This window comes from Pimephales promelas, chromosome 14, assembly GCF_988280905.1.
Source record: "Pimephales promelas chromosome 14, fPimPro1.hap1.1, whole genome shotgun sequence".
Lineage (NCBI taxonomy): Eukaryota > Metazoa > Chordata > Actinopteri > Cypriniformes > Leuciscidae > Pimephales > Pimephales promelas.
The window spans coordinates 30,175,550-30,319,728 of record NC_142782.1 but is presented as its reverse complement, the minus strand read 5'-3'; the positions used below and the strand labels follow the sequence as shown (position 1 = coordinate 30,319,728).

Here is a 144,179-nt window from a genome sequence, read left to right as displayed (position 1 = left end):
TTACCGTATTTTACGTCGCATTTTTTTTGTCTCGATTTTTTTAAATCATCTGAAACGTGCTGTGATTTATTCCAAAGCGACTTTTATAATGCAGTGACATCAATTTTATCTGTAAAGCGCTTAGTTTCAATTACGCTTTAAATTAATGTGTTTAGGCTCGGTGTTTATAATAAACGAATGCCACTGTTCGTTTTACATTCTGTTCTGTCCTGGATATTGTTAAAGAATTTTTCATTTAAAGAATTTGTTGTGAAGTGAGGGCAACTAAAAATGTTTGTGGTGTTTGTAAAAGTTATACATTTATTTTATATATAACTTTTCTATGTTTTTAAATCACAATCGTAACGTAACACCCTCAGTGCATAAAAATAGCCCGCAGCTTGCTTACGCACTTGCTCAGCGCACCACAAATATTTGTTTTTCCAGAAACATGAAGTCTAGAACAAAAGAAATCTGAGTTATTTTCTCTACTGCAGATTTCACCACCCTCGACGTCAGTGGCGCCTCTGTCTGTGATGTCAGACAGACTAAGGCCGTCCGAAGTGTTAGCAGGGTGCCTGATGTCTCAACCCTCCCCTATTTACAGATCCGGCAAATCCAGGCACCCAAACAACCCCATCCACCACCATTCACCATCCAAATACTGATAAAAACAACTGTCTGACCACAGACGCAGTGGAATGTGCTTTGCAGCGTTTTCACAAAGGCAGACAGTCTCTCAAACAGCTGCCAATTCTCCCACAAATGCGTGAGTCTGGGAAAGCCTTGGAAGAAAACAACCTGAGCTCGTGTAGACGCTGATACCTTCATGACCGGGCTTTCTGTTACACCGGGCCCGGATCCAAAGCTGGATGAATTCTGCTTAAACTTGCTGTCCTTTTCCCAATCTGCACGGACACATGTTTTTAATTGCAGCCTGTGTTCGGTTGAGGGCGAGGCGGAGAATGAATATGTAATGCGTAAAGGTTGAACGTCTGGGTCAGGATTGAAGTCTTTTACGAAAGCCGAACATCTACGACCTGTTTGCATGCCAAACGCTTGTGGTCTTTCACCTACACGCAACAAATCTCTGCTTTTGCAAAAGTGGTTTAGGGCTGTCTAAGACTCTGTCTGGCTGTGGCCATCCTGTCCTACATTCATCTTGTGTCTCATCACTGTTTTTCTTCTTTTTCCTCCCCGCCTGGCAGAACGCGTGAGCGTGTCATGAGGAGCAGACGCAGTTCTAAACCACCAGACAGTGTCTCACTCCTGCGCTGAATCACAAGCGAGTTGTGAAAGGGGAGCAGCTGGGTATCTGTGTGTGGCAGAGGCCTTACAGCTCATCCTGTTCTTTCTGTCTGCTGCCGAGTGAATCGCTCTCTACGAGGGGGAAGGAATCTCTGTGACTTCATTTGGCTGAGCTCCTCCACCTGCACATACCTTCTCCATAATGTAACCGCCTGAAGGTTCAAATCTCAGACTCCTTGTTTTTTAATCAGGATCCCAACCAAATCCTCTCAGCGTTTCCATCCTGTTGCATCTTGACCCCCAAATATGAAGTACACTATGTGGTCTTAATAAATGTAATATTATTAAAGGTAGGGTAGATCATTTCGGAGAGGCTAACAATAGCAAGCCAGCTTTGAAAGCATAAGATCCCACCCTCCCTTTGAATGTAGAGTCTGCAAAGCGTTTTAAGCAAATGACCTCGTGTCAAAGCACATAACAATAATAATAATCATTTCGCCGTTGGTACTGTTGCCATAGAAAATCACAAATATGGGTCTAAGGACGAACAGCTCAGAGTAGAACGTCACTGGTTGCCATCTTGTAATTACGAAATAGAGCCCTATTTTAACAATCTAAGTTCGTGGTCTAAAGCGCAGGGTTCAAGTGCACTTAGTAAGTGTCTGATTCCACTTTTGCTAGTTTAACGACAGGAAAAATTTTCGGCGCCCCCGGTGCATGATCTAAAAGAGTTGTCCCTATTCTCGTAAATGAGTAATGGGTGTGTATTGGGTATAACGTGCAATAAACCAATCAGAGTCTCATTTCCCATTCTCTTTAAAAGCCAGTTGCGCTCGCGCCATGGCGGATTCGCTATTCACATGGCGCATATTACTAACGCGCTCTTTAAATAACAAAACATATGTTTATCACCTACAGCCGACACCATTGTCAAAACGATGCCAATAGAGACGGATCTGCGAAAATGACTAAAAACGCTGTACTATTCATGTCAGGCCAGTAGTTGGCAACGCCACTTTGTAAAGAAATACGCTCCTATCCACAAGTTTTCTACGCCCCATGATGCCTTGCGTCAAAAGTGGGCGCGACTTCCGATTGGAAGTAACCAAAGCTCGATTTGACATGCTTGACACTCGTTCATTCAACAGTTGACAGTCATTCAAGTTATAGCGATCCAAACTAGCTAACGATGTGGGAACACAACCTCAACGAAATTCAAAAGGGTGAAATAACAGTATCTTTACCCTCCGCAGTAGTTGATTGGCAGTATTATAATAACATTATTAATAATCAATACTCATCAAGGCATGGTGACAGACAGTTGTGCGAGCTGACAAACAATTAAAATAAAAAAATACACACTTAGTCATTGTGCTTTGGAGTTTATTCAAAATTATAAATGAATGTGCTGCTTGAATACATTAACTGGCACATTTGGTATTCTGGCAACACAGGCTTTGATCCTGAGTTTAGGTGTAACATCAGTAGCGAACAGCCAAACACATGCTGATAGAGTTTATAAAATATTAAGAATTTAAACGAATGTACACAGGAAGATTCGTCGTCTTTTGGGAGGTGATGGAAACTACAGTCGTTGGCAGGATCAGAGACGGGCTCTGGCAGGATCACTCTGATTTCGTTTTCAGCTTATGTTCAAAACAATAACGTTTAAGCCACTGAATTAGTTTTGTCCGGCTATACATACAAACTCGAACAGCACGTGTTGTCCCTGAGCTCCGTAACGACATCTCTCATAAAGATTTGCGTCTTTAAATAGTAAAATAATTCTCCGAAAAACAGCTAGCCTCTTCGCTAACTACCACACAAAATACTATTGGAATGCTACTTCCGCCGCCTCACCGGAAGTTTCACCCACTTTATTTTTTACAGGAGCGCCCCTCGGAAACTTGTGGATAGACTGAACACGGAATACACATGCGCATGACGTCACCGTTTTTACTACATTTAGCGTTTGCAGGCCCCCAAGTTGACATTGTCATGTAGATGAACAGCCAAAACTAAAGTTTTATGTTTAGTTGAAAACAGTGTTTCAACAGCCCCTCAGACTTGCTCAGAAGATAGGATAAATGAGGGTCAAGCATTAGTTGCTTATGCTAGTTGTAAGCCAAAATATTGTTTTTTAAAGATCAACCATAGTTTGTGATGGAAGAGTACCAGAAGCTTGTGTAGAGTTTTTAGTGGAAAAACATAGTCTGCATGCATATAATTCATTCCACAATATACACGCTATATTCCTGTTTGCTTTCAGTTGTGATACTGCTAGTATTTGCAAATGAAAATGAGGTTTGGGGAGGATTTTGAGAATGTGGCGCGCGGTTTGCTCCGGCCCATTAGAGCTCTGGGGTCTCTTTCCTCTTCTTAAGAGCACTACAAATCTGGCATCAAAACTCTCAAAGCTCTGGAAGGAAGGATATATATCAAGGCTTTTGAAAGATGAGTGAGTGATAGAGGGAAAACCACATCACGGCACTTAATTCATCCGCTGCACAGATATAGAGCCATTTCCGGAATGGACTTGCAGAGTGGTGGTATTCTGGGAAGTCAGCAGTCCGTCCGTTAATGCGGCCTGGCTGCTTGCCCTGAGCACATTCCAGGCGTTTGCCAATAAATTCGCAGGAGTCTGCAGTTCGTTGGCTTTCACCTTACCTCCAGGTCAGGCTGCTTTTACAAGCTCATCAATAACATTTCCCACAGCTTCCCTGCTACGGTTTAAGATCCTCAGAAATGATTCCGACTGTGGTATGATATATATATATATATATATATATATATATATATTGACCCTTGTGCTTAATGATACATCAGTACAGGAAAACAGATGCTGAGTAGCATTCCTCACTCTGTCACATTTCAATGCCAGATCCTGCTGTGTCGCCTCGGTAAACAGGTTGTTTGTCTGCTTGTTGTCTTGCCTGTTTGCCCCTTGCACACCATCCCAAAAGCTGCTAATGGCTCAAACTGAAACTCGCTTTTGCTGGTGTTTTTGTTTTGAAAGTGTTTGCTGTTATAAAATGTGCGGTGAGCTGCTCTTCGAAGTGTGAGAAACAGGATGAGGTTGGGTGCTGCCGTGTGGTTTCGGCTGACAAGATAACCCCGAGCTGAGGACAGGCCTTCTGAGAACCTCCAGAGATCTCTGCTGATGATTCGACCTCTTTCCTTGCTGTGATGGAAATGTTGATGTATCTGTAAAGCGCTTTAGAGAAGAAGAAAGGGAGATAAATTGAGGGAGAGAAAGGCTCTTAAATACCCAGCGGACGCACCGCGGGATCTTTCAAGAGAGCACTTTGGCAGCAAGAGATCAAGACAGAAATCCCAGCGAGGTGACCACAGGGAAGCCAATAAGAAGCTATTTTAGGGCACTCGAAAGCTTGATGAATCTTGGCCCATTTCTTGTCCCTCCATATGAAACTGCACCTAATACAAATCTTCTGTACTTTAGGTGTGCAAGGAGATACCTTTCCTCATTTAAAAAAAAGGATACTCACTACTATGCGAGTGTGCATCGATATACACATTTTTTTGACTATGTACTGTACATTTTGAATTATTTAGCTTAAAGGGATACTTCACCTCTGGAAAGATGAATGTGTATTTAAAATGGGTCATTTATGTTAAAGAAATGTGAAAGGATTTTTGAATTTGGAGCTGGGGAAAGCCAGAGAATGTATTTTTGGCTTATGCGGATGAAAGACAACAACTCCCAGATAGTGTGACCAACCCGACCCACTTTGCGTTGTACTGCACAGCATTTTCACCCCTTGTCCCGCACGTCGTATATTGAGGAAAAGTCCCACATTTTCATCAGTCTGTTGGTTTTTAATTATCAAATTAAGAAAACGTGCACGCGTTCTTTTGCCTTTTTAAGAAAGCATTTTAATTATTACTTTTGCTGCATAGTTTTCAGTGCTTTGTCATAAGTACATATACAACAGCTGTGTTTTATATACTATTCAATGGTTGAAAAGAAAGGAGTAAACACGGTCACTCGTAGGTTGTGACGGCTGTCAATCAAAATGTGGACCGGTGATTCATTTCATTTGTTCCCTGTCGCAAAACAAATGAATAATTCGGTAAATTAAATTGTGTCATCGGAGGATATTTTACAGAAAAAAATACATAAATCTCCTTTGAAAAGATGCAAAGCTTAATTCTAAATCCTGAAGTATCCCTTAATAATTATATTTGATATGATAAGTATGCTAATACATTTTGGTGAATGATTTATAAGGACATTTATTGTATTATTCTTCTTGATTTCGGAAATTGGTTAGTTTGTCGTTTGATTTCCCTTGTGAAAACCGCAGCTGAAGGAAATATCTGTAGCCATTTGCAATGACCCAATGACCGCATTGACACTATCACTCCATTCAGATATTTTTATCTCACAGACGGATCTTGTTGCGTGTTTGGAAACAACAAAAACACTTATGAGATGTGATTTTACACCATCCGATTTGGACTACCATATGTGATTCTAAATCAGGTGTGTATCTGATATTGGGTCATCGGTGCATGTGCAACCTTGCATACACAGTCTGTAAGTAATTTTATTCAGCAAGAACATAATAAATGTATCGTGTCAGTAAATAACATGTAAATAACATTTCAAACAAAAACTGTTATTTTGAGCTTTCAAAAAAATACAAAAAAATCTATCACAATTTCCACAGAAATATTAAGCAGCACAGCCGTTTTGAATATTGATAATTATAATAATACATATTTCTTGAGCAACAAATCAGCATATCATAATGATTTCTGAAGGATCATGTGACACGGAAGACTGGAGTAATGATGCTGAAAATCCTTTAAATTCTAAAATAAAATAGAAAACCGTAATAATATTTCACAATATTACTGTTTTTTGTTCAATCAACCAAATACAGCCTTGGTGAGCATAAAAGACTTCTTTCAAAAACCTTCAAAAATCTGATCAACTCCAAAATTTTGAAAGGTATTTTTTAATAAATGTATATAATATAATATAATATGAATTTTATTATATACGGCATGTATTTATAGAGTTATATTTATTCAATATAAAATGTATTTCACCTGAAAGAGCAGCACAGGCAGCATTACACTGTCTAATGTAAATGTTTATGTGCACATGTGTCAGGATATTGGGTTTTATGAATTGTCTTGCAGTGCATGCATCCATATTAATGCAGATTTTCACCAAACACCAAAATAGCCCAAAAGATCTGTATAAACAGGCCATATTAAGCTATTTATAGATGCATGATTGACATAAAAAGCTTAATTTGGCCTGTTTATGCAGACAGTTTGTTTTCAAACACATACTGTAAATGTTTTGTTGTGCTATATATAAAAGCTCCCCTTGAGGGTTTAATTTCTGTGCACAGGCTTAAAAGATGCAACGGTTAAATATATGTAAATGGTTAAATATAAATATGTTAAATAAATAACATTTTTACACCACAGGTTGATATGATTTTGAATGTTTTTGAAAGAAGTCTCTTATGAACACCAAGGCTGCATTTATTGGATCAAAAATAGAATAAAACACTAAAATATTATTACAATTTAAAATAACTGTTTTGAATGTCTGCTCAAGAAACATTTGTGTAAGTTTTTTTTTAGGATTCTTTGATTAATAGAAAGTTTATTTTGTTTTATTTTAATTAATAGAAAGTTCAAAAGAACTTTATCTGAAATAGAAAGCTTTGTTTAAAATTATAAGTTACTTTACCATCTCTTTATCCATCTCAATTTAATGCATCATTGCTGAATAAAAGTATCATTTTTATCCTCCCAAAATTATAATAAACTTTTGAATGGTTTGTTTTTCAAATGACTAAAGTGGGTGATTCCTGATATACACAGTCATATCTTTTGAACTCAGTAATGTCTAAACATATACAGTTCACTCTTATTATACGGTGATAAACTATAACATTAATATGACTTCCAGATTTAACGTTCTTGAATCTAATATTGTATTCAATATATTAAGCTTGCATGGAAATGTACTGCATAGCAAGAATGACCCAATCCCGCTAATTACTCCCTTACGGTAATGTACTTGGGCAACACCCAAAACCAGAGCTTGGCTTGTGTCCTGCTCCGCCAAACCTTGGAATTCAGAGACACTGACTCAGACTGCATATTTCATAGAGTAAAAACCCTATCTGAAGTTTGTATGTGGAGACAGCTGTGCAGGGTCAGAAGAAAGCCTGGAGAGAGGGAGGGAGAGTAGAAACAAGGGCTGAAGGACACCCTGGGAAAAGTGATCTCTTTCAGAAAGAATGTTAGCGGTTCCAGCCCGTGATTCCAGCTCATAATCGAATGGTTTCTATAAGTTGCGACTCTGTGCTGACGGCATTTGAGAGTATAGAGTGTGAGAAACGAGACTAGGGCAACAGGGTTCTGGAGCCACTCATTTTCTCCATAGAGAAACAGATTTTTAGCGATGGCAAACTTTTCACGACCTGTTAAATCGATGATTTATTCTTCTGGAATCCTCCATTTTTAATTTGCATGCTTAGTTATCCTCAATCCTGCATCACCACCTAATTGTATCTGATTATGTATTAGTAAAATACCATTCAAAGATTTATTTAAAAGAAATTAATCATTTTATCCAGCAAGGATGATGAGAGGTGCAGTAAGGACATTTACATTTCTTACAATTCTATTTAAAAAAAATCTGTTCTTCTGAGCTTTAGGGCTGTCACATGATTAATCGCATCCAAAATAAAAGTTTGTTTACATAATATATGTGGGTGCACTGTGTATAATTGTTTTATATAAATATATAAATATATACTCACACAAGCGTGTATATATATTTAAGAAATATTTTCAATTATAATTTATATTATATATAAATACAAATATTTTTTTCTTAAATATACATGCATGTGTGTGTATTTATATATATATATATATATATATATATATATATATACAAAATAATTATACACAGTGCACCCACATATATTATGTAAACACAAACTTTTATTTTGGATGCAATTAATTGCGATTCATCATTTGACAGCCCTACTATTAATCAAAGAATCCTGTATCCCCAAAAATATATAGCTGTACAAATTTGATCATGATAATAAATATTTATCAATCAGCATATTAGACTGATTTCTGAAGGATCATGTGACACAAGACTGGAGTAATGATGCTGACAATTCACAGGAATAAATTACATTTGAAAATTCATTTATTTTTATGCATGTTATTTTAATTTATATTCAAATAGCTTTTACTGTATTTTTTTTTTTATCGAAGAGATTTATTTTCAAAAAAACATTTAAAAGTCTTACCAACCTGAAACTTTTGAACGGTTTTATGTATATTCATATTTTTCAAGTTTTATTTTGTACCATTGTTTTAATTATGTCATTTTAATGTTTCATGGGATGAGTAATTTATTCCCTCATAAAGCATACTTTTTGTCTTTTTTATTGATTTGTAAATGTTTTATTGATCAGAGCTCATTTTTGGCTTGTATTTTGATATGAAGTCTATGCAAATCAACTAATTAATAGCCAATTAATAAAATCAAATTGTAAGAATTGAAAAAAAAAAATGTTATCTTGATTGAAAAATGTTATAAAATCAATATAGGGAAAATGAATGGGAATAATACTTCCAGAACAAAGGCTATACTGAAAAAGTGGGCCCTGTGAATCCACTAAAAGTGGTTTTGACATTTTCCAGGAATGTCTCTCCATGTTATCAGTAACCTTGGCCGTTGCGCTGCTGATCGAAGGGAAATGTTATTGCGGTCTTCCTCTGAATGAAAACAGTTTTTCCGCAGACTATGGTGAGTGTGTAATCCTTTCAACACATGACACCTGATGCCCCATGCGTTTCCATTGAAATGCAGTACAGGTAAACCAAACGCCTGAAGCTGTACACATGGCCAGTAGACCAGAGATAGAGCACTGTTATATCTCCCATCCCAGCCCTCCTTTCTCATTTCTCATAACGTTTTCTTGCTTCCCTGGAACGTGTGACACACAGAGAGACAGAGCAGTGAGAGATAAGCACTGGGCTGTGACTTCCACTGAGTTTCTCTGGAAGTGTCGGCTGGGCTGTGTGGAGTGAGTAGAGGCGCCTGGATGTAAACAGTGTGTGTGTGCCTCTTTAGCTATGTTACCGTACACACGACTTGTGTTTACATGCTGGTTCGGTTACGCAGAATCTTTGCAGGTTATGAGCAATGAAAAGGGCAAGAGGTCATATAGTGCAGTGTTGATATTTTATACACAAACGTGCGGCGCACGTGAATATATTAGTGAACTAAAATAGTGTGTGTTACTAATTAAGAGACTGAGGGTTTTGTCTATTTTCTGAATATTGCAACAATGTATACATTTTTCTAAATATATCTTTTAAAAAAGGTTTGATTTGGATTTTAACTTTAACTTGAGGATTGTTTCACACATGTAAAGAATTTATTATTGCAACACAATATTTAATATTTTTTTTCTTTCATTATTGTTTATTATTTCAATTTAAAGTTTATCATATCCAATATAGTGTACACAATTTGGGCATGTTCTTGTCAGTGCAGAACGGTTTCTTTTTTTTTCATAAACATACATATATTAATAATGTATACTCAGTGTGCATATTATATTATATTCATATGCATACAAACATTATTATTATTTATAACTTATAAATATTTAATTATTCACTAAATATCTATATATTCAAAATATACTAAACATGTTAAATGAACTAATATTTATTAGGTTTGTGTGAATCAATTTTATATTCCTTTTTTTGGGGGGGGGGGATTTTTTACTTTTTTAATAATCAGATTAATCATAATATGATTCATATTGCATAGTTGTAATCATATTTCATATTGCGTAGTTAAGTCGATGGCATTGAAACGTGCCAAATTTAATTTAGTACAATTTAATTGGACGTTTAGGGTCATTTAAAACAAACATCACTCGGATGGTCATTAATTTTACAGTAGCCCTCTAGGCATGTTAATTTGCCATGACAGTAACATTTCAACAACTTTTATCTCGTTCTTTTTCCTGTTTCCACAGTAGGAATCTGTATGATTTTAGGTGTGTTTATGAGCCAAATGTGTGCACAATGCCATAACCCACATAGAGGATCTGCTTTGTGGCTAGTATTTTCATTGGCCCAATATCTGTCATGTGGTGCATTGAGCAACTCATATAGTTTATGTTGAGCAACTCGTATAGTTTATGATCAGGCGTAAACTCAACCTTCTCAACTCAAACTTCTCACTGTGCCCTCAGGGTTCTTTGCATCAACCTTTCTTTTTGGTACAACTTGCTCTTGTTCCCGCTGGAACGTCACGTAAACGCCCTTGAATACTCACCTCACCTTACCTCCAGGTGTGATTCTTTCCAAACAAACACTTTTTTGGTATTTTGTGCCAGTATTCTAGGCATTGAATTGTTCCAGAATAAATAAATTAAATAAACCATAAACAGTATCCTTACTTTTCTTGGAAGTGGATTCTTTAAAACACTGTCATGTAAACAGGGACGTGAAACCGCTCTGTTCCCAAACCTGGCGAGTTGCCTACAGAGGCTGTGTTGCTGACACGCAAGAAGCATTATGAATAAACTTCAGTTGTATATATTTAAAGCGCCCCAATGCTATTATTTTAAAGTTTCCTAATTTTGTTTCGGAGCTCTCCTGCAATAGATTTACATGCATTCAATGTAAAAAAAACCCTTTCATTTTCTTATACACTGCAGCATCATCGCTTTTCTCGGAAATGGTTCGATTAAAGGAGTAGTTCACTTTAAAAAAAAAAAAAAAAAAATTCTGATAATTTACTCACCTCCATGTCATCCAAGATGTCCACGTCTTTCTTTCTTCAGTGGAAAAGAAATGAAGGTTTTTGATGAAAATATTCCAGGATTTTCTCCATATAATGGACTTCATTGGGAACCAAACGGTTCAAGGTCCAAATGAGAGTTTCAGTGCAGCTTTAAACGACACCAGACGATGAATAAGGGTCTTATCTAGCACCCTTCGAGTCATGACTCGAAAAAAGATTTGTTCATTTTGATGAACGAGTTTGAACAGGAGAGTCACGAACGCTCATCACAGAACAGAGCAAGGCGAGCATTTGTGCTTATAAAACTTAAACTTTTTTATTTATTTTTTAAATGGCCGATCGTTTCGCTTGATGATGACCCTTATTCATTATCTGGTGTCATTTAAAGCTCTTTGAAGCTGCACTGAAACTCGGTTCCCATTGAAGTCCATTATATGGAGAAAATCCTGGAATGTTTTCATCAAAAACCTTAATTTCTTTTCGACTGAAGAAAGAAAGACATGGACATCTTGGATGACATGGGGGTGAGGAAATTATCAGCAAAAGTTTTTTTTAAAAGTGAACTACTCCTTTAAGGATTCAGTCTCTCTAAACTCCTCCTTTCTGAGAGCACACTCTGCTCTGATTGGTCTGATTGCTCAGTCTGTTGTGATTGGTCTACCCATTACAGCGAGTGTCGGAAACTAAACAGCCTTTACCATATCTGATTTTCAGCTCCAGAGGCTTCCTCTGTACTCAATACACAGTGATACGAAAAGTGACAATGGTGTTGGTTTTACCATATCAGTGCTTTGGAAGTGCATGCAAAGTGGATTTGCTTTCGCAGCGCATAAAACAGCGTCTTCTCGACACGTCGACAACACAATCCAGTCCAAACTCTTCCAGGCCTCACGTTTACAGTATTTAAGGGCGGGTCAAAATAGATGTTGTCTGTTGGGCACCCAATGAAGACCGTTGTGTTTAGATATTTTGAATAATAGCTTTGCTGCATGCAACTTGTGTAAAACACACCCAACCGATCCCTTATGAGACTTCTGAGACAACTGCTTATGTAGGAAGATAGGCAGCGAAGGTTTCAGCAGAGCTAATGACTCATATCTGCAGCTCTTATTGACTTGTGATGTTTTCATTAGCTTGCATTCCTGTGGTGACAGATAAGTTTTGATGTGTGCATATTTTAGGTGTGAAACTTCATTGTGTCCTGTCATTTTTACATGCATCAGCACGTCATTGGTTTTATGTTTTCGTACTTTTCTTTCTTTTCTTTTTTTATTCGTGTGATCAACTTTTCTCTCTTTAATAAACGTGAGTTGTAAAATAGTTGTTTGGGGTGGAACAGAGCCCGCGGGTGAAGGAAGCCAACAGGAGCATGTGTGCACGCTTTTTCATGTAATTCTCACACACACACACTCTCACAGATGCAGTCCTTTTCCCCCACATACTCATTATGCACATTTTGAACATTTCTCACAATCCCACCATGAATTCTTTAAAATGCCACATCATATCTTTGATCATTTGCATGATTACTGTGGGTAACCTGTTTGCAGAAGTCATTTCTAAATATGATTAGTTTTAAGTCAAAAATATTTTCTGCAGGTGTTTTGCACTGAGAGTGACTTCCCGCAGTTGAGTTTTTCTGTGGAACGCAAAGAGTTTTTATCAAAAATGAAAAGCTGCTCTTTTTCATACAACAAAAAAAAAATACATTTTTAAATTATGAATATATGTTTAATATAGTTTTCTGTATATTTTTTGCATTTCCTTAATTATACAAATTTCTCTCTAAAATTCTCATGTTACCATACAATTCAAAAGCTTGGGGTTTTTAAGAAAGAAATTAATATTTTTTTATTCTGCTGGGAATTAATTGTTCAAACGTGACATTAAATACTTTCTATTTATCAAGGAATCGTTGAAAAACAAATTGACCGTTTCTAGAGAATTATTACAATGTTTTCAACATGTTTCTTGAGCAGAGAATCAGTATATTAGTATGATTTCTGAAGGATCATGTGACACTGAAGACTGGAGTAATGATGCCTATAATTCCAAAACATTAAAAATAATATTACTGACCCCAAACTTTTAAACAATATTTTGTCTGATTCTAATTAGTGTAATGCAAAATCATTTTAAAAAGCATAGGTGCTTAATTGTCACGATGATGCCGCATATGCAACAACAACAAAAAAAAAATTAATAGTCCATAAATAGGCTTTATCTGCTTTCTTTCCTGAACAATTCCTGACAGTTTTCACTCAAATTGGTCTGATAGCCGCTTGTGCGATTGAAAACAGTTCTGTTTGTTTTGGTGTATCTATGGCAGGGAGTTGTGCGTAACCGTGAGAAGGACGCATGATGTGTATGCGTGTGTGTGTGTTTACTATCCATATTGACCCAGATGACTCATCCCAGCATCTAACCCCATAATGGCCTTTTAATATAGCTCTGACCGGTGCAGGCTTCTTTCAGCACGATAATACATTTGTTTGTTGCTAAGTGCACCTAGCAGCTGTTTAACAGTCATTGCTGTTTACAGAGTCAGGGAAGCTGTAATAGAGTCACTGCACCAGCTGAAACTCCACTCGCTGTCAGTGAGCTGCTCAGTTAGTATGTCACTGTGACACAGCTCTAACCCACTCTTCATTCCACTTCACTTATCTCAACCACATTCCCTAGGAAAGGGAACCGTATTCTTCTCTTTTTCTGTCTGCTTTCTGTTCTAGAGAATCATATTGTTTTAGTTTTTACCAAGGACGATACGTCTGCATTGAGTCAATGAGTTTGAACGGAATGTCTGTTTGTCTGTCTGTCTATCTATCTGTCTGTGTATCTATCTGTCTGTCTCTGTCTATCTAACTGTAGGCCTGTCTGTCTATCTATCTATCTGTCTGTTTACCTGTCTGTCTGTCTGTGTATCTGTTTGCCAGTCTGTCTATCTGTCTATTTGTCACCTGTCTGTCTGTCTGTCTGTCTGTCTATCTATCTGTCTGTCTGTCTGTGCATCTGTTTGCCAGTCTGTCTATCTGTCTATTTGTCACCTGTCTATCTGTCTGTCTGTCTGTCTGTCTGTCGACCTGTCTGCCTATGCATCTGTCGGCCTGTCTGTCTGTCTGTCTGTGTATCTGTCTGTCGTCCTGTCTGTCTATCTGTGTATATGTCTGTCGTCCTGTCTGTCTATCTGTGTATCTGTCGGCCTGTCTGTCTGTCTGTGTATCTGTCGGCCTGTCTGTCTATTTGTCGGCCTGTCTTTCTGTCTGTTTATCTGTCTGTCTGTGTATCTGTCTGTCTGTCTGTCGACCTTTCTGTCTGTCTGTGGATCCGTCTGTCTGTCGGTGTATCTGTCTGTGGATCTGTCTGTCTGTCGGCCTGTCTGTCTGTCTGTCTATCTATCAGCCTTTCTGTCTGTGTATCTGTCTGCCAGTCTGTCTATTTGTCGGTCTGTCTGTCTGTGTATCTGTCTGTCTGTCTGTGTATCTGTCTGTCTGTCTGTTTGTGTACATGTCGGCCTGTCTGTCTATTTGTCGGCCTGTCTTTCTGTCTGTGTATCTGTCTGTCTGTCTGTGTATCTGTCTGTCTGTCTGTGGATCTGTCTGTCTGTCTGTGGATCTGTCTGTCTGTCTGTCTGTCTGTCTGTCGGCCTGTCTGTCTTTCTATCTATCAGCCTTTCTGTCTGTGTATCTGTCTGTCTATTTGTCTGTCTGCCTGTCTGTCTGTCTGTTTGTGTATATGTCTGTCTGTCTGTCTATCTATATGTCTGTCTGTGTATCTGTCTGTCTGTCAGCCTGTCTGTCTGTCTGTGTATCTGTCTGTCGATCTGTCTATCAGCCTTTCTGTCTGTGTATCTTGTCTGTCTGTCTGTCTGTGTATCTGTCTGTCTGTCTATCTATTTGTCGGCCTTTCTGTCTGTCTGTGTATCTGTCTGTCTATCTATCGGCCTTTCTGTCTGTCTGTCTGTGTATCTGTCTATTTGTGTATATGTCTGTATATCTATCTGTCTTTCTGTCTGTGTATCTATATGTCTGTCTGTCTGTCTGTCTGTCTGTCTGTCTGTCATCCATCTGTCTGTCTGTGTATCGGTCTGATTTTTTAGCTTTCAGGTCTTCTATATTAGTACAACTGAGTTGTCCTTCTTGCACGTTCTGTTGGTCACCATGCTGCAGATCTGACCTGGCTGGTTCCCATCTTTCTTCACTGCGATTCGCATAAATCAGCATGGCCGCATTGTGCCACTCTTCTCAATCCTGTAATTGTTGCGATGGAATGCCACGGAAACAATCGCAGCGTTCCAGGTCTCCCGGGCCCCACACCTGAATACAGCATCGCCCCGTCCCAGAACACAGCAGAACTTCTGTGTTGTTCTGTCCTCCCCTACGCAACGAACTTTACTGGCAACTGTACAAAGATTACACATGTGTTTCCCATAATAGTGAGTAACAGTGAGTGATGTGTTTGAGATTTAAGGAGGTTTAACTCTGGAAACTGTATCATTACGGAGCATTCCCTGCAGACATTAGGGAGGAGAGTGATTAGATAGGGAAATGATTTGTGCATGAATCAGCTAACGGTTGAACACTCTGGCTTCTTTGTTCTCTTAAGGTCAGTTTCAGCCAGACTTCCTTCTTTTACACATACAAACTCTTTTTTTATGAATCAAATGCAGAAAAAGCCACTGTTAAACAGAAGCCATAAGAAACAATGAGAAAGACCTGGGCTGTATATGGTTATGGGCGATTACGTTTAGTACTTTTTTTTTTTTAATCACTACAAATTTCTATGGATTTACACAAGAAGTTTGCATCTGATTTAAATTTATTTAATTAGGAAAGCAAAATTGTGCTTTGTTGTTCACTATAAAATTACAAAAATGAAGTGACATTCGCATTCGATCGCAAGACGATTTATTACTGACAAATGTTGGGTGCGGCTTCATTTTATACATCTGGAATTGTTGGATCACGGAAAGTGGGCGTTCAAGACCAGAATGAGGTCATGTGACTAAGAGTAGGGGTTAAATTATCCACCTTATTCCTCACGATCTTACTGCATTTTGAATTATGGGTGGCACTTATGGTGCGTTCATGTGCTAATTTTGCAGAAAACCATCTGCAATATTGTTTTTGCTATTATATTGCCGGTTGCCTCCATTGATTTGTATGATTCTTGTCAATTGTTGACTGATATTGTGCAGGCTTGCTTTCAAGTTTGGCCTGCTTTGAAGACTTTTAACATTTACTGGGTACATGTAGTACTCTCTTTACTTTTACCATGTGTAAATCCATTTTACAGAATTCTGCCAATTTCTCTCCAAATAAGCAGAGAACATGTATAAAAGGTCTTGCACATTTCTCTCAGCTCTCACTGTTCTGGGCTGAACACAGTGGGCTTTGATGTCTTGTTCTTTCCTCCTATCAACTGGACATACTGTTCCGTCACAAAATTATCCATCCAGCACTAATATAAACCACATAAAACAGAAGCACAAAATGTTTCATACCTTTTGTATCATTCCAAACTCCATATCTTTCTATGGGACTGGGGGATGGCATCACAAACAACAATTGAATGAATAGTTATTCACCTGAATGTCAAAAGAGAACAAGGCACACTGTGAACTTGAACTACTAGATAATAATAACCTGGTGGTTAAAGCGGTCCCATACAGTATATGTGTGTGAACATGAGATGCCGGTCACACACACACAGTATGTAATGTGTGCGTGTGCTCATTTTAAAGTGCCTCCTCTGTGCTCTTTTAAATGTCACTGCTTACTCAAGCTCTCTACACCTCATTTAATTACTTTCTGCTTACACCCAAGTGAAACATACGTTAACATGGAGAAACACTGTTACTGTGTGTGTGTGCATATGTATATGTATATATATTAGGGCTGTCAAACGATTAATCGCGATTAATCGCATCCAAAATAAAAGTCTGTGTTTACATGTTATATGTGGGTCCACTGTGTATAATTATTTTGTATATATATAAATACACACACATGCTTGTATATTTAAGAAAAAAATATTATTTATATATAAAATATTTATATTTATATAAAATATAAATTATATATAAATCTACATACAGTATATACCGGAAAATATTTCTTAAATATATACAAGCATGTGTGTGTATTTATATATATAAAATAATTATACACATTGCACCAACATATATTATGTAAAAACAAACTTTTATTTTGGATGCGATTAATCGCGATTAATCATTTGACATCCCTAATATATATATATATATATAATTTCTAATTGAATTGGTGATCATATATATATATATATATATATATATATATGATCACCAATTCAATTAGAAATTCACTAATCACCAATTCAATGGAAAATTCTAAATGGAAATATTTTGTAACAATGAAATGCATGAAACTTTTTAATGCATAAATTTCATTGTGTTTTTTTTTTCTTTCTCATTTTGGACCTTGTTTCCAATATAGCTTATGCAAAAAGAGTGGCAGAAAGTTCAATGATGATGAGTCTGCTTCTGTTACACAACTTTGGTGTTGTATGTGGGTCTGAATGGGGGAGATGCATATGATGGACCCCAATACAAACATCTGTCTGTTTCATCTCTGCATAGCATGAGTGAGATGGTAAATGATCACCCCATGTTCTCACCTCTTTAACACACCGGTGATCAGTCTCATCTGTTTAGACTTTAGGCCGTGATGCACGACCGCAACAGACAGACATTATCATCATCAATCAGAGAAATTATTTAGCAGTACTAACAGTGCTTGCATTAATGGAGCATGAAGTATCAATAATTGAATAATCCTTTACTGTGGTATATATACTCTCCTGCTTTTCTCTCTCCTGCTTGGCTAGGAAGAGGCAGAATGTGTTGGAATGTGGAATCTGATCAAACTTGCTGCAAGCTTGGAAGAGGCAGAAAGTTCATATGCGATAAGAACTTGCCCCAGAGCAAAGGCCAGACTCCCCTCTTGCTCTCGAGCAGCTGTTTCACAGAAGCGCCTTACATAACTCGGAAGAACCTGCTGTAAAACTAGGACAAAAAATGTCCCACAGTCATCTGAAAACCCTCTTAGAAATGATAGTGTATTTAGGGACTATATACACTATAACTCATTTATTTAAAAGAATTTCCAAAGGTAATTTTTGAAGTGTGTTTGTATTGAATGTATCTCACACACACCCAAACTGCACCCACAGACCTAGTACTTCTAATATGTGTTAAAATTAGGAATAATTATATGAATAATGCTAATCAGAGCACATTTTTCACCATAAATTGAAAAAAATATGCTGTTCTGTTCTACTGGTCATGCAAAACACGTGTTTGCATGACCAGTAGATTAGAACAGCATATTTTTTTTTTCAATTTATGGTGAAAAATGTGCTCTGATTAGCTATTTTTTGAAAGTGTATGTTGAAACATATTCCTAATGTAATAGGCCTATGTAAAACTACATTTTTACATTTAACATATTTGTGTGTGTGTGCACGAGTTTGACTAAAAACGTTCCTAGGATCTGTTAACCCATTTCTAAGATGTTTTGGATGCATTTTAGGACTTTGCTGGGGTGTGAGGTGGTTGCCATGGTGTTCTGAATGCTTTGTTGGGTGTTGCTAAGGTGTTCTGAGTTCTATGTAGTATGTTGCTAGAGTATTCCGCATGGTCTATCGGGTGTTCTGAGTGTTATTTGGGGCGTTACTAGGGTGAGGTGGTTGCCATGGTGTTCTGAATGCTTGGTTGGGTGTTGCTAAGGTGTTCTGAGTTCTATGTAGGATGTTGCTAGAGTATTCCGCATGGTCTATCGGGTGTTCTGAGTGTTATTTGGGGCGTTACTAGGGTGAGGTGGTTGCCATGGTGTTCTGAATGCTTGGTTGGGTGTTGCTAAGGTGTTCTGAGTTCTATGTAGGATGTTGCTAGAGTATTCCGCATGTTCTATCGGGTGTTCTGAGTGTTATTTGAGGTGTTACTAGGGTGTGAGGTGGTTGCCATGGTGTTCTGAATGCTTTGTAGGGTGTTGCTAAAGTGTTCTGAATTTTATGTAGGATGTTGCTAGAGTGTTATGCATGGTTTCTAGGGTGCTCTCAATGGTATATAGGGCATTGCTAGGGTGTGAGGTGGTTGCCAAGGTGTTCTGAAAAAAATCCCCATGTGGTTTCTAGGGTGTTCTGAATGGTATGCAAGGCGTTGCTAGGGTGTTAGGTGGTTCTGAATGCTTTGTTGGCTGTTGCTAAGGAGTTCTGAATGGTTTGTAGCAGGGATGTAGTGGAGGCTAAACGCACGTAAACGCCGTTTACGCACCTCCCAATATTCGGAAATAGCAATTACCCACCTCCAAAGTGCGTTTATCCACCTCTAAATATTCCAGTTCCTAAGACATTTTAAATTAAGCATATGTCGTTTTCATATTGTTCATTATTAGTTTCATAGGTTGTTAAACCTTAGACGAACTCTTTCATATCGCGCTGCATTGCTGTCAGTGTTGTTGACTATTACTGACGGTAAGGTTGCACTGTTGACGCCCGCGCAGCGTCTCGAGCAGAAATCTACACAAATCATGTGACATTCATTTCCTTCAATAGTTCAATAAACAGTTCAAATTAAATCACTTACATTTTAGATGCAATATTGGCTGTTTTTGTTCTGTTTCAGCAGCGAAAATAGTTCCAAACAAAAAGTTCCACGGAGCATGTCACAGGAACACTCAACCTGTTTTCATTATGAATTATTCAGCCGTTTGAACGAATCGTTTGATTGAATTAATCAATGACTCGCCTGCCGCCACCTACTGGCGGTTTAGTGTTCAATGTTTAAAAGTAGTAGCCTATCATTTTTTCCAACGTTTCTTATATGTAAATTTAAAGTGTGAGGTGGTTGCCATGGTGTTCTGAATGCTTTGTTGGGTGTTGCTAAGGTGTTCTGAGTTCTATGTAGGATGTTGCGTATTCTGCATGATCTATCGGGTGTTCTGAGTGTTATTTGGGGCGTTACTAGGGTGAGGTGGTTGCCATGGTGTTCTAAATGCTTGGTTGGGTGTTGCTAAGGTGTTCTGAATTTTATGTAGGATGTTGCTAGAGTGTTATGCATGGTTTCTAGGGTGCTCTCAATGGTATATAGGGCATTGCTAGGGTGTGAGGTGGTTGCCAAGGTGTTCTGAAAAAAATCCCCATGTGGTTTCTAGGGTGTTCTGAATGGTATGCAAGGCGTTGCTAGGGTGTTAGGTGGTTCTGAATGCTTTGTTGGCTGTTGCTAAGGAGTTCTGAATGGTTTGTAGCAGGGATGTAGTGGAGGCTAAACGCACGTAAACGCCGTTTACGCACCTCCCAATATTCGGAAATAGCAATTACCCACCTCCAAAGTGCGTTTATCCACCTCTAAATATTCCAGTTCCTAAGACATTTTAAATTAAGCATATGTCGTTTTAGTTTCATATTGTTCATTATTAGTTTCATAGGTTGTTAAACCTTAGACGAACTCTTTCATATTGCGCTGCATTGCTGTCAGTGTTGTTGACTATTACTGACGGTAAGGTTGCACTGTTGACGCCCGCGCAGCGTCTCGAGCAGAAATCTACACAAATCATGTGACATTCATTTCCTTCAATAGTTCAATAAACAGTTAAAATTAAATCACTTACATTTTAGATGCAATATTGGCTGTTTTTGTTCTGTTTCAGCAGCGAAAATAGTTCCAAACAAAAAGTTCCACGGAGCATGTCACAGGAACACTCAACCTGTTTTCATTATGAATTATTCAGCCGTTTGAACGAATCGTTTGATTGAATTAATCAATGACTCGCCTGCCGCCACCTACTGGCGGTTTAGTGTTCAATGTTTAAAAGTAGTAGCCTATCATTTTTTCCAACGTTTCTTATATGTAAATTTAAATCAATTTCATAACGTTATTTTATGCAATTGTAATTTTTCAATCTAAATGACTTAATTTGATCAGCCCCTAGGGTAACAGCCCTATAGTGTCTGACTTATTATTCGAAATAATAGAATTTATTGATCAAATTTAGGAAGCATAGATTTAATAATATTGGGGGAGGGCATGCCCTTTAAAGGTGCAGATATTACATGGTGATTTAAATATCAAAGCTGATTGAACACTGATGAGAAAATTGTTTCAGAATAAATTAACACACGCACAAAAAAAAAAAAAAAAAATCCGGACGAGCAAGTTTTTTACTCGGACAAGTGAATGACAGATTTACTTGTCCGAAGGACAAACGTATGAAAAAGCTTAATGTCGAGCCCTCCCTATATACAGCAATGTCATCAGGATACAAAGACACCGGTAGGCAGTGGCCCACCTTACCTGGTGACCACGTCGTGGTCCACCAGAATTGATAGTTTACCCACCTCTTTTTTTTACCACTACACCTCTGGTTTGTAGTGTGTACTGACTGGTATTAAGGGCGTTTCTAGGGAGTCAGATGCTTTGTAGGGTGTTCTGCCTGGTTTCTAATATGTTCTGAGTGTTGCTGGGTGTTCTGAATGATTACTAGATTTTATAAGTTAGCTGTTTAGGTGTGCTGAATGGTAGCCTATATAGGATGTTGCTAGGGTGTGAGGTTTTTGCTGAGTGGTGGCTATGGAGTCCCTAGTGTTACTGGGAGGTTACATAACGGCTTATGTCAAATGATTCAACTTTATTGTCTGTATGATATTCCGAGTAAATCATAAAGCTTTTTTTTTATACTTTCAGCAAACAGCAAAGCTGAAAACTAAACCTGATATCTAAGGGTGTGTTCACACTGGGCATGTTCGGTTTGATTAAAACAAACCCTGGTGCGATTGCTCTTGTCCGGTTCATTAGAATAAGTGTGAACCCTACATGGTGCGCACCAAACTAGTGGACCGAGCCCTGAAAATATGAGATTCAGTCTGATTTCGAACAAACTCTGGTGTGGTTTGACTGTTGACTGAAATATGAACACAACACGAATCAAAGACATGTAAACAAACAAACCAAAAACCCTAGATAGCACCTGTTTTTTCTCATCATAGTCATGATGTTGCGAATCACTCAGGTTGAAAGCATATCCCTACGTCTTTAGGTTCGGTATCTTTAGCTATCCAATGTGAACGCTAAGCGGACAAGGACTAAATGTTTTTTTTTCCTTGGTCCGGACCAAACGAACCAAGTGTGAATGCACCCTTAAAAAAGTAATATCACACTTCTCAGCAAGCCACATGATTCGTTGCCTCAAATGACAGGATGTCACAAAGGGCCAGTCATTTTGAATGAGCTGCTGCGTGTTTGCTCTCTGTGACGTCTAGCAGTGAGGTCAGTCGCAGAACAAAGATGACGGAGACGTTCCGACTGGATTAGATGAGTAAAGACAGGACCAGCAGAGATCACCCATGATGACGTGTGCTAAAAGATCCGATTTCTCCATCTCCATCCTAGTCAATGCCAAGGTCCTGTAAACAATGTGTTTGTTTCCAGTACAGTTAACCCCCCCCCCCCCCCACCACCCTCCATTAATGTGCATCCTCCATGCGACTAATAAATCAACAGAACCTCTCGTCTGTGTTGATGCATCACGTTCCGTGTGCCCTGTCCTCGTGCTGACGTCAACAGTCATGAATGTAAACATGGACAGGGCTTAATTTCCAGTGCTCCTACGTCTTTGTTCCGTTGCAAGCGGTTCTGTTTTTTCCGAAAGGTTACGTAGGACAGCGAGTGGGCGGGAGGAAAAGGAGTCTGTTGGATAACAGGAAGAAGGGGAACTTCTAAATCCGTGTTTGTGGATGTAATTAGACCTGCTATTGTTAGAATAACGTGCTGGCTGTGTTTATATCCCATTTGAATGGACAGGCACTTGGAGATGATGTTAAGAGAGGACAAGGAAAAGAAAAATCACAAATGAGATATCTTTGTATCTCAGTTGTTTCTGCTGGACACCAGTGAGATTGAACGGAAAGCAAATGAGTGTCCTGCTGCTCAGATTGCTTTTTCTTTCCCATACCTTTATGTGTTTATGATTACTTAATGGTTTTTAAAAATTATTTTGAGTTGCTCTGAGAAAAAAACACTTTATAGTCAGTGAAATCATTTTCAAGTCGATTTATAATTTCTATTTACAATGTGGAAATCTCTGACTTATCGAGATTTTATTAATTTTATATACCTTTATTTTATTTTATATATTATTTTCATTTTAATATTAATTTAATTTAATATTAATTTAATATAAAATTAATTTAATATTAATTTAATATAAAATTATTTTATGGTAGGAGTTTAATTTCCGTGATTCTTGGATACCTTATTCATTTTAAATCCCATAAATATTTTTAATAGCATGATTTTTTTTTTTTAAATAATTTGATTTAATTTTATTTATTTATTTTTAAATAATAATAATTTCATGATTCTTGGAGATTTTATTACATTTAATTAATTTCTTTAATTTTCTGATTTAAATTTCCAACACTTTTACAGATTTTATTAATTTTATATTGCATTGATTTTTTTCCCCATTATTTTAATTTTCATGATTCTTGCAGATCTTATTCATTTTAAATTAATTTTTTATAGCATCGTTTTCATTTCCAGACAAAACATTTGATCACATTTGAGTTTAGTTGTAGTGCTGAGATTTCAATATGCTTAGAAGTGTCTCACCAAATTATAGATTCAATTTAATTTAAACTTTTACTCTTTAAAATTTTTTAATTATTTGTGTCTGCCTGTGTTTCTCATATCACTTTTTGGAGAAACATCTGAGAAAAAGTTGTTAGTTCATTGAAACATAACTGAGAACCTCCATTAAGTGCAAATTGTGCATCATGTTAATGTGTAAAAACTCTTTGTGAGCTTTAAACAGAGACATATATCTGGAAGTTGAGCTCTCCGGTGACAAGCAGTGTGTCAGGCTGTCATGTGATGCGAGCCTGGCACATGTGGGCCCTGCACATGTCTGACTGTCATAAACTTTAGCCCAACTCAAACCACTGCTACCTCTGACACTGAGAGTGTTAGCATCTGTCACACTATATTTCATCTTGCACTAGTCATCAGATGACAAGTTCTGAGCTGTAAGAGCAGACACACACACGTGCTGTTCAAATAAATTACTATTATTTGCTAAATTTACTCATTTTGAATAGATAGTTCACTTAAAAGCGAAACTTCTGTCATTCACTCACCCTCATGTCGTTCCAAACCTGCTTAACTGACTTTCTTCTCTGGAATATAAAAGATATTTTGAAGAACATTAGAGTCCAAACTAAATTAGATCCCTCTGGCTTTAAATGAGACTGAAATTTTATATTTCAAAATATATTATTTCATGTTCCAGAGACGAAAGAAAGTCAATCGGGTCTGGAAAGACCCCTTTAAGGCATGCTCACCATCACACCAAGAACAAATATAGGCTACCTATTTTGCTTTATTGCAGCATTAAAGTGAGTGGCATTTGTAGGCTATTGTCAAATGAGCTGTATTTTACTTTAAAGCATGTGAATAAATGCAGTGGTTTTTCGTTTCACTCTTGGTGTGAATAGGTCTTTTGTGTTTGATCCATTTTGCTTTTCCGCCCTTAGTATGAACAGGCCTTTAGTTTTTCAACCCTGCACCAGTATTTAAGTTTCTATGCTTCATTACCCCCAGTATGTTCTTCCTTATTCACTTATACAACAGAGAAAGCAAGGTCAATACGGCCCTGAGGAAAATGAAATTCCCAAAGGAAGGCGAAGCCGAGGCATATGGCTCCCGCTGGAGCTAATCGATATCTTCACTGCAGCACACCACCCCGATCAATCACACATCGTGAAGGCTTGTATCTTCCAATAAAAGATTTGTATCGTTTACTTCTCCACCACCGATAGCTGTATCTTCCCTCCCAGATCAATGAGAGTTTTCTTAAAGGGATAGTTCACCCTAAAATCAAAATTAAGTTTTAAATTATTCACCCTGGTACTGTCATATGCCCTTTCTTTTATTGAATCACAAATCCTGATATGAAATGTATTATTTAACGAAAATCCTTGACTGTATGTCTTCATCCTGTTGGCGCCTGCACAGTTCACTCCATTAGAAAAAGCTTTTTTCATTTCACATTTTCATTTCTCACAACTTGTGTGCTTTTTCTGGGTGAGACAGACTGAACTGTCTGACCGACGACCAAAGTCAGGATTTTTATTCAAAAATACATTAAATTTGATAGCATATACCCCCGGGACACTTGGAATATATGACATGTGTCGCATGGGATCATTCTGTGATACTTTTGCGTCTTTAAAAAAAAAAGCTTGATGCTGGTCGCTATTCACTGCCATTATATGGACGAGCGCTAGCGGGACATTTTTTTTTATATTTTTTTTTTACAAATTCTCCTTTTGTGGTCAATAAATGAAAGAAGAGCATACAGAATTAGAATAACACCCATGTCCGGTTGCATAAACATAAGCCATTATGTTAAGACAGTGTCTTATGTTGTAGTATGACCCACTAGCAGTTAGTCAGTCTTACTTTTCGGTATCAAATTAGCCCAAGCTATGTTTTTATGGAACTGATTTAAAAAAGCTATAACAGTCAATTTGATGTCTAACTTGTAAGACTTGTCTTAGAGGTTAATGTAAACGCCCGCGATGTGAATAATTTAAAGCTTTTGATTATTTTAGGGTGAACTATCCCTTTAAGCCTTAAGCACACGGCTCTCACTGCTTTCCCTGACGTCTGCTCTGATGTGTATTTGACTGCTGGGTGTAACTTCTGTCCAGAGAAGCACCAGTCAACAGTTGGATTTTACTACAAGGAACTTCAGCGATGTTAGGGGAACACCCTTTGATTAATACATGCGTGTTTGCTTATATACACGTCTCACAACCTCCTTACACGCAGGGACTTGCTTCGTTGGGCGTAAAGTGTGTCAGACTGTAAACATTCACTCAGGGGCTTCTCTTGTGCCTGAATGTCGAGCGAATCCTGTAGGCAGGCCTGAAGTTTAATCTCAAAGGGTGTAAATATCATAAATGTCAGCCTCAAATTGATTTCTTTCTTTTATGGAGAAACCAGGGTCAGGAATTAACTTCTTTTATTTTCACCAAAAGTGACACAACATACATAATAATCTAATAATACATAATATTACATAATAATCTATTCAAGGCCTGTCTAGTTTAGTTTTAGGTTTAGTCAGAGCAGTTGCTTGAATACCCAGGACTGTGAACAAACCAACAACCAACCAATCAGATTTGAAGGACAAGTTTACAGTTTATGTCAAGTTTAGGCTTACAACCAGGGTTAGGTGCTTCTACATCAGTGTTATTCACCTATAATTTCCCTCTTTTAGGGATAGGTTATAGGTAGGGTTAGGTTTAAATGTAGGGATATAGTTAGGACTAAATTTTCAGACAGGAATGTTGTTCCAGGATCAACAAAATATGTTGATACAAGTCACGATGTCCATAATCTAATCTAATGGTAACTAACCAAATAAAATGTATTCTAACTGCTTATGATTTATTTTGTACTAATTATAGAAAAGGGGTCAGTCAATGTTTTTTTAGGGGTTCAAGCACAAAATTGATCATGCTGATCAAATAGTAAGTGCTGGAGACTTAATGGTAGGCCTCAATTTGAGGAGAACCTATCAGAGTATGACCCCGATTGGCCCATAGGTGGCGCTACAGCAACCAAAAGTACTAAATTGCTCATAACTCGTAGACCGTTTGACCATTTTTACACCACCGTGATCCCTAGCTCAAGACGGACAAAATGTATATCTCCAATTACGATTTAGGCAGCAAAAATTTTCATGTCAAATTTTGTCCAGAACCTACTTTTGCAAACTAGTCCCTGGTTTTCCGCCAAATCGGAACCAAACCAGCCTAAGGCAATTCTCTGGACTCTCTAGATCAATAATTATATAAAAAAAAAAAGTTGAACTTTTGCATTTGGGTGGCTGTAACAGGGTAATTTAGAAAAGGGGCGTGACAAAATACATGCAAAAGCCTATAAATCCTGAAGGAAAACTCAGAACATAACATTGTATGGAAATATGAAACATTTTATGGAGATCTGACCAGATCCGAAGGTGGAACTATAACTGTCAAAAAGCTTTGAAAACCATATATTTATGGTAAATTATCTGTATTGGCTGTAAATGGTCTTTTCCATCTATTATGTCAGTGATTAAATGCTTGCTAAATAAAACGTAATGTCTTTAATGCTAAAGTGCTCAAAGGCCTTACATGCTTGAACCCCACTAAATGTTGCTTGCAGCTTTAATTTGTTGTTGTTTTAAAAATTAATACTTTTTTTGAGCAAAGACACATTAAATTGATCAAAAGTGACAGCCAAGATTTTGGTCACACTTTAGGGCCCAATTCTCACTATTAACAAACTATAATCTACGACTTTTGCCTCGATAAACTACTTCTTATTAATAGTTTGTAAGGTAGTCAAGTTTAGGCATTAGGGATGTAGAATATGACGCAGAATAATGCATTAATTTGTGCTTTATAACTACTATAAACAGCCAATATACTAATGTGCATGCTAATAATAAGCAACTATAGTTAATTATAGTTATATTAATAGTTGCTTATTAGCAAACTAAACGAAAGTGTTACCAAGATTATATTCAAATAAACGCAGTTCTTTTGAACTTTGTATTCAACAAAGAATCCTGAAAAAATGCGTCACGGTTTCCATAAAAATTAAACTGTTTTTAAGATTGATAATAATCAGAAAAGTTTCTTGAGCCGAAAATAGGCATATTAGAAAGATTTCGGAATGGTCATGTGACACTGAAGACTGGATTAAAGGTGCGTTCCCACCGTGTCTCAATTACCGTAATTAAAAGATTAAAATTCAGCTGTCATTACAGCATTACACTATAAAATATATTTAAATATAAAACAGTTATTTGAAATTGCAATAATATTTCACAATATTACTGCTTTTACTGTATTTTACCGGTAGTGATTCTAAGTTTTAAAAACAGCCACAGAATTTATTTGAGGTAATTGATTGTAAAGTAGGCCTATTAGTATTTTTTTTTCTTTTTGTTTACAACATTAAATGCACATTAAACATAAAAAAATAAAAATAAACAAAAAAAATTTCCAGGGGAAAAAACCTTGGCATATCAGACAACGACTCTGTGGGTCTCAATGGAAAATAATAGGTCATTGTTCTGCTTTGTTCTTTGTCAAAGCAGTCCGAAATTACATCACTTAATCAGGGCAAATGGAAAAAATCATAGTGCATGAATCTAGTTCAGACTCTACATCTGTTTCAATTTGGGAGTTGAAACTGCGATTGTATACGGTGAGGTCACAGAGCTTTCTGTTGCCAAACAATGTGATTGGCCGTTGCTTGGCAAGACACTTAGACAGTTGGATTCATTCATGATGCAAATCAAAAGGAAGTGTACAGCTCTCTCCCAGCTCATGTGGGGTTTTACCATGAGGTTATGTTGAGTAACGGGTGACGGATCAGCTTCAGTGTTTTGACTCAGCTGGGCAGCGACTATCACAAGGAAATGACTCGGAAAAATCCCCTCAACTAAAAATAAGACGAGCACAAACACAAACAGAGGCAATGGGTCAGAAGGAATAAAAAGCAGAAAAACAAGATATCCATGTGATGATCAGACGGGTACTTAATCTGTTTTGCTAAAGGATAATTACAATAACATGTTTATTGTGAGCAGATAAACGTGACTGCTGTGATCATACACAAAGACAAGTGCACTTGCTCTTTCTGCCCAAACAGAGAACTGACATAATCTAGTAATGCATCAGCAAATTCCTGGCCGTCCCAAAGTGAATCGCATTGCAGAAGATAATTTGCCGCTCTGCGACCTCTAAAAGCGTTACGGTAGTGAGGGGCTATCACCTGATCTGCTGAAACGGGGAGGGAGGCCAGTTTTCCAGTGCTAACTGATAGGACACTATCAGGGACACAAAGCAGTGTGACATTCCTGACCTTGATAACAACTATTTCATGTGTTTTGTTGTGCACATTTTTTAATTTTGTTGCACTTTCACAGATATGGAGACATAACAGAGGTGATTTAAGTCATGTGTTTGTCAAAATACTTTCAATATAAGCCATTTGCAGGTGGACTATCCCTGAAAAGTGTAAACATTGTGCCATGTGGCACTATCAAAACATTAGTCTGTTTGTTTTTGACCAGCCCAATACAGCAACATTGACTCAACCAATGGCAAGAGTTGGGGGGTGGGACTATCAGTTTGACTGACAGTTAGCAGAAAGGGACATTTTTTTTTGTAAAAATATTTAAAATAGACAAAATATGAATAGTTGACATACAGGAGTAATACATTAAAAGTCAGTAAAAAATGTTGATGTTCTTGAAACAAGTCTCTTATGCTTAAAGGGGTAGTTCAATTTTTTTTTAATTTGCTGATAATTTACTCACCCCCATGTCATCTAAGATGTCCTGTCTTTCTTTCTTCAGTTGAAAAGAAATTAAGGTTTTTGATGAAAACATTCCAGGATTTTCTCCATATAATGGACTTCAATGGGAACCAAACGGTTCAAGATCCAAATGAGAGTTTCAGTGTGCAGCTTCATAGGGCTTTAAACGTCATTTAAAAAAATAAAATAAAATAACAAAGTTTAAGTTTTAAGCACAAATGGTCGCCTTGCTCTGTTCTGTGATGCGCGTTCGTGACTCTCCTGTTCAAACTGGTTCATCAAAATGAACAAATCTTTTTTCGAGTCATTTGGTTCATTCAACGTACGAAATTAACAAATTGACTCAGAAAAAGATTTGTTCGTTTTGATGGAATGTTTTCTTCAAAAACCTTTTCTTTTCGACTGAAGAAAGAATGACATTGTTTAAAGTGAACTACTCCTTTAACCAAGACTGCATTTATTTGATCCTTAAAAAACTCTCCAATTCTTAAACAAATTGCAATTTCAATTTAAATGTTTATTTCAAAAATGAAAATAATTCATTTAAATATATATATATATATATATTTGTATTTGTATATGTATATATATACAAATATTTTTGTAATATGCTGCACTTGGTGCTAAAAAATACTGTTATTATTATTATCATGGCTCTTTAATTAATGGAAAGTTCAAAAGAACAATATATTTAAAAGAGGTATCTTTTGTAGCATTATAAATATCTTTAATGTGACTTTAGAATATTTCAGTTTATGTCCTATTATTATTATAATAATTTATTCAAAAAAAAAATTCAACAAATCTTACCAAGCCCAAACTTTTAAACTGTTGTGTAAATTGTTCATGTGACTTGGGTGTTTGGGCAAACCTCAGCATTGCGTTCCCAATAAAAAGACAGCAGGAGACTTGATCAAAATGTTCAATTTAGTCCCTTTGCTGCCTAGAACTTTAACAATTATTAAAGTGATTTATTTGTCATTTTTCTTATATGGAGAAGACCGCTGCATGTATTCAAAGCCTTCCAATGATTCAGCTTGTTTATTTTCATATTAAATGACTCATATCCGTTATCTTCTGCTGTTGGCTGATGTTGTTTGCACATAGGATCAAACCCAGACCAAACAAACTGACCAAACATTTCAGAAGCAAAAGCATCTCATTTAAGCGATCTATCCTGGGATGTGCTGTGAGCTCTGCTTTCAGGAGCCCACCCAAATTGAGACAAGTGAGGGTCCTTCCTTGAAGGGGGGCCGTGGAATGCCGAACAGGTATGTCGGTGACCTCTGACCTCATGTTTTAACTGACATGAAAGTTGACCTAAACCCCTGCTCTTCAGTAGCCTCTCTCACAGGCTTTGAAGCGCACTCATGGTTCCCCTCCCTCCAATCAGGATCTCAAGAGGTGGAGCTAGGGATTTGCACACTTAAAGATACAAGAGGAATGAGGTTTGAAGTTTCAAACCCAGCACTTGAGTCGTCTTTATCACGGTGTGCTAATAAAAGAGCGAGCGCTGTTGGTGTCAGATGAGTCGGGGCAGCGGGCGGCTGTCACTCTCTCCTCTGCTGAGCCGGCAACCACAGACGTCAGTGCTGTCATTCCTTCACGCAGCTTTATATTACATAGACCCCCACTGCGTCTCCATTTCAGATCGCCTCTCGCTCTCACCTGCGCGGCCCATAATCAGCGCTGAGGTGCACAGAGAAGGTGACTCATTATAGCGTTAAACCAGCTCTATTATATCAGCCTGAGCGAGTCTCGCTGGGGGGGCGGCGGTGCATTGAAAGATGAACAAGAAGAAAGAGCACTATGCATAAAGCACCCTAATTTATACCTGTGCTGAACTTGAACATGCAGACAGCTGCCTGAATGATAGCAATCAAACGCCGTTTGGTTATCTGTCGTTCCTTGACGTTCTGTTTATTTATGCATTCGATTTTATTTCTATGGCTTTTGCTTCCTGAAGCAAGGCATTTCTGAGTATTCTGAGTATTCTTCGTTTCGGCTCAGGGGGCTCGACCATATCTTTTATCTAGAAGAGAGCTAAGATCTCTGAGTCATCAAACTGTGCGCCAGCATTGTGATTGAACTGCTCAAAAACAGGATTCTGAGTAAAGAAAAGAAAGAAACACCACACTATGAATCACACACATTAATTTGAAAATCTATGACTCACTGGCTTTTTTGAGAAGCACAAGCTTGTTACAATGGTAACGGAAGGAAAAACTTGTGACGTTTTATAGAGCTATTTTAAAACTAAAAGCAATTGGTCATTTAAATATAATACTGATCCATCTCATCTGAGGCTGCATTTATTTAAACAAAAATACAGTACAGGTGATAATTTTAGGTGCTAATATGTACCTTTAGGTACTAATATGTCCATTTCAGGAGCGAATATGTACAATTTAGGTGCTAATATGTTCATTTCATGAGCTAATATGTACATTTTAGGTGCTGATATGTACATTTTTGGTTGCTAATATGTCAATTTTAGGTGTTAATATGTACATTTTAGGTGCTAATATGTACATTTTTGGTGCTAATGTCAATTGTAGGTGTTAATATGTACATTGTAGGTGCTAATATGTACATTTTAGGTGTTAATATGTACATTTTAGGTGCTAATATGTTCATTTCAGGAGCTAATATGTACATTTTAGGTGCTGATATGTACATTTTTGGTAGCTAATATGTCCATTTCATGAGCTTAAATGTCAATTTTAGGTGCTAATATGTACATTTTATGTGTTAATATGTACATTTTAGGTGGTAATATGTCCATTTCATGAGCTAATATGTCAATTTTAGGTGGTAATATGTACATTTTAGGTGCAGCATCAGTTTCCAGTGTCACATGCATGATAAATACATAAATAAATACTTTTATTCAGCAAGGATACATTACATTTATCAACATTTAGAATGTTACAAAAGATTTCTATTTCAAATAAATTATATTCTTTCGAACACAAAAAAAACAACACAAAAACCATTTCAAATATCGCACAAATAATATTTGATAATAAAACAATAATACTGTTTTTACTGTATTTCGATCAAATAAATGCAGCTCTTACAAGCACAAGACGCTTCTTTCCAAAACTTAAAAAAAAACGTATTTCAAACGTTTGTGTAGCCTAGTGTGTAATATACATTTTAAACAATGGTGCTATGTTGATATTTTGTTGTCTAATGCAAGGACATTCATCTTATGTGTTGGAATATAGAGGCTATTTGAGGCTACACTTCATTGATCAATTCTACATTAAATTTACACTTGGCCACAAAATGTGTCTCTGCCGAACGGATATAAATACAATCTTCCCACACTATGCAAATATAACAGAGTTGCACTTCCTTGATGATGCTAATGCCGAGGAGCAAAATTCTCTGTTAAACGCCTTCTATGGCCAATGTGGCAATGTTTTTATATTTTTTATTTCTCCATCCATGTGCCTCATCCACGTGTCATTTTCACGGCTCCCAATCTTCTGTATACTGATGCTGTTTTGTTTGGGAGGAGTAAAGTTTACATATGTGGCCTGAACAACCAGATGCATTTACACTTGCTCGTCTTATGCATTTGAGTGATCAGATTACTCTCCGTCTCAGGGTCATTGAGGGCACTTACACTTGGCCTTTACTATACGTATACATTACATAAAGAACTTGAAGTGACCAGTTGTAGAAGAGGAAAAAAAACGATTACATCAGTTGTTTTTTGTATGTTTATGCGTATAACCTAAGGGCAGGGACAATACAGAAGACAGGGAGAGCAAGTGCCATTCAAACCATAATCTGCGCGGGAAAGAGAGGATAAGAGTGGGGGGATGGGTCTCCAAGTCTTTTATCTCAAGTTTCCCACATCCTGCCGCCGAGTTTAAAACCGGCCACCCAATTTGAAAGAATGCCTGGTATGCGGCTCATTTCCATATAGCGACCGGCATTGTTCTCCATCTAAATAAAGCCTGTAGGAGAAAAAAAAACTTTGCGCGCTAATTTGAGATTAATGAGGTAATATAGAGCACGCGGTCTTCATAGACCTACTTCACATGACTGAAACAAACACAAAGAGTTGCCTAGGGGGATGATGCATGTTTCACGTGAAGATGGAAAACATGGGTTGCATTAACACTTTCTTTTTTTTTTACTGAATGTTGTCTTTTCATCTCAGACCATGTGAAATTATTGCGTTCCTTTCATGCAGGGAAAACTTTGTTGCACATTGACTTTTTAACTGAAGTTAAATGTACTAAAGCTCCATAACCTTTTAAAAGATTGTATGTATGATTTTATTAAAACTCTTCATACCTATTTGAATACTGTTTCGAATTTGCAAAGGGGGCTTTGTTATACACACTCTGCCATGTGAATCATTCCTCCCTGTCTGCCCCACGCCGGCTCAACGCCCTCAAAAAAAGCCTCGACTATTTGGCGCGTTTTGATTCCCGCCACGTCTACGTTTTCCTCTGTTTTCATATTTGATTGACCTTTTCTGCAGAGGCAGGCGGTATTGCTCATTGGCTGAATCGTGTTTGTGGGCGGGACTACTGTTGACGTCCTTGGAGCAACCCCTCCCTTTTACTACTGGTATATAACGGCTCTTGCCCCTCCTTCACGATTTAGAAAGCCGGGTATTTATGTCTGTCGCGCACCTCAGACAATAATATTTATCTTCGTAATATTAATCGTTTGTTTATTTTATATTCCAAACTGGAGTAAAGCTTGTGCGATCGTTTAAAAGGTCGTCTTGCGAATCAAAACCGCATCGAGCCTCGATGAGAAGGGATTTCTACAGGTTTACACACCGGATCCTTCACGTCGTAGACCTTCCCTACATCCATCTCCACACGACGGATTTCGACATCAACATTGGAATAACCCTCAAAAAGAACTCTCATTTTGGATTATAAAATGCTTCTATCGAAATTCAACACGTTTGCTCACATTTCAACCGTGGACATGCCGGCGAAAATCCAGCTTCAAGGTTAGTGGACGGTTATTCTCGTGCTCGCCTGTGTGCGTGTTGTGGTCTTGGGCTCGTGCACGTCAGCAGACTGAGTGCTGGGAATAGAGCGTGCGTCAGCTTGTGAATTATTATATAATTATACGACTTTTATCCATTCTTATGAATCTATCATATCTTTTATCGACAGTTAAGGAGAAAGACCCATTCGATAAGGTGTATCAGGTCGGCTCTGTGCTGGGAAGCGGTGGTTTCGGGACGGTGTACGCGGGTTTAAGGATCGCTGATGGCGCGCCGGTAGGTTCCCCGAGTTCCCTTATTATTGTTTACATCCTCGTGAACGTTTAAAATGTGCGTATAATATCTTCATCGCACTGTTTAATGATGCATTTCTTATCATTTCCAGGTTGCCATCAAGCATGTTGCAAAAGATCGTGTGACTGAATGGGGAGAGTTGGTGAGTATTCAATTACATAGGGTTATTTACATACTATTTGTATAGCAAATGTTTTTAAATGCGACATGACAGCGTCGCTAAAACGATCATGTCCTCCTTTTCCAGCCCAATGGCGCGCGCGTCCCTATGGAGATCGTCCTGTTGAAGAAGGTCGCCACTGGATTCCGTGGCGTGATCAAGATGTTGGACTGGTACGAGAGATCGGACAGCTTCATTATCGTCATGGAAAGACCGGAGGCCGTCAAGGACCTGTTTGACTTCATCACGGAGAAGGGCGCGTTACCGGAGGAGCTGGCCAGGAACTTTTTCCGCCAGGTTCTGGAAGCGGTGCGTCATTGCCACAACAGTGGCGTAGTTCACCGTGACATTAAAGACGAGAACATCCTCATCGATCTGCGAACCGGCGATCTGAAGCTCATCGACTTCGGATCAGGGGCATTACTCAAAGACACCGTTTACACCGATTTTGACGGTAAGAGCCATTTGCATGACCTTCAAGCCAGGGTTCCCACGGTCACGGAAAATGTGGCGCGATCAGGGAATTTAATATACGTTCTTGTCTCGCCTCGTGAACGTTACTGTTTTTAATATAAATGTTTATATAATAAAAAAATCGAAAGATTTTAAAATTGGCTTAAAATGCGTTTGTGGGTTCAAAATGTATATAATTATAACATGGATTAGTCTAGAAATGTATATGTGTTTTTAGTTTACTTAGAATATATTTAAACATGGAAATTTTGATGTTTTTAGAGGGATGTGGGAACCATGTCAAGCTCTAGAAAGGGTGTGTGTTTATGCAGTAGATGGAGGCAATATTTGACGTTTTTAAACATGTATGAAACCAATTTGGCAATTTTTCGTTGATAAATGTATGTTATGATCCCCTTTCTTCGACCTTAAGCTAAATGAATCGTCGAGCGTGATGATTTGTTTATTTTTGTATAATGCCCCTTTGAAAAAAAAAGCAATACGCAGGGTTGTGGTTTTGGCGCCCCCACCGGTGGGAATTGCAATTATTACAACTCAAAGTTTGTAAACACAAGTCACATGGCAACCGGTTTCTCAACATGAGCGCGCCTTGTGTCACGCTCCTGCAGCACATGACTGTGCACATTAATGTTGTGCCATAGCAATAACGTTCAAACACTACACACCTTTTCCTGACGCACCTTTTTACTACACTGTTTTGTTTAGTGCCTGGTTTTCTCTGGTTATGCATGTGTGTTTAAATGTTGTAGAACTATGGATTTAAATGTATTCTGTTTTTTGTTCTGTTTTCAGGTACACGTGTTTACAGTCCACCAGAGTGGATCAAATTTCACCGCTACCACGGTAGATCCGCCACCGTGTGGTCTTTGGGCATTCTGCTCTACGACATGGTCTGTGGTGACATCCCGTTCGAGCAGGACGAAGAGATCGTACGTGGACAGGTGCTGTTCAGGCGGAGAATCTCCACAGGTAAGACCTGCTGATCGTATGGCGCCCCCTTCGAGGAGTTTTATGGGTTTATTACCGTGCCGTAATCACACATCCTGTTTGTTTTTTTTTACAGAGTGTCAGCAGCTTATCAAGTGTTGCTTGGCCCTCCGCCCTGCAGAACGCCCGTCTTTCGAGGACATCATCAACCACCCTTGGATGCAGAACACAGCGCCCCCTACAGACAACACTGAGATCAGGCTTCACAGCATCAGCCACGAGCATCAGCCTGCTGCGTACCCAGCAGCCACTGTGTGCAAATGACTGTATCTGAATGCATACATAGAGACTTTCCATTACAGCAGCAACCCCCCCGGGGGACCTGTGGACTGAGCAGTGCAAATAAAAAACATGTTATTCTTTTGTTTTGAGCATTGCTGCTAGGTGGGAGTTCTAGGCTAGGCCAAAAAAAAAGGGAGAGGTCCACTTTCTAGTGAGATCTGTGATCTCTTGTCTCCTGCTCCCCTTCGGCTCAGGGTCCCGAAAGTCTGGCTCGTAGGAACCAAATGACTGTCGACACTGCTGTGGGGCACGGGTAGATCGAGAAGCTCTTCGCAGCCAGTGTAGGGAGGAGCTAGGGAACGCCCGAAGCGGCGGAGAGAAGTCGCGCTGTGATGACGGCTAGTCGATCTGCTACGACGGCCGCTGTCCCTTTAGGAAGCAGATCAGCCGAGCTTAATAATTTTAGTGCCTTCTGTGCAAGATCAAGGGTTTGTTTGTTTTTCGTTTTTTTTATTTTTGTGGAAATACTTGAATTGAGTAATAGCCACTGTAACACTCTACTCCTTAACCAGATGTCTTTTTTTACCTTCTTGCTTCCACTTTACCTGCTTCTGGCAGGGAACTGTCGGTCTTACTCTAATGCGTCAGAAAGAGTAACCAAATCGACCTCACAAAACCTCTGCAGAATGAAAAAGTCTTACCTCACTCTTTCAGGCCGCTGTTTCTTTTTCCTCTTCCTCTGTGCTGAGTAACTCAGTCTCAACTACTACCACTCGTTGTCACAGATGCACGAAGCAATGCAACTACAACGTGAAAGACTACATTATTTTTGTTTATATTGTAAATATCTTGGTCAGATGACTCAATTCCATGACAAGGCTTATGTGTAAATTCTATTTATTGGAGTGTCTTAAACTTTAACGAAAAGAAAAGAACGAGATCGAAGTGGAAGTATTTATTTATTTATTTATAGAAGAGCGAATTTCTGCAAAGTTTTTCTCATTCCACCACCGAAGGGCCCACAAATTATTTAAATGTATTTTTACCATATTTAAAGCCTTTTTGGAGAACGATATGTGTACATATTTTGTAAATAGTCCTCGAAAGCACTTCCGTTTCTCGATGCATGGAGAACTGCTGATGGTAAACCAGACCAGTCTGAAGTCACGTTTGTCACCTAATTTAAACTGTCTGCTGTGCGTATGTTAGTGAAAATGACCTCATGAATGTTTGAGGAGCGAGTGATTTTCACCTTTAGTTGGCACGATTGCAACTTGGATTTTGTTTTTGTTTGGTTTAGCAATGTAAATTATGTTTAGAAAGCTATTTTTTTACACAATTGTCAATAAATATTTTTTTAACATTCATTCTGGTTTCCCTGGCATGACTTGTGGTTACAGCGATATCGGTTGGTGGTCTTATAAACTGGTTTAAACGGGCAATCAGCAGATGCCGTTTGAGAATCGGAGATGGACAGATTGCAATGGTATTAGTTGTAAATCCATTTAACTAACTTTAATAATGCTCTTATCATTTTATATTGATAGTGTATCTTTAGTCTGGGGTGATTATAACCGCAGGGGTCCAGATTACAACTGGACTCCTGGACCGGATACATGCGATAGCGAACGTCATATACTTTATCTGTGTTTTTGTAGATTGCGTCAAGAATGCTTTATATAGCATTGAAAAGATACTGTTTCTTTTTACATGTATTGATATAGAGCTATACGTAAAGGCTGACTGAGTGCCCACTTGTTCTGTGGCCTCGGTTTTTTCCATGGGCATTTCAAAGAAATTGTTCATAAAACACTTCTGAGGATTAACCAAACCAACCAGCTTTGAGATGAATCACTATATAATAAATGTGGATTTGAAAATCTATAAAATAAAAATAAAACTCAGTGATTTAGCCTTTGATGTATGTTTATATACACACACACACACACACACACTATATATATATATATATATATATATATACACACACACCGTTTATATACAGTTTGCAAGTTCTCCCACTTAGAAATCATGGAGGGGTCTAAAATTGTCATGGCTGTGTATATATATATATATATATATATATATATATATATATGCACTCTAAAAAATGCTGGGTTGTTTTGGGCCAAAATACGGACAATTTGGGCCAAATACGGACAAACCCAAACATTGGGTTAAAAATGTAATTATTGTAAAAAATTTAACCCTATGGATGGGTTTGTCCAAATTTGACCCAAAGTTTGGGGTGAAACAACCCAGCATTTAGAGTGTGTAATAACATAGTCTCAGCTCTGTCATTTGAACCACATACATTGGTTTAACAATACAGGACTGTTGTTAATGACTATATATATATATATATATATATATATATATATATATAGGTGAAACTCAAAAAATGTGAATAGCGTTCAAAAGTTTATTTATTATTTTATAATTCAAGCCTTTATTTTTAATTACATCATAATTTTAATGATTATGGCTTAAAGCTTATGAAAACCCCAAATTCAAAATTAGAATATTGTGAAAATGTTTTCATAGCTGTAAGCCATAATCATCAAAATTATAATAAAGGCTTGAAATATCTATATCTATATATATATATATATATTAATCACATCCAAAAATAAAAGTTTGTGTTTAAATAATATATGTGGGTGCACTGGGGATAATTATTTTATTATTTTATATATTTAAATACACACACTGGATGCGATTAATTTGGATGTGATTAATCGCGATTAATCGTTTGACAGCCCTAATATATAAAAACACTATATATATATATATATATATATATATATATATATATATAAACTGTATATATAAACATACAGTACAGTATATACATATATACGTATATATATATATACACACACACACACAGCATGTTTTAACACAATTTTTAAAAAATATAATTTACTGACACCATTAAATCGATATTAATCCTTCGTAGTTTTTAGTCCATGTTCATTACCTTCAAGGTCAAATATATGCTTGTGTTCTCTTGAAAGCGGTTTAAATATTTACAGTCTTCTAGGAAAACAGGCCAAAAATATTGACAACTTATCTTGCACTCAGGGGCGTATGCAAATATTTACCCAATAAAATGCTCTCTCAAACCACCTGAATCCATTTAGCAATAGCAAAAATCATGTTGAAAAAGACACAAGCCCTTCAATACGGCCAACTCAAACTTCATAAGCCATAAAGAAAACTGTGCATGTAATTTTTGGCACTCGGGTCGGTCTGTCTTGAAAGAATTATCATTAAAAAAATCGATTTATATGAATTAAATTAGTATACTGTCGTGCTCCATAATAAAGGTCAAATATAATAATACATTGCCAGTGAGCAGTTTCACAGTGTGCTTGAAACGTTTCAGGTAAATCTTGTCAGAGGAATAAGCCTGATTTGTTGATTGATCTCTCATGTACCGTAGTACCTCAGGACAGCATGGCCCCCAGCATGAGACGTCCTGACCTGATCCCATTGTGGGCCCATGACTGCTGCTGCCCTCCCTATGAGGACACACTGCCAAGCTGGGAACATTCTCGTTAAGCCTTTCATTAATCCTCTCACAAAAACCTTCTCAGAGTTTACACCGCAGCTCTAAATGAGTTACAATGCGGCACATATGACCCGAGGCGCACCTGATCGCTCGGTATCCGCAGGGGTATGTAGCTAAACCTAACGTGGGCCGATTTAAGAGGGAAACAACGCCTGATTCATTCACATATCCTGTCTCGAGCTTTGACAAATGACCAGAGCAGGACTAAAATAGCCAAATGAATGGATACCAAGTTCAATATTCTTCAATATGTGAATGCTAGTACACATACGCTCCTAAAAATAAAGGTTATTTAATAGCACATTAGGTTTACGAAGCAATTTATATTGAGAATATTTTATCTGTAGAGTCTTCTCTGCCGAAGCTCTCAAATCTTATTTACTTCCACAATCAGATTCAGTTCAAAAAATCACTTCAACGTCAGGTTTCATTTCATTGACTTTTGACATTGCTTTCATTGATATTATGGATTCAGAAGGCATGGATACAGCATCAGTCGTGTGTTTTTTATTTTTATCTTTGATCTTTTTTTGCTTTTTGGAGCTTGAAAGACATGGTCGCTATGAAATGTTGAAAAGATCGGCTTGAAGATTCATGAAAAATAGTTATTTTGTGAAACAACATGATGGTGTGTAAACTATTGCTGACTTAAAATGTTGCCTTTGTATGGAGCCCCTAAAAGGTCATGGTGATGGTAAAAAAAAGTAATAATAATATTTCAATGCTTTTGCATTCTCTCACAAAACTTTTGCGTTCCCCCAACAAACTTTGTGTTTGTTCACAAAACTTTTGCACTCCACCCAAGAAATTCAGAAAGCAACATAGTGTCAACCCAGATCCGGCCCACATCTGGTACTTGTGGATTCCTGACATTGATTGCTGACAGGGAAATTTGCATTCGCTCACAAAAGTTTTCCGTTCCCCCCAAGAAATTCAGACAGCAACATAGTGTCGGCCAGTGTTGGGAAAGTTCACTTTCTACCTGATCTAGTTCAAAGTTCAGTTCACACATTTTAAAATGAACTAGTTCAGTTCATAGTTCATACTTCAAAATATGAACTAGTTCTTTTTTTATTATTGCCACAGCCCACAACCACAGACAACAATTATTTTATCAACGGGCAAAGTTTGCACAGAAATGTACGATTTTTCCCATCCTCACAGACCTCGTCATAAAATCCGTTTGAATGATCGACACCTCCTCGCGCGTTGCTTTGTCGACGGCGGTCGCGGTGTGACACTGGTGTCTTTTGTTGCCAGATTGGGTGTTTCTCCGCTACATATTAAGGCCTGTTTACGTGTGTTTTAGCCGGGTTTTCGCCTGGAAGGCTCTATAGAAGTCTGGCACCCTATTGTTCGAAATTAAAGGAGAACTCCGGCAAACAATCAACCTTTGGTCTAATAAAACATCGGTACATAGTCAACCGTTCTCTGAGATTTGTTTTCATGATAATCGAATGTAAAGAGTTTTATCTTTAAAAACTGTTTAGCGTATAATGCTAGTAATGGGGGCATTGAGTAAGTAAAAAGAAATCGCTAGTTTATACCACTAACAAGGCTCAAAATAGCCCCACACTCACACAGTAACATAATGAGGCTCCATACATACAAAACGAAGCATTGAGAACTTTGTAAGTGTACAGACCGTTTAATAAGAAGATACTTTATGAAGACAGTTCACTTCACGTATACAGACAGGAGCCATCTTAAAAAATAGTCTCGATAAGTCAAACCACGAACGTCGTGCTGAGTGATCTGAACTCTATGAAGTTCAACGAACTTCTGAACTGTATGAACGGCGTTCGGGGATCGACTTATCGAGACTATTTTTTAAGATGGCTCCTGTCTGTATACGTGAAGTGAACTGTCTTGATAAAATATCTTCTTATTAAACGGTCTGTACACTTACAAAGTTCTCAATGCTTCGTTTTGTATGTATGGAGCCTCATTATGTTACTGTGTGAGTGTGGGGCTATTTTGAGCCTTGTTAGTGGTATAAACTAGCCATTTCTTTTTACTTACTCAATGCCCCCATTACTAGCATTATACGCTAAACAGTTTTTAGAGATAAAACTCTTTACATTCGATTATCATGAAAACAAATCTCAGAGAACGGTTGACTATGTACCGATGTTTTATTAGACCAAAGGTTCATTGTTCGCCGGAGTTCTCCTTTAACCTGAGAGACGTGCGTTCAGACACCAGAATGAATGAGTTCACAGTAACGATCATCAGGCAGTAATACAGTACGTTCAGTTCACGTTCACCCAAAGTATGAATGTGTTCAGGCACAACACTGGTGTCGGCCCAGATCCGGCCCACATCTGGTACTTGTGGATTCCTGACATTGCTGTCATGGAAGTTTGCGTTCGCTCACAAAACTTTTGCGTTCCACCCAAGAAATTCAGACGGCAACATAGTGTCGGCCCAGATCCGGCCCACATCTGGTACTTATGGATTCCTGACATTGATTGCTGTCAGGGAAGTTTGCGTTCGCTCACAAAACTTTTGCGTTCCACCCAAGAAACTCCGTGTTAGCTCTCAAAACTTTTGCGTTCCACATAAATAAATTCAGAAAGCAACATAGTGTCGGCCCAGATCCGGCCCATATCTGATACTTATGGATTCCTGACATTGATTGCTGTCAGGGAAGTTTAAAAAACTTTTGCGTTCCACCCAAGAAACTCCGTGTTAACTCTCAAAACTTTTGCGTTCCACATAAAGAAATTCAGAAACAACATAGTGTCGGCCTAGATCCGGCCCACATCTGGTACTTATGGATTCCTGACATTGATTGCTGTCAGGAAAGTTTGCGTTCACTCACAAAACTTTTGCGTTCCACCAAAGAAACTCCGTGTTAACTCTCAAAACGTTTGCGTTTGACATAAATAAATTCAGAAAGCAACATAGTGTCGGCCCAGATCCGGCCCACATCTGGTACTTGTGGATTCCTGACATTGATTGCTGTCAGGGAAGTTTGCGTTCGCTCACAAAACTTTTGCGTTCCACCCAAGAAACTCTGTGTTAGCTCTCAAAACTTTCGTGTTCCACTAGAAACGTATGCGTTTCCCCAAGAAACTTTGCATTTGCTTGCAATACCTTTGCGTTTCCCAGAGGAAGTTTTGCTAACAATTATTTTGCATTATGCTCAGATTCAAAGTCGGTTCAGGAAATATTTATTTAAATGATTTTGCCTTCTCTCACGCAACGTTTGATTACGAAACGTTTGCATTCCATGACAAACATATATGTTACATAAAAGCTCCATATCTTTGTGCCCCAGGTGACAAGAAAGTTAATTTCAGAGACATACAATGTCTTACGTTTTTTTTTTTTTTTTAGTTTCTTTTTTTCATGTTATCGTCTATGGCATCAGACTGTAAAACCCTTTCTGATGCTAATAGGAACCTGCTTGTGAGAGTGAAACTGCCTGTGGAGAAGCTCAGTTCCTCAGTTTGGTTTGATGAATGGCAGTCAAAGGACGGAGGCGAGTGCCTCGCATGCAAACTGGTTTTAAAATGAGAGTCAAATGGCTGGCGAAAATTTGCAAGGCTGGAATCTGTGAGTGAACATTTGACTGCTGAATCATCCCTGCTGCTGTTGCATAATCACCACAAAACAGTACAAACAAGTTTCCGGACAAACGCTCCATACAATATCTGATTATATACAAATCCACACTGAAAATCTCCTCTATTGACAAATCAACAATGAAGCATATTGTGCCACCATCAATGTGTTTAATGTTTGACACGTGGTGGATTATTTATAGCATTTATATGCAATATCTGTTCTATTTTTAAATACGACTATGTTTTTTTTAATCATTTCTTTCCACAATACACCCGGAGGAATATTTAACTGCTCAGAAGATGCGCTTTCATTGCTGAGATGTTTCAGATGTTTCTCCTGAGATTTCAAAGGAGAATTAAAAATAGGCACAAATGACGTACAGTATGAGTGTGGAGGTGTAAAATTAATATTAATGCAGAGAGCATAGCTCTCTTGGAAGAATTTGATGAGAAATGTTTTTGTTCACTCTGATAGTAGACATTGAATCGGAGCAGTGTGAGACGTTGTTTGGATATCAAATTAGACAGTCGTTGAAAAAAAGAGGTAAAACTGTTCATTTCACTTGATGTTCGGCATCATTGAGGGTTTTTTTTTTTCGGACTTATGCACTTCCTTTAATCTAATCGCTGACTAGGATGGACATTTGAGATAAAGAGATTTTCTTTACTAATGTAAAAATGTGTCAGGTCACATATACAGTAGTGGCCATATGTGATGTCAAATACATCTTCACACTTTATTCAAATATTGTTAAACATTTGTATATTTGTATCTATATGCATATTGCATAGTTGTCCTTGGAGTCAGTTGTTTTATTTGTGAAAACACAATGAAACATGCCAAATTGTGCAGTCATTATTTTTGGACAGGCTGTCAGACAAAGAAATTATGAACACCTGCAAAACCGGAAATATTAATAACTGATTATGTGTAGTCAGTGCTTTTTCCTGTGAACTATTTGTTTTATGCATTTGTTGTTCATTATAAAATAAAAACTGTAGCTGTAGTTGCAAAATAATTGTGTCAGATAAATACCTCAATTTGGTGTTTTGTTCTTATTTGAAATATTAAAAAATATATTTTCCTTATATTCTCAAATCTGTAGTCATTAAAAACAAATGTCTCCTCCATAAATCACTTTGGCTACTACTATAAATATATTATCCTAAATAGGCTGCACTAACAGAAATCATTTTTAAAGTGAGATTAGGAATAAATAACAATTTAAGGTCACAACAGCACTTCTTGAAGTGTGTGTGGGAAATGCAAATGTGTTTAAATAAAATGTTTACAATTTCTTCCAACAAAATATCAGTCAGCATTTTCCATTCTTTTGAAACTGAGTGAATGGACGCATGTATTATCGTAATAATCAAACACATTATCTCATCTGACCCTGAACTTTCCTTTGCTCGGGTTAAGAGTTCTAGTTGCTATTCTGTTCACTCCCTCTCTTTCTCATTGCTCTCTTTCACACTGCTGGGAAATGGAAAGAGAAACCCAGCTGGCTCAAAGCACAAGCTCTCCTCCCTCTCAAAGAACCGGATCTGTTAAGTAATCTTCCCACACACACGTGCACACAGTTCGAACGACACCGAAACACTCGGGCGAGAGGAAATTGAGAGTGAGAATATTAATAAGGCGGCCGTGTTGTTGCATGTGTTCATGTTCGTAAGTGGCCCAGACGGTTTCAGATCTCTCCCGCACCTGCAGGTGTGTCTGTGTTTGGGCTCACACAGGTTACACCTGGATGATTAGTCCCATTGAGTCAGTTTCTGCTACACACGGGCACAATGATTTGGGCAAGGTCATTGTGCCCTTCATCTGATAAACCTCTATTTGCTTCACATACACACACACGTGTGTCTGTGTGTGTTTACTCACGTGCGCTGCTGGATTCATAATCCCATATTCAACTGAACAATAATCATGCACAATTGTCTGCACAAAAACTATTTAGTTAGTAGCTCTTGCCAAGGCGAGTAGCCTGTCCATTAAGTTATTCTTTAGGGTATTTGAACAACAACAACAACAACAACAACAAAAACTAAATTATTAAACTCATTTGGTTTGATAGAGGGATGTGAACCATATTTAGGTTTGGGGGGGGGGGGGGGGTCTAGTCAACAAGCACCTAGAAACTCAGAACACCATAGAAACTGCATAGCAACACCCTGGCAACCACAACATAACCGTACAATTGTTAAAAGGATACTCCACCGTATTTTCATATTATGTTATTCCAACACTATCTCACGACCAATTCGTACGAATTCGACGCATGATTAAAAAGTGGCTAATTCGTACGACCTCACTCGTACTAATTCGTACGATTTGTCTAAACCCACGTGATGGTTAGGTTTAGGGGCGGGGTAAGGGGTAGGTCATTCGTACGAATTCATACGAATTGGCCAATTCGTAAAATATGTACGATTTAGCAAAATCGTATTAATTCGTACGAGTGAAGCCGTATAAATTGTTACGAATTAGACACTTTTTAATCATTCGTCGAATTCGTACAACTTGGTCGTGAGATCGGGTTGGTTATTCCCTTAACTAAGACGAGTTAATGCATACCTCTGTCGTCTCAGTGCGTGCACTCAATCGCTTAAACATAGTTTAATATGAAAAAACGGTGGAGTATCCCTTTAAGACAGTGATCTCAAACAAAAAAAAGATTTGTTCATTTTTATGAACGAGTTCGAATAGGAGAGTCACGAACGTCGAACGCGCATCACAGAACAGAGCGAGGCGAGCATTTGTGCTTATAAAACTTAAACTTTTTTATTTATTTTTTAAGTGAGCGATCGTTTCGCTTGATATGACCCTTATTTATCGTCTGGTGTCGTTTAAAGCCCTTTGAAGCTGCACTGAAACTCTCATTTGGACCTTGAACCGTTTGGTTCCCATTGAAGTCCATTAATATGGAGAAAAATCCTGGAATGTTTTCATCAAAAACCTTCATTCTTTTCGACTGAAGAAAGAAAGACATGGACATCTTGGATGACATGGGGGTGAGTAAATTAAGTTTTTTTTAAATAAAGTTTTTTTTTTTTTTTTTTTTTTAAAGTGAACTACTCCTTTAATGAATGATAAAAACAATGACAGCAAATCAGAATCCATAAAGACGTTGCTAAAACAATGTTTACACGGGCAGGCACCATGTGCAAACTTTATTCCCCTATATTACAGTGGAAAGACCCATTACAGTCTATTATAAAAGGCTTTTGTATTTTTAATTGTGGTGATAAATATTGTAGATCACATTAGCATGCAAACGATCCTTTAAAAAAGTAAGTGTGTGTGTTTTAAAGAACTGTGGGAGCGAGTGTTCGCTTCCTGTGTTTCCAGGACTCTTCGGAGCTGCTCGGATAGGAATGTGCCTCTGAGAACGACCCGGACTCTTTTTCTCATCAGAGTCTGTTTCTACCTGTTAAAGTTTTCTCCCAAGCCTTTGCGAGCGGGTTCCTTAGGCTACCCAGCATTCCTTTCTCTGTGACTCACTCAACTCTCAGCTCTTTTGAGCTAAAGGTCATCAGCCGAGAACAAACCTCGGCAACATTCCTGTCCATCTACTCTGGGAGGGCACAGGAATCGATATCCCGACCTGCAACGGCAAACACACGCTTGTTGACAAACCCCTTGTGATTCATCCTTTGGTAAATAGCTGTGTGGCGGGAGTCAAGTTTGGACAAATATGAGGGCCGGGACGAGCTTGTGCAGTTATGAGGACGGTTCCGTGTGTGTCCTCCTCCCCGACAGAAATTACTCACTGGAGTTTGAGTGACTTGAGAACTCCACTGGAGTCAGTTCCCATGCTGGAGAATGATTTGTGGTGGGTGGGATATGTGCATACTGGAGAAATGCATTGGAATGAATGGGAAGTTTAGTATTGGGTAACACAGTCTCATCCCAAATCGTCATATAACTGACGTTTTGGGACGTATTTTGACCATACGTCAATATCCGCCTTTTTAGGGCCCCCTTAAACGTCGGTAGATGGCGATCCCGGGCCGTCATACAACTGACGCTTTACCTTTAACGTCAGTTAGGTGACGGGTTAGGTTTAGGGTTAAGTTTAGGTATGGGGTAGAGTTAGGATCCCATAACCTCATCTACCGACGTTTAAGGGGGCCCTAAAAAGGCGAATATTGACGTATGGTCAAAAGACGTCCCAAAACGTCAGTTATATGACGATTTGGGATGAGACCGGGTTGTATTGGGAGTATTCTTTTTAAAAGTTTTTGTCTATTTATGACAATTATTAGTGTCGTTGGGGTTAGAAATGAGAAGAAATCCTGCATAACTTGTCCTGCAACATTTGTGCTACAATATGAACTAGATTAAAAAGTTTGTCGAGACAAACTTTAAGTTGGCTTGTGAAAGTTTGTAACAGAGTACAGTAATACCTCAGAGTCATAAAGGGAAAAGTGTGTTATTTTTTATTTTATTTTATTTTGTTTTATTTTATTTTATTTATTTTTTTATTTTATTTTATTTTATTTTATTTTATTTTATTTTATTTTATTTTATTTTATTTTATTTTATTTTATTTTATTTTATTTTATTTTATTTTACAAATGAAACGCCACTGACAAATTCTCAGAATTGTTTCCCCCTTGAAATTAGAACATCAAATAATTTAAAAAAATCTTAAATCTAACCTAAATGTTGATCTTCCACATGAATATTAAACACTGTAAAACCAATTATGTGTTGAAGTGAACCATGTGTAGAAAGTGCTAAATTATTAACATTATCAAATCAAATATTTTTTTCAGGAAGGTGGGAATATGAAAATGTTCACACTTTAAACACTCGTCATACTCTGAACTTTGACCTCTGGAGTAATTTCCCACAACATTATTACAACTATATTTTCAAAATGATATAATAATACATTTTTAGCACTGATAAATGGCAAACATAAAAGGACAAACACCCTTGCACTAATGCTTAACCCTGGAAACCTAAATAAAAATTTAATAAAAAAATTGAATACTATTTCCATGGGCCAGTGAGCAACCACTGGGTGTTTAAATGTCTTGAAAATACCACCTATTATCCAACAACGACACAAATATTGCGAAGTGTTTTAGAATTTCAAACATGTCAGAAATGTTCTAGAGGTTTCATAATGCAACTGAAAAAAAAAACACACACACAACTAGAGTTTACAAACACAAACAGTTTCCTTTGCACATGTGTCGTAAGACTCCTACATACCAAGCCTTCCCATCAGCCCCTCCTAGCAGGTTTCCCGTAAAGCCCAGCATCACTTCCTCATTCCTCGGCCTATGATCAGTCAGATATGGACAAGTAAACACTTGCACCTTCTTCCTCTTTTCTCAGCTCCGTCTCACGTCTCCCTCCCACATCATAGGTGGCTTCTTTATACAAATTATTCACTAATTACTTTAATACGATATGGATTAAATTGCTGCACTTTCCATTTTCACAATAGCAGCTCTGTGACAAATCAGCAGTTTTACGCTGTTGTGGGCACATGATACAAAGGTTTCTAGGAAATTTGGCTCTTTGTTTTTGTGTGAAACATTCATGCATACTTGCAGTTAGATAGGTAAATGGGTAGATAGATAGATAGATAGATGGATGGATGGATGGATGGATGGATGGTTGGTTGGTTGGTTGGTTGGTAGACTGTAAAAACCAATTAGTTCAGTTTACTTAATTTTATTATGCAAACTCGTTGCCTTAATTTCATTAAGTAAGTTTAACTTACTGTAATTGCATCAAGTTATTTTACTTAATCCATTTAAGTTTTGTCAACTTAATTCTGTCTGTGATCTTAGGAAGTGTACTCCCAGTGTGCATTGCGGCATGAATAAATTGAATTGCTTTGTTTTTCTATTTTTGGCTTTATTTTAACATTACAATTGCATTTGCTATCGTTATTGGGGTTATACTTGTTTCGTTATTGGGGTTATACAAAAAAAATTGTAAAATGGTACTCAAACCAGTCAAGTAATGTTTTACAAGGTTTTTCTGAGTAACGAAGGCATAGCATGCAAATAACTTCAACAAGTTCAACAAATTATTGGACATTAAGTAAAGTTAACAAAAAAATTCTTAGTAAGAACAATGTTAGATGATAGATAGATAGATAGATAGATGGATGGATGGATGGATGGATGGATGGATGGATGGATGGATGAATAGATAGATAGATAGATAGATAGATAGATAGATAGATAGATAGATGGATGGATGGATGGATGGATGGATGGATGGATGGATGGATGAATAGATAGATAGATAGATAGATAGATAGATAGATAGATAGATAGATAGATAGATAGATGGATGGATGGATGGATGGATGGATGAATAGATAGATAGATAGATAGATAGATAGATAGATAGATAGATAGATAGATAGATAGATAGATAGATAGATGGATGGATGGATGGATGGATGGATGGATGGATGGATGGATGGATGGATGGATGGATGGATGGATGGATGGATGGATGGATGGATGAATAGATAGATAGATAGATAGATAGATAGATAGATAGATAGATAGATAGATAGATAGATAGATAGATAGATAGATAGATAGATAGATAGATAGATAGATAGATAGATTGATTGATTGATTGATTGATTGATTGATTGATTGATTGATTGATTGATTGATTGATTCTCCAATAATCAGATTTTACGGTGCATAATGCAGTAGCTTTTAGTATCTAAACTGCCATGCGGGTTTGTGGTTAACAAAGTGCTTGTGTAAACACGCAGGTCTGAGGCACGTGATGAGGTGTCATGAACTCTCTGGCCCAGAAGCCTTTGTAACAAAGATGCTCTCCAGAGGCCATAATGAGGCCGCACTTCTCTTACTGGCATTATGAGGCAAAGGGCACTGGGGCACAATTTATACTTCCTGTCGCATCGTATTACAACACTACTAGAAGATCTGAATGTCCACGAGGAGGATGGTACTGAATCTTGGTCACTCTTTAACCAGAACATCATAATATTTTTAGGGTGATAAAAACAATAGAACCCTGTCAAAAGGCAGTGGTTGTGATCATGCAGTAATAAATGGCATGATAAAATCACATCCTTAAAAAAAAAAAAGAAAAAAGTTTGATGTTTGGTAACACTGACAGTCCAGGACTTTAGACTTCCCAGATCTTTGAGACATGACTAAACCATGCACACTATTAAGCCATCAGATCAGCGTGTACTTTTTTGTGTGATAGTGTTTCCACATGGCTCATGAAGGATTTATACACTTGCACAAACTTACATCTGATGAATATTACACCATAATCTACAACAGAAATCGCTCTGCCGAAAATCATTTTAGTCACTTAGAACACTGTTGACTGTAATATGTGAGGCAACTGTACTGTTCTGGTCTCTGTAGCAACACAATGGGATTTTTACACTGGAATGTATTCATGCACACACCACACACACATATAAATATGTATGTTACTACTGTATGTATATGTGTGTGTGGTTCACGTTATGAGGACAAAATGGCCCCACAAAGATAGCTGAAATTTCAGAAAAAAACCTTTTTTTTGGTCCCCATGAGAACAGCTCATAAATCATACAGTTATGTTTTGGAAAACAGCTTTAGGGTTAGAGGAGAGATACAGTTTGCACAGTATCAAAATCATTAAATGGAATGTCCTCATTAAATATGGAAACCCAACGTGTGTGTGTGTGTGTGTGTGTGCATTGGAATACACAGCTACGTTTCCCGTCAACGTCAACAGAGAATATGCTTTTTGACCTCATATTGATTTATTTACTGCATCTACCAGCAGGGTCATACTGAACCATGTTAACATTTTGTGTGTGGGAAACCTGAGAGTTAAGATATAGTATACACTGCGTCCGAAATCCAATAATTCCTAGTACGCCTATCTAATTTGCGGCATAACTAGTCGATCACAGATAAACTCATCTTCCAGGCATTTGACCGACCAGGTTGGCACTTCAGCGTGAGAAATCGGGGGTGTGGCGTGTGAGCTTGTGAAACCCATAGACTGTAAAAAAGATGGACGATGCCCCTTCGCTCTTTTCTTTTTTTTTTTTTTTTTTTTTTTTAATATTTATTTTGCATTTCAATGAACATACAGAATCAATGCCATGGGGTAAATACAATTGAGAATACAATTACATGTTATAAAGCCAGGAGAGTAACATGTAACTGACACAATGAGAAAGTTTTAAGAGCTTTGGAGTTGCTGGATGACGTACTGAGAGTTTCTAGGTAGGATTTAAGTTCTTTACAAAAAATAAAAAAGTAGGGCTTAGCCCCTTCGCTCTTTTCCATCGGAGAGAACTGAAGCTGCCAGTGTCCCGATATGGAAAAAAAAAAAAAAGTGTCCAGATATGGCGCTGACATCTTGGAACTTGAGTCTGCGGCTGCGCTAGTCCTTTTCGGGACTAGACATGCGCAGTCGTGAACAGGAAGTAAAGCCGCGAATTCAAGGCCCCGCCCCCATTCTCGCTGAATCAATCGCAAGCCAAGCACACGCTCCTGCACTTTCATTAAGTGGCCTCTGTCTGCTCCGTTCCTCTCCAATGGTGTCTGCTGATTGCAATACCTCCTTAAAATAAGGTAAATACGACTACTAACCACATAGTCAACATTATGAAAAAAAGTCTGTTGGTGCTTCAGTGACTTCTTCGCACAGAGACCCTGTCAATCATGATGTCAGAACACCGTTTTTATAGCATCAAATAACTAACTTATTTTAAAAACAAACTCTTGAAATGACATCAACGTGATAGAAACTACAGTAAATGACAGAAACTATCTTTGGAAAAAGGATATGTGAAGTATAATTTAATTGTTTAGTTGGTCCGTTGAATGACATGGGGAGGCGGGGTTTATACTAGGATTGGTCACTGGGGGGCGATCGAGACGTTTTGGCTTCACTTTTGAGGGCTAGTGTGGCATGCTTGGGGAAACCAATGTGAAGTAATTACTTATTCAATATAAATAACTAGAGTTTGCGTTTTCGGACGATGTATTCGGACATACTCTTTTGTCGGCCTCTTTTGTTTTCTTAAAATCTTACTGAATCTAGAGCGAGTGAGCACGTGAGACAGAGATTGTTCTCCAAACCAAAAGAGACCTTCGGAAAGTCTCACTTCAAACTCAAAATTTGACAGCTATGAAAGTGTGTGTATAAGTTTGAAGTAGGTAATCCTTATAAATACTTTTTTCACATACACTGTAAAAATGGTTGTTGTTTTTTTCAAAATTTGTTACCAATCTTGACATTTTTTCTTTTGTCAAATGAACATAATTAATTTATTTAGTTCAGATAACTTATTATTTTGAGTTTCTGATGATTAAATCAATCTCCTCCTTTCTTAACTCACTTTTTCCAGTTCAATCAACTTAAAATTTTAGGGCAACCAGGCTACTTAATTTTTTTAATTAAACCAACAATATTTTTTACAGTGAGTAGGGAAGTTTTTGATTTCTGATACATCCATTGTATTCGAAAAAAGTAGGTGAAAAGACCCTGTATGAGCTACTTCTTCTGACAAGATTCTGAAGTGAGCATTCGATGGACATTTTACTATCCCATGAGGCCACTGGAGAGGATTTGTGAATGGCAGTGAAGCGGCACAACTCACGCTAGTTACAAAGTAAATTCAAATGTTGTACCTTAGACAAGTATGCTATTTCAGACGCAGCGATAGTCCATTTGCTTTGCGTTTAATCACATTGCTGCTTAGTAGAGACAACTGATATATATTAAAGAGATCTCAGTTGTGTTTTTGCTTCCGATGGGATGCAACGAGCCCAGTTTTCAGCTCTAGTGAGGTCCATTCACACATGTGCGATCACTTTAAATATAGAACATCTCAGAAGAGGAGGTGGAGTGTGCTTCGGTTTTTCCTCAGTTCCTCTACTCTTTCAGTCAGTGCTCTACCGTTGTGACCTACTTCCCCTCTTTCCTTGACCCACTTCCTGCACTTCCACTCGCTTCCGCCGCCGGTGCCAGTCTCAACCAGGGCTCTTGTATAACAAGCTGAGACACACACACACACACACACACACACTTCGAGCCGGATGGAGTCAGAGACTAACTGTCTCTCTTCAGTCTGTGGGTGGCACAGACAGAGACTACATGTCCTTGGCAGGGAGCTATTGTGTTCACACTCTTTATGGAAGGCGATATCAATGTGTCAGGCCTTGGAGTGGAACAACATGGCAGGCCGACTCATTGAGGAGAAAGAATCTGCTTTAGTTCAGATCCTTTCACTGAGCTTATAAAATGAGCTCAATGAAGGTTTTTAGTGATTCCAGGCTTGTTTTAGCTTGATCGTATACTTTGTGCCTCAGTTCTGAATGAATAGCAAGGACCGGATGAAAGAAAACACCAAGATTAGATTGTATTGCATGTATGTATTTGACAGATGCATTTATCCATCTTTTTTTTTTTTATTGGCAAAAGATAATTGCAAATTAGCAACCAGCATTTGATTTTCCCTACTATTTGAGCTGAGGTGTTTATTTCAGGGTATAGCGTTGAGATTAAAATGCATTTTTTAAATTAGCAAGTATCCTGTCAAAAATATCCCAGCAATCACACATGTGGTCATGTGCCTAAAACTCTGAAATAAACGAACAAATGAAGAGTTCAGATGCAAAAGCCTCTAAATGCCATTTGAAATTTTCTTCTTTAATGATGATTTTTATCAAACTTGTATATTTATGTTCAGTAATTTCACTTAAATAACAATTAATAGGTAATTATCATTGCCATTTAAGTGAAATCACTGAACTTAAATATACAAGTTTGATAAAAATCATCATTAAAGAAGAAAATTTCAAATGGCATTTAGAGGCTTTTGCATCTGAACTCTTCAAATATATATTTTATGTATATATAAAATTAAAAAATATATATATTATTTTTATTTATAAAAAAAATATTTTATAAATTAAACTTAAGTTAATATTAAAAAACTGAAAAATCTAAAAAATAAAAAAATAAAAAATAAAAGTTAATTCAAAATATTCACTGTAAAAAAAGTAACCTGGTTGCCTTAAAAAAAGTTAATTGAAATAGAAAAAATTACTTAATATTGAAGGAGATTCATTTAATCACCAGAAACTCAAAATATTATGTTATCTGAATCACATAAATTATCTAAGTTTATTTGACAAAAGAAAAAAATGTTGTGATCTCAAATCACAGTGATAAAAGTAGATAAAGTCTCATATACGCCAAAGTTTGAAAAAAAAGTTTGAAATGTTGTCAAACATTTCTCAACAAATGTCCATTGGCAGATGGAACATCAATACGATCTAAGAAAAATGTCAAGTTTTTGATTTGACATCAATTTTTACTAAGCTTTTCTCTGAATCCGGGCATAGTTTATTGCATATGATGGCCGGATTATTGCATGAGACCCAATTTATGAGTCACTCACAACTGTATATTTTACCTTTATAGGACTGTATACAGCTCAATAATCTCACTTATGTCCACAATTGTTTCATTTACATCTTATTTCATTGCTTTATATCTCAGTTAAGTCTCCTGACTTATGAAAGAGCAACATCAGAGCAATAGCCTTCTCCTCTGGGTGGGCTTTGAAGTGCTTGTGCAGAGTTTTTCCTTATTTCCCTTTGGAGAAGAGTGGCATACTGTCCATGCTGCTGAAGCAGGATATTGTCTTTCAAGTCTTCCTGTCTCAGTCTGCTGACCAATGAGACAGAACCGACTGCATGCACTTGATAACCCGACTCTGGGAGTGTGTGGCGCTGAGGAACACACACACACATGCCTTTGAGCTCACTTGATGAAAAAACACAAACACTGGGGAATTAGCAGGAAAATAAAGCGGCATTCCACAGATGCCATGGCTTCCTGAAGGACGCAGGCAGCGTGACCTTTCATCTGTTTGTTTCATGTGTGTGTGTGTCACGAGTCTGAATGAACTCAAAGGAAGCACTTTAATGAGGGGGCAACTTTTCACCAGGGAGGGTCTCAAGCACAAACACAGGAGCGGAGTGAACACATTCACAGCATTTAACACTCATTTCCTCATCCATTATGGATACAAACATGATACTTATCAGCACTTTAATGGGATAGTTCACTTTGAAATTTGTTTTTGGTATGTTTTAGCTACTCAAGGGCATCCAAGATGTAGGTGTGTTTGTTTCCGCAGTAGTTTCAATTTTGAAATTTTTTGGTCAAACCGTTGTTGTCCAGTCATATAATGGAGGTCTATCGTCACCACCTCAAAAAGCATGCACAGAGAAGTCCAAATTAAACATGATTTAATGACTCGTAAATGTAAGTACACATTGATGGCCCAAGACACGAAACGAGCGGTTTGTGTGAAAAAACTAACAGTCACGTCCAACTGAGGTTACAAGAGGTAAAAATGATATACTGTTCGTATTTGACAGACAAGAAGGGTTTGACCTAAAAATGTCAAAATGGATGCCCTTAGCTAAAACATGCCAAAAATGTGTTTCAAAGTGAACTATCCCTTTAAGACATTGTAAATGAACCCCAATGAACTCAGTGTGATGAGAGTAGGCTACTGTTACTGTTTGAATGTTGAGAAAGTTCTTCTCTTTTAAGGGCCCTTGTAGAACAACAATAGCAAAAGCTATTTGAGTACACAGGTTCTAGGAATATAGTTCACAGGAAGCATCATTTACAACTTTCCACTGAGATCGTTTGCATAATTGCTTTGTCCTGGGTATATTTACTTTTTTGTGCAAGCATCTGCAGCTGTTGTTATTTTTAACCTTTTTATTATTAATCATTCTAATAATAGAAATGTTAACGTTGCATGTGACTCCTAATCTTATTTAATAAGATTAGGAGTCACATGCAACGTTAACATTTCTATTATTAGAATGATTAATAATTTAAGTTGATTTGACAAAAGAAAAAATTTTGTGATTACAAATCATGAACATTTTTACAGTGTACTGTACTACATTATAATAATATTATAATGTAGTACAGTACACTGTAAAAATGTTCATGATTTGTAATCACAAAATTTTTTCTTTTGTCAAATCAACTTAAATTATTAATGTGGTTCAGATAACATATTTTGAGTTTCTGATAATTAAATTTCCTTCATTGTATTATTAACTCAATTTTTCCATTTCAATGAACTTAAAATTTTAAGGCAACCAGGTTACTTATTTTTTTAAACCAACAATATTCTTTTTACAGTGTAGTATTTATTAATATTTTCAGTTTTTAACTCAAGTTTTAGCAATTTTGTTATGTTCCTTTTTTATTATTTATATCTATATAGCTTTCATTAATATTAATTAAGATTTTTTTTACATTATATACATAAAATATATAATTGTTTGTTTATTTCAGAGTTTTAGGCACATGTTTTAGACACACACACACACACAAAGTACTTTTACTGTATTAACAATCACCTTTCTAGTAAATGCATGCATTTTTTGTGGTTTAACAGAGTGATAAAGCTTTAGTTATTTCAATTCTTTTAAATAAAAAAAGTGGAAAAAAATAATGCGTTATAATAAAATTAGGATTTGTACATAGGCTTATACCATAAAGCATAAAGAAAGTCTTTATTGAAAAAACAGAAAAAGTTCTGCTAATAATAATTTATTAACATGAATATAGCGATATAGGTTGCAAGTATTTCAGTCAGACCTAAGCAGAGCACCCTGATTTATATGTGACTGCTGCCACCTAGTGTTTAGTCTGGGGAACTGCGAAATTACATTTTCATCAGTACTTTGTAATGCATAATGGGTAACTTATCATTAATCACATAGTTATTTAATCACATTTATTTAATTATGTTATTTATTACAATTATATTCATAGGGAATTATGTATCTCATGACAGTATTTATTTTACTGATTTTAAATGATGGCGATTTCTTTAAACAAAATTCAAATAGGATCCAATGAGAATCTATGAGGATAATCATCAGGAGGATACAAAGTTCTAGAACTTTGGTAGCAGGAGATTATGGAACCTTTAGTTTCAGTTTTAGTTTGAGAATATAGTCGTTGTATAGATCAAAATATTTAACTAAAATATGCGTCTCCATCTAATAAAACTCGAACCCCATTGGTCTGCTCCTCTGCACCTGTCCTTCATTTCAGCCAATCACAGCGCGACCTCACGCACCTCCAAGATGGCGACGTCCATCCAGAACCGCTGTAGGCACATTCTGTGTTGGCAAAATACTCGCGATAACTAATCAAAACAAAGTCATTCACAAGCGGCAATACAACTAATCATATCGTTTTCGCCTTTGGATATCTGCACATGTCAGTTGACGGGGTGGTGTTCGGTTTCATGGCTGTTTCGGAGTGAAATTGGGCGTCCTCTCGCCATGGCCACCGACAACAGGATTCATTTCTGGAGGAGAAACCAAAAGGTTCCCGGGAGGTGAATTTGATAATTTATTTCTTTTTATAAAGTAGCTTTAAAGTGTGTTATTTTATTGTTAGAAGTCATGTTATATTAAAACATCGGCTCTGACCAGCTGTTTTGTTTCCTGGACTCTATGCATGTGTGTCAAACCTGACAGTATGCTTGGCATCCTAGACGTATGTTGCGTTTTTGGTCATTAAAGATGTTGTAAATATCGAAATTAGGTATTTAGATTATTATGGATTATTTAGACATGTTATGAAACCACTCATCGTAGCGAAGTTAATGCCAACCATAACAAAAGTTCACCATGGCAAACAGTTGCCACCTAACTATCTTATTGTTATTAGAACTTTGAAACTATGGTAACTTTGGTTAAGGCTCCTTTGTCATCAAAAAGCTTACACTAGATGATGTCCAAATAATTTGGTCGTGATGTTAATAATAATAATTATTATTATTACTGAATGTACAATGCTATCAATGTACTAGCCTATACAATGGTTGCAATTGTAATTTATAGGGAAACACAACTTCCTGCCAAGTTTTGGTTGTTTTCTAAATACTATTTAATTAAAAGCTCTTAAAACTGGCATGCAGGTTTGGCCTCTTTGTCTTTGCTGGAGCTTTTGTTTAGTCTGACTCTGGACAGTTTGCTGAGTGTGCTTGGATTGTTTGGATTTTAGTGGTCACAGACAGAATCAGTTCATCTGACTCTGCGTGAATGTGAGCTTTTGATGACTGGACTGTTTTCTGTAGATCAGATTTTATATTGGGCTATTACATAATCTTGCAAAAGAGGAACTAAAGAGTAACTCTCGTGAAGAGGATTCACTACTGCTACTGTAGCCTACTGCAGTCACGGACATGTTTACATTGCATTTCTTTGCCATTATGGGGGTATACTTATTTCTAGCCATGTTACAGTCTGTTTTTGTTACAGTTTGTTTAAATTCAGATATGTTTATTTCTCTTTTACCCTAAAACAGGATTGATCATTAAAAAATAATTTCATGTAATTTTTAATATCATCTGGACTTAAGTAAAAACAAATCCAAAGGAATGTTTAAAATATTTGATATAGTTTGGATTTTATGAGTTGTATCTCCCGGGTCTATTATATTGATCCTACAATACTGTATTTTATTTTATTTTTTTAGAATAAAGGTACGATTAATATATGCCTACTTTATACAAAGTCAAAATGTCCAGCGTCTGGATGGACATGATGGATTTAGGTCAAACTGACCAAACGATGACAGAAAATTTGAACCAAGTCATGTGACCCACATACGCCAAACAGACTCAACTATGATATTGACAACAATACTGGATGAGAAATTGTTTCTCCTGCAAGAGACTAAACAAAATGCATCCCACGGTACACATTGTCTGTTTTAGGGTTAAGATAGCATGAGTTGTGTTCATTGAAATATTCTTATCAATTGCTATGATCTGGGTATCTGGAAGTTATTGTCAGAAGGTTTTGTTTAGGTTGTTAACTTGACATTGACTTTTAGTCCTAGATCTTGTTCTTGTCCAGATTCCTGAGCACATAGTGAGTCTTTTTTTTATTAAAGTCCCCATGAAAGGGAAGTTGCGATAATGTTTTCTTCTCTGTTGTGACGTATATACGAGTGAAGCGGCTTCTCATTAAATATCGAGAAAAGTCGTTGTGTTTCGAGAAAAATGTCGAAATACAATCTTGAGAATAAACTCATTAAATATCGAGAATAAAGTCGTATTTCGAGAAAAAACTCGTTAAATTTCAAGAAAAAAAGTTGAAATACAATCTTGAGAATAAATTCATTAAATATCAAGAATAAAAGTCGTTGTGTTTCGAAAAAGTTTTCTTCTCGAAACACGACTTTTATTCTCAATATTTAATGAATTTATTCTCAAGATTGTATTTCATTTTTTTTTCTCGAAATTTAACGAGTTTTTTCTCCAAACACAACTTTATTCTCGATATTTAATGAGTTTATTCTCAAGATTGTGTTTTGACTTTTTTTTTCTCAAAATGTAACAACTTTTTCCTTGAAATTTAACGAGTTTAATCTCGCATTATAATGACTTTAATCTCGAGATAGTTTTATTTTATTATTATTGCTTGGCCCTAATCCTGTTCCGTAAATAAAAGTACCAATTTCTTTAAAAAAAAACAAAAAAAACAAACAAAAACAATCATGCTGAGCCCAAAATTTTGATATGTCGCATATGAAGTTATTTATATGGTAGTGGTAGCTATAAAAAAAGTTTTACTTTTACTTTCATGACCTCATCATTACAGAAAGTTTAAGTTGCGGACTTGCGGTATAATGTGAAGATCATAATGTAGATGATGTTAAAAACAGATGGATGGGAAAGATGACCCTGCTGTTATTGTTTGGGCGTGGTTGTTATCCAGACGGTTTGAGTTGCTTGTTCAGGTGAATCTGCAGCAGTTGGAGGAGGACGCACACACACACACACACACACACACACACACACACACACACACACACACACACACACACACAGTTGGTGTGTTCCTGCTGTAACAGTGAATGAGAGGTGTGGCCACTTTCCTCACCATTTATCTCATTCAACAGAAGGGACAGATCATGCAAAACTGATACCACATGCCCCCAGACAACCTTGGTGTCTTCTCGGTCAAATAACATGAGCCACAGTTGTATAAAGGCTAGGGTTGTTATGTTACAAACATTTTTGCAGTCTGTTCCAGTAACAGTGTGTGGTTCTTTGTATCAATTTCAGTACTAGAACAAAAACTGTTGAATTAAAGGTACAGTATGTAACTTTTCTCACTCTAGCGATTAATAAACTACTGCATTTGTCTTGAGGAAGAACATATTAGCCGGAGCTACTTTTCTCTGTTTATGTGTACGTCGAGTCATGCAGATACAGGGCTACTCCCTCCCAGCCGTACCGCTCGACAGGAGTCTCCGCTAAGTGTCACAGATTTATGTGAACCAAACAGATGGAGCGCAATAGAATTGGAGCATAAGAATTCTGACAAAAAAAAAATGTTTTGTTAAAATATTTGTTGTTGGACAATGTCATTTAGAATTTTAAGTGTATTTTTATAGCAGTAACTGTAAAGTGACTATTGAAATGGGGTAATCAAATAGCCAAATATAATTACTTTGTTCCTTTTACTTATTTTCATTTTTAGTGGATTTAACTTCTACTTTAAAAAGCATTATTTTTGTTTTTAGATTGTAATGTTACAATGTTAGAAAGTAATGTGATTTTAACTCTTTTTTTTGTACACATGCCGTAAGAGCCTACATGCATGGTTACATTCACTATAATTGTTTTCATAGTCTTCGATATGATCATTGTTTGTTGGAAAACATTAAACGGGATGTGAAAATAAATGTTTGTACCCAAATAATATCTTAAGAATCTTGAGAATAAACTCATTAAATATCGAGAATAAACTCGTTGTGTTTCGAGAAAAAACTCGTTAAATTTCGAGAAAAAAAGTTGAAATACAATTTTGAGAATAAATTCATTAAATATCGAGAATAAAGGTCTTGTGTTTTGAGAAAAAAACTTTTCCCACTTTTTTCCCCCTGAAATTTAACAAGTTTTTTCTCCAAACACAACAACTTTATTATCGATATTTAATGAGTTTATTCTCAAGATTGTATTTTGACTTTTTTTCTAGAAATTTAACGAGTTTAATCTCGCATTATAATGACTTTAATCTCGAGATGTTTTAAAGTCGAGATGTTTAATCTCGAGATGATTTAAAGAATAAAGTCCTTGTGTTTCGAGAAAAAACTTGTTAAATTTCGAGTAAAAAAGTCTAAATACAATCTTGAGAATAAATTAATTGAATATCGAGAATAAAGTCATTGAGTTTCGAAAAAAACTTGTTAAATTTTGAGAAAAACGTTGAAATACAGTCTTGAGAATAAATTAATTAAATATAGAAAATCTTCGATATGATAATTTTTTGTTGGACAACATTAAACGGGATGTGAAAATAAATGTTTGTATCCAAAGAGAAAAAAGTAAAATATGTCAACCATATATCGCCATTTACCCAAATAATACAGAGATATGTTTTTTTTTTTCCCTTATCACCCAGCCCTACCACTCGGTCTAAGATAATTTGAATAAACACTTATTGTAGGTGTATACCCTAGGGATTCAGGATAAGAAGTATTCATGAGGAACTGTACTCATTAAATACATTTTGAACAAATCAGTTACATACTAACTGTACCTTTAAATTTTTACAAATAAAATTTGTCCCATTTCGTTGGTTATCACGGTCAGTCATCGCAGTTTCCGGTTCAATCATGCATTGATGGTTATCAATCCAGAAACTTTGCAGTGTACTTAACAGCATGAAAAACTAAACTTGTGTTCAGATTGTGAATGGGTAATAAACAGAAAGCAAGATATAAAGCTAAGGCTGTCCATCTCGAAAGAGCAAGCATTCTCCTGAAAACTCCTGTTGTAATAAAAATCTTAACTGTACAATACATCTCTTATTTACATTGTGTTTACACGGTGTGCGGCTCATGTTGAACAAAGCACAACCTCATAAGGTTTCAGTCGTGTGAAACCCTTTCTGACTATTACTGACTAGGACCTCTGATAGGCTATTATATTCAACAAATTGATCGTGATTGACTGCAATGCTCAACGCTTTAACAAACACTCTGTAAATGGAAACGTCCATCAGCGGGCACCGAATCTACCCGGTACCGGTACGGCTCAGCAGTGCTGTCACAGAAAGACACAGCAAGTGCTGTCTGTTGATGGCTGAATTATGGACTTGTTTAATTCACTTTAGTAAAATTCCCATTAAGGGAAATGAATAATTACATTTATAGCTTTTCCACTATGTTAGCTTTTGTATGTAGATTATAGTGTGGAACAATTATGTGTGTGTGTATTGCAGAAGGAACACCACAAGTCTAAGATAACGCTGCCCTCCGGCAAGCTGCTCGTTTATTCAAACGCACTCCTTGCTCACAGCCTACTATTTAATGCAAATGCAAACGGCTTGCTTACATATCTGGAAGTAATTTACCTTTTATTTTGTTCACTCATAAAAATTGATGAGCCATATTTCAGCTGCATTGTGTTTTTGCCAATTATTCTCTGGTCCCATTTGCACATAATGCTTTAGTGTTGTGTTGATTTCAACAGAAAAGGGTCTTATAACAACCATGCCGTTAATTTTCCTTTCAACAATATGACCACTAGTATGGCCCTGTGTTGCCCGTAAAAATTCTGCTTAGCACTGCAGTCTTGGACTTGTCTCACCATTGTGCAGAATATTGCACAGTAACTCATGATAGCCTCTAATATTGTAGAGATTCATTTTTATATGTTGTTGTTATGTGGATGGCCCTGTAGTGTGCTTGACTGGTAATTTGAGATGTATTTTTTGCGGTCACCAAGGACCAGCAGGTCTATCCTCTTGCTCAGGATTTGTTTTAAACTACCTTTACTTCTCCGGATTTTGGTTTTTGCTGCGTGTTGTGTTTCTGACCAGTGCCGAGGTATGTATTGATAATTCATAGAGCTCCAGTCCAGACTAACATTTGAGAGCAGTAGCACCAGTGCCACTAAGTTCAACAGATGGTGGCGCCAGCGCCTGATTTGGTACCGATGGGAAAAATTTGTCATTAAAGTTCATTTTAATCATAAAATAACTATAGTTTTGCACTAGTAAGTGCAGGTACTAATTGGATTGAACACTGAACACATTTGGAGTAGGATTTACTTAGCTAAACGATTGCTAAACGATCTCACTCAGAAAATGCTAGTAAATTTACAAAGATTTGCCAAGTAAAAACCTAAACATATTTATCAGTAGCTTTAATTAGAAATCTTTAAGTTAAATTTACTTGGAATGTTGAATTAAGTAAACTTTACAAAAAATAAGTAATTTTAACTCGGCTTATAAAAGGTTGATTAATACCGATTTCCGTTGCCTTTGTATTTACATTTCACTAAAAAATTATCTTGAATTTTATTAGTCATTTATAGTATGTTCTTTACTTAGATCATCTAAGTAATTTATATATACATCATGTCAGACTTTAATCCTTATGTGAATGCAAACACCTCAATACTTGGTAGACAATACACAATGGTGGTAACATTTGATAGATCGTTTTTGTGTTTGAATGTGTCGTTTTAAGCAAAAAATGTTCTCGAAATGTCACAAAATGGCAATTTACTAATACTGAAATCAAAAATCAATGATAAAACAGTGTAAATACAGCTGGAAACCAGTGAACAATGAACCTCATTAATTATTCAAGGTCCAGTGCATGATGGGAACCCCAGTATCAGAAAAGTTGAGTAATTTTTACTTAATTTTATTGAGTTGATATTACACTTTCATTTATACTCGCTTGAAATAAGTACTGATATGGAATTTACTTAGTTTTTTAAATTCTTGCCTGAACTAACTTTTTCAAGTAAATTACGTTGGGTTTTTTCACTAGTATTTACTTAACCAAAAAATCATTTTTTACAGTGAATGTTTGTTAATTGGAAAACTGACAGTAATGCACTGAGCTTGAATTGATATGCAGATAAAATTAACTTTTAGTAACAAGTCACGTGCAAAAACCAAATACAAATTTTTATTGAGGAAAATGTAAATATACTCTAACTCTTATTAAATGTAACATTTTCTAGTATCATACTGAACTGACCGACAGCTTCAGTGATTTTTAAAAGTAGAGCTCTTTAGTTATTTACTGTGTAATTCAGTCACAATTTGAAGAAATGTTTTTGTTTTTCATGAAACTTTGGGACTTCCTTTTTTCCAAATATTAGGGAGGGAAATGTCTAATCTATTGGGTATAGTGGTATGGAAATTTCATATATATATACACACATAAAGTGCACACATATACATGCATAAAGTAAAAGTGATTGTTTGCCACAAAGCCACAAAGTGTTACAGTAGTTTTCCTACATCTTTGAACTTAGGTTTACAAATGAACACATTAAAAAATAACCATAAAATTGGAGAATATTTAGATCTTTGAACTGAAGTGCTGGATAAAGCTGTTAACCAAACTTACAATTAAATTTCATATTTGAAATCATCAATAAAATCAGACTTGACCTGCATCATCCTGCATCCGATCCTTACTAGACCAGGCCCCATGTTTTGGCACACATATGATTCGCAGATTAATTACTTATAGTTTAACCATCATAGGGTAAAAGTTTGTGAAAGTGAAAAATTATCTTATCCTATATGATCCGAACCGTGAGTTTAGTGATCTTTAGCACCACTAATCATAAATCTTGTTTTATGCTCAAAAGGCATTAAAAAGTGTATATTTTAGGCATGTTAGCCGCCATATTGTGTGTTGCAGTTTCCCCTCATCCATAGTATAATACGAGTGAACCGTCTATAGACTTTGATTCTTTGCATAGTCTTTGAATATCTGTGACATTATCTTCCAAAATGTCCAGAATACAACATAGAACTCACTGCACACTACTGTATCTCATAATGCAGTGTACTTATGTTACTTGACCTTCAATTTCATTGTAACTGTTGAGATTTGTGATCAGTTTCCCTATGGCGAGCTAGGGGAAAAGGTCGATAAAAAAAATGGAAATTATGTTTTTTTTTTTTTTTAGGATTAAACCTAACCTCCATTCAAAAGTAATATTATGAAATATTATTGCAATTCAAAATACTAGTTTTCTATGTAATATATTTTAAAATGTAATTGAATTCATGTGATGCAAAGCTGAATTTTCAGCATCATTACTCCAGTGTCATGTCACATGATCCTTCAGAAATCATTCTGATATTATTTGCTGCTCAAAAAACATTTCTTACTGTATTCAATGTTAAAAATGGTTGTGTTGCTTAATGTTTATGTTAACCATATTACCTTTTGAGGAGAATTTGATGAATAGAAAATGCTTAAGAACAGCATCTATTTTAAAAATCTTTTGTATTGGTCTTAGTCACTTTTGATCAATTCATTTTTATACATCCTATGAAAGTATTAATTTCTTAGGAAATTTTTTTTTTTTTTTTAATTAAAAACGTACTCACCCCAAAATTTGAATGGTAGTATACTGTATATAATGAAGTCATGGGAAAGCAATATAGCATGCTTCTATTTGAACTTGTTGCACAATGCAATCCTTTTTTTACATAAAAAATAAAATAAAGTCATATGTATTCAGTTTAATATTGTGTGAAATGCGGTAAGCTAGTATTTCGTTCTGAACATAGCCGTGCCATTGTCCTTGGCTTACTTTCCTTCCTTATCTTGTGACTCAGAAGAGGGCATCTTTAAGTAACATCTCTGATTTAAACTTTTGGAGTCTTTTTGGAGATTGACATTCCCAGTCCTCATTCTCTTTCATGGCCAGGATATTCCTCAGAAGTTTGCTTTTTTTCATTCCATGGAAGACAGAATATCATATGGTTTTGGAACAACATGAGTTTGTAAATGCATACGTTTTGAGATGTAGTATAGGCTATATAAAATATTGTCATAAGGCTAAAAAGTATTCAGGATCTCCCAGCCTTTTTTTTTGACTCTTTATAGCAAATGTCAGCTTTTGTTTCTCTCAGCTTACAGCCAGTATATGGAGCCCAACACCCTCCTCTGGACCCACGGAGACACCGTCCGTAAGTGCTGCTGGCTGGCGACTGTCTGCTGCGTGCAAATCCGCCATATCTTTTTCAGTTATTTGTTCCTTTACTCTCCTCATTCATGTTTTTTTTTTTTTTTTTTTTTTTTGCATTTCAGTTGTGGCCCGAATCCATCTAAACATGTTTATTGAGTGCAAGATTTGCATGGACCTTTTGCAACATTTAATTTTTGTTGTTCATTTGTCATGCATTTTCCTTTCTTACTGTAACCCAGCTATATATTATAGAGTGTATGCAATATAGCCGCTTTAAAAAGCAATTTTTTTGTTTTGCTATAGATTAAAAGACACTCCGAAGTCCAGCAGTGTGAACACCAAATCCAAAAAACCTGCAACTTTCCACGAATTTGCCCGGAGCACCAATGATGCATGGGACCTTGATGATGAAGAGGATGACTGTATGTTCAGTCTCAAACAGTCCTCATCTTCCCCTGTCCAATCACGATCTACGCCTCAGACGCCTCGACTCAAACTCTTCAAAGCCCCGGAGGACACAGAGCCATTGCCCCGCCTACCAGACAGGCAGAAACCAATCAGCACAAACCTCGATCAAGATGGACTGGATGTTGAAAGTGGCCCAGCCAATGGCAGGGTGGTGAAGTCCTGTAGCGACGCCCAGTTGAATGTGACTGCAGGTATGCTCTGGTAGCGGTTGTTTTTAAGCTACACTATTGTAAGAAGTAAAATCATTAAGGTGTATCAAATTAGTTTTTTTTTCCCTGCCTGTATTCTGAAAAGTCATCATTACTTAATTGGTGTTTGCTATGCTATACTGCTGTATCAATGACTTTTTGACTGTCCAGTCACAGACTGCTGTAGATACTTTCAATTAAACAGTTTGAGGGCTAAACTTGATACGGGTTGGAAAAACAAGTAATATTTTAGCCATTCTTTAACCTTAAAGAAGCTAGCTTAAGTTTATTAACCTCATCATAATTGAAAAATAACCCTACTTGTTTTTTTACGCAAATTTTACTAAATTTGACCAAAAAAACCTGTAAAACTGACTAAAACTAAAGACATGATGAAATGTGTGTGTATGTATGTATGTATGTATGTATATACATATATATATATATATATATATATATATATATATATATATATGTGTGTGTGTGTATATATATATATATATATATATATAATGTATGTGTATTATGTACATGTACGTGTGTGTGTTTATACATATATATATACACACACACACATATATATACACACACACATATATATATACACACATACACTCACCTAAAGGATTATTAGGAACACCTGTTCAATTTCTCATTAATGCAATTATCTAATCAACCAATCACATGGCAGTTGCTTCAATGCATTTAGGGGTGTGGTCCTGGTCAGGATAACATTTTATATTGTAATTTATATTATTAACACTATAAATTCCCTTTTATGAAGTGTACCACACATGATAACATTTTAGTAAAACATATATAACTGTCTGTCATTTATTTATTTGCCAAACAATGGTCATTTTCTTCAAATATATGTCTGAAGAACATGCAAACATACACGCATATTTTAAGACTTTTACCATACTTAATATTTTTTGTATCTTTCTATCCTGTTTAGCTCGCAATACCCTGCAGAAACAGCAGTCACTTCCTGTGCGTCCCATCATTCCATTAGTTGCCCGCATTTCAGACCAAAATGCCTCAGGAGCTCCTCCCATGACAGTGAGAGAGAAGACTCGACTGGATAAATTTAAGCAGCTACTTGCCAGCCCCAACACAGACCTGGGTAAGCTTTAAAACAAACAATTAGTGAATTCTGCTTGCATTAAAAGTAAAAAAAAAAAGAGAGAGAGATTAAGGACTCAGTAGGATAAAAAAACAAAAAAAAAAAACGGGTCACTTGTGAGTTGCTTGTTAACTTAATTAAATAAAAGATATTAATGTCCGTCCATCAGGACCGTCTCAAAACAGAAAGCCACAAAACCCTCACGTGTGTTCGCACCTCGTTCTCCTGCCTGGGTTTTCAGCCTCTAGCTGAATCTCTTTGCCAGGTGAGACAGTGTGGGATGGCAGAATGGATGAAACCCGTCCATGATGTTATCCTACTCTTCCTGAGTTCATGCTGAGAGGCCCTTCTGTTCCCCCCACGTTCTCCAACCAATCGTCTCTTCGAGTGCACCTGCGAGTTGGCGGAACAAAAACTAGTTTTGCGTGTGCCTTCGCTCGTTTGTGCTGCTGATACTATAATGATGCTATCAAAGAGAGTCACTCTTCTTTGTTTTATAGTTTCAGCCTCCGCAGGCTCTGAGCATTCTGAGCGACAGGCTGAAATCACAGGGGAATGAGAACCATCAGTCATTGGAGGGAAAAAATTATGCTTATGCACGTCTTTCACTGCGCCTTATGAAAAATGTGCTTGTGATATAGTTGGAGGGGGTTCCCTGCACAGTATTCTAGGTTCATAATGGCTTCCGAGATCTTTCATCATTCTGCTATCATATGACTGTTGGCAGGTGTCCAATTCCATTAGTATTTTAGGAGCGCTTCAATATCGGTTTCATGTTTGTTCTAACTCAAAAACGACCCAGGAGCTACACACCAGATGTTTAGGTGCAAGTCTTTTAAGTTTTCATAGACGTTGTGAAAAGTTTTACATTCGCTGATCACGATGACCCGGAGGGCTTGGTGGGAGTTCACAAAAACAATTCTCAAAAAGATAAAAAAGACAAAGGTATTTGGTGTAATGGCATCCACCTGCAATGAAATGGTCTCTTTATAACAATGACAAAATAAGTAATTGAGAATAGTTGAGTTGAAAAGCTCCATTCAATAAAAAAAGGAACAGACAGAGAGAATGGCTTCGATTCAGTGTAATTCATCTGGTTTTCATGACTACAATTATCTCTGTGCTCTATTGTACGATCCGAAAGTACAAAACCATTTTTCTTTCTTTGATAGTGGTGCATGCAAAGGCAAGGATATACCAGTCACACTTTAGTATGTAACTTGTCCTGAATTGTTTATTGATACTTTGTGTGACATGTTAAGGAGGCGTTTGTTTGTGTAAATGATTGGAATTTATTATTGAGCCTTGGGGCTTTTTTCGGCTTGGTGCCGGTAAGAAGCAATCTAGCAACCGCACAGAATACCCTCGCAACCGCATTAAAGATAGCATAGCAAGTTTTGCAAACGTCTGAAAGTTTTTTGTGATATTGATTATAAACTGGCTTTATTTACCGTCTAGACTATTTATTCAGTTGGTCGGAGCTCCTGAATCTCTACGTTTTTTTGTTCATAGACATAAAAGAGAAGCAACAGGAAGTACACTGGCGAAATCCTTAAAACAGCAATTCACTCGAGAAGCAAAACTGATTTAAACCTAATTTAATATTTTTAAATACTTGTTTAATAATTACGTTTATTTTATTTATCCACTGGCTAATGATGTCTTCTAAATCTACAAACCCAATTCCATAAAAGTTGGGACACTGTACAAATTGTGAATAAAAACAGAATGCAATAAGGTGGAAGTTTCAAATTTCAATATTATATTTAGAATACAACATAGATGACATATCAAATGTTGAAAGTGAGACATTTTGAATTGCCATGCCAAATATTGGCTCCTTTTGGATTTCATGAGAGCTACAAATTCCAAAAAAGTTGGGACAGGTAGCAATAAGAGGCCAGAAAAGTTAAATGTACATATAAGGAACGGCTGGAGGACCAATTTGCAACTTATTAGGTCAATTGGCAACATGATTGGCTATAAAAAGAGCCTCTCAGAGTGGCAGTGTCTCTCAGAAGTCAAGATGGGCAGAGGATCACCAATTCACCAAATCATTGTCAGTGAACACAATCCACCGTGCCATTCACTGTTGCCGGCTAAAGCTCTATAGGTCAAAAAAGAAGCCATATCTAAACGGGAACCAGAAGCGCAGGCGTTTTCTCTGGGCCAAGGCTCATTTAAAGTGGACTCTAGCAAAGTGGAAAACTGTTCTGTGGTCAGACGAATCAAAATTTAAAGTTCTTTTTGGAAAACTGGGACGCCATGTCATCCGGACTAAAGAGGACAAGGAAAACCCCAAGTTGTTATCAGCGCTCAGTTCAGAAGCCTGCATCTCTGATGGTATGGGGTTGCATGAGTGTGTGTGGCATGGGCAGCTTACACATCTGGAAAGGCACCATCAATGCTGAAAGGTATATCCAAGTTCTAGAACAACATATGCTCCCATCCAGACATCGTCTCTTTCAGGGAAGACCTTGTATTTTCCAACAAGACAATGCCAAACCACATACTGCATCAATTACAACATCATGGCTGCGTAGAAGAAGGATCCGGGTACTGAAATGGCCAGCCTGCAGTCCATATCAAGAAGCAACAAGATGCAACAAGGAAGATGCAACAAAGAAGACCTAAGACAGTTGAGCAGCTAGAAGACTTTATTAGACAAGAATGGGACAACATTCCTATTCCTAAACTTGAGCAACTTGTCTCCTCAGTCCCCAGACGTTTGCAGACTGTTATTAAAAGAAGAGGGGATGCCACACAGTGGTAAAAATGGCCTTGTCCCAACTTTTTTGAGATGTGTTGATGCCATGAAATTTAAAATCAACTTATTTTCCCCTTAAAATTATGCATTTTCTCAGTTTAAACATTTGATATGTCATCTATGTTGTATTCTAAATATAATATTGAAATTTGAAACTTCCACATCATTGCATTCTGTTTTTATTCACAATTTGTACAGTGTCCCAACTTTTATGGAATTGGGTTTGTATTATAATTTGAGATTTTTACTTTGGCAAGAACCAGCCGATGTGATAAAATTATTTCAGGATATGTTCTCTGAACACTATTGTTAAAGGGTTAGTTTACCTATAAATTTTACTTCTTTCATTTATTATTCACCGTCCCAAACCCATAAGCCTTTTGTTCATCTTCAGAACACAAAGGAAGATCTTTTTTATTAAATATGAGTTTTCTGTCCCTCCATAAACTGCTACGCAACTGACACTGATGCTTAAAAAAAATCATAAAGAGATCGTAAAACTAATCCATATGAATTGAGCGGTTTATTCCACATTTTCTGAAGAGACTCGATCGCTTTATAAGATTGAATTTAGACTTTCAGCGAACATAAACAGAAGCTCAACCGAACCTGCTTGACGAGTGAGAACAAACCTTGTTGAAGCTCAAACGTGCTGCGTAACACGAGAATGAACCTCATTGGTTCACATCACATACCAGATTTGATATGTGAGTTGAATGAATAAATGTTAAATGTTTAAACGCTATATAAATAAAGGTGACTTGACTTGATTTGAATGTGCTCTTCAAACGTCATGCCAACATCCCAAGCCAATGCTTGATCACCTGTATAAATCGTGAACTTCCCAGCCATTTTTTTTTTAAAGTCAATGTGCAGTTAAGTCTTATTGGAGTTGCCATAGATCAAGGTGGCATGGCTGTGAAAACTGAACGTGTTTGCTAATTAAAAATAATTGTTTATTGATTATGTTGATAGAACTGTAAGTGAAGTGTCACTGGACCTGTGAAGGCAGATTTAGAGGACGTCAAGCATGATTTTCTATCACAGAATATGATCATATTCTTGATGCACGCTTTTAGCGGTTGATTAAGGCTGCTATTGTAAAATCTGATTCCAGCCTCCTCCTCCTCCTCCTTCTCCTCCTGCAGGTCTCTTTTTACATTGTACTTTCAGATCCAAACCGCAGTATGATTGTGTCATCAGCTTGATTATTAGCAGTAGTCGTCTACCTACAAAACAACTCAGCAGTTTTATTGTGCTATTGAATTATTTGTCATTTTGGATTAACTTTATACTTTTTGTTTATACAGAGGAGTTACGGAAACATAGCTGGTCGGGAATCCCTCGTGAGGTCCGACCAGTCACCTGGAGACTTTTATCGGTAAGTATTTACGAGTATTTTTTCCTTTCCATTGCACGATTCTTATAAAAAATAAATAAATAAATAAATATAAAAAAAAACAGATGTGAGAGGACAAGAAAAGATGTGGAAAAGAGGGAAGAATTGGACTGAAATATGTTGTTAGCCATCTTTGAATTCATTTTGCTCACATAATCACCACGACACATGTCCTAACCACTAGGCCACGACTCTGATGCCTTATTAATAATATATCTAACTGTATCTGTTTTCTTTCTAGGGAAAAATAATAATTTTGCTAAACTTGTTTTAAACGTACTTATCTGAAATGCATATTCAATTCAATGAATACTAGCAAATGATAAACTATTGTTTATTTAATTACAGCATTTTTTTATCTACTGTAAGCCAGCATCACAAACTTTGCGGTCAAGTTGTGCATGGGATGCGCAATAATTTTTTATGCTTTTCTGAGGGTATAAAACATCTGTGCCACTTTCAGATTAATGTGTTATTGATTTGTTTAGCAATATTGGCCTTGCTGAGCACTTAATGTCAGCAGAAATGTGACTGTCATCATAGAAGGGGCAGAGTCTTATGTCTGTATGTGCGCAGATGTTTTACAACCCTCATTTGCGTTTCAGGTGCAAACTTACACCGTCAATAACACGTACCTCGGGGCTAAGCTGTTCAAGCAAATCCCCACCCCACCCCGGCCCAGCTCCTCCAAGCTTTTGCCGCTTCATGCAATGTTTGCTGGGGGATTAGACTAAATAATTCCATATGTACAATGATGCAGAGGTGAATGCGTGCCGAACGAATGGTAGGGTGCCAACTGGAAGCGTTTAGCCTCCGCTTTTCATATTCAAATTGTGATTATAAAGCGCAACGTTTGTGTTTTATTTTTGTAGGCCCATTTCATGTTTATGATGTCAGAATCGCATTGAAAAGCTGTTTTAAGATGAATTAGGTTTTTACCGTGGAATTTGAATAGCTGTTACTACAGTTTTGAAGGGCCAATGATGGGGCGAATCCAAACGAGCTGAGTTTGTGCACTTATTATTCGCCTGAAGCTACAGGCGTGAGCTGAATTGAGAGTGAGATTCTGAATGTACGTTATCATTTGTGTTCAAGCGCTCGGCAACTCCGTGTGTGCTCATTAAAACGAGTTGAGAAACAATGGGAGGGGAAGACACTTAAAAAACATAATTTTCAGAAACATGATGGAGAGTGCTGACAAACGATCTAACTGACAGTTCCACGCCTCCACTTCTGCTCTACAAATAGCCTGCACTTGTTGTCTGCTCTTTAGGGACTCGTCTGTAGCTACCAAGTATGTTCTAGCAAAATTGCATCCTGCCTGTGTGTTAGTTTAGTAACTACATGATTAGAAGTTTCTTCCCGAGTTCTGGATCTTTTTTTCCTTGACTTTTTGAGGTCTGAGGTCTTTGTAGTTTTCTCTATTCTCAAATGTGATTCTTAGTTAGTAGTGTTTGCTAAGGCAAGCATCATTATTATTATAGCACATACTCTCGATATTAAAATGAAGCAATTACTCTATGCAATGTGAATTACAAATTGTACTCTTTGGACAGTATAACAGGCAACGTTTCTCCCCTACTGAAAATATAATAGGGTGAATGCATAAAAACCCCATATACTTACATTGAAGGAGAGACCTGAGTCATCAAAAGGTTGAAAGTTTGGGGTTGGTTTTTTAGGTTTTTTTAACTTTTATTCATCAAGGATGCATTAATCGATCAAAAGTGACCATTATTTTGAGATTTTAAATAAATGCTGTTCTTTTAAATCTTAAATTCAGAGAATCCTGAAAAAAATATCACCGTTTCCACAAAAAAAAAAAAAAACATTAAAAACCCCATATACTTACATTGAAGGACGGACCCGAGTCATCAAAAGGTCAAAAGTTTGGGGTTAGTTTTTTAGTTTTTTTTACTTTTATTCAGCAAGGATGCATTAATCGATCAAAAGTGACCATTATTTTGAGATTTTAAATAAATGCTGTTCTTTTGAATCTTAAATTCAGAGAATCCCAAAAAAAAAATATCACCGTTTCCACAAAAAAACATTAAAAACCCTATATGCTTACATTGAAGGAGGGACCTGACTCATCAAAAGGTCAAAAGTTTGGGGTTAGTTTTTTTAGGTTTTTTTTTTTTTTTTTTTTTTACTTTTATTCATCAAGGATGCAATAATCGATCAAACGTGACCATTATTTGAAGATTTCCAATAAATGCTGTTCTTTTGAATATGAAATTCAAAGAATCGTGATTTTTTTTTTCCACAAAAATATTAATCAGCACACCTGTTCACAGCATTGATGATGATGATAAATAATTCTTGAATACCAAATCAGCATATTAAATAATTTCTGATGGATCATTTGACACTAAAGACCGGATTAATGATTCTGATACTTTACAGTTTTGCATCACAGGAATAATTGGAATTTCAAAATGTTCAAATAGAAAAGTTATTTTAATTTTATAATAATATTTCACATTATTACTGTTTTTACTGTGCTTTGTATAAAATGAATGCAACTTTGGTGATCATAAGAGCCTTCTTTCAAAAGCGTTTAAAAATCTTGTTTTGTATATTTTGACTTTGCATTTTGACCTAGCAACCACCCTATCTCGATAATGTGGTTCATGCAATTTGTTTAGTAAGGCACTTTGGTAAAAAAAGCATCTGAAAAGAACTTAAATGAAATGTAACTTGCTTGATTTGCTTCTCTTGTTAGAAGGTTTTTGAAAAGTATCATTTATATGAGCAGCGCCATAAAATCCATTAGCATCAAGTCAGTGAGATATATTCTGAAAAGCGTTTATTAATCATTCGACTTCAGCACAATAAAGCTCATCTCATTAAAATGATTCAATATCTAGATTTAAAGAAGATGAAAAGATTTTTTTTCAATCTAACTTTTTTTCAACATGGGACTGCAGCATTGAACTGAAGTTACTTGTTGCTTTTTTAATATATTTAGTTTGCATTATTTATAGGTTATATTTTGGTATAAGTCAAAATACACTTGAAAGACATGGAGAAAGTATGTATCCAGCAGTTGTTTTCTCAATACTATTAAATTAGCATTTCCTCTCTCCCAGGGCTATCTTCCTGCCAACAGGGAACGCAGGGATCTGGTTCTCCAGAGGAAGAGGGAGGAGTATTTTGGCTTCATCGAGCAGTATTACCACTCCAGAACAGATGATAACCACAGAGACACATACAGACAGGTAAAACTCAATAGAGGGTATGCACGTGACGTCACCGTCGGCCGAAGTGACTGCGGTTACGCCCACTGAGTGGCAGCATTAGTTTTCTGCGAGAAACGCACAAAACGCATCTAAAATGGGAAAAGGCTTTGTGATCGACTGCACAAATAGATTTGACAAGAAATCTGAGGTGTATTTTTACAGACTGCTGAAAGCTACAAAAATGAGAAGCAAAAGGATCACTGCATTTCCCAGAAACAATTGGACTGTGTGATATACTGTGCGAAATGTGGATTTAATTTTGGATTTAATTCCCTGTATATTGTTTTGAACTGTATATTGATTTAAACTGTCTGATTAGTCATTTGTTTTACTCGCGTTTTTACAGTTTCCCTTATTAACTCCAGTCATGCAGCAGCTCTTTTGCCACTCAATACGACTGAATAGCATGTTCTGGACGGAAAGTGACGTCAGTGCATTCCCTCAATACATAAAAAATGGGTAGAGTTGGTTGAAATTGACCGTTCTGACTTTTGCATAATTTCCATGATTAATACCTTGATCAGTCCACTGGAAAACAAGTGTTGCTTACAAAGCTGGCTTGAGTCACAGAATACTTGAAACGGCGTTACATAATTAAGAGACAATTTAACACAATTCTGTTATTATTCTGAAGAACATTTTAAATATTCAAAGATTGACATGTTTTTTGAGATCTTGACATATGGGGATGTAGATGTTTAAGAGTGTTTTGGGAGCAGTTTTGCTGAAACATTTTGGAGTTTGGAGGAATGTGTACACTATTATGTTTAATGTACCACATCATTGTGTCAATTACTACAGACAGTATTTTTACTCATCCCCTGGTGCATTTAGACAGGAAATGCATTGTCTGTGCTAATCGACAGCATGTCAGACATGCCGCCCTCAGACATTTTGTTGAAAGCAACCCTGTTTAAATCCAGTTATCATAATACACAGGTGTATGCTGATTTCACCCTTTTGCAAGATGTCCAGTTCAGTGGAAAAGGATCTTGTAAAATGCAATATTTGTAAGATTATGGACATTACTGTATGTCTTTAAATTCCAAAGTTTATTGTGAAATACCAGATAATTTTGCTGTTAAAGGGCTAGCTACTCTTAGTGTCCATACATCCCTCAAAAACACATCTGGTTTGTTTCTTGTGAAGGGAGTTTGCAGGGCTTCCTTAAAGGGAAGTAAAGTTCACCCAGAAATAAATATTCTGTCATCATGTACACACCCTCATGTAATCAAACCTTAATGACTTTCTGTCTTCTGTGGAACAAAAGAAGAATTTTGAAGAATGTTGGTAACCAAATGGTTTTTGGTTCCCATTGACTTCCATTGCATGGAGAAACGTTCAGTTCAATTCAGTTTGGTTACCAACATTCTGTTGTTATTGGTTGCCAACATTCCATAATGTCTTCTATGTTCCACGGAAGAAAGAAAGTCTTACAAGAGTTTGGAAGAGTAATTGGTGATAGAATTTCCATTTTTGGCTGAACTATCCCTTTAAGACAGACTAGTTGATTTTGAAAAACCCTGAAAAACAATTAAATGTTTTTGGTTTGTTAGATTTTTTTTTTGTGTGTGTGTGTGTGTGTGTATGTGTGTTTTTGATAAGTTTCCTTTGCCCACCAATGATACATTAATTGGATCAAAATACAGTAAAAACAGTAATATTGTGAAATATGACCATTTTTCTATTATAATATATAGTATGTATATATATATATATATATATATATATAAACTTTTAAAAAAAAACACTGCTTGCACCAGCTCGAGACGTGAAAGTTTACTGATTACTGAGTTTGGTAGGGGCTACATTCATGCAAGTAAATAATACATGATTAGACGGACAAAATATTCGGTCAGCATAACTACTCTATGTCTTTAGGCTGATAGTCATGTTTGTTAAGTTAATTATTTTTCTGGTGAAAGTGTCTTGCCTCAGGCTATAATGCAAATCGATTTTTCAAATTTGCAGATTCATCTATGGTAGCTTGATATTATAATATTGACGACATGGCTATTATTATCTATCTACCAACAAACATTGAATTGAATTAGCATATCCATTATGTAAAAAAGTAGCCAATAGGCTAAAGTTACTATTAAGACGCACGCTGGCTTGTAAGCAAGAGCTACGCGATCTTTTGACGTTTGATAAAAATAAAGCCCATGACACTACAGTATATTCATAAGACATGCTGAAATATATACCAACGTAACTGGGATGAAGACATCTCACACGCAACACTGGAGTCTGCCCAAGATGTGAGAACTCCTTCCTTCTGCAGAGTTCGGGGTATCGCTCGTCAACAAATACACACGTGTATTCACTGTCATTCACATGACAGATTTTACGACTGTAGTAGAAGACAATACTGTTTCCCAACTGTAGGGGGAAAATTTCAAAATTTCAAAAATAACAGAATGCTGCTTTAACAAAGATGAACTAATACAGTAACAAATGTATTGATCATGAGTTCATATTAGTTGGCACATCACTGCTAATTATTTTTAACTTGTTGTGCATTAAGCATTACTAGAACAATCCCCTTTGGAGCAACCTGGGGTTACTTGTCTTAACTCAGAGGCACAATGATCTTAATTCACTCATCAATCCTTGCAGAGTTTGAGCAAACAACCTTTATTCCTGTAAGCCCAGGGGCTTTATGTTTCATACTTGCATATATTTCATCCTAGAGGTCTGGATGATGCATTAATGAATCGAACAGATCCCATCTGCAGAGATTGGGATTATCAGTGAATAGTATTGTAAATTTTAGTCTGTTCCTCACCACAAAGCTGTCACATGACTTCAGAAGACTCATAATGTACTGCACAAGTCATATAAACAATATTTAGGAGACTTTAAACCTGTTAGATTCGATTTTTGGGCGAACTATCCCTTCAGACGCCACTTTGTTGAGGAACTCTGTAGTGAGTCGAGGTTCCAGAAAGCTATAGGAGTAATACACCCCGATTTTGTTCTGTGTGTTATTAATAGGGGAGGGGGGCCGAGATCAATATTCTTATGGGCTGTAAAACTCAGGGTTAATGGTGCAGGACTGGTAGTCGATTGCTATGCCCTCCCTTCTCTCTTCTCTTGTCCGGTTCCTCAGGGCTTGCTGGCTCCCAGCCCCTCATTTCATCTACTGCAATACAAATCGGACACAGACCTTTAAAAGGATTTATGTGGTCGTACAGAACCGTTGGACTGGCCCCTGGCTGTCTGGGCAGAAACACTAAATGACCTTTTAGTGTGGTCACAGTCTGAGAGGGCGAGGAATGGCGGTGAATATGAGCAAACTGGACTTCGGTGGCCTTCGAGTGACCTGCATTACTACAAAGCCATTTCGTCAAACATATGATGGAAGTAGAAATGGAAAGAGGGAAGAAAATAAAAGGGAACTAGATGAAAGAGAAGGGGTCGCCACCTGTATGTGCGACTGGACGCAGTGCTGCCCATTTTCAAAGTGGATTCATGCAGGTTTTGTGTGTAGCTTGTTACGAAACCAGATCAATAGCTTGCGCAGTTTGGACCCTGATGGTTTGGTTTCCCTCCATTTACTGGAAAGGAAAAAGGACATATAACTCAATTTAGTGCTCTTGGGGCATATTGATTTAATCTCTTACTTTTTTTCCCCCCCAGTACACCTGTACTTATGACGAGTCTGTAACTGGTTTGTGTGGGTGTGCATTGGAGTTTACCTGAATATACCTGTCTGTGTCTTTCCATAGATTCACATCGACATCCCGAGGACGAACCCTTTGATTCCTTTGTTCCAGCAGCCGCTGGTGCAGGAGGTATGTGATATTCTCTGGCGCCAACACCTGAGTATCGTTGCACACCGCACCTGTGTCAGACCCTCCGGGGTCATACAGACGCTCCGATGTCACACAGCAGGCACTACACACTTAATGTAATCGGATAGATAAGTGAGCGAGTCACACAATCGTGGCCATGTCATATTTTACCTCGAAATCAAAAGAAAAAAAAAGAAAGGTAAGCCTATTTTTAGGACTATTAATGTTTTTTTTTTCCATTGCGACAATTGTTTGCAAGACAATTAAGACGCATTTCCCCCAAATTACCATTACCATCTAATGCATCTTTTCTTTCCCAATTCCCATTTATCTCTGGTGATTCTCAATACATTCTGATTACTGTAATATGACAAGCTCTTCTTATATTGGCATAAATGACAGTACATCTTTGTTTAAATCCATTGCAGCAAGCACATTTTCTTCTAGTTTTCTTCATGTAAATAATGTCTTTGTGAAATATGACCAATTAAATTCTGCAACAAGACAAGCTTCAAGAGATTCACTCAAGGAAAAAACTTAGTGTTCTGGATCAGTGAATATTTTTACTTTTTTGGTTTGTTTATATTCATAGTTTTTGGTTTAGTCCTTAAAATGTGTCTATTAATCATGATTTGATAATTTACTTAAAAAATATTTATAGATATGTATTGTGGAAATATTTGAGTAAAAATATATATATTTTTTTTGCAGTTCAGTTATTTTGTGAAGCTGTTCAATTAAACGATCAAGACAAAATATACTTTAAAGGAGTAGTTCACTTTTAAAAAAACTTTTGCTGATAATTTACTCACCCCCATGTCATCCAAGATGTCCATGTCTTTCTTTCTTCAGTCGAAAAGAAATTAAGGTTTTTGACGAAAACATTCCAGGATTTTTCTCCATATAATGGACTTCAATGGGCACCAAACGGTTCAAGGTCCAAAAGACAGTTTCAATGCAAACTGGAAACTGTTCAAAGGGCTTTAAATGATTCCAGACGACGAATAAGGGTCTTATCAAGTGAAACAATCGCTCATTTTAAAAAAAAAGCAAAGTTTAAGTTTTATAAGCTGAAATGTTCGCCTTGCTCTGTTCTGCGATGTGCGTTCGTGACTCTCCTGTTCAAACTCGTTTATCAAAATGAACTAATCTTTTCCCGAGTCAACTCGTTCATTTCGTTCATTGAATGAACCAAATGACACGAAAAAAAGATTCGTTCATTTTGATGAACGAGTTTGAACAGGAGAGTCACGAACGCACATCGCAGAACAGAGCAAGGCGAACATTTCAGCTTATAAAACGTAAACTTTTTTTTTTTTTTTTTTTTAAATGAGCGATCGTTTCGCTTGATAAGACCCTTATTCATCGTCTGGAATCATTTAAAGCCCTTTGAACAGTTTCCAGTTTGCATTGAAAGTGTCTTTTGGACCTTGAACCGTTTGGTTTCCATTGAAGTCCATTATATGGAGAAAAATCCTGGAATGTTTTCGTCAAAAACCTTAATTTCTTTTTGACTGAAGAAAGGACATGGATATCTTGGATGACATGGGGGTGAGTAAATTATCAGCAAAAGTTTTTTTTTAAAAGTGAACTACTCCTTTAATGTCCCCCAGGGCGCAAATTTGTCTTGGGCTACAGTCACTGTGACACATGCATACAACAAACCACATAAAATATACACTGAGTATAGACAATACCAACATGCCTCATTACACTGTACCGTGAAAACGGTGCACAAGACAGTTGGAATAAAAAGTGTACAAGTAGGTAACAGTCATTTGTTATTGTTTAGCATCTTAATGGCAGCTCCCATGAATGAGTTTTTATACCTCTTTAACCTAAATGGTTTACCTGAGGGTAACAACTCTAGTTCCTTATTGAATGTGGGTTGGGTCATCCAGAATCTTATGTGCCTCCCTGATCACACATTTTTCGTACAATGACTGTAGGTAGCACTGTTCTTGGTAACCTACAGTTCTAACTTGGATTTAAGCTGAACTGAAAGTTTCAAGTTTACCAGTGTTGAGCTCTTTCACTCAAACTTTTTGTCAATTTTTTTCCCAGATGCATAATCTGTCTTGTTATAATTCTTAAAAAAAGAAAAAAAAATCAGTAAATCCGCTGATGATATTAACTGTTCTGGATGGATGGGTTGCTTGCAGCCAGCTGAGCTTTGTGTCATTGAATGCTTACCAGCAGGGGGTGCTGTGGTGTTAGAGAAGTGTACAACACTTGTGTTACCCATAAACAAGGAACAGAGCACTGGAAATGCAGCTGCGTTTAGAAAATGCAAGCATCCAAATTAATTTACCTGTTGGTCTGCTCTATCAATTGCTAAAAGTCTACACAACAATCACAGTTCTTATGATGCATGATTTGTACATGAAATGATCATTGAAAGCAATTGTCTTGTTTTTCAGGTGTTTGAGCGGATTCTCTTCATCTGGGCCATCCGTCACCCCGCTAGTGGATACGTGCAGGGCATTAACGACCTCGTCACCCCTTTTTTTGTGGTCTTCCTCTCTGAATTCGTTGGTAAGTGTTTAATAACCTTCCACATGGATCACTTGGTCCGCTTGACTGATTCTTCACCTTTCTGAATCTGTCCTTTTGGCTGAGCACATCACTTCAGTTGGCTCCGCTAATATGTCAAAGTCGGAGAGATGCAGACAGGACCGTATCTGACAGATGATGGTGAAAAATGGTTCTATAAGTGTAAACAAACTGACAATATCCTGTTGAAAATGTCAAACACAAAAATACAGAATATCAATTATCTTTGAAAGAAAATCTGAACGATAGACAGTGGGTGAGAGAGAGAAATGGTGAAAGAGGGAGAGAGTGACAGACAGACAGAAAGAAAGGGAAATGGAAAGAAGACGACAGTTTGAATCAGACGGAGGGGAGAGCAGACAGATGGGGAGAGATGGATAAACAGATCATTCCATGTGTCTGATATTCTGTCTATCGCTCTATGTATCGTTTGACTGTTCTATCTATCGGTCTATCCGCTGTCTTGGAGCAATAGATGATAGATAGATGTGCGTATTAGAGATAGACAGACAGACAGATGGAGAAAGACCGATAGCTAGGGAAATAGGCTCTCCGGCTCTTGTCCTCATTGCCATTCTCCCTCCACCCGGCAGCTTTCCCCTCCCTTCCTTATTTATTTCCTGTCCTCTCATGTGAAGGTTAATTACTTATGGATAGTTAAGGATTACAGAAGAACAATAGGAGGCTCATTGATCTCTCTGGTGTGCCGCTGCTGCAATGTCACCAGTGCAAACACCAGGACATACCCACAGATTACCTGGATCACCAATCGATTTCTCTTTTTCTCCCCCGGCTGTCTACCTCGCCCACCACTCTCTCTGTCTTTTCCTCATCCCTCTGTTTCTCCGCAAAGCTCATTTAGCGAAAAGCTGATTTTTCATACCCGCGCTTTCGTGTCATTCTGCAGGCCCTTTCAATCTCTAATTTGTTTGCGGGCCATGTGAATATGTGTGTGTGCGTTTGGGATTCTCAATGCCGCAGGTTGAATGAGACGCATTGATCGGCTGGATTTAAGTGTTTACAGAGGCTTGCGAGGGTGCCGAGCACACGGTGGGGGGCTCGACCCGCCGATCGATGCATCTGAACGAACTTCATGATCCCAACATGCTGCCGGCGGGAGATAAAAGAGCGGGGTTAGCGCTCTCCCTCCGCCCCGGGTTTAACCCCCGCCGTGGGCAAACGCGTCTGGGTTCACGGGCGCTAACTGCTTCGTCTGCTCTGAAACGCAGCGTTTTGCCAACTTTCGCTGCGCTGTTTCTCTTGGCCGGCACGCCTCAGTGGCTTTCTAGGGCTCCTTTGCGAGCTTTTTAGCTTTCTGCTGAGAAGGCGAGAGAGAGAGAGACGGCATAGGAGAATATTGGCGCTTCACATTTAGCTCAATATCAGCGAGTAGCGTTTTAAAGAGTAGCCGCCAGGAAGGAGAGTCACGGCGCCCTTCGGTTTAAAGTGTTGGTATTGATGCGCCGAAGAATTTGAAGTGGAGGGACGAGACGGAGGAGGGAATATTCTCAAAGGGTAAATCATCACATTTACCCTGACAGACAAAGAGGACAGCGGGGAAATCTCCTCTGTAAAGCATCAATGCCCTGTCTCCGACTCTCTCACTCTCCCTCACACACAGACATTGGTTTTATTACTGAAGAGGGTGTGTGATATTCTCACCTTATTATTTATTGCTCCATTGCTGTGCATATTTTGGATTAGATGGGTCGTCTGGGTGGGAAAAGTGTGTGGCTTGGTGGTTGTGTTGCTGAATCTGAGCAACAAGCCACAGGAGGGTAAAGGCTTTTGTGGCTTGAAAATGTTCATCAAAAATGTAATTCATTATTAAAATCGCAGTATTGTAGTTTATAAACTGTAGGCTGTTTATAGTTGTAAAGCAACATGACCATCCAAACATGAAAATTCTGTCTTTCCAAACCTGAATGACTTCATTCAGGTGAATCAGTCACTGAGTGAATCAGAGAATTAATGGAATTCTTTCCATGCAATTGCCGCCTGGAGCTTTTTAAAGGGACACTCCATCCATTTGCATTAAGCGTTCCATGGTTAGCAACCCAGTTATACTATTGAATGGTCGTGCAACACTCTCATTTTCCCCTGAGACGAGAGAAATCTGTTATTTACCCTATTCACTTCCTCCCACAATGATGCAAAAATCGTCATTTTACGTCATTGTAGGAGAAAGTGTTGGAGGAGGATTTCTGTAAAGACTGCAAGCACTAGATCCCACCCTTTCAGACCCGCCCCTAGGGGGTTGGGCCTAATGCGCTAACAGACCAATCACAGATCAGTGCCAGTGCGTTTGATTTCACCAACAGAAACTTTTTGAAAATATGGACGAAGGTACTTAATACACAGACGGATACATAATGGCGGATTGGGATTACAGTAGTGTCAGCCATGTTTTTTGGAAGCTAAGCTAGCAGGCTCTTGTGCTGTGGAGAAAGCCGAGTAGTAACTTTAGGGGTTAACTTACCGTCCTGTTTTACCCGGACATGTCTGGGATTCAGCTTTTGCTTTCTGCAGTCGCCATTCATTGTTTACATGCACAGCTTTTGTTTCAATCTAACTGAATTGATTCTGATTGGTGAATCTGAATGTAGTGTTTACATGAACGTTAAACAAGTGATCGGTTGATGTGTGTTTTAACATTGCTAAGAAAATTCCCACTCCTCCGTGAGAGATACGAGACCGGTAACTTATGTCTCACAGGTGACGCTCATCGGTCATCACGCCGCCGGCCTCGCGTGGTTCTCCCGCGGCCCTCACTCGTCCTGCTCGCCACAATAAACATGATGAATGACGACTGTTGAACGCAAAAGCCGAATCCCGGACATTTTGGGCGATCTCGAAACACATTTTTGTGGAAACTCATCACGGAGACTCACTAGACTAGCCTAGACTTGTTGTTTAACTACTGTGTGGTTACTGGTAGGCGTGGCCTCCTAGGGCTAGTGAAGCAAGTGCATTCTGGGAGTTGTTGTCTTTGATACAATCTGTATTGTGAAAAGCGCTATATAAATAAATGTGACTTGACTTGACTTGACTTTCATCCACATGAGCCAAAAATACATTTTCTGTCTTTTCTCAGTCTAGAAAGCTCCAAATTCAAAAATACTTTCACATTTCTTCTACATAAATTACCCATTTTAAATACACATTCATCTTTCCAGGGGTGGAATGACCCTTGAAGTTTGAATTAAAGTAGTCCATGACTATATTCCAAGTAATTTGATAGCTTTGTGATTTAAGTTATTCGCAGAAAATCTTCATTAAATCAGTGAATTTCGATTGGTCTGGATTCGCGAATGGATCATTCAGAGTCAGCTGATCCATGCTACTTTTCTCATTAACATGCCGAGTAGAACTAGGATGGATGTCAAGATTCAATTAACAATTTTATTGGGTTTCAAATGCTTTAAATGTGGTGTCTCATTAACAACTTTCATGTTGATTTTGCATCATCTTTTTTTGAGTCCCAGTCCTGTTGTTTTCCACTGATAAAAGAAAGTAATACAAGTTTGGAATGAGAAAATTATGGTTTTTGGGTGAACTATTCCTTTCATAAAGAATTCAATTGATGTGTGATCACCAGGTGTGCGTCTGTCGGCATATTTCATAAACCGCTTTGAACATGCCTCATCCAATCCGCTTTTAGAGTCTGAGCTACATAATATGGATAATTTAATGCTCAAACTGAGATATGGAGGAATGACCTGAATGAGCTATGATTTGTTTCCTGAGTTGCAGACTTCACTTACGATTATTGAATGATCTCTCCGGTCTCTCATACTCGCACCACATGCGTACATGGCACAATAACCCCCTTTTTCCCCACAGGGTCGGAGAACAAGGTGGCAAAGTCTCTCTTTGTGCCACAAACAGGATTTCTCCTGCATTCTGTAAAGCCGCTTTATGCAGCAGCACTATGTGTGTGTGTCCGAAGCTTTAGAGCGATGTGGAAATGTGGAGGGCTAAATGGATCAGGAATCTCTCCAGTGCTGTGGCCAGTGACATATGGCCAGGCCCATGACCGGCAGGGCACTCCATGCTTCATTTGTGGTCAAAGAGGGCTATTTACTTTGCTTTTCCAGCTTTTTTCTCCCCTGCCAGCTCTTTCCTGTCGTTCTCCATCCGTCTTTTTTTACTCGAATCCCATCCGGGCTCTCACTCGGCCCCCATCAGCTGTTCTTCCTGCTGCAATGCAGAGGTTTACTGACAGTTTCCTCTCTGAGACTTCGAGCAGAGAGGTTTTTGCCATTCCTGTACCTGCTTACCCTTCTGATTCACATATACAGTGGGGAAAATAATTATTTGATCCCCTGCTGATTTAGTAAGTTTGCCCACTTACAAAGAAATGAAGGGTCTATCAATTTTATTGTAGGTTTATTTGAATGGATAGAGACAGAATATCAACCAAAAAATCCAAAGATTGATTTATAAATTGATTTGAATTTCAGTAAGTAAAAAAGTTTTTGATCCCCAAGTAAAACATGACTTTGTTGGCAAGCACAGAGGTAAGATGTTTTTTTTTTTATAATTGGTCACCAGATGTGCACACATCTCAGGAGGGACTTTGATCCACTCCTCTTTGCGGATCCTCTCTAAATCCTTAAGTTTTCTTAAGCCTAGTTCACACTACATGATTTTAAAATGTCGGGCTGAACTGTGCAGTTTACACTACATGACTTGCTCTCAGTGAAATCATGAGTGTTCAAGTTGTTTAGCTGTTCACACCACACAACACAACGTGATTGATCCACAACAGGAGGTAACTCACTACACGAGTTAACAACGCACTACATAGAGATACAACCACGATCGGATGATAAGAGCATATCAATTGTGACTCAATGAGAGCTGTTTCAGTACTATAATACGGTCTAAATCCTGAAAATAATCAAACAAAATAACGAGTTGACAACAACACGATTCTATCTGGTCTAGAAACCATGTTTTGTAACGAAAAACCACGCAATAAAACGAACCAGAAATGACGCGAAACTACAGAGAACACAACACGCGAATATGGACGTCAGACAGAAACTAGAGCTGCACACTGTTTGCTCGACGATCTGCTCTGAGAAAAAAAAATGCAAAAAAGAAAAAGTAAGATTTACCAGGTGTCCTCAACCCATGCGTTGCTATGATTGGCTGTACTCATGACATCACTGAGATTGAGTCGCGCGGCTGCTCGAGATATCTAGCATGCTAGATATTTTTCTGAGCTCGGTGACCTGTCTGCGAGCTGTCTGCGAGCTGTCTTTGATGCGTTGTTGGCTCTTTCACACTAACTGATTGGCGAGCGTTAATCGTCCGCTAATCGCCCGTGATTTGCACGCGATAACACCCTGACTTGTCGGCGACTCAACGATTTGCAAATCGGGCTTAAATCGGGCTTAAAATCACGTAGTGTGAACTAGGCTTTAGCTGTCGTTAAGCAACTCAAAGTTTCAGCTCCCTCCACGGATTTTCTTGGATTAAGGTCTGAAGACTGGCTAGGCCACTCAAAGACCTTAATGTGCTTCCTGAGCCACTCCTTTGTTGCCTTGGTGGTATGTTTTGGGTCATTGTCATGCTGGAAGACCCATCCATGACCCATCTTCAGTGTTCTGGCTGAGGGAAGGAGGTTCTCATCCAAGATTTGATGGTACATGGCACCATCCATCAGCCCCTCAATACGGTTTCTACCTCTGTGCTTGACGGTAGGGATGGTGTTCTTGGGGTCATAATCAGCATTTCTCTCCCTCCAAACATGGCAGGTTGAGTTGATGCCAAAGAGCTCAATTTTGGTCTCATCTGACCACAGCACTTCAATCATTTAGATGTCCATTGAGCAGTGGGACATTGCCTGCGCTGCAGGATTTCAATCCAGGGTGTTGACAATGGTTTGCTTGGTGACTGTGGTCCCAACTGCCTTGAGCTCATTAACAAGCTCCTCTCGTGTAGTTCTGGGCTGATCCCTCACTTTTCTCTTGATCATCCTTACCCCATGAGGCGAGATCTCGCATGGAGCTCCAGACTGAGGGCGATTGATGGTTATTTTGTATTTGTTCCATTTCCAAATAATGGGACCAACAGTTGTCTCCTTCTCACCAAGCTTTTTGCTGATGGTCTTGCAGCCCATTCAAGCCTTGTGCAGGTCTCCAATCTTGTCCCTGACATCCTAAGACGGCTCTTTGGTCTTGCCCATGGTGGTGGAGAGGTTGGAATGGAAGAGACAGATTCTGTGGACAGGTGTCTTTTTCTACACATAATGAGATGACATTAGGAGTACTTCCTTAAAGCGACAAGACAAGGCTAATATGTGTTTCACTATGGGCACATAACAAATCTGTGGGATGCAGAATTCTTGCTGGTTGGTAGGGGATCAAATACTTATTTCACTTGATCAAATGCAAAGCAATTAATAACTGTTTTTTCCAGATTTTGCTTGATATTCTATCTCTATCTGTTCAATTAAACCTATCATAAAAATTAAAGACACTTCATTTCTTTGTGGGAACACTTACAAAATCAGCAGGGGATCAAATTCTTTTCCCCACTGTATGGGCCACATTCATTAAACACAAATTTCTGTGTAAATTGTAAAACTGTTCCTATATAATTTTTTTTTATATATATATATATTATTATTATATATATATATATATATATATATATATAATTCCTATATAACTAATCATTAAAATTGTTTTTTTTTTTTTTTATAATAACAGACTCCATGATTAACTTTCATGGAGTCTGTTATTTATATCTCCATCTAATTTTCAATTTAAAAAAAATTAATGGCGTATTTCTCAAAATATTTCATTTTTATTTTAATAGTTGTTGTTGAAAAACTATAATAAGTTTCTTTGGGTAAGACAAGTTGCAACAATTTATTTTTAATTAGCTACCTCATCTTTATCCAGCAAGATAATGTGTTCTTTTGGAGATTTCAATCGGTTGCACTTAACTGTATTTTCCTTTTTTTCCAAGTGATTCCAATCATATTTCAATCAATTCAAAATCATAGCAAACACTGTGCATCTGAAGTGTCTCAACTAAAGGACCCATTATTATCCATTATTTATCGGCTTCTATATATATATATATATAGATAGATATATATAGATCTATAGAAGCCGATAAATGGGCCACATTTGGGCTGATGACATTTAAAGGGTTACGGTATTTTAGACTTAAAGACCTGTTTTGAGATCTTTTTCTCATGAAATATAACGGTTAAGATTGAAATTTGGACAAATGCTGCTTTTTAGGGTTTAACAAGTTTTATCGTAGTTTTTGTACCAAGTCAAGTCAGTGGAGTTGGACAAAAACTATGATAAATCCTGTTGGAAAGCATTTGCAGCGATTTTTGTGTGAGCAAATCAGTGGGGGGTGCTAACACAGAAACCTAAAATTCTCAGGACAGCAGCATTTGTCCAAATTTCAATCTTAACCGTTCGATTTAATCAGAAATGATCTTAAAACAGGGCTTTAAGTGTAAAATACCGAACTAACCCTTTAAAAATGAACACATATCGACCAATATCTATATTGTGGCCGAGATATCACACATCCCTACTAGTAGAAGTATGTAAATAGGGGTATGTATAGGCTAATGCTGTTTACAGACAGTTGTGATTTTGTCTCTAACAACAGACCTCAGCAGCAGTTGTCCATATGGTCTTCAGCACGTGTTGATTTGCAGCTTCAGTTGAGTATCTACGGTCGTTGGAGAGCATGTATTCTTCATAGTGTCTTCGACCTTGGATCTGACCTTCTTCTTATCTATATTTCAGCTCTCATGTACTGCAAGAAGTCGCGTGATTGACTGAATTGCTTTGGCGATGCACAAGCTGCATGCAAACATGCCTGGAGCGCTCTCTCTTGCTCTCCTTCTCTTTACTCAGTGCTTCATCAAAATAGCTCCTTGTTCTTCCTCCCCCTCCCATCCTTATTAAGAAAAGAGGAAGAGAGCGAGATCAAGAGATGGAGGACTACATTAGTTGTGCGGTGGGTGGGTGGGTGGAGTGGCACACAGAAGTCTTTTCCAGCCAGGTCTGGCTCTCTGGGGCATAATGTGTGTTTCAGCATCATTTAGCACATACTGTTTAAAGAGTCGGGAAAGGTCATGGCTGCGAGGGGAAGCCTGCGGAGGGAGGGAGGGAGAGGGCCGAGTTGATGAATGTGTTGAATAAAGAATGCAGTTTGCCGGCTAATGATCTAATGGCTTCGTGGTGTCTGTGCATACGATACACGACACACCACAACTGCTTTCGCCCGCAAAAAAACAAAGACGACTGCTGAGAACACCTGCAGCATGTGTGCTGGTTCGATCTGCTGGTGACCCAACATTAATGTGTGTGTGTGTTTTGTGTGTTTTCTTTTTCATAGAGGAAGATGTGGAAAATTTTGAAATGGCAAGCTTACCACTGGATACGCAACGAAACATCGAAGCTGACAGCTTTTGGTGCATGAGCAAGTTGCTGGATGGGATTCAGGTATTTGATCCACTCAAGGTTTATGGTAGATGGTAGATGTCATAACCATCTTTCTACATCAATGTCCATTCAAAAGTAGCATTCATTCTGCTAACTAATTTGGACATTGGCATTTAAAAATGTTCAGTGTATAAATCCTAACTATTTCATTTGAAGTAGTTTGTCATTCTTCTTCGTCCTCATAATAGGGGCACTTTAATAACATTTCTAATAATTATGGTGCGTTCTATTATAGCCAATGAACCGACTCGGACCTCGGATTTGACGTCACGTCCACACTTCAAGCGTTCTATTATGTTTTGCGTGTCCGAGTCGGAGAAAGCTGTTGTCATGGTAGCACTGGCCGAGTACCAGGCACTTACATTTAAAAAAAAAATATTATGACTACACCTTATCAAAGCGCAGCCATTTGAACTTGAAAATGTTCACTTTATTTAATGTTTTTCATGTTAATCTTCTTTTAGCAACGTTAGTATTGCAGTCACAACAACCGATTCCCATACCCACAGGGGACGCAGTAATACGAGTGATTATAATCGTCATTTAAAATACCAAAGTGGTTCAAAAACAATGAAAACAATTCATTCTTACAAGTCACAGGGCGCAGCCATCTTGAATTCCGAAACGGAATTCTTGCTCGGTGGTCTCACGGTTGTCCAAGAGGAGAAATCCGAGGAAAGGTGGCGTGTTGCTAGGCAACATCTGTCGTCCGATTCGGATCTCCGAGACGGATGAACAATAGAACGCACCATAATAATCATTGTCGTATATAACTATTTTATTGTGTATTTTATTTTATTTTAAAAAGCAAAATTCGAATCACGTACTTCCATCATGCATCAGCCAAGCTACTGCAATTGAGCTGGTAATGATCATTTCTCCAGGGATTCTTGGACCGTATCACTTCTGTCTTTTTATTTAAGCTAAACCCTGTAGTGGTCGTCCTGTCCTTTTGCTCTTTTCAAAAAGCTAGAGACCAGTGGAATACAATGCAATAAAAAAAGACTCTGACGGCCTAAAAAAAAAGGCACAGACTTTGTTGTGCTTAAGCCCCAGAGGATAAGACACTTACCCGCCTGGAGGAGAGAGACATGAAATACTTGGAGAGGAAGTTGAAGCTAGGAGGTTTAAGCTAGGGGGATTCAGATTCTTGGCTGGCATTCCCTTGAGAAAGGCCCTCTGTTAGAGAGAGACGAGCGTGTCGGGGCACTCATCTGCAGGCGGGAGCAAGGGTCAGATTCAGGCCACAGTCAGGTTGTCCCGTGGGCCGCTCTGTGGTGCGTTCATTGGCTGAGTGGAGCCGAGCTGAAGGGCAGAACACGCGCATGGATCAGAACACAGTGTGTGTCTTCCCAGGCAGTCGCCCCCCCTGGGTTTGAACACGAGCCGCACGCAGCACAGCAGATGGCCACTGGCCCTTAATGACCCACAAGGGAAGAGGAACACAGGCTGAAAACTACATTAGTTATAAATAACAATAACCATGATGCTATAGCACCCTCGTTTCCCTCAGTTTATCAGCTGGTAACAAGCCTCTGACAGACCCTTTGTTATATTATATTTTATTATCACAATCTGTGACATTATCGCGCAGTTAGTCTGAATATGTGTTTCCACAAGCTGTTTATAAATCCTAAATATTTCAGCTAAAAGAAGTCTACAATACTAACTATTTTATCATTTTATTTATTTCTATTAAATTGTAAAATTACCATGTAGAATAAAAATTGCCTTTCCATAACGATTTTCATGTGCAGGTCGAAGTGGCACATGATGCTTGCTTTAAGCGATTGAAGCGCTCAGACAAGTCATGTGAAAGAGCCTTAACGAGATGAAAAAATAATATCCTAAATACTACCTTTGTTTTTCTCCATCAGGACAACTACACGTTCGCCCAGCCTGGCATCCAGATTAAAGTGAAGGCGCTGGAAGAGCTTGTCAGCAGAATAGATGGTAAGATCATGTTCACACACACATTATCTATCAATTCCGTTCACTCTGCGTAGAATTGAAATAGTACACACACACATTTAAATTTGAATTTTTTTTCTTTAACTAAATCTCAAACTACAAAAAAAACCTAAATTGTAATTAAATTAATTTAATTCGCCCCTGATCACTGTATCCTTTCATTGTATGAAAAGACCTGCATGAACATTCTTTCATATTTCTCATTTTGCATTCCTACGGAAAAAAAAAAATAATTTTCAATTGAGTGAGTAAATGATTACAAAATTATAATGTTTGGTTTAAATGATTCTTTAGCATCGTGGAAACGGTTTTCCACATGATTAACTTGCTTTATTTCGGCATCATGCAATTCTGTTATTCCAATTTAATCTACTTATGTTGGGTCAACTTAATGTATTAAGGTTGATTCATCTTATTTACTATGGTTGGGCACAGCTTAATTTAATATTGTCAGTGAATTTAAAAAGTCTCTCTGATTTGATTTAGGTGTTCAAATTCATAATATTCATCCATCATCTACATTTCTAGACTATAACCAAGTATGAGCTACTGGGAACAAACAAGTACAGCCCAGTTTCAGTGAATGCAACACAAATCATTCATGTATTCCAACACGTAAACTTAGTAGATTGAACACAATCAAATTAAGTTTGGACAAAATGTATAGGAATTGTGTTGCTTAAGCTCATTTTAATAAAGCAATTTCAACAAGCTGCGAGTGTACTGTATGAGGCGGTTGGTCCTGGTGTGGTTGTACCTAGGGTTACAAGCAGGTTACCTTTAAAGCTGCTTGAAAGATAGAAATCACACTCTGTTGGTCAATTGTGACATTAAACTTGTAGTCATCTGCTTCAGGCCCAATCGTGTGCTTTTTGAGACAAATGCCCTCACAATCTTCAGTACAAATAACATGTCATGACTGCCAGAACAAAATGGCAGTGTCTGGAGTCCCTTAAACGATCCCATCTATTTTGCCCTTTGCCCTCCAGAATGAGGTGAACTCTCTCTCTCTTTTTTTTTTTTTCCCCGATCCATAAATAGCAGTGCAAAATGCTCAAAACAACAAGGTGTTGTTTTTCTGCCAGGGTGCGATCTTGTTCATCGCCTTGGAAAAGACTTGTTTTCCCAAGGTGTTGGCCGTTTCTGTTTCTTGGAATCACACGTTTCCGTTATGCCACTAGTCCGCCTCTGTTTTTTTTTTTTTTTCTGTCAGAGTGTTTATACCATCTGGATGCCTTACTCCCCTGTTCAGTGTGTTTGGTGTGATAAGCTGAACAGCCCACACTGAAACTCTCGGTGAGAGCCGCCGCGCGCCTCTTTCCCATCAATCAGCATCCACCACCACCGTGAGCAATAGCAGACCCCACAGTCTCGCCGGGGAGCACAGGAGAGAAATCAATTCCCCATAAGCCCCTGCGATTAGGGTGTGAAGGCAAATGGAAGTGAGTTGAGATCAGAGACGAATGGAGTGGACTGAGCGAAGGAAAACAAATAGCACCTTCACATGGTTAGATAGTCTGGGAAATACACTAGCAAGCACTTTGTTGATGTTCCCAAGGTTTTTTTCTTTACACTGAAATGAGCAAAATGACAAGTAAGCTTAGATTCTGCTCATAACTAGTCATATGTGAATAATAACATGCTGGATCTGAATTAATGGTAACCGTTCACCTTCCGTCTAACATGTTAAGCAATATATAATTCATCACATGAGTATATTATTTAGTATATTTCACAGTCCTTAAGGCTGGTATTAAATGTGCTTGACAGCTAATAGTTATTTTGATAAAGCAGAACTTAGTATAAAAATAAGTGTCTAACAAAAATTAACAATTGTTTTAAATAACGTATATAACGGGTGCTAACAGGCTCACAAACATGGGGCAAAAGGCACAAAGTAGTAATATATTTTGATTAGTATTTAAGTTGATACTTGTTCAAAGCTATTTTCTTTTTATTTTGATGAAAAAAATAATTTATTTTTGTTCAATGAATATACTCATTAATATGTTCCATTTAAAAATACAGAAACAAAAGTAAAGATTCTGAAAGAGTTGAATAAGATCCCATAATAATTTAATATAGTAACAATAAAAATTTAATTTAAGTATATGATTAACATCATATTTTTGATTTTGATTTCATTTTAAATATGGTGATTATCTCTAAGGTGGACACCCAGCATAATATATGATATTATTGACCATGTGAATCTAACAAAAGTTAACAAATGAAAAAGTCAGCCAGCTATTTATTATCATGTTAATTATTGTGTCTTTTGCCCCGAAAGCTTTTACTCCAGATACCTTACTTTTACATATTCTTCAGTGAAAACCTTTGCTTTTACTGCCTTGAACAAACATTAAAAAGACCGTCTCAAAATATTGATCATTTTATCCATTCTCTTTTGCTGCATAAATCAAATTTCATAAAACATTAAATGGCAGAATCAACTTTGCTCTGCGGTCCGCGATCGCATTAAGAATCAGCCAAATTCCCACGTCCATATTCAAATGCGCTTGTTAAAAAAAAGTGCTGAGGTTAACTTTTGTGCAGGCGGAGAGAAGTCAGATGCACGCCGCACACACATACAAACTGTGTGTATGTGTGTATATATATATATATATTCCTGAAAATCCATTTTTTTTTTTTTGCTCTAATTTACAAATTATAAAGGCTAAAATAATAATGGGATGCTGCCTGTTGCACTTGCTGTTGTTGTTTTTTCTTCACCGCACATTTTCACTTTGCAAATGTAAAAATATAATAGACTTGTCTATATATTTTAGACTTTGTCTGTATCTTTATGCAGTATGAGGACAGTGGTTTTGAAAGACACATCAATGGATCAATATGTGATGGCCCTTTTTTTACGGTTTTCTGGAAAAGTATGACGACTGTGGCAAAAAAACAAACCTCTTTAATGACTTCTTCAAAAATTATATAATCAAATGATTCAAATTTTTCTGCTTCAACGAATAGTTTGCAAAGGCTTTATACTTTCATCTTGTTTACTGGAATCAGATTCATTATGAACAAACCTTTTGTTGGTATTTCAAGAGAATTAGTGATAATGTTCAAACCTCACACCAATGACTCACTCCATTAACTGAATCCATTATTATGCAACCCTTATGTAACATTGCGAAAGATCATTCATTATTTAAACCTTTTTTTTTTTTTTTAAATGATATTTTTTGCTTTTATTCACGGAAGAAAGGGTTTTCATTTTTCTTCTGACAGGTCCGACTTCAGTTCTCTGCACTTTCAGAGAGCTGTCACATTTCCTCCATCAATATCTATCAGGACTCAAGTCAATATGTCCGCTTTCGAAAGCCATTCTTATTCTGTTCAAAGGCCGAACGAGAGCTTATCAGAAAAATCCCTCTCTCAATGAGCTAAGCACCAGGCCTCCTTTTCTTTCACCCCAACATTCTCTCTCTCTCATTCAATCGTATATAATTACACACACGTTAGGGGTCTATAATGTTAATTCAGTGAAACCTGTGTGGGGAGAATTCAACAATAATGGTGATCTTAGTTCAGGGCCAGAGGGCTTCTTTAAACAATGGGGGTCCATAGATGGGTTACAAAAGCTACTCCCAGTGCAGCACTTAGTAGAAACTACCAGCAAATGGATCTAAATCCCCTGTGCTTTCTTTTCTACACCCACAGAGGATGTCCACATTCACTTTCAGAAGTGTGAGGTGGAGTATCTGCAGTTTGCTTTCCGCTGGATGAATAATCTGCTGATGAGAGAGCTGCCGCTGCGCTGTACCATACGCCTGTGGGACACATACCAGGTACTGCGGCACCAAACCAGCAAGACATTTAGAATGAAAACATGTCAGAAAAGCCTTTACTTGTGCTTCTATGTCTATGTGCCCTTTATCTGATCATTTTTTTCCCGAGTGCCCTGGGGTTAAGCGTCTTGATCAAAAACAAAAACCTACAAATTTTGGTTACCAGCCCAAAACTTGAACCACCAGTAGGGGGTGTACATATTTGTGCTGAGAATTAGTTTTGTCAGTTCGGTTACTTTGGTTTAGTACCATTTTTGCTTTCGTCTAGAAATGTATCATTTGCCCGACCTTTTTAGGAAGCAAATCATTATACCACCTAATTAATATTTATTAAAATTAATATTACAAAATTCAGTGTAGGAATAGAAATGTGAATTATTATTATTATTATTATTCTGTCAAATATGAATGATGATAAATAATAAAGTTTCCCTAAACACCCAAATATTGAATATTGGAATATTGACAAAAACAAAACCATTTTTGTACAGTACTACTGTCAAGTATGTATTGTAGTTTTGTGTATATATATATATATATATATATATATATAAAAAATAGCATGTCATTTTATTTATAAAAAAATTTATTTATTTTTGCAGGAAAAAAGAAATTAAATAAAAAATCTTGTTTGGCCATTTCAGAAGATGGTTTTATGAAGAGGTTCATGTCCATTTGTATTTATTTTTATATTGAGTTTTGTTATAGTAGTTCTAGTTAATTATTAAATTCCACAACTGATGCATTCAATGTCTTTTTACTAGTGCTGTCAAATGATTTTAAAAAACGACTAATTAATTACACATTTTTCTGTAATTAATAGCATTTAATCCCATCTAACTAAAGACTTTATATAGTAATTTCACATTGAATCTCCAAATTAATGTAGAATCAGCATAAAGAGAGTATATTTTAAATATTTATTTAATAGCATCTTTTTGTGAAAGAAGGCCAGTCTCACCAATACCAATTCTGATGTCTCTGATGAATTGAATATTTTCTTTTCTAAATTTATCCATTAATTATAGCCATTCAAAGTTACAGTATAATTGAAATCTATCAGTTTTAACATTTATTAGGCTTTAGAAATACAACCACCACAATTAGCTGTGCCTTCAATATATCAGGGCACAATTTTACAATTGGCCCATTCAGACTAATTTAGATTTTTACTTCCCTGTCAAAATGCATAAAAATGTATTGTTTTCATTGTTTTGACCAATGTAACCTTGTAAACATTTTCAGGTAGGTCTAACGAGTAGGAAATATAAAAAAAATTTAAGATTAATTAGATTAATGCTTATTAAAGCTACAGAAGTTATTCAGTCAAGAGCAATGAGTGATTTTCTTTTGTTCTTTAACAATAATGAAAGACATCACAGCATCAGGTTTATTAGACTGCTGTCACTAAGACCTTATGCACATGACACTAATTCTGACTCTCTTTACGCTTGTAGAGAGGTTTGTAGGACCGGTGAACATTTCACAATTTAATTATTATAAAATAAACAAACAGAAAATTAAAGTAAAGTGGCAGCCCCTCATGGACGACTGTCGCATACAAAAAAAACAACATAAAATAGTCCTGGCCTGGTCCTCTCTCATCCTTCACTGTGAGAGCCCCTTCATGAGAACTCAAAGCTGGTGTGGAAATGAATCACATGCATCGTGTTCATTTTGACAGCCCTTCTTTTTACATCCCTAGTCACCCCTATGTCACCTACTGTAACGGGGTTTGCGGGAATAATGCAGACTCCCATGAATGATTGCTGATCTTCAAGTAATTTTTTTAAACGCTTCAGAGGTTATGGGTGACATGTCCTTGAACACCATATGCTGCTCATACATTTTTTTTTCTTGTTAAAATCACAAAGGTGTGAACTACTCATATTCCTGTCATTCATTAATATTCCTTTGAAGAGTTTCCTTCCACTGATTTCCTTTCGTGTCCTGTCTTCATGTCCTCTCTGAGACTTCCTTTTGATATATCTCCTTGCTCATTTCTTTGTCCTTTTACGCCTGCCTCCGCCTATCTGCCGATCCATCTCTCATGCATGGCTTTTAGACGTAGATCCATTCCCACAAGGTGGGTTTTATCGGATAAAGGGCGAATAGTTGTCAGGTGACAAGTACAATCCAAGAGAGGGAATGGCGAGTAGTGAACCATTTGCATGATATTTTCTTCTGTACGTTTTGAATCAGCGTTGTTGCCAAACATTGTTGATAGCCATGTTTGATCATCAGCCCCTTTAAAGAAGACCTATTATGCCCTTTTACAAAGTCTTGATTTTGTTTTTGGGGTCTAATAGAATAGCTTTTCTTGCTTAAATGTTTAGAAAACATTTTTCATATTTTACGTTGTTGCAGCACCTCATTTCCCAGTCTGTCAGTAAAGGTCTGTTTAGTTCCTGTCTCTATGAAGCCCCTCCTTCTGAAAAGATTGGTCGGCTGGACCAGTGTGTTGTGATTGGTCAACCACTTCAAGAATGTTCCCAAAATGTCACCTTAACCACAACCGCGAGTTTCAATGGGGCAATTTTTTGCATATGTCTTGGGTGGGAATTATTTAAATAAGGAATATTGCGACGTGTTCGTTCCCGAAAAAAACTCAAGACTGCAATGAAGGCATTTCAAGAAGTTCCGAAACAGTGCTTACTGATAGAGAATAACTCTGTTTGGAGTGACTTTGTAACCTTGCAGACATTTTTTTTATGCTCAAACTGTTGAAAGTTGAAAATCATAAAAGGTGCTCTTAACATATTTTAAAATTTTTCTTAACCGCATGTGTAAAATAGTAAGATTTACAGTGTTAAGCTCTGCTCGACAAGCACAGTTTTCGTCCAGTTATTTCCCATCTGTTCTTTCTCAATTCCTGCTTCTTTTTTTCTTTTACTTACTTCCTCAGGCATTTTCACAGTAGGGTCAGGGTTGGGACGAGCAGTAAAGGTGGCATTGACCCCCCTCGCTGAGGTTGTAACCGTCCAACTGAGAGCTCTCAGAAGGGCACATCACACATAAATTTATGAGATTGGACTCTATTGACTATAACATCTTTAACCAGACTCAGAAACTCTCAAACCATAAGTTCAAACACAGAAGTAGTTGCAGAAGTGTCTATATCAAATTCTTCCCTGTCTCCTTCAAATGTAATGATAGATCAAAGAGAGACCTGCAGATCATCTATTTCATAAATAAATAAAACTGTTAATGTTATCAAAAAAATTACACTAAGACCCCATTTACACCTGGTATTAAAATGCGATCTGTATTATCCAGATAAGTTATCCGGATAATAAAAAACGCATGTTAATGCAAGGTGTAAATACGTTGTGATCGGATCTGCCTGACCACATCTGGAGGTAGTCTGGCTCGCATTGTGTTCGGATCTTTACTAGGTGTAAACGCAATCTGGTTGTTGAAACCACATATGTATATTTTACTCCTCCAAAAAATGCTAAAAAAATAAACGAGTGAGAGCGTGTTATATAGACTATTTGTCATGTTATAGTCAGATATGATGGCGCTACTGCGACACGCATCACTGCAGATGAGCAGCTGAGCGTCTATTCATCGAGCCAACGTGCAAACATCGCAAATAAAAGTGAAAGTAAGTCACAGACGCTTAACACACAATCATCTTCAAGTAAAGAAACGAAATTATCTTACCAGCGCTGTTGCCACTCTCTCTTATTGATGTCTTTGATTTGGAAATTAGCTGATCAATAAAATGCAGCTCATATCTGTTGCTTTTGGTGGCGTGCAATCCATTAAATCTGCATATAACGCAGGAGTTGAAGATCGGATTTATATCCGTTTTGCAAAAACACATTTATGTGGCCAGGTGTAAATGGAATCGGTACTTGTATCCGGATAACTTCTCTGGATACAGATCGCATTTTAATACCAGGTGTAAATGGGGTCAAAAATTATTTCCATCAAGATTTTGTCAAGATCTTGTATTGACAATGCAAGACTCCAACACTCTGTAAAGTCTCCTCCAGAACATCCCAAAGACTTGCAATGAATTTAAGGTCAGGGCTCATTCATGAGTGAAAATGATTCTTCATGCTCCCTCAGAACCATTATTTCACAATTTGAGCCTGACGAATCTTGACATAGTCATCCTGGAATATAGCCATGATTTGTCTTCCTACATGGTTGTTTGAGAAATGAAGACATACACACAGGGTTTGAAGAACTGTTGGCAAACATATCACATGCTAGAAACAAATGACTGCGATAATGATCCAGATACACTCTATCTGTATCAAGCTTTTCCCTATTTAAATCCAAACAGCGACCTTTTTTTGGCCATTCAGTGAGATCTCCATATCAATATACATTGGGAATTTGTAGACCTCTTTCCAAAATGTTGAACAATGATAAAAGGCCATGTAAAATATAAAGCAGAAAGATGCCACATTGACAAGGGGTGCCTATAAAGCAAACTTTTGGACAACTTTGCAGAACTGGCTCATGAATGTTAATGAGATTAGCTGAGAGGGCAGTCCAGGTTGTGTAGCAGCATCTGCAAGATTCAATTTATATTCATGAGCTCAGCCATCATTTATCGTGACATCACAATGCATTTTTTTTTTCTTTTCATATTTTCTTTTGGATAACATGGCTTAATGAAAGCAGATTTGGGTGCATTTTGTTGCCATCAAGCGTTTTGTAATAAACTACCATTGTTAAAATGGCTTGAATTTATTCGAATTACACCGAATAATATGTTCCTGGTTAATTGTTAATGAATGCTTTCATTGACGTTATCCAGTGAGCACAGCAGACACGTGTTGCATGTTGGGCGGACCAGACTAAGTTAATTAGATGAGAGGGTTTTATCCACTCTTATGAGGTTAAAGGCAGAGAAGAGTCTCAACTTCTCCTGGGCTCCTTTATCAGGTCCCTCCTGTAATTGCACGTTTGGCACAAAGACTCACTCCTCAAGATCAATTAGAGGTGCACAAAGAGCTCAGGCCAGAAAGAAAGAGATGTGGGTGAACAAAATGAAGAAGGGGAGAGAAAGAGCTGTGAAGACAAAAAGGAAAGTCATGCTAATGTCTGACTGATGTTCTAAAGCATCTGCATCTTCCGGGACCCGCCCCCTCCATTAGTGAGATGGGTTTTGTTGAGAGGTGGAGGAGCGAACATGGATGCGTTCCTAGGAAAGAGACTTTTGTTGCTGAGTCTTCACTCATCTTCTAGGGGTCATATAACGGTACATGCACTTTTTCCAGTTGATTGTACTAAAATGTGTGTTGGCAGTGCCTGTACACAACCATCATATAATAATAAAAATCCATCCAGTGTTTTTGTTTTAATCTCTTTGTATGTTTTTCCCCGCCTCAAATCGAGCCGTTCGCCCCTCCCACGATTGTTGATTGACAGCAGCATTTCAACATAGACGCCTGAGCGAGCTGTCATCATAGTCCATGATTGATATGCTGGAGCAGAATGGCGTCTAAGCTAAAGACGCAGTGGCTGAGTTTTGTTTTCGAAGGGAATATTCCCCACGATCAACGTCAATGCATTTGTTTGCACGAATCATTTCTCATCAGACGAGGGTCTAAAGCTGGTTTTGCTAAGAACTGGTTTTCCAGGCAGTAGCGTAGAGTGGAGCTCAACTCTAGTCTACATTGATGGGCGGGGTAGTGGGAGTGGCCTGCTGAGCATTGCAATGCACTGTGGGGATTGTTGTCTACAATCCACAAGCACTAAAAAGGCATTTTCTGCCTTTTATCGGCCAAGAAGGACCCAAATTAGAAATTTATGATACTATTCTACTACATATATGACCCACTTTCAATACATATTCATGTCTCCACCGGTGGAAAGACCCTTTAAATGATGCCCAATTGCCACTAAGTGGCCTATAGTGTGCCAAGCACACATCCCCCACACCATTACACCACCACCAGCAGCCTGCACAGTGGTAACAAGGCATGATGGATCCATGTTCTCATTCTGTTTACGCCAAATTCTGACTCTACCATCTGAATGTCTCATCAGAAATCGAGACTCATCAGACCAGGCAACATTTTTCCAGTCTTCCAGTCCAATTTTGGTGATTTTTCTTAGAAACATGTCTTAAAGGACAACTCCGGTGCAAAATGAACCTTTGGTCTAATTACACATTGTTACCTACTCAACCGTTATCTGAGATTTGTTTTCATGATTGTCGAATGTAAATAGTTTATCTCTAAAAACAGTTTAGCCTATAATGCTAGTATAACGCTAGTCTATAGGGCATAGAGTAATGACAAATAAAAATCGCCTGTTATTACCACTAACAAGGCTCAAAATAGCCCCACAGTAACAAGACAGCATAATAAGGGTCCCTACATTCAAACCGAAGCATTGAGAACTTTGTCAGTGTCCTAAAAACAGTTTAATAAGAAGATATTTTATACACACAGTCAACTTCGCGAATACAGGAAGAAGCCATCTTTGAAAAATAGTCTCTACCAGTCGATCTACGAACGCCGATCCAAGTGCTCTGGTGAGATGTGAATAAGGTGATGAGGTGAGCACGAACAGTAGGCTACTTTGAAGACAAGAAAACGGTTCGTTTTTGTGTTTCTTCCAAAAACAACGGACCATAAGGAAATTCTGCGCAGTTCAGCGCACATGGATCGGCGTTCGTAGATCGACTAGTAGAGACTATATTTCAAAGATGGCTTCTTCCTGTATTCGCGAAGTTGACTGTGTGTATAAAATATCTTCTTATTAAACTGTTTGGACACGGACAAAGTTCTCAACGCTTCGGTTTGAATGTAGGGACCCTTATTATGCTGTCTTGTTACTGTGGGGCTATTTTGAGCCTTGTTAGTGGTAATAACAAGCAATTTTTATTTGTCATTACTCTACGCCCTATTTACTAGCGTTATACTAGCGTTATAGGCTAAACTGTTTTTAGAGATAAAACTATTTACATTCGGCAATCATGAAAACAAATCTCAGATAACGGTTGACTAGGTAGCAATGTGTAATTAGACCAAAGGTTCATTTTGCGCCGGAGTTGTCCTTTAACAGTGCCATTTTTAATATTATTTCATTTATTAAATATTTTTATTTTTTCACAGTGCAAAAGTCCTCTCTTTGTTCCCTCAATTTTGAAGAAATAACAATAAAATGAGATTTGAACCTGGTTTCTTCTCGCACATAAAGCGAGAAACACCTTGGACCAACACAACTCATAATTTGATAACTGATAAACTGAACTCCTAGAATCGCTTGTAGTTCTTTCAATTTCTTTGTCTTGATAAAAATCCAACTTTTTCCTCCTTCCTCATTATCCTCCTCTTTCCCCCATTTCTTCTCACTTCAAGAGGGACAGAAACAAAAGCAAACAAAGCTATTTATAACCGCTCGCTGCCTCTCAAGTGACTGAATGTACCACACTGTACAAAACACAAGTAGAGGGGGAGAAAAGAGGATGAGGAGCGGAGAGCTGGAATGAGTGGTGTCTTTAGATATGTTGGGAATAACTAACGCGACCGAATTCCCAGTCCAATAAATTAGATAGATGGTAAAACTACATTAGGAGCTCTGTGTGTAGGCACACTCAACTCTAGCTGAATAACTGAATGAATAATATTTTCTAACTCGTATTACTCATCGTGGAAGTAAGCGGTTCTTTTTATTTCTTCGCTGGAGCAGCAGCAAATCCGGTTCAAATGAAGACTGAAGAATCCTCACGCAGATCTTGTCAACCATTTATACCGACCCTGTCTGTCAGTGTCAAAAAATGCAAAAACACCATAAAAGTGGCTCATATGGTTGTTCTTTTAGTATTATATACCATTTATTAATATTTTAAATTAGCTTTTATTTTTATATTGCCACTTAGTTTAAAAGTCAAGTCACATTTATTAATATAGCGCTTTTCACAATACAGATCGTATCAAAGCAGCTTCACAGTGATAACATGAAAGTAGTACAACACAGATCAATAATATTGTTAAATATTAAATAACCCCAACTGAGCAAGGCGACAGTGGCAAGGAACCAAAACTTAGGAGAACCCAGGCTCAGTCGAAGGCCAGTTCTCCTCTGGCTTACATTCATATTGTTTATATATTAAATATAAATATTGTTTATGTATAAAACGGCGCCATAACATATCGCAGGCGTTGAGTCGTCTCTTCAGAGGCGCTGGTCCTCTCATCACAATTTTAAAATGAAAATTAAAAATTGTATTAGTTTAGCTTTAATTTATTCCATTTTAGTTTTAGTAATTTTAGTACTTAAATGTATTTCATCTAATATTTATAATATTAGTTCTGCTGGTGAGGTGCATTTTCGAATATTTTTTTTTTCATAGCTTTCAAACCTCTTTTTACGTTCATGTTCAGAAATGGCCTGGTTTGATATCATTGGTTCTCAAAATATGGTGAATAATTACTTCAATTTCAGTCTTAGTGGGACCGGTGCTACATCGATCTGGAGCCCAGTATAGTAAGACTTCAAAGGCTCTAAATATAGCACATTGTGGCACTTTCATGTTGTTGTTTTTCATAAACTGCTGTTGTAAGGGGGAACACGGACTTTGTTAAACCTTCAAGTTCTATTTAGTTTTTCAAAGCAGCTTCGTGAAGTCATAATGCCAAAGACAACTGTGGTGAGCAAAAAACTCCTTAAGATGTTCAGGTATACAGACAAAAAGCCTTAAAAGGAACCAATACGATGGCGAATAAATGACAACATTTTTAATTTTGGATGAACTATTGCTTTAAAGCTCAAGACTGGTAACTGGAAGGTTGCTGGTTCAATCCCTGCGAGGAGCAAACCTCGAGCCATCATTATTTTGCCCTTTGAGAAAGCCACTTAACCCCAGGGGTTGTCTCTCTAATAAGTGTGCTGTATGTCACTTTGGATAATTGTCTGCTTAATGACTGCTTACTTATGCAAGCATGTGCATTCTGCTCTTGATCCTCAGGCGGAGTCAGAGGGATTCTCACATTTCCACCTCTACGTGTGCGCCGCCTTCCTCATCAAATGGCGGAAAGAGATCCTCTCCATGCTGGACTTTCAGGTACCGATATGTTTCCGTGTTTCGTGCATGTCACGGCCGCTGGGCTCCTTGAATGAGCTTAGGTCCTTTACATGCGACCGTCTGCACGTCTTCCCACACATGCATGAATCACTTGAAAGCGTCCCGGCCGTCACTTATCCCGAGACTATCGGAATAATTGGCCCTCCAGTGGAGAGGCCGACTCTGTAACCGAATTTCACAGACCAGCGGATTCACCCACACCTCAGCGCCCGCGAAACGAGAACGTTCTGTTGTTTGCCCCCGTTCTCTCTCTCTTTGGAAGGATCTCCACGCCTCAGCTCCGTCTCTGATTCTCTCGTTTATTATTCGCCTCATTGTCAGGTCGGGTAGAGAAGGGTTTGATGAACAGCTATTTGAGCTTGAGTTTATACTCGGGCTGTCAATGGTTTAAAATAATCACATTTAATCATCTATGGACGGATGATCGTGTTCACATGGTCGCTTTCACAAATTTGCTTATTTGATTTGTAAAAACTTCTATAAATATTAATAATAATATTTACATTTAATGGTGTTGTTGTTGAGAAAATCTGTGATGCGATCATATGAAAATTAAAATAAAATAAATATTATACTTAAAATATTTAAGACAAAAGTTTTTAAATATAGTTAATATTAACATTAAATGGTTGTTATTTTATTAAGATAAGTAGTTTTAAAATAAATATAAATAGTTATTTCCCCATGATAGCCATCACAGATTTACTTGATTTTAAATAATAATATATAAATAACATACATATTCATATTAATATTTTATTCTAAAATATAATTATTATCATCGTTGTTATTATTAATAAGAATCTTTTATACCAATATTTTTATGTTTATTATTATTCAATATTTACATTTTTATGCTATATAATCCCAAATAAATAAAATTCCCATAAGTTTAAATTAGATTCTGGATCCCAAATTTTCTTTGTAGTCTTAGCCCACTCATTTTTTTTTCTTACCAAACATCAAAGATGTTGATGTTCGCTATAGTCTTCTGGTCCTTTAACCATTCATAAGATTGCACATTGAGGAGACTTTCACTTGTAGGTGATATTTCAGACTTTTTGAGCTTTGATGGTTATTAGTTTACTCCTTCAAAGACTGCAAATGTCCCGTCTGGATTTGATTTATAAATAAATCACTGAGGTGTTTCTCCATTATTTACTGGTAGATGAGCTTCTGTTTACAGGATTGTTGTGCCTGAGAATTGAACAAAGACACCTGTGTTTTTGCAAATCGAAAAAAGAAAAATAATAATAATAATATTACACCATTGTTTGTTAATGCCGTAATGGTTTTAAGTCAATTTAACCATGTCAAACATCTTTGATCAGTCTTTTAAGTTAACGTAGTTTAGATTCATGCCGTACTATTCGGTCAATATATATATATATATATATATATATATATATATATATATATATATATATATGAAGAGTTCAGATGCAAAAGCCTCTAAATGCCATTTGAAATTTTCTTCTTTAATGATGATTTTTATCAAACTTGTATATTTATGTTCAGTAATTTCACTTAAATAACAATTAATAGGTAATTATCATTGCCATTTAAGTGAAATTACTGAACTTAAATATACAAGTTTGATAAAAATCATCATTAAAGAAGAAAATTTCAAATGGCATTTAGAGGCTTTTGCATCTGAACTCTTCATATATATATATATATATATATATATATATATATATATATGCTGTTGTGATTTTCTTTCTTTTTTTTATCCCAAAGCTCAAGGGCAGTTAGCAACTTTAAAATCAATGATTTTCTGCTTGTATGCTACTGTGCTAAAATTACCAGACCGACTAAACCCGAGATCTGATCTTACACAGAGTGAAGCTGATTATGATAGATCTGTTCTTGTGCACTTACAGCAGCTGTAGGTGGTGGGATACCCACACACACTAAACACACAAGCAGTGACCTAAGACCAGCACCAATCATGAATCATGATATCCTAACATTGTAATCATGCCGTGATTACAAGCATTTCCAGTTGAGAACAGTAGAAATGCGTTTCTAAGAATAGCTGATAGCCAGGAAACTGTATTTTTTAAGTTGGAAGGCTGCTACCACCAGAATGATGGAGCTCTTTAAATGATCCAGTTTAAAAGAATGTGTGTTTTATGTCTTTTCAGAGCCTGCTAATTCTCCTGCAGAACCTTCCCACAATACACTGGGGCAACGAAGAGGTGGGTTTACTACTGGCAGAGGCCTACAGACTCAAATACATGTTCGCTGACGCTCCGAGCCACTACAAGAGATGAGAACCCGTAACCAGACCACGACGAGACTCCGCAAAACCCAGACGATGATCTGACCTAACAACGACACTTCTTCGCTCGGTTTAATCTGACACAGTGAAGTTAGAGCTCACCAATTTTCGCCAATGACGTCAAATTTGTGTCATCGTCTTTTACAATTCACAATAGAGAATGAGACGGCGTAAACAACCACGAACAAAACGGATATTTTGGAAAAAAAATAAACTGCAATCTTGATGTCTGACAGTTCAATTTGCCTGCAGAGGACTTCAGAAGATAACTGACACCGAGATGCCAAGCGCTGTGGAAAAGAAAGCGCTTTGAGAGTATAAACAGACGGACATGACACACTGGCATTGTTTCTCCGAAGGCTTCCTCCATTTGTTACCTCAGATGTGAAGAAACCATCTCTCTCGGTTTTATTTTTGTGGCAGCCCCCCCCCCCCCCCCCATGATGTTCTCTTGCTTTGTTATTAGAGCATAATGTGATCTCCTCTGACCTTTTGCTCATTGCGACATTGATTGTACACGGGTCGATTCCCGTTGAAATCACTCGGAGACGGCGTTATTGAAGCTCTGCAATACATGAAACTATGGCAGCCGTAAAGGGTCATTTCTCAAGAGACGCAGCCAAGCATTACGGATTCGAAGAATCGATATGCAACCTCCAGAGGATTTGTTTGGGTTTAGTTTTGGGTTTTTATGTTTTATTTAGACTGTATATTAACAATCAAACGTGAGAATCTAATCTTTTAAAGTGGCTTTGTATTCGTATGAAGCTCTTGCACAATTATTTCTTAGAAAACTGGTACTTTTAGAGCTTTAGTATAAGCGTTGGACGACTACTACTGATGTAACGTTTCGGCGAAGACGGCTGAATCAAACTGCAGTGAAATATTAATGTGACTATAAAGAATGAATCAGTGTGATGTGAGGTCAGCATCACTGGAGTCGTGTTGAAAGAAACCTACTGACTTGGAGACGGATTGAAGGGTTTTGGTTTTCTCTGTGTGGTACTGGAGCGTAATACCTGGCAGACACGCTTCAAGCTGCACAAATCGTAATCTTAAATACTGTTGAAGAACAGTAGATGAAGTCTCAAAGCACTGTGAAAAGGCATCTACCGTCCATTTAATCTCCCCTGGCAACCAAATTATGCAGATGCTTATGCTAATCAGATGTAGATGATCTGATTATCTCCCCTTTCCCTTTGAACCCTTGTTTCACCTCTCGGTATATTTATTAACTCCGGCTGATTCGTTTTGATTGGTGATTAATTGTTCAAGTTCTGAATCTTTCCAAAGTAGATGTGTGATCTTTATAAACTGGAGCGTAATGCGAAATGATTTTCTCAGACTTATCAAAAGCAGATATTGTCATTAAATCCTATAATCTTTTCGTATAACTTGGACCAACCCCCTGCATGGATAATCTGAATAATAAATTAAATAAGTGTCTTTCTGCTTTAATTATTGAAGCGAGTGGATGGTATTGATTAGAGGAAGGCGTCAGGATCAGTTAAAAGTGATGCTGTTGAACTTCCAGCTCAGCGCTGTGGAGGATTTTGAGTTTGCTGATGTTAAACGCTTAAATAATGTACATTTTGTCGACTCGCTGTCCTTGCTCATCCGTCAGTGACATTTGAACCCCCCTGCGCCGTACGGTCTTGCTGTTGCAATCTATTTTTGATGAAGCATTTGCAGTGCTGGACTCTTATTTTGAAGTGAACTGGAATGTGTATGTCTTTAGGTTTATACTTTTAATGAGCTGATACTCACTCCAGAGATAATTAGTTTGCTCGTCACCCCTTTAAAGTGCGCTAATGAAAGGGTGACTTATTGTCTCAAGGGTTGAGATTGCTGACCCTGGTGAGGAGATGAGGTGGTAATTATTCATGAGATGCACTGAGTGAATTTACAGATTAGCTCCCGTTTTTAGTCTTTTGAATGATGAAAGTCTGAAGATTTGTTAAGTCAACATGAAATCAAAATGGACACCATTTACTTCCTTAATATATATTGCCTGCGAGTCATTAGAGCACATTGTGATTTGGCCTTCATAATTACCGTCTCTGAAACACGTTTTTTATTTTCTACTGATGTTTTTTAGGTCAAAGTTAACCATCAGCCTCCATGTCTGGCTCTTGTACACACCCTTTCTCAATGCCATATCAAAAGTGTAACGCGTTTTGTCTCGCTCTAGCTAATCAAAAACAAAGCTTTTCTTAATTGGTTATTGCTGTGGTAAGTACTGTACACTACAGTTCAAAGGTTTTGGGGTTGGTAAGATTTGTTTTTAATGTTTTTGAAATAAGTCTTTTATGCTTATATAGCCAGGCTGCATTTATTTCATCAGAAATATAGTAAAAACTATATATATATATTATCACAATTTACAAACTGTTTGTTCGTCAATCCCTTGATGCAAAGCTGAATTTTCAGCGTCATTACTCATTACTTCAATGTCACATCCTTCAGAAATCATTCTAATACGCTGAACTGGTGATCAAGAAACATTTATTATTATTATCTTTAATAATATCTTTATCTTTATTATTATTACCTCTTTAAAACAAAGGGGTTGTGCTGCTTAATAATTTTGTGAAAGCCATAATACTTTTTTTTCAGGATTTTTTCAAGTATAATAGATAAAATAGAAATCTTTGTAACTTTAAAAATGTCATTACTGTCATTATTAATTTAAAGGAGTAGTTCACTTTTTAATTTTTTTTTGCTGATAATGTACTCACCCCCATGCCATTCAAGATGTCCACGTCTTTCTTTCTTCAGTCAAAAAGAAATTTAGGTTTTTGATGAAAACATTCCAGGATTTTTCTCCATATAATGGACTTCAATGGGAACCAAACGGTTCAAGGTCCAAATTAGACTTTCATTGCAGCTTCAAAGGGCTTTAAACGACACCAGACGATGAATAAGGGTTTTATCAAGCAAAACGATCGGTCATTTAAAAAATAAATTTAAAAAAAGTATAAAGTTTAAAGCCCTTTGAAGCTGCACTGCAACTCTCATTTGGACCTTGAACCGTTTGGTTCCCATTGAAGTCCATTATATGGAGAAAAATCCTGGAATGTTTTCATCAAAAACCTTAATTTCTTTTCAACTGAAGAAAGAAAGACATGGACATCTTGGATGACATGGGGTGAGTAAATTATCAGCAAACATTTTTTTTAAAAGTGAACTACTCCTTTAAGTAATCCTTGCTGTATAAAGGTATTAATCTCCTTTTGAACAGTAGTGTACACTGTAAACGCAATTTTCTTTCATTTCTATTGGAGAACCCATAAAGCTGTCTCAGCCAATACAGTGGCTTTATTTAAGAGGGAAGATATGATTCTGCGGCAGTTTAGGATCTCGTATGATGATGCAGATGATGTTTCAGACATGCACTAGTCCTACAGAGTACACTGCAAACTCACATTCAGCTTTATTCTGGTACTGTATGTAACGCTCACTTTATATCCTGATGGATAAAATATTAATGTCCACCCTGCATTTTGTTCTGGAATATTATACTCCACATAAATTGGTTGCCATTTTGTTTTAGACATGCCATTTCATGTTGACTTTTACAATTCTGGGCATTTTCATCATGAATGTTTTAAACAGTTTCTCAGACACATCTGATTGTATTACATCTATTGCCTTTTCCTGCATGTGCATTCATACCTTTGTTTTTGCAAGTACACATTAACCCAATGTTTTTTGATGATTCCGTCTGCTTATGGTACAAATGACGAGTATTATCTTATCCTGAATCGTGGGCCCTGTTTACACCTGGTATTAAGAAGTGTTTTCGCCAATCTGATCACAAGTGGACGAAGCTAAATAGAGGAGACGACGGTAACACTTTATTTGAAGGGTTGTGCATAAGACTAACATGACGCCTTCATAATCATTACATGACACATGCATGTTTTATGTATGTTTATGACAACTGTCATAAAGTGTCATTCACTCAATTATGACATTTTTAATGCAAATATGACATTTTTTGAGATGGCAACTTGACAAACCATCATAACCTGTCAGACTTTTTCATGACAACTTTGATATTACTAAGACAACTTAACCTGTCATAAACATGACGACATAGCAGATTAATTATCAAACTTAAGAAACCACCTAGCTTTATTGGTTAACATTACATTAAACTGTCAGCTGGTTGGTTTTGACATTGGCTGTCATGAAGCCATTATACATTTTAATGACAATTTCAATTAGTACCACTGTAGTTGAGGTCACGAAAAATATTCATGACACAGTTATAATGGCCTCATGACAGCCAATGTCAAAGCCAACCATATGACAGTTTAACTTAATTTAATGTCAAGTTGTCATGACAAAGACACTGACAGGTTATGATGTTATGGTTTATGTCAGGATGTCATATCAAAAACATCTTAATGTCATATTTGCATATAAATGTCATTATTGAGCGAATGACACTTACTGTAATGACAGTTGTCATAATCATGCATAAACCCTATCTTATGCACACCCCTTCAAGTAAAGTGTAACCAGTTTTTCCACTTCCAGAGATAGTCGAGAACACATTGGACAGGATTGCTTTCATAGTGTAATTGCTCATGTGTTCGAATAGCCACAAAAGACTGTCTACTCTACGCCTACTGAACTAATGTGTAAACAGTATTGGAAGCGCGCTAGCCAGACGGGATTTAAACTGTTGGCTGAAAACTCAAGTTTTGTTTGAAAACTAAAAACTTAACAAGCACAATGTTTTCTCACCATTCCTGATTTCTAACACACACACACACACACACACAGTGTTTGACGTGGTCTTTCAGCTGTCAGAGCAGAAACTAAAGCTACTGCTCTCCATGTGTTTTTCCGTCGCATTTGTGTGTAAATTGCTCGAGCATATTTCATCCATTAGAACAAAATATCTGAAAAAGCCCACACGTTCATGCACCCATAGACTCTCCACTCGAACTGGTCGACGAAATCAGGACAGAAGTGGTTGAAAGTGGACAAAAGAGATCAGGCATAAACTGGAATGTGTCTCCCTCTTTTACTTTTGATCCAATTGACTAAACCGCATCTTAAAGGAGCAGTTCACATTTAAAAAAAACTTTTGCTGATAATTTACTCACCCCCACGTCATCCAAGATATCCATGTCTTTCTTTCTTCAGTCGAAAAGAAATTAAGATTTTTGATGAACTTCAATGGGAACCAAACGGTTCAAGGTCCAAAAGACAGTTTCAGTGCAAACTGTTCAAAGGGCTTTAAACGATTCCAGACGATGAATAAGGGTCTTATCAAGCGAAACGATCGCTCATTAAAAAAAAAAAAACTAAGTTTAAGTTTTATAAGCTCAAATGGTCGCCTTGATCTGTTCTGTGATGAACGTTCGTGACTCTCCTATTTAAACTCGTTCATCAACATAAACAAACCTTTTCCTGAGTCAACTCGTTCATTTCGTTCGTTGAATGAACCAAATGACACAAAAAAAGATTTGTTTGATAAACGAGTTCGAACATTTGCATCACAGAACAGAGCAAGGCGACCATTTGAGCTTATAAAACTTAAACTTTGTTATTTGTTTATTAAATGAGCGATCGTTTCGCACGAATCGTTTAAAGCCCTTTGAACAGTTCGCAGTTTGTACTGAAACTGTCTTTTGGTTCCCACTGAAGTCCATTATATGGAGAAAATCCTGGAATGTTTTCATCAAAAACCTTAATTTCTTTTCGACTGAAGAAAGAATGACATGGACATCTTGGATGACATGGGGTGAGTAAATTACCAGCAAAAGTTTTTTTTTTTTTTTAATACCAGGTGTAAACAGGGTTGACATGAATTCATATATTTGTTGTTTTGTTTTTTCTTCTTTCTGTCCTTTTGATTTTGAGCGAATCGACGGTGGTTAATTAATAGAATTGATGTTTTTTTTCCATAGCTTTCCCTTTCTTTTATAGAAGAAAAGAAAACGTGTGTGCCCTGCCGATTCGGCCACCATGTCTATTTATAGACATGTCCTCTACGTCTTAAGTTATTTGTCTCCTTCCAATGCTTTTTCCATCTCTCCATTTTGGGCTCTCCGCTTGGCATCATTCCTCCTTTCATTTATCCGTTCCATCCATCGGGGCTGTGTTTGAAAGATAAGCTTTCATTCTTTTTTGGATTTATTCAAAATGTAGGCTACTCTTATAATTTTAGGTTCAAATATTTGCCTTTGGTCTGCAAATAGAAAGGCTGCTTCTCCTCGTATTAGTCAGTCTACTTGTGGAGAGAGTGTTTTTTTGTTCAATTTTTTTTTTTTTTTTTTGATAATGTAGATGTGGAAGAACAGTTAGCCTACCGTGGTTTATGCAGCTCACAGCGTCATGATTGTGTTCACAGTTTGCAATGCAAATGAGTTTCTGTAGCAGCTTCATGGTGCGTCCTGATGCCAGATCTCTGTTGTTTTATTTGTGTTGTTTTCCCCACCGCGTTAAATGCCAAAATCCTCGAGTCATTGGGTTCTTATTGCTTAATCAGTGCACTCTGTAGTCCACTCTGCTTTTAGCCTTAAAGAAAAGAGGAAATGTGGGAGTTTTCTGCTGTATGTTTGATTTTTGGATCCTATTAAACTGTTGGTACTCTGTTTTAATTTCGTTATTGTGTGTGTGTGCGCGTGTGTGTGTAAAGAATGACCGTGTCCTCTTGATGAGTCCAGGCAGCTGACGCTCGGAAGCGCCCTGTGGAAATGTCAGCTGTAATTAGCGCTTGTTAAGCAAATGGCAGGGTTAATGACCTCGTCGTCTCCCTGCCCACAGCCACAGTCTGTTGACTGTTGACTGACTGCGACCAAACCGCCATTAAACATTTATTATTCAATTTGACCGTTCCGTCCAAGGTGTTGATGGCCATTCCAGGATGCCGCGAATTTCGAGGGGAATTATGGGACATTAGAACAGCTAATTGTGCTGTTCACCGTTTATTTTTAGCCGTCCTGTCGAACATCAGGACACTCGGGGAGAGGGAGGGAAGACACCAAAGGACAAAAGGTGATTTCACAGACATGCCGTAAGTAAGTCCACAGAGAGAGTGTACTGAGAGAGAGAGAGTGTGTGCTGACTGACTGGCAGGGAAAGTGTTTTGTGTCCTCATGAGAAATGACGAGGGAAGATTTTTAAATGAGTCATTTTGAATTATGTGAAATGTTTGGCCTTTACATGTCAGCAGCTTTCTGCTTTAGGGGGATCTATGTTGGAGCAAACCGAATAACGGCACGCAACCAACTGCACACTGTGACTGAACAATGCAAGATTTGGTTAAGGGTTGGCTTTTTAGGCATTAAAGGAGTTGTTCACTTTTTAAAAAAACTTGTGCTGATAATTTCCTCACCTCATGTCATCCAAGATGTCCATGTCTTTCTTTCTTCAGTCGAAAACATTCCAGGATTTTTTCTCCATATAATGGACTTCAATGGGAACCAAACGGTTCAAGGTCCAAAAGACAGTTTCAGTGCAAACTGTTCAAAGGGCTTTAAACGATTCCAGACGATGAATAAGGGTCTTATCAAGTGAAACGATCGCTCATTTTAAAAAAATAAATAAAGTTTAAGTTTTATAAGCTCAAATGGTCACCTTGCTCTGTTCTGTGATGCGCGTTCGTGACTTTCCTGTTCGAACTCGTTTATCAAAATGAACGAATCTTTTTCCGTGTCACTTGGATCATTCAACAAATGAAATGAACGAGCTGACTCGGGAAAAGATTTGTTCATGTTGATGAACTAGTTCAAATAGGAGAGTCACGAACGCACATCAAAGCCTAACCCTAACAGAGCAAGGCGAGCATTTGAGCTCATAAAACTTAAACTTTGTTGTTGTTGTTTTTTTAACTGAGCGATCGTTTCGCTTGATAAGACCCTTATTCATCGTCTGGAATCGTTTAAAGCCCTTTGAACAGTTTGCACTGAAACTGTCTTTTGGACCTTGAACCTTTTGGTTCCCATTGAAGTGCATTATATGGAGAAAAATCCTGGAATGTTTTAATCAAAAACCTTAATTTCTTTTTCGACTGAAGAAAGGATGACATGGATATCTTGGATGACATGGGGGTGAGTAAATTATCGGCAATAGTTTGAAAACCCTTTTTCTTTTTCAGTAACTTTTACAGATTAAGAGGAGGCTATTTAAATAATAATAATTAGTATCTAATTAATGGTATCTAATAATAATAATGTATTAAATATCAAATTAATATTGTAATTTTATTGTTCCTAGTCCAACTGTCATGCTGTAATAACCCATTTAGGTCCTAAACCTATTTAGGTTCTTGCCAATGAACCCATTTAGGCTAATACAATACTGTTTCCATAACCCTATTTATTTAGTGATAATGACCAGCTGATTTTACATTACCCTATGACACAGCTACTTATTAAGCAAAATAAAAAAGAAATGAAATGTTCTTTCTCTTTATAGGATGCTAGGATGGTACTATTAATGTTTAAAAAAATGCATAAAATTCCCTAATGCCAGTAACAAAGTGAAATTACATTCAAATGAATTCCCCTTAAAATAGCTTTAATTTTTAATATTTTAAGCATACAGTATGTTGTAACCAGTATGTAGACATTTATCATCTGTTAAAACAATGCACTGTTTTGCTTCCTTTATTCGTGACCATATTAACAACATAGCATAACACAGCCTCTCGCTTCACTTTAGATTCCAGCTTCCTGTCACTCTCCATCTCTCGGTCTTTCCGCTTGGTTTGCTCTCATGCACAATCCTATTTGCAGGTGGACCATTGTGATCTGTCTAAATATTACTTCTCCAGCGTCCCCGGTGCTCCACGGCCCCCTGGAGCTCCCGTCCGTCAGGGCTGATGGAGGCTCTCCCATGCAGAAGGCCTCCCTCTACGGCTGAAATATTGATCACAGCAACTCATTGAAGAGCTGCCACCCGAAGCCCGTGACAGCACTCGGGTCACAGTGACAAAGACAGAGGTGAGTGATTTCGTGTGATTAGGTATAGCCAGAGGCACTTGTGGCATTTTCAGTCTCAAGTGTGCTGAAAGGGATGGAAACGAAGAGGGAGAAGAAAGAGTTAGAGACAGTGGAAGTGAACCTACTTCTAGGTCCTTTCAACCGGAGTGCCATTTTTCAGGGCAGCTGATTCAGGAATTCAATAATGGATGGGAGTGAGCTCTCTCTCTTTCTCTGTGGAAGAGTAAAAGCTCCAGCTGAAAGGTCATTGATGCTTCTCTTCCAGTCTCACTCTTTATCCTCATTTCCTCCCGGTTCCCATCCTGCTAATCAGTGAGTGACAGCTCAACCCACGTTCTCTCTCTCTACACACACCTGTTTGTCTCTTATCTGCAGATGGAGGGATAATGGTTTGATTGTTGCCTTTAAGGAGTGAAGGAACAGAACATTAAGACACTGTGCCATTAACGGAATAATGTCCTCTGTTCTTTACACAGCCTGAACAGAAGGTCAAGAAGTCAGTCGTCATGTTCCAAGTGAGCGTGTTCTAGCTAGTGCTTGGGAACATTCGGGAGGTTTAAAGGTAGAGAGATGGTTTCTCATTCAAATGGCAGTTGCAATCTGATTGGTTGAGACCGGTTTCCTTCAGGAATTGGTACGGCTGCCTATCCTGCTTCCCAATAGCCTTATAAAGCCACGTTTCGATAACTGTTCAAGAGAACTAGCAGTTCCCGTGAAACTGGTGCAAAATAAAAATGGATTTTTTTTGTTGTTTTGAATAGCTGCATTTGCATTACAGATTTGCACAAAACTTTTGCAATATTTTCTAAATTTCAATAAAAAACTATTGTGAAATAACGCCGTTTACATGAACAGATGTTTAAGGGTTAGTTCACCCAAAAATTACAATTAAGTCATTAATTACTCATTACCACATAGGATTAACTTGACGGTCCAGAAAGTCATTGAAGAAAATGTTTAAATATTCCATGTGTCAACAGTGGCTCAAGCGACGAGAATACTTTTTGTGCAAAAAAAATAAAATAACGACTTTATTCAACTATTCCTTTTCTTCCTTGTAGGCCTGAGACGAGAGTTCAAGAGATTTCCACGACGCATGCGCGAGAACTGCGATCTAACTCTACTACTTCTTCAGTTCTCGCGGATGCGTCATGGAAACTCTCTTTTGAAAAAAAAAACAAAGTTGAACCATGGCTAAACAGCAATACTCATAGTCTTAGACAAGCCTGCAGAAGAGCAGAACGCAATATTCTATGAGAATCTTTAATATGTATCAAAAAGCGGTGAAAGCTGCCAAATCTGACTATTTATCTGAGATAATTTCGTAAAGCACAAATAATCTCAGGACTTCATTTAATATCCTGAATTCTGTTTTTAATTCAAACTGCAATCCTCAACTTTGTCTAAAGACTTTTTTGAGGATAAAATAGATTAAATTAGACCACCCATTATTCCTTGTACTGATGACCCTACAGATCTTTTGATTCCCACTAGGTTTTTTAATTCCTTTTAGCCGATTGCTTTGCTAGGTTTAATGGATCTAGTTGCTAAGCTGAAGCCTACTATCTCTTGATATTGTTCCTACCCAATTTTCATTTTATTTTACTTGATAGTGTTGGGGATTGGTTTCTGGCAAAAATAAGAGCCTTCTTTCTGGATCTGTTCCATCCTTCGGCAAACATGCTATGGTGAAACCTTTTTTTTTGAAAACGCCAAATCTGGAAACAACTGTCTTATAACATTTAGGCCAATTTCAAATGTACCTTTCATCGCAAAAATCTTAGAGAAAGTCGTGTTTATGGCGCAATTGCAGAGCTTTTTGCTAACAAGCAGTATTCTAGAAAAAAATCCAGTCTGGATTTATGAAAAATCATCGTACAGAGTATTAAATTATATTTCATTATTCGTTGATTCTGGGAAGTCCGTATTTTTAGTGCTTTCAGATTTGAGTGCGGTATTTGATACAGTTGGTCATGACATTCTTTTATCACGCCTTAAAAAGTGTGTCGGCATTCAATAATATAACCTTTTCAGTAGGCATAGCACGCTTTACCTGTGGTGTTCCTCAAGGGTCTATTCTGGCTCCCATTTTATTTTCACTATGACACCCAAATCTATTTACCTTTAAAACATAATGAGAAGCAAGGCCTAGAAACCTTGCCTATTCGGCTGATGTACGATCATTGATCTCTCTTAATTTTTGAGAGACTGAAGCAATTGTCCTTGTGGGAAAAGGAAAACCAAATATTAATTGTGGTCATTTAAATTCTCAAATCAAACCCACTGTGAAGCATTTGGGAGTTATTTTTGATTTGTCTCTTAAGTTTGACCAACATATAAATTCAGTTTTAAAGTCATGTTTTTTTTCCATCTTAAACTTCAGTTCAAAGTTAGAACTTTTCTATCTGTTAAAGACCTTAAAAGAGTCATTCTTTTGTTTTATCTCGCTTGGACTATTGTATTTCACTATATATTGGATTACCCTGATCCTCATCTCAAGTCTTCAAATGGTCAAAAATGCCCCAGCCAGGTTTTTAACAGTTCATAAACGAGAACACATTACTCCGATATAATTGATATAGTTCACTTTAAAATTAATTTTTGATATGTTTTAGCTTACCTCAAGGGCATCCAAGATGTAGGTGTCTTTGTTTCCGCAGTAGTTTCAATTTTGATATTTTTAGGTCAAACCGTTTGTGTCTATCAGCTAAAACATATCAAAAATTAATTTCAAAGTGAACTATCCCTTTAATTGGTTGCCAGTGTGTTTACTGTGTTATAGAGTTGAACTCAAAATTGTGTTTTTAATTAGTCTGGCACCCTCCTATTTGTCAGATCTTTTAAACGTGAATAAGTCAGTAAGATGCCTGCGATCTTCAGACAGTACACTGTCATATCCAAGATAGATTGAAGTTGTGAGGTGACGGTGCGTTTTCAATGGCCAGGCCTAAAATATGGAATAGTCTTCCTTTATCTGTGAGGTCTGCATCCTCCATACATGAATTTAAATCGAAGTTACAGTCTTATCTATTTACCCCTGCATTTCATTCATTATAAATGTTGGTCTCTTCTAACTCAAACTAAGTTATGTATTGCTTTTTATTTCTGTGGGGTTTTTTGGTACAGCACAGTGGTCAACTTTTGTTGTTTATTTGTGCTTTATAAATAAATGAAATGTGTCTGACAGTTGTATAAAGCCAGGCAGTCTTATTGAATTTGACCATTTTTGCCATTGTTGCGCTCAATCTGCATCAGACAGTCAGGAAATGGGTCCATGGCCAATTTTTGTAACAAAAAAAGCTTTTCTTTTGAACTTTATTCATCAAAGAATCATACAAAAAAAAAACTGCATCACAGTTTCCACCAAAATATTAACCAGCATAATTTTTTCCCAACATTAATGATAATATGAAATGTGTCGTGACTAGCAAATCAGCATATGAGAATGATTTTTGAAGGATCATGTGACGCTGATTTGCGGTGTATTTGGAATAATTAACATTTTAAAATATATTCAAGTAGAAAACAGTCATTTTAGATTGTAATATTTCACAATATTACTGTTTTTGTTGTATTCTTGATCAAATAAATGCAGCCTTGGTGATCAAAAGACACTTTTTCTTACAGTATTCTGTATGTACGGTCAAAAGTCTTCTTATACATATCATGTAGGCGGGTATGACTCCATATCGATCTGAATACCTCCACCCACACCCGTTTAATGACCGAGTCACCTTTGAGACTCATGTAAGTCCAGTGTTGATTAGAAGTGTTATGAATTAAAATAAAATAATGTTTTCCCCTTTGACTCTGCAGATCTCATATCTCCTGAAGTCTCTGAGGCTGTGCCATTTGGAGGATGTTATGCAATGCACAACTCAACCAACAAACATCAGACACACGAGGCTTGAATAAATATCATGAACACAACTTCATATTCACGAGCTCTGCGACGGTCAGGACCTGTGAAAGGTTAGTTGGGGTGTTTGTGTATTATATAAATTCACACTGAAACTGACGACTTTCTGCCAGGTTCTTATGGATCCAGGATCATTCTGGAAGCATCATATGGATGTTTCTGCAAGTTTTTCTTTACTTTGTTTCCACAGATGGATTGAGATATTTCACACTCATACCTCCTACACAAGTTTGTAATCAGCATATGTTGTGCACACCTTAAAAGAGGTGTTAGTTTGCACATAATAGTCAAACAACATAAATTGGTGAATGTGTGCCAAACATTGTAGCAGACAAAGATGGAACGAAATGGTCTCATTTGCATTAGCATGTGTGTCGTGACTCGAGACGTGTTTCACCAGGTTTAACGCCAGTGAAATATTAGCTTTCCGTTGTTACTGAAGTTAAACTTGGGACATTGAGTTTTAGTGCACAATATTTCAATGTACACAAATGAGATATGATGTATGTACAGTATATTTAAGTTGCCAGCCACCACCAGCATTTTTGATAGTTTTCACAAAACGTTCATGACCCTCAGAATATTTTGTTGTTTGAACATCTAGACATGCAACATATCAAAAGAAAGAACAGAGAGAACCCTGTTTTATTAGCTTAATGCAATCTTTTTTATATATCAATGCCTCAATGGACCAGTTTCATAAAAAAAGCACAACATTTTGAGCAAAGAGCTGAGAAAAACGGATATTTTTTTTATCAAAGACATCCAGATCGGATTCAGAATGATGATCGAAACACGGAGTATAGATCGAGTCCATTAGTACCCCCAAAGCATCACTGTGTGTGCTGGACTCTTGCATTGTCAATACAAGATAGAAAATTGTCAATACAAAAATATTTGCATCTTGATGTAAATATATGTTGTGATGTTATTTCCATCAAGAGGTGCATACATTTTTGTTCAAGATCTTGTATTGACAATGCAAGAGTCCAGTTCTTTGTAAAGTCTAGTCTTTTTTGTATTAAATACTATACGTTTTTTGGTTTAAGTCTTAGTTAAAAAAAGTTTTTAAGGAGTAGTTCACTTTAAAAAAAAAAAAAAAAAAACCTTTTGCTAATAATTTACTCACCCCCATGTCATCCAAGATGTCCATGTCTGTCTTTCTTCAGTCGAAAAGAAATGACGGTTTTTGATGAAAACATTCCAGGATTTTTCTTCATATAATGCAAGGTTCAAGGTCCAAAAGACAGTTTCAGTTCAAACTGTTCGAAGGGCTTTAAACGATTCCAGAAGATGAATAAGGGTCTTATCGTGCGAAACGATCGCTCATTTAAAAAAAAAAAAAAGTTGAAGTTTTATAAGCTCAAATGGTCGCCTTGCTCTGTTCTGTGATGTTCCTGTTCAAATCTTTTCCAGAGTCAATTCGTTCATTTTGTTCATTAAATGAACCAAATGACACGGAAAAAGATTAGTTCATTTTGATGAACAAGTTCGAACAGGAGAGTAACGAACGCACATCACAGAACAGAGCAAGGCGAGCTTTTGAGCTTATAAAACTTAAACTTTTTTTTTTTAATGAGCGATAGTTCCGCTTGATAAGACCCTTATTCGTCGTCTGCCGTCTGGAATCATTTAAAGCCGTTTAAAGGGGTTGAGGGCACTCTCGCCTTGAGCACCAAATAACCTAGAGCCGGCCCTGAATGTAAATGTTTTCAATTATGAGTAGCTAAAATTTCAAAGTTGTTTCCCAAAACACTGCAAGAAAGTAACAAGACTGGATTGCAGTAATATATATGTGGGTGCGATAAATTAGGCCTACATGATTTTCATTTTTCTTTTATCATAGTTCCACTTATTTGCATTTATGCATTGAAAAAGTGAATATTACTGCAGAATCTGATTCTCCCATGCTAATGCATATCTCTGGTGGTCTATGACAGCTTTATGAATGTGTAGTGAGGTTATGAATGCAGCCTGAAGTCATGATGAAGGGATTTAGATGGGTTTACAGCTTTAAACTTAATCCTAAATTGGAGGGTTTCCTTCCAAACCCCCACATGGCCCAAATCTCTCAATAAAACATGAGAGAGGCAGAAGAGGAGCCTGAATACATATTTAAACAGCCTATTGAATACAGAGAGAATGTGTCTTTGTGTTTAAAGTAGTTTTTTTAACAAGCGTGTCCGTTTAGCAGCCTCATTGTCGAGGCACTTCCTGTGATTTCTGCGTCCTGTGTTCTTTCCAGGCTTGCTCGAGTTTCAAACGCGGCCTGATTCAAATATTCCCTTTTTCTTCTTCAAAAACACATAAAGTTCTGATAAATGGTTTGAAGAGAGAGGCACTAAAAGGATGAAACTCCAAAGAAGAGACTGAACGGAGTGAGTGCGGTATCAGGTGTGTAAATACGTGTGTGTGAGAGGCCAGCCCTGTCAGTTGTGTTGGATAAACGATGTGACGGGTGAGAGTCTGCTGGAGTGTTTGAGAGGTGGATGAGTCTGTCACACTGATTGATTTTCTTTCTTCAAGCGGCGCAGGCGTCGATGGGGAATGCAAACAAGTGGCCATCTCGCTCTCCACCATCTGCGCTCTGAAGACAGCTTTTCAGCAGCCACAAGCATTCTTCAAATGCTCTTTGGACACCAGTTTGGAAAGTTTGTGCTTCTCACAACTCTCTGTTTTAAACTCTAAAGTCTAAACCTTAGTCAATACGTTTTTCAAAGGTTTTTAGAAGATTGATCTCTTGCGCTTTTGTGAACTAAGGCCACATTCTCTATGCCTGTATGCAAATATGTGCATTGCTAGTTCTCGTACATGGCTAGTACTTAGCTGTGTCTGAAATCGCTCCCTATCCACTAAATAGTGCACTATATCGGGTGTCGGCCATTTTGTAGTGGTGTCCGAATTCTGAGTGAACGACATCATTCCCTACATTCATTCACTACTTTTACCCACAATCCTCTCTGAATTCGAGTGTACATTCGATGTACACTCGCTGAAGCCCTATTTCCCACAATCCAATGCGGAGAGAACTGAGCGCGCATGAAAGTTCGGCGCGAGCAAGTTTAAACCAGAGATTACATTACATCCAGTGGAGGATTTGAAAAATATCCGTTAATCGTCGTTTTGAACATAATAACGGTCGCCGGGGGGCGCTCGACGACACGTCATCTGTGAACGTGAGAGTTAATGTACAATTTCAGTCGATGAAACTACAAAGCTGGCACGGAGGTATAATTACAAAATAAAGTCATTATGATTGTTATTGTTGTTAATATTATTTTATAAACTAGGTAATGTAAGATAAAAGGAGTTTTATCAGTACGCGTGACGAAGCCTTTTCTGCGACAGCTCCAACTCTCCGACGCACAGTGTAAACGTCAGCGTCCGAATTCACTCACTTCATCTCCTTCACTCCTTGCAGATATAGTGCACTCAAATGCCATACACTATATAGGGATTAGTGAATGAGTGAACGAGTGAGCGGTTTCAGACACAGCTCTTGACTTCACTGTAGTTGCGATGTTACTCCAGTACTCAAGGGGGCACTAGAGTTACTTCAAAAGTCTATGCCATTAAACTAGATGAGTTATTTACATCATAGACTTTAGATATATAAAAATGGTGCTGTCATATTACTATGAATGGGAGGGAGAAAGTCCCGCCTTCTAAACGAATTGGTAAAGTCACTGCAGATGCCGTTAGAAGCTCCGGTTGCAATAGAAAGAGGCTGAATCCAAAATCGCACCCTATACCCTCAAAAAGGGCATTATTTTAGGGGACAGCCATTTGTAGTGGTGTCCGAAATCTTAGTGGACATTATTGAGTGTACTCATTCTATCCCACAATGCACCACATGACGGCTCAACGCCTGTCCAAGTTCGCTCACTCGTTTTTATTAATTTCTTCAAGTGAACTGTATTAGTGGACTAACATGGGACATAGTGATTGAGGGTTTGGGGGACGATTTCGGATTCAGCGACAGTCAAAACACAAAACGCGTGTTTTTTTTTGGAGACTCTCCAATGAGAGGGTGAGATCTCATGCTTTCAAAGCTAACTTGCTAATGCTAACCTTTAAACTGGGTGTTTAACATTAGTTGTGCACATATCCCTGGGTCCTGCCATGTTCATGTGCCTTTGTAAGAGGTCTGAAATTAAGGGCCCGACCACACAAAGACGTGTTATGCTGTGTACGTATACATTTTTTATTGTATTGGTGTTTCCTCCACATGGATCCGGCGTTTTGGGAGAGTGAAACCGCTATTTTTTTGAAACCGCATCCCAAAGTGGATAAACCCTTGCGGTTTCGTGTGTACAGCCAATCCGTATATTTTGTGAAACGATGTCATCATATCACGTGTCGGCTGTCACACGCCATCTTTGTCTTGGTTTGTATACAGCGCACAAGGTTATACGCATGCTTAAATTCTTCTTCTCCGTGTATAGTGTATCCCTGTGGCAGAATGACAGCGCCCCATACTGGTTTGGCATATATACTACACCGTTTTCAGTCGGTTTCAGTGGTTTCATGTGTACGCAGATATTTCTTGAGACGACGCCGTGTTTACGGATTTTTTTTTTTTTTAGAACGAGGAGAAAAAATCGGATGGGGAACCCACCGGCTTCGTTTGGACGTGGCCTAAGAGGTCTAGAAGGACTGAAAGTCTGACTTTATTCAAATGCTGTTCTTTTGCAGTTTCTAATTAGGAAGTTGGAAATTCTGACTAGCAATCAACCAGATTTGGAATAATTATTTTTTTTTAAATATTTATTTATTTATTTATTTAATAATTTTTATTATTTTGGGGTATTTTTTTTTAGGCTGTGAAATTGAGACATTTTTGAATGTCGAAAAACTTTGAGGGGCACACTAAAAAAATGACAGTGCACTGCAACATATGGAAGTACAGTATCCATAACAGTGCTTTTTCTATATTGTTCCTAAGAGAGCTTGGATGGCATGCTTCAGGATGTTCCTCGCTGTGGTTTGCCGGATGATAACCTCGGTACGGTGGCCACCAGCATCCTCTTGCCCTCCGGGCCACACGGCTCTCTCTACAGCTGGAGGTGGTACCCGCAAACATGCCTCTCTCTGACAGGCCTCTCACCAAGATGAATTCATCGCCAGCACGGGTTGAAATACTCTGGCCAAAACAAGTAATTTGATTGCCCCGACCGCAAATTAAGTTAGTGTGATTCAATTTTCGATTTGGAGCTATCCAGCAGCCATACATCACAGCAGACATATTTCATTACCCAGCTAAAGAAGGTGGGGGGCGGGGCCAGGGGTGCAGGTCTCCACGGGAAGACATCATAGCAGCATTGTTATGGCACACGTTCACGTCGCTTACACTCCTTTCCTCCCAGCTACAACGTGGCTATTTATAACACGCAGACACATAGGGCTGTCACCGCACGCGCTCATGAGCGCATCTGATATATCTAGATAATTGTGATCGCCTCTGTCCGTTCGGTGAGAGATGATGTAAACAGCATTATCGCCACTGTTTCAGAAAGGAAAAGTGTGTGTGTGTTTAAGAAAAATGACACGCTACCACAGGGTGACGCAAAACGGCTCTTCTTGCAGTTTATGTCTCTGATGGTTGTTGTCCGTTTCCTTGGTGACCGGCCGTCACTGATTGCTCTGACATGAATAATATTCCGTAGTCTGGTGATGTGAAGAAATTAAAATTTGATGTGCTTGTTTCTGTCCTAGTTGGTTATTATTTTATCATAGCCAGTATTTAAAAAAAAATATTGTTTATACAATTGAAGGATTCATTAATATTTTGAATTATCAAAATTATTTGAATTAATAAGAAATTAATATTTTTAATTTTGGTGCATGGAATGTTGGACACTTCATAAACTTGACTATTGCAGATTTAATTAGTGGGGGAGGGGAGGGGCTTTCAAAGTTGAATGACAAAATAACCTTACAAAATTCACACATTACACGGTTGAGTGACACTTATACACTATTGTACGTAGTCCGTCATTTGGGACATTGGCAACATTTAAAATTTTGAATTTAAGTTTTTTTTTTTAAAGTGAAATGGTTTCATCTAATTTATATATTTTATGTTATTTCAGCTTAATTTCAATGACTGAAAACATAATTTTTTTTGGCACAAAAAGTGGACTATTTTAACAATGTCTTAACTACCTTTCTGGGCCTTGAAAGTTGTAATGACGTTTAGCCAGGGATCAAAAAAGTCTCAGATTTCTTCTGAAGATGAATGAAGGTCTTACGGGATTTTGGAATGACATGAGGAGTAATTAATGACAGAATTTGACTAACCCTTTAATAACATTTATCATTAACTATGAATCGAAAGTGGCATCTGCAAACAAATCTATAATTCTTTTGATTTCATTTTACTTGTAGTAATTTTAGTACCTTTTTTTCCATATAATGTTTGTTTTTATTTCAGCTTTTTTTCAATCAGAGCCCTGCACATATGTGGAAAAAAATGTATATTGTTCCCATGACTTACTAATACGTCAACATGTTTTACTAATTTGTTCCCTCGATTTACAAAATCGTGTGCTCAATATAATAATTTGTTCCCTCTTTTTCTAAATCGTGTGTAGGATATAATTCGTTCCCTAGTTTTACTAAATAGTGCACACGATATAATTCGTTCCGTTGATTTACTAAATTGCGTGCACAATATAATTCACTCCATCATTTTTCTAAATCGCGTGCAGTGCACGATATAACAATACATTTTCTTGATTTACTAAATCGTGTGCTGCTCAATATAACAATTTGTTTCCTCTTTTTTCTAAATCGTGTGCAAGATATAATTCGTTCCCTCGTTTTACTAAATAGTGCGCACAATATAATTCGTTCCCTAGTCTTACTAAATAGTGCGCACGATATAATTCGGTCCTCATTTTACTAAATAGTGCGCACGATATAATTCGTTCCCTCGTTTTACTAAATAGTGCGCACGATATAATTCGGTCCTCTCGTTTTACTAAATAGTGCGCACGATATAATTCGGTCATCTCGTTTTACTAAATAGTGCGCACGATATAATTCGTTCCCTCGTTTTACTAAATAGTGCGCACGATATAATTCGGTCCTCTCGTTTTACTAAATAGTGCGCACGATATAATTCGGTCCTCTCATTTTACTAAATAGTGCACATGATATAATTCGGTCCTCTCATTTTACTAAATAGTGCGCACGATATAATTCGTTCCCTCGTTTTACTAAATAGTGCGCACGATATAATTCGGTCCTCTCGTTTTACTAAATAGTGCGCACGATATAATTCGGTCCTCTCGTTTTACTAAAAAGTGCGCACGATATAATTCGTTCCCTCGTTTTACTAAATAGTGCGCACGATATAATTCGGTCCCCTCGTTTTACTAAATGGTGCGCACGATATAATTCGGTCCCCTTGTTTTACTAAATAGTGCACACGATATAATTCGTTCCCTCGTTTTACTAAATAGTGCACACGATATAATTCGTTCCCTCGATTTACTAAATAGTGCACATGATATAATTCGTTCCCTCGTTTTACTAAATAGTGCACACGATATAATTCGTTCCCTCGATTTACTAAATAGTGCACATGATATAATTTGTTCCCTCGTTTTACTAAATAGTGCGCACGATATAATTCGGTCCCCTTGTTTTACTAAATAGTGCACACGATATAATTCGTTCCCTCGTTTTACTAAATAGTGCGCAGCACGATATAATTCGGTCCCCTCGTTTTACTAAATAGTGCACACGATATAATTCGTTCCCTCGTTTTACTAAATAGTGCGCAGCATGATATAATTCGTTCCCTCGTTTTACTAAATAGTGCGCAGCACGATATAATTCGTTCCCTCGTTTTACTAAATAGTGCGCAGCATGATATAATTCGTTCCCTCGTTTTACTAAATAGTGCGCAGCACGATATAATTCGTTCCCTCGTTTTACTAAATAGTGCGCAGCACGATATAATTCGTTCCCTCGATTTACTAAATAGTGCACACAATATAATTTGTTCCCTCGATTTACTAAATCATGTCCACAATATAATTCACTCCCTCATTTTTCTAAATCGTGTGCAGTGCACGATATAACAATACATTTCCTTGATTTACTAAATTGTGTGCATGATACAATTCATATTTTGATGTAGTTTTAGTCAAAAATCACACTGATTTATTCATTGGCTATCATTCTGAGCGCGTGGCATCTGCAAACAAAGCGTTACATTTATTTCTATTTCAGTTTTACTATTTTAATACTTAATCTTATTTCAGTTAGTTTCCCAGGTAACATTTCTACCTTTTTAAATTTTATGTCTGCTTTTTTTCAATTTCCGAAACAATTTGTAACACTGATCAGTAGCTATCTGTCAGTCCAAGTGGCATCTGCAAGCCAATATTCCAATGCTTGCTTGTGTTCTGGCAAAATGGTTGTGGAGTCGTGCCATGTGATAAATACAGCCTGAAGTGTGCACTTTAGTGTTCTTATTCAGCATGCACGCTGACTTTTGAATAGTCGCTTATTGAGGGATTTGTAAACAGAATATGGTGTTTAAGTTTGTTGCCCCTTAAGCCGAATGTGGCAATCTATGTTGCGAGATTGGGCTGTTGGAGTAAACAAGACTGCGTTATATTTCATTATCCTGATCATTTCCCACAGATGTATCTGAAAACATTGATTAAAGTGCGTATAAAGAATTTTTATAGCTCCAGGGAGGGAAAAAAAAGTGGTGTTTGGATCACAGCTGAGGCCGTATTGAATCTGCGGTCAATTAGGGAGATGAAAACACATTTTCTGAGCACATTAAAATAAGTAGAACCCAGTAAGGGGAGAGAGCTGTTTCCATGTTTCTAGTTTGATAGGCTCGAGGGGAGTCTAGTAGAGAACTCTCGCAGCAGTCCATGTTGCTAACCGGTTTAAATACAGCACGAATTTCCTGCGGATCTGGAGCGGTGTAATTGGAAAGGCGTGTTATTGATTGCATTGGAGACTATGGCTAATGAATAGATTTAGCTTGAGTTCCCGCTCTTGTTTTTTTTTTCCGCTCTCAGTCAATGACAGTGGCGCCGCAGAGCAACAGGCCGAGATTACTGTAACAATTCTGTTATTCTCTCCTCTAATTAGGACGGGTCACTCTATTTACTGGTATGATGCAATTCATGTTGCGAATGGAACTTGGTCCATTTGCGCTCAGTCATTATTTTCTGGTTTAATGGGGGTGTCGAGACAGGGTGGTTTTGTGAGTCCGTGAGGCGGTGAGCTCTTTAAAGACAATTGGACTTGTAATAGACAGAGATGTGCTTGGCTGGTTCATTGCAGCTGTTGTCGTCAATTATATGGAACAGCTAAACATGTTAAACATCAATACTTCCGTTTCTCTACCGACACATTATTACTATTATTATGATTATTATTAAAAGTTTGTGTAATTTTTAAAATGTTTTGTATTAAAGCAGCTTTAAGTGTTTTTAGTACACCTTGCATCTTTAATGCTTTGGTTTGCTGACGTCGGATTGGGTGACATGTCTTAGAGGGCGGGGTTTTTGAAAGAGAGCATATGGTTGAAGTTAAACCAAAATGGAAATTATAAAACCTTTGTAGTTTCTACAGTAGCATAATTTCATTTATTTTTTATACACTCTAAACAATGCTGGGTTGTTTTAACCCAAATTTGGGTACAATATGGACAAACCCAAATGTTTAAAATTTTAACCCAACTTCAACTTTCAACTATAAATTGTTTAATTGCATTTTTAATCCAACATTTGGGTTTGTCCATATTTGACCCAAATTTGGGTTGAAACAACCCAGCATTTTTAGAGTGTGGTTTTTTTTGTTTTTTTGGGGGGGGGTTTAATTATCTCAGAATTACGAGATAATTTTTCATGGAAAAAAGTTTTTGCTCTGTTTTTCTTAATTAACGAGTTAATTATCTCTGAATTACGAGATAATTTTTCATGTAAAAAGTTTTTGCTCTGTTTTTCTGAATTAACGAGTTAATTATCTCAGAATTCCGAAATAATTTTTCATGGAAAAAAGTTTTTGCTCTGTTTTTCTGAATTAACGAGTTAATTATCTCAGAATTACGAAATAATTTTTCATGGGAAAAAGGTTTTTGCTCTGTTTTTCTGAATTAACGAGTTAATTGTCTCAGAATTACAAGATAATGTTTCATGGAAAAAAGGTTTTTGCTCTGTTTTTCTGAATTAACGAGTTAATTATCTCAGAATTCCGAAATAATTTTTCATGGAAAAAAGTTTTTGCTCTGTTTTTCTGAATTAACGAGTTAATTATCTCAGAATTACGAAATAATTTTTCATGGAAAAAAGTTTTTGCTCTGTTTTTCTGAATTAACGAGTTAATTATCTCAGAATTACGAAATAATTTTTCATGGAAAAAAGTTTTTGCTCTGTTTTTCTGAATTAACGAGTTAATTATCTCAGAATTACGAAATAATTTTTCATGGAAAAAAGTTTTTGCTCTGTTTTTCTGAATTAACGAGTTAATTGTCTCAGAATTACAAGATAATGTTTCATGGAAAAAAGGTTTTTGCTCTGTTTTTCTGAATTAACGAGTTAATTATCTCAGAATTACAAAATAATTTTTCATGGAAAAAAGTTTTTGCTCTGTTTTTCTGAATTAACGAGTTAATTATCTCAGAATTACGAAATAATTTTTCATGGAAAAAAGTTTTTGCTCTGTTTTTCTGAATTAACGAGTTAATTGTCTCAGAATTACAAGATAATGTTTCATGGAAAAAAGGTTTTTGCTCTGTTTTTCTGAATTAACGAGTTAATTATCTCAGAATTACGAAATAATTTTTCATGGAAAAAAGTTTTTGCTCTGTTTTTCTGAATTAACGAGTTAATTGTCTCAGAATTACAAGATAATGTTTCATGGAAAAAAGGTTTTTGCTCTGTTTTTCTGAATTAACGAGTTAATTATCTCAGAATTACGAAATAATTTTTCATGGAAAAAAGTTTTTGCTCTGTTTTTCTGAATTAACGAGTTAATTATCTCTGAAGTTCGAGAGAATTTTTCATGGAAAAAAGTTTTTGCTCAGTTTTTCTGATTTAACAAGTTAATTATCTCAGAATTACAAGATATTTTTTCATGGAAAAAAGGTTTTTGCTCTGTTTTTCTGAATTAACGAGTTAACAATCTCAGAATTACGAGATCATTTTTCATGGAAAAAAAGGTTTTTGCTCTGTTTTTGAGATAATCAAGTCATTAATTCAGAAAAACAGAGCAATTTTTTTTCCCATGAAAAATGATCTTGTAATTCTGAGAACTGATTTTTCTTCAAGTGAATGCAATACGCTTCCATGCGATTCTTTTGCATCCTGTTGTTTTGTTCTTTGTGTTCTGTGGAGTAAAAAAAAAAAAAAAAACATGAAACATGATGCAAACCTTATCCAAACCCCCTACGAATCCAACATCTTTTACTTGTTTGCAGCCTGTGTTTCTGCTGTGTGTCTGAACAAAGCCATGATCTGGAGTTTGTCTGAGATCATGATTGATGCATTTGAGCAGCAGTGATCTAAAGGAACTCTTGGCACATTCTCCTGCAAATGATGATTGCTTTGCCTCACTGCTGATGCAGAAGCCCTTCCTGGAATACCAAATTATATCTACGTTTTGTAGATTGTATTCACGCCTGAATATGTCTTATCTGCTCTTTCTCTCCCTGCATCGTCTCACCTCTCACTCGTCTAGTTCCTCGCACTCTTTAAAGCGGTTAGATTAGTTCTACTGTTCTTGTCTTGTCTCATTATTTAGTGAGTGCCGGAGCCGAGGAGCTTGTGCTGTAACCTCGAGAGACGGGGGACACTTATTTAAGTCGGCCCTCGTCTTACGTCTTCCTCGGAACGATTGGCTCTCATCTCTTCAGTTTCTCAAACTGTCCATTTAGGTGCATTAGCCTTAATGTATAAGATTAAGACATGTTTTGCAGGAAGCCCGTATGCAAAACAGAGGCATCATATCAGTATGCATGAGGTTGTCACATCTTTCTGAAAAATTCATCGGAGCAAATGGAGCTACAATGCAAATAGTTCCCCCGCTGTGCTGTGATTTCTGTGTCGTGCCAGGTGCCCTGTTCAAACAAATGGAAATGGAAAGAAAGCAAAGGTTTCATTATGGCGTGGAAAACAGTGAGACGGGCTCGGGTCGGTGGGCTGCGGCCCGGCGTGTTGCACGGGGAGGATCGCGGGACGTTCTCTGCGGTGAAATTTCATTGCACATTTACGTCTCATCCTTCTCTGTCACCGATGGAATTCTGATGGGAAAATTATTTAAATGTTAAACCAAAAACTGTCACCTAGAGCATTAGATGCATTCATAAATAGACAGAAGGAGAAAACAATATGACTTATTTACTTCCGCTCGCGCTCTACTTTTCACTTCTTTTTCTCTCTTCTCCCTGCTCTGAATTTTGAAAAGTATCTAATGATCAAAACGTTGACTATTTGAAGTGCACGAAACAGACAGTAAGGATTTCTCTGAAATGTTACTGCAGAGAGCTTTCTGTGGTCTGATAATGATCTGATAAAGGTTTGATTATGTGTTTGACAGCAGTTGTATAGTGTTCTGGGACAGAGTGTTCTGGCATCCTTACTTGCTACTGGGCTCTAGGAGGTTAAATTGGGAATTTGGAGGTGCCAGTTTGAGTGTCATATGTAACATGAATTCCCATAATGCATAAAGCACATTGTATAATTGACTTTAAATGTTTTGCCAGTTGAAATTAAGTCGGTCACATGCAAAATATTTTTTCCTTTCCACAGTGCCTGGTCAAAAACAGTTATATTAATGTAGTTATTCAAAATAGCTGTTTTTAACCAGTTAACACTGAGCTGAAAGCTAATTCGACCATTTAGGTGAGCTAATGTGAACATAATTTAAATGATGTTAATATGCATTTATGATTTAGAAAACTCTAAAGTGGACACTATTTCAAATCACTGAATAGAGTAGCCATAAAGTTGTCTCAGCTCTGTTTAGTGATTAAATGGGATTTGTATGACAATGCAATTTTTCTTTTCGTATTACTAAAAATTGAAATGTATGCATGTAAACCGATCCGACACAAATGAATTTTGTTGCTTCTAATCTGAACAGGGATCCATTCTTAAGATTGGTATATATGTATACTGTTGAAATGTTTGGGATCTGTATGATTTTTTTTTTTTTTTTTTGGGAAAAAATATCTTATGCTAACCAAGATTAAATTTTTTATGAAACCTACAGTAAAACAGTATTATTGTGAAATATTTTTTTTACAATTTAAAAAAACTGTTTTCCATTTAAATATATTTTAAAAAGTTTTAAGATTTTTTTTTTTAATTGTAAAGTTTTTTTATTTTGCTTAATAGTTTTATGTAACATCATAAATGTTTTTTTTTTATCAATTTAAAGCATCTTTGCTTCAGAAAAGTATGCATTTCTCAAAAAGTTTTTGAACGGTAGTGTGTGTATATATATATATATATATATATATATATATATATATATACATTTCCGTATCTTTGTTTAGTAAACTTATGTTAGTAGTAGCCAACACAAAAAAAAAAAAAAAAAAAAAAGGCAGCCTGGACTTTTCATTTGTGACTATATTCATAATAGCATGGCCATGGCCACTCAGTGTATTTACTGTGCACTGGGTCATTGAGTCCTGTGAGAGTCGTACCAGCTCATTGACTTGGGTTTGTGCGCTTGTGATGCTTACAGTCAGTATTCCCTACTAGGAAGATACTAGGCTCTGAAAGCAACTTACTAATGGCACAGTTTTGCACTCTCAGAATTCAGTGAGCTGTGCTATAGTGGATGAAATACTGTATGATAAATCTGTTTTGTAGCAGCCGTAACGCTAGACGCATGAATGACAACATGAATCAGAGACTGGAGTCGCAAAATGATTCATGCATGCACGAGTCAAACTCTGCACGAACGAGCAACAGGCTCTTAGTGCAATTTTTGTGATGTTTACTCGGTTAGATGTGTGGATGTTTACACCCTCAAGTTGTTCTAAACCTAAATTCATTTCTTTGTTTCAGAAATTAATTTTCTTCCTTTGTAAACACAAAGGAAGATATTTTGAAGAATGTCGGCAACCAAAGAGATCTCTGGCTCCATTGACTACTACAGTAGGGGGAAAAAATACTATGGTAGTCAGTGGCGCCTGAGATCTGCTTTAACATTTTTTAGATTAATAAATGCTGTAAACATTTTGTTACAGTACTTCATGATGCATTAAAGGTCTATTCACACAGAAACGCACATTCTGTCATCATTTACTCAATATTTTGAAGAGCGTAAGGTAACACATTACAAGTAACACCAAGTCACTTAATCAGATTACTTTTTTCAAATAGCAAGTAAAGTAACAAATTACTTTTAAAAGCCACTTTGTCTTCCTATTTTTTGACTGACACCTGAGGCTCATTTATTTAATTTGATGTGTGAAAGAGCCATTAAACTTGGCAAAAATATATATTTTGTAAATGTGCCATTTAAAAACAATCACAAAAAAACAGGTGTGAAAAAATGCAAAAGTAATGTAATGCATTACTTTCTATAAAAAGTAACTAAGTAATGTAGTTACTTCTTTAGGGAGTAATGCAATATTATAACTTGTTACTTTTAAAACAACGCTGCAAACATTTTACCCATTGACCTTCATATGAACAGAAAAGCAAAATATTTTTTCATCCCTTTAGAAAAAAAATATTTTTATATTGACAGATATTATTGTCGTCAGTTTATCTTTTTGTGTGTGTTTGTGTTCCATAGAAGAATTGAAAGTTGTTCAGCTTTGAAACCACATAAATAATGACAGAAGGTTCATTTTGGGGGGTAAACTATCCCTATTAAGTAGGCTAATGTAAAAAAATTAAATACTTTATATTTTATTACATTATATTGAACCTTATTCAACTTTAATTTAACCCTTATGCTGCATTAGGGAAATTTTTGGTCTTTTGCAGTTTAATTTCTTTGACCATTTTGGCTGTTTTAATGCAAATGGTATGAAATTTGGCAAAATTGTGACTTTTTTGATACATGTAAAAAATGTGATCCCATTTTGCAAAATATGTATAACACACACTGTGTAGATCAAATAGTAACACTCAGCACCATAAAGACCAAAAATGGCCCATTGAAACCCATTAAAACGTTGTTTAAATCTGAGGCTGTCAGTAATACATGAAACATGATTTTTGCACAAACATCCTTTCATTTTGAAGCAAAAGCATTATATTTGCATTATATAGTGTATTCCACCAGATGACGTCACTACATATTTATTCCCTATGGGTGGAAATGCACCTTATTTTAGGCAATAGGCAATGTTTAATAGGTGGCCATTTTTGGTCTCTACCGCGCTAAGTGGGATTTTTTGCAAAGTGGGACTGTGATAATCCAAATCTAAAGTTTTCTCTTTGCATTTAGTTTATTGAAAATAATTGAATTTTTGTGTTTTTTCCTCTTATACAAATCGATGGTTTCGCAAACAAAACTGGTAATTAAAGGGTTAAAATCCTGAAATTGAAAACATTTTTGGTAGTTATGATGAGGACTGATGCTGGTTAAAAGATTTAACTTGGTAAAAGTGGAAAATAATAATAATATATAATATTTTAGGCAATGTTTAATATGTGGCCATTTTTGGTCCTTAATGCACTCAACGGTGTTAAAAATCTAATGCAGCACAAGGGTTAAAGTGTTAACAAACCCATTCATGTTCAAAACATACACACAAAATATTTGCGATTGGTAGGAAAGCAGTTTGACGGTACCAATTATCACAGTCACCCTCTGATACGTTGAGCCTTGGTGCCACAAGTTTGAATCTGGCTCGCAACTTCAAATCTTCCACGAAGCGGCAAAAAGGCCAAAATAATTAATATGAAGGATTTAAAGTGTCTGATTCTGACCTACCAGACCGTAAACTGAATTCTCCCACACAGTGCTCCTTTTGTGGTTTCTGCTCTATGTAATTTCCAGCTGCTTTAAGTGGACAATCAGTATGCGGCATCCAGCGAGCAAAACCTTGCTGACAAATAAGATAGTTTGAAATCCGTCGTAAGGCTCCTGTCCACATAATTTAGTAGTCGATAGCTGCACTTTATGATTTCGTGCTCGGGTCACAGTCATGTGATCAGACTTCAGGCTCTCTCTTCATGTTACAGTACGTGGTTATCGTCAGGATCTGCACGTTGCTTAGCAACCCCACACTATTCATTTTGTGAGCTGGTATTCGCCCTGTCAGAGGAGGATAATGGTGAGATTTGATCATAGACTCCTTTTTCATTTCTCTGCAACTCGATTTCGGGTTTTTTAAAGACCGTTAAGCTTGGAATAATAGAAAGGAAAAATAAAACAGTAGACCAAAAGTCTCAGGAAAGTATAAACATCACACGGTTGTCGCTAATCACTCCTCGCTGTCGTTCCAGGGACATGTTCGGGTCTGTTGCAACCGAGGGCGTCTCGCAGTGCTATCACTCACAAGCCCGATGTGAATGCGAAGAACTTTCCAGAACAAAAGAAGCACGAGCCCAGAGAGCAGACAAAGGGGAAGTGTGTCTCGAATAGCTACTATTGTGAAACCAAAGTCTGTACAGGTAGCACTTCTCAAAAGTGGAAGACACAGTTTCTGTCCCCAGAGAGCAACACATGAGGGGAATGCAAGTTAATGAGAGCGGGAAAACCTGCACATTTTAAGAAGAGACGCACAATCTAAAGTTAAATGTTTTTAAATAGTAAAAAGTCTGTAAACATGCTATAGCCCGATACAAAAATGTGTTAATATGTTAAATCCCCTAGCTATAGGTGAAACTCAGGTGAAAAGTTCATTCATTTCCATTTATTTCAGTAATTTAACTTAAAATGTGAAACTAATGTGTTATATAGACCCGTAACTTGCAAAGTGAGATATTTCAAGCCTTTATTTGTTATAATTTCGATGATTATATGGCTTACAGCTATGAAAACCTTTTCACAATATTCTAATTTTGAATTTGGGGTTTTCATAGCTGTAAGCCATAATCATCAAAATTATAACAAACAAAGGCTTGAAATATCTCACTTTGCCTGTAATGAGTCTTTAAAATGTACAGTAGTTTCACCTTTTAAGTTGAATTACTGAAATAAATGAACATTTGCACGATATTCAAATTTTTCGAGTTTTACCTGTACGGTGAAAAACTAATCTTACAGGACATGTTAAATGTACAGTTTTTAGAGGAGAAAAATAACGTCAAAACAATTTTCCATTCGCAGAATTCTGTGTGATACTTCAGATTACATTATACTGGATATATTATACAAAAATTGACTGATAGATTTACAGTTATTTGATCTATTTGAAGAATGTTAGGCCCCAAAAATATTAATATAATTTGAATAATTTATATTTCTTTACATTACATTACATACAGTATATTATAAACAAATGTAAGAAAAGATTTCCCAACATGTTCATTCTATATATTTGACTTATTTGAAGAATGTTAGGCACATAAATTATTAAAAATATATTAATATTTTTGATTAATATTTTTGATTATTTTCAGTAAACAATAAAAACAGTAGTTTTTATTTATTTGACCTATTTGAAGAAATTTAGGCCCCAAAAAATATTGATTTAAAATTTTTAATTTTTAATATTTAAAAAATATTTATATTTTATTATATTACAATAAAAAAAAATCAAACACTGATTGATTAGACAAGCACAGATGATGTTCAGACTTTCTTGGTATCAACCTATGTAGTGAACGTGGCATTCTCATTACAGCTGTATTTTTGATGTTTGTCAGTGTATTATAAAGATACAAAACACATTTTAATACTATACTTCAGTAGGTTGGTAGCCTTTATTAACATTATTTCAGTCATTTAAATGTCTATATCTGTATACCCTTGTTCTGGCAACAGATGCCTTTCCCCCCACAGTTCTGCAAGGCTCTATAGGCACCGGGGTGATAATCTGCTTTATACTGAATTGAGATGAACAATATTTGGAGGAGGGTTTGATGTGTGTGGTTAGGGCTTTGGCTTGTGTGCGCAGAGCTTGGAGAACCGACTAGCCTACATGTGAGGTTCTGATGGTGTGTATTCATCATTCACGCAGAGCGGCGTGATAGCCATCTCTTATCGGCGTTGCTCTAACAGAGCCAAAGCTTTACCTAAAACAGTATCTCAAAGGCAGCCGTTGGAAAGCAGCAATGTATCACACGGCGGGACGCTCCCAGGAGCGCTTGTTCGAGAGCAAGAAGCGCGACGTTCACCATAAGTGCCGAGGATCCAGGCTTAACAGCTTGTACCAACTTTAACCTATGTTTTAAATATGAGGCGATGTCAGAAAGCTAGCCCGAGTGCATTCATAGTGGATGAAAATTGCTCTGAGACCAAACTCTGTCTTTATCACTCTTTTTATCTACTCTCAGAACTGCTGTCCGTGGGAAACCAAAATCAATTTGTATTCAAATTCGATTCTGTCCGCACAGGCCACTCGCAAAACGCACGATTTCCCGGTAGGGGCAGATTTGTGGAGAGCGTCTTCAGGCTTCCTGGGAAAACATCCCAATGAAAAATGGATGTTTTGCTCTGTGCTACCTGCGTTTTGAGTTGGCCGTGAGCCGGGGAACATTCCTTCCGCTGTCAGGGTGAAGCTGCATTAGTGAAAACGACAGAGACAGCCGTTCTCTCGCTCGCTCCACCTCCTGACAATCTGACAATTCCACACAAGCTCTGGGCTGCATCTTTTATGTGCTCTGCTCTCCAGACTGACCTGCAGTTTTGGGGGGTATTGGTTTGGATGCTCTGAAGAGACGGGCCTGACTGTGTGAGGGTCAGATGTGGTGGTACAGTTTCGGCGTTAATCTTTGTCCAGAAGATGGATGTTTGTAAATTCTCCTGGTACGGAGCGATGTTGTGGTGTTACTCAGGGGAGCGTTCACTGCAAACAACAACATGGCAAATGCATGAGATAATAGGACTGCATTATGCAAGAACTGTGTCTGTTTCTGTGTTGTGAATTACACCAAAATGTCTATCCCAGGGCTTCAGACAACAGTCAACATTAATAGCACACACCTTGAAAACCCTTATTAGCCTATATTTTACATCATAAATATGGTTTAGATTTAATGCTGGCTGTTCAAGAATATAACAGTTTTGTGGGCATTTAAATAGTTATAAATTACCTTTTTTATTTAGCCTATTATTCTTTATTTCCTTTTATGATGTTATTTTAATGGCAGACATACAATAAACAAATATATATTCTCATTAGATTATTACCACTGTAATTCTGTATTGTTACTGTAAAATACAGTAATAGGTAGTAATTTTATCTTAAAATCAAGTGTGATTAATGATATATATATAATATTTTTTATTATATATATGAAGAGTTCAGATGCAAAAGCCTCTAAATGCCATTTGAAATTTTCTTCTAGAATGATCATTTTTATCAAGCTTGTATATTTAAGTTCAGTGATTTCACTTAAATGGCAATGATAATTACATATTAATTGTTATTTAAGTGAAATTACTGAACTTAAATATAAAAGTTTGATAAAAATGATCATTAAAGAGGAAAATTTCAAATGGCATTTAGAGGCTTTTGCATCTGAACTCTTCATATATATATATATATATATATATATATATATATATATATAATATTTTTATTATATATATATATATATATATATATATAAAATTAGTTTAGGCATTAGGCATTTACTTTTTGCATTAGGGTGATGTGCTATTGATAAAATCACAATGCATACAAATGTTAATATTATTTATTTTAATAATATGAATAGTTATTTATTGCAATTAATATTATTATTTATTTATAAATTATTTCAATTTTTTTTCTTTGCAATAGGGTAATCATCTCAATCAGGGTTCTCAATCATTATGAAAATAATGTCAATGCGAATAGTTATGATCCTAAACAAAGCAAAAATATGTATTTGAATTTTCTCTTTTTGAAAAAACAAAAAAGTTTCTTTCTTTTTAAATGTCAAAACATTGTGGGAAGATTAAAACATGGTGGGAAGATTATCACAAAACCCAAAGTATAAGCAAAACCACTAGCAGCACACAATGGCATACATGCATTGCTGAACGTGGGTGATTCTTCCTCCGTGAGCATCGTGCATGATGATCTGTAGGTGAAGCGAGGACAGTATATGTGCTTTTCTCTGCAGATCAGGGCACGCTTGAACTCCTTCCATGAGCAGCACTAAACAATTTTAAGGCTGTCTGTGCGTGTTAGACGTAGAGACCAAACCGTTTACTTTGGGAGGTATCCATAGAGACCAGCCTGTGCAGGAATGTGTGTGTGTCTGTGTGTTTAAGAGAGAAAAATAGACTGTTAGTGTCTTCTGGGATCAGCGCTGAGACCACACTTGACATATTATAATGTTTAAAGGGATAGTTCACCCAAAAATGAAAATTCTGTCATTAATTACTCATCCTCATGTCACTCCAAACCCGTAAGATAAACACAAAAGTAAGATATTTGATGATATTAGATGAAATCCGAGAGGTTTCTTCCTGGAGTGGACCAGGCAGCAACGTCATTGCAATTTTTAAGGGGTATAGAAAATGCAGTTTGTACAGTAGCCTATACAAATCATGATGTCTCTAAGGAATGTCCCTACAAAACATTGAAACCCAACGCGTGCGTGTGTATTGAATCTACTCTTGTCTTTTGTTCATTGTTGCCGGTCTCATGGTAAATGTTTGTTTCACAGTAAGGAACATTTTATTCCCTTTTCCACAGATGAGCAGCATTAAACCTTTGATTTGACAACTTTGAAACCTTGATTTACCATGTTTTCATGACAGAAGCATCAAATATACTTTTAAACTTTTGTGGGAAAGTTTTAGTACAGATGAAATGACTATTAGAGATGATAGTTTAAACAATATGCTTACATATCTGGATGTGTGTGAAAATGTAGTAAAATGGACACAGTTTAAGTGAACTTGGTCGACAATGCTTATATTGAGGTTAAAAAGTTATTAATGTCACATGTGATTAGCTATTGTTGCTGTATCTTTGAGCTCCTCTCCAGCGCTTTTTAGCCATCACGTTATTTGTCATGTCTTCCGTCTCCTCTGTTTAGTTGGGTTCACAGGAAGTTGAAAGTTAAAACCCATTTTTTCTCTCCGGGGAGCAGTGACAGCCTATTTTTTTTAAGTATTCAGTGACTCAGTTAAGAGTACAATTGTTGCGTTAATCTCACTAGCACAAATATTAAAATCTCTTGCAAAATGTTCTATCGCTGTTTCATAATGTTCCAGAGACATCAGCACTTGGTGCAACATGATTGTGTGTGAGCTTTAAGGCTGGATTTCAGTTTGGGGATAGAATGTATTTTTATTTTAATACAAATGATCTGTTACAAAAAAATCTTGAAAAGTTGGGTTTCATTACCCAAAGAGAGATGATCTGTATGTGAATGTGTGATAAAATGTTGTCTAAATGGACGACCGGTCATAATGTTGGGGTCAGTAAGAATTTAACAATTTTATTTTTTGAAGAACGTAATACTTTTATTCAGCAAAGACTTAAATGAGATCAAAAGTGACAGTATAGACATAATAATGTTACAAAAGACATAAAGATATAAACTCTCTTCTTTTGAACTTTCTCTTCATCAAAGAATCCTGAAAAAAAGTTTCACAGTTTCCACAAAAATGTGAAGCAGCAGCACAACTGTTTTCAACATTGATAATAATGAATGTTTCTTGAGCATCAAATCATCATTAGACTGATTTCTGAAGGATCATGTGACACTGAAGACTGTATTAATGATGCTGAAAATACACAGTTTTGATCACCAGAATACATTACATTTTAAAATATATTCAGTTATTTATAAAACAGTTATTTTAAATTGTAATAATATTCAACGCATTCTCACCCCAAGGCGTCACCTTTGACCATGCTTCAATATTTGACGTTTTAGGCGCCCTTTAGCGTCACTTACATGACGCGATCCTACGGCGTCATCTAACTGACGCTAAAGGAAAGCGTCTGTTAGAGGACGCGGTTAGGTTTAGGTGTGGGGTGGGGGTAGGGTACACGCGATCCTAGGGCGTCATCTAACGGACGCTAAAGGGCGCCTAAAGTTAGGTGACGCCTTGGGAGTGAGAATGGGCTGTAATATTTCACAATATTAATGTTGTCACTGCACATTTGATCAAATAAATGCAGCCTAGAGTCTTTTCAAAAACAAAAAAAAATCTTACTAACCCCAAAACCTTTGAAGGATATCTATTTGTCTGTTACATTCATCAACTGAACAGGAAAGTTAGACGGCTATTAAGTTTTTTTTTTTTTTTTTTTTTTTTTTTTTTTCTGTTGAATTGTTTATGATAAAACCAGGAATGTGAGTCATTGGTTTCACTTTGAGAGTGTTAGATACAGTACATGCCGTCAAATGTACTTAGTATGAAGCAAACAATAATCTTTTCTATTTTACAGAAACATTTGTGGAAAAGGGATGTGTTATTTTCAGATTTGCATTTCATGGAAGAATACAAAGATCTCAAAGCAGAGTTGATTAAGAGCTCTTTTAATTTCCTGTCTGGCCGCACATGGATCTGAATATCTCAGTCTTTCTCTTTCATAGATGCTCAGCTGACGTGTGAGTAGAGTTGATGTTCATTTATTCCTGTTTTATGCCATATGTCTTTAACTGTTGGATCTAGGAACTGACTGCCGACACAATTAAGAAGTCTGACTGCACCTTGTGTGTGTGTGTGTGTGTGTTTGGGGGTGTGTAAACCCTACCTTATGGAAACAGAATGTCCCCAGAAAGATGGCAATATCCAAAATCTTGTCCTTTTTTTGGTCCCCATGAGGAAAAGTGTTTCTAAATCATGCTAAGTGACGTTTTCTGATGGGTACAGTTAGAATTTTTACAACAATTTACCTTTTGTAGACAGAAAATAGTGGGTTTCAAAAAGCCACATTGAAAATCTGGGATTAAAAATATTATAAAACTTTTGGCTTCCAAAGTTTTGGATTTTTGGATTTTTCACTTTTGAAAAAAACATTTGCTGATAATTTACTCATCCCCATGTCATCCAAGATATCCATGTCTTTCTTTCTTCAGTCAAAAAGAAATTAAGGTTTTTGATAAACATTCCAGCATTTTTCTCCATATAATGGACTTCAATGGTAACCAAACGGTTCAAGGTCCTGTTCAAAGGGCTTTAAACGATTCCAGATGATAAATAAGGGCCTTATCAAGCGAAACGATCGCTCATTTAATAAATAAATAGCA

At 37.1% G+C, this 144,179-nt stretch overlaps 2 protein-coding genes and 1 long non-coding RNA gene across 5 annotated transcripts; all 3 read left to right on the top strand.

Moving 5' to 3' along the window:
* The first annotated feature begins 34,110 nt into the window (after positions 1-34,110).
* On the top strand, positions 34,111-36,754 carry pim1 (Pim-1 proto-oncogene, serine/threonine kinase). Its single transcript, XM_039665420.2, has 6 exons — positions 34,111-34,476; positions 34,646-34,752; positions 34,862-34,912; positions 35,018-35,384; positions 36,197-36,373; positions 36,468-36,754. The coding sequence occupies exons 1-6, from the start codon at positions 34,404-34,406 to the stop codon at positions 36,653-36,655; spliced, it is 963 nt and encodes a 320-aa protein (XP_039521354.1). The 5' UTR covers positions 34,111-34,403; the 3' UTR covers positions 36,656-36,754.
* Positions 36,755-57,885: 21,131 nt separating this feature from the next.
* On the top strand, positions 57,886-109,422 carry tbc1d22b (TBC1 domain family, member 22B). 3 transcript variants are annotated; one of them, XM_089119821.1, is made up of 14 exons: positions 57,886-58,191; positions 66,773-66,829; positions 67,132-67,487; positions 68,443-68,610; positions 72,688-72,758; positions 75,869-75,997; positions 79,750-79,815; positions 82,236-82,350; positions 90,019-90,072; positions 90,754-90,860; positions 92,738-92,813; positions 96,507-96,634; positions 105,576-105,671; positions 107,840-109,422. In XM_089119821.1, the coding sequence occupies exons 1-14, from the start codon at positions 58,136-58,138 to the stop codon at positions 107,966-107,968; spliced, it is 1,608 nt and encodes a 535-aa protein (XP_088975947.1). In that variant the 5' UTR covers positions 57,886-58,135; the 3' UTR covers positions 107,969-109,422. The 3 variants fall into 3 exon arrangements, with proteins under 3 accessions (XP_088975947.1, XP_039521335.2, XP_039521344.2); XM_039665401.2 differs by lacking the exon at positions 90,019-90,072 and having other exon boundaries at positions 57,900-58,191; XM_039665410.2 differs by lacking the exons at positions 66,773-66,829; positions 90,019-90,072 and having other exon boundaries at positions 57,901-58,191.
* A 7,152-nt stretch (positions 109,423-116,574) lies between these two features.
* On the top strand, positions 116,575-120,914 carry LOC120474777 (uncharacterized). The gene is made up of 2 exons (XR_005621827.2): positions 116,575-116,942; positions 120,759-120,914. It is a non-coding gene; the product is annotated as an uncharacterized LOC120474777 (long non-coding RNA).
* Positions 120,915-144,179: the final 23,265 nt, after the last annotated feature.

Bases quoted from the DNA above. Each gene is read 5' to 3' on its own strand.
- tbc1d22b (XM_089119821.1), top strand. From the start codon at position 58,136: ATGGCCACCGACAACAGGATTCATTTCTGGAGGAGAAACCAAAAGGTT. The intron at 79,816-82,235 runs GTATGTGATATT...CTTGTTTTTCAG, and splicing joins AGCAGCCGCTGGTGCAGGAG to GTGTTTGAGCGGATTCTCTT. The intron at 96,635-105,575 runs GTACTGCGGCAC...CTTGATCCTCAG, and splicing joins GCCTGTGGGACACATACCAG to GCGGAGTCAGAGGGATTCTC.
- pim1 (XM_039665420.2), top strand. From the start codon at position 34,404: ATGCTTCTATCGAAATTCAACACGTTTGCTCACATTTCAACCGTGGAC. The intron at 34,913-35,017 runs GTGAGTATTCAA...CTCCTTTTCCAG, and splicing joins TGACTGAATGGGGAGAGTTG to CCCAATGGCGCGCGCGTCCC. The intron at 35,385-36,196 runs GTAAGAGCCATT...TTCTGTTTTCAG, and splicing joins CGTTTACACCGATTTTGACG to GTACACGTGTTTACAGTCCA.